Raw genomic sequence first — 142,451 nt, forward strand, 5'->3', positions numbered from 1 at the left:
TTAGTGTGTATCATCCAATTTTTTTTCAAAATGTGTGTCTTGGGGCTCCTACTGTTGTGGTGAAATAACATGACCACTGCAACTTGGGGAGGGAGGATGGGGTTTGTTCAGTATCATTGAAAAAGTCAGGACAGGAACTCAAACAGGGAAGGAACCTGGAGGCAGGAGCTGATGCAGACACCAGGGGTTTGTTGACTTGATTCTCATGGCTGCTTGTTTTTGTTTTGTTGTTTGTTTTTAACTTTGTAGTCATTATTTGGAAGTTCACACCTTGCACCCCAATCCCACTCATCTCCCCACCCTTTCATATCTGCCCCCCACTCTCCCAATCTCCCCCCCAAAGGAAAATAAAAAATAAAAATAGAAATTAAAATCTCTTTGTGGAGGTTGAAGTGCGCTCCACAGTGGACCCTGCTGTCCACATAGCTTTCCTTACAGAAGTTCACTGCAGTGAGTAACTGGTCTGGTTTGAGGCCCTGGCTTCTGTTACACCATCAATACCAGGGCCTCAGTGGGACTCCTCTCAGAGATCCTGTTGTCACGGAGACCCTGCAGCTTTGGATCTGCAGGACCAGCCCCTTCACACTCTCCAGCAGTTCATAGATGGGATACACGTTGGGGTGGCCAACTCAAAGCCCTGGATCTGGGCCTGGGTGGTAGCTGAGTTGGTCAGCCTGCCAGCTCTCCTGTGCCCACGTCACCAGGGCCAGCTTTCTAGCGCTGCCCTGCCCCCACCTCAGCTCACCCAGTGTTGCAGCCAGTAAGGGGAGTGGCCAGGTCTTGTGCACTCTTGTCACCAGGGCCAGCTCTACAGTGTAAGATGCAAGGGCCCCTCCCCCAAGTGCTGCAGCTAGTGAGGGGCAGGACCACAGCCTGCTTTCTCATAGAACCTGGGACCACAACCCCAAGGATGGCCCCACTCACAGTGGGCTGTGCCCTCCCCATCAGTCACTAATGAATGCCCTGCAGGCTTCCCTACAGCCCGATCTTATGGAGGCCTTTTGTTCATGGAGGCCAGATCCCTCCTCTTTGGTGACTATTTTGCCCAGCACAATGTGTATCCAAAAATAAATATACAAGTTTTGAAAATTAAGTATAAAACTTTGGGAGAGCTGGTGGGAGGTAGCTGGGTTTGTAAAGTACTTGCCACACAAGCATGAAGACTTGAGTTCAAACGCTCAGAACTCACATAAAAAAGCCAGGTAGGTACCATGCACCTGTAATCCCAGTGCAGGGAGGCAAAAACAAGAGGATTCCAGGGTCTTGACGACCACCTAGTCCAGCTGAGTCAGTAACCTCCATGTTCACTGAGATATGTGGCCTCATAAAAACAAGGTGGAGAACATTAGAAAAAGATAAGCAATGTCAGCCTATGGCTTCTATACACACATACATACACACACATACTCATACACACACATACTTATGCTCTCACACTCACAGATACACACAGATAATACATTCTCACACATACATACACATACACACTTACATACAGATACACACACATAAACATACACATACATATACACATACATACATGTACACACACATAGTCACATATTCAGAGAGAGAATACATAGTGGGTTTTTGTTTCTCTATAGGTATGATAAACCAAATGATAAATATTTTTAATATTTTAGCCGTGTGTGTGTGTGTGTGTGTGTGTGTGTGTGTGTGTGTGTGTGAAAGAGAGAGAGGGAGAGGGAGGGAGGGAGGAAGAGGGAGAGATAGGGAGAAGGAGACAAGAGAGACTGAGGACTGACTCTAGGGTCTAACAAATGCTAAACATGAACTCTACCATGAAGCACACTGTCAGCCCCTTTAATTTTTTGGAATATTCTTATTGCTCACAGTTTTTTGGTTTTTGTTTTTTGTTTAGTTTAGCTTTCCAACTCTGCCAGGTCTTCAACCTTTTCACAAGGACATCCTGCCCCTGGCTAAGAAAAGCAGGTTTGAGCCTGCTGCAGGCACAGTTAACACATGATGATGAGGCACCACGGGTCCTGTAATGTGCATTAGTTGGTGTCTCCTAAAAACTTGGCCTCATGACACCTCCGCCACTCCACCCCTTGGCCTACACATATACGTCTTGGCGATTTGTCCAGAAGCTAAGGACCTCCGTCTGGCTTGAGGCTGGACTGTTGAAAACCCGAAAGAGTTTGTCAAATGCCGGTGGCTATAAAGTGTCTTCTAAACACTGTCCCCAGGAGAACCATATTCACTTTTTACTGTGTACCCTAATTAATCAAATGTAGAGCACATTCTATAACCACATCTATCAAGAATACACTACCAAGCACGTGTGTTAATGCACGTTGTAAGGAAGTAAAAATGTTTTCAACTCTCTTGACTGTCCCTATGAGGAAAATATGTAACCCTATCATTTCTTACAAATTAAAGAACTGATTTCAGTATAAAGTGTTGGGAATGTAGCAACACTTCAGAGTTTGTGCTGCAGGAGACCCTGGGTTCTACCTTCAGTACCATAAATATAAAAGGTTTAAGATGTATGATTAAAAGTAATTTTAAAATACTGATTACACAATGTTAATTTTTTAAAATACCCAATTTTCCTTCTCCCTGCTCCTCCACGAGGGATGAGATGTAGAGCCCACATGCAAAGAATCAGGAATGTTGTCTTCTTCAATTTGTCATAAAAGCTACAGCTGGAGAACGTGGCTGGGCCTGCAGGCTTCCTGACTCTGCATTCTAAATTAAGGCATATTTGCCCAACTCATCACATGGACCAGAAAACCACAAGTTTCCTGTCAAAGGAGAGTGTCTTTCCTCAAAGGCTAAGCAAGTACTCTGAAGGCCACCAGTTCTAGGTAGGAAGACACTGAGTAGAAGTCACTAAGCCACTTTCTCCTCCAGCTGGCTAATCAGGTTACTGGGAAACACAGGCCAGTGAGTTGAGTGTTAGGCAGTTAAGTTCCTTCACAGAAAAAGAGACATTGTGCACTCCATGAGAGGCAACACTGTTAAGTTCACTATGTAAAGGGGAGTACGTTTTCTAGATTAAAACTGTGACATGTTTTTAAACTAAATGTGTATAAAACTGAACAGATATGTTCAGATCCCACATTCTGCCCCTTCCTGTCCTTTGTGTGAAATATAAAATAATATATTATTCTGATAATAATTTTTTTCAATACCAACCCTTAAGTCCAAACTCAGTGTACTGGCTGGTTTTCTGTCAACTTGACACAAGCTAACATCATCAGGGAGGAAGGAGCCTCACTTGAGTTAATGCCTCCATGAGCTCCAACTGTAAGGCACTTTCTCAATTAATGATCAATCAGAGAAGGCCCGGCCCATGGTTGGTGGTCCTGGGTTCTATAAGAGAGCAGGCTGAGCAAGCCATGTGAAACAAGCCAGTGAGCAGCACCCTCCCTGGCCTCTGAACAGCTCCTGCCTCCAGGTTCCAACCCTGCTTGAGATCCTGTACTGACTTCCTTTGATGTGAACAGTGTTATGGAAGCCTAAGCCGAATAAAGCCTGTCCTCCCCAACTTGCATTTTGGTAATGGTGTTTCGTTGCAGCAATAGAAACACTACTAAGACACCCAGAGTCTCATCTATATCAGATTGGAATAATAAATAAATAATAACTTATGGAGAAGTGAAACTCAAAACATGACTCATCCCGAGGCCAATTCTCTTTCCAACCGAGAGCTTGTGAAACTGAGGTTCTTTCTTTCCAAAACCCAGCTTGTGATGGGCACTGGACAGATAACTTTATAACACGATGAAATCAGAAACAAAGCAACAGATCCAAAGCCCTCGGAAAGGTAACAGAGCAAACAATACTTAAACCCAAAGTTGGAAAACTGACTCTGTGTTTCTGTCACCCAGTGTCCACACTGCTGCAGGGAGTTGGCTTCCCGATGTGCTTTGTGACTGTGGGTTGGAGTCCCTGGGCAGTGTGAGAGTCTTGTGTCTGCAGGAATTGCAGGCTGACATTGGACAACTAATAGGGCCTGGTTGTGGGAGCAGCCCCATCCAAGATGCTACAGGCTGTCTGATACATCCTTTGAAATCTAGGTGGTAGTAGCTCTGCCCCAAGCTTACAAGCTCTGTGCACCTGCAGAATTATCACAGGCAACTGCTAAAGCCTGGCTCTCTACAGCCCCAGGCCCACTACCACAGCTAGCACACTTGAGCCATGGCTTAGGTCAGCCAAAGGGCACTGAAATTAAGGGCAGAATTCCAAGTTCCAGGGGACCAAGTTCATGGATAGGGCCCTGAGCTTAAGTGGGGGCAGCCCCAGAGAGCTCAGCAATGAGCCAGGCATGGTGGTGCATGCCAGAAACCCCAACTACTTTGAAAGGCTTAGGTGCAGTGCAAGTAGGGGTAGAGTCGGGGAGGGGAGGAGGGAGTACTTAGGCCCAGGAGCTAGCAACCAGCCTGCAAACCTTGTCTGTGGAAAATAACAATAACAAAACAGTCTGAAATGCCTTTGGGATGCTTTTCCATTGTCCTGAAGAATACCTTCTACTCACATTCTTTATAATATCTCTTATTCCTTTTCTATGTGTGAGAATACATCTTTCCTCACACCCCCTCTTTACCACCCGAAAAGCCTTCAATACGTGTGGAATTCTAGTTTCTTTTTTACAATAACTTCCACTGTTACACGATTTCTTTCTTTCGCTGTATTGTATATGGTTAAAAGTAAGAAAGCAACAGGGCTAGAGAGATGACTCAGTGGTTAAGAACACTGGTGTCTCTTCTTGAGGCCCCCAGTTTGATTCCCAGTACACACATGGTGGCTCACTGCCCTCTGTAACCTCAGTTACAGGGGATCCAACGTCCTTAGTCTCCCTGAGCACCAGGCACGCACACACACAGTGCACAGACATACATCCAAGCACAACACCCTTACACATAAATGAAGGCATGATGGGGATTCAAAGGTAGCCAGGGGCCAGCGAGGTGGCTCACTCCTGAAAGTTGTCCATTGATACGTGTACTGTAACCCTCACATGTGTATGCACAGACACACAAACACACACACATGCCCTAATGGTAAATAAAATTAGAAAGAAACAAAAAAAAAAAAAAAAAGAAAGAAAGAAAGAAAAAGAAGCCTGCCAATTACACATAATAAAATAGTGTGTCTAAATAAGTAAATCAAGAACACAGAGAAATTACATTATAAATATCTTCTGCCAGATGACTAGCTCATAACTCTTAAATTTAACCATTTATTTGCTATTTAGTAAGAGGATAAATAACCTTAAACATGCTTCCCACTATCTTCTTTCCTCAACAGTTCCTTTACGCCATGCTTTTACCAACAACCTAATTGCTGCTCACGACCCCATATGGAATACCTAAGAAGCCCGTCATTCCCAACAGTGTTCTCTGCCCAGTCCTTAGGACCACCCAAATCAACCAGGGACATTCCAGCCTGCTTTTCCAAATTCTCCAACCTCTGCCTCTCAGTTGCAAACTGTCTCTACATTCTTTTCCTCCTCCCCCTCCTCCTCCCCCTCCTTCTTCTCCTGCCCCTCCTCCTTCCTTCTCCTCCTCCCCTCCTCTCCCTCCCCTCCCCTTCCTCCCCCACCTCCCCATTCCTTCTCCTCCTCCCCCTCCTCTCCCTTCCTCTCCCCCTCCTCCCCCCTTCCTTCTTTTCCTCCCTTATCCTTTGTGCAGCTCTCCACTCCTGCTACCAGTTTTCAGTTCACCCCATTTTGTACTACCATAATACAATATTACAGCCTGAGTAATCTATAATGAGTCTTAATGAAATATAATTGAGTTGTACTGGCTCATCATTCTGTAGGATTGAAAACCAAGCCCAGGAAGGTCATCCTTCAGGGAGGGCAAAAAGAACAAAGGACAGAGAAAGGAAAGCAGGTAAACAAGTCGGTGGCTAAAGGCATCATTGTTGTTGTTTTGTGTTGTTGTTTTTTGAGATAGGATCCTTTTCTGTGTAGCTCTGGATATCCTGGAACTCTGTAGACCAGGCTGGCCTCAAACTCAGAGATCTGCCTACCCCTGCCTTCAGAGTGCTAGGGTTAAAGGTGTGTGCCACTGTCACCTGGGTCCTGGTCTGCTTTTTTATTCTTAAACTTCTTAGGGAAAATTATAGTAATCAATAATTCTCAATTTTATTTAATCAAGTTATATATTTATTTACTGTAATGCTAGGGATCTAGTAAGGCAACTGATCTACCACTAAGCCTCTGTGTCTTAGTTTCTATACTGAGGAATTAACACAGTGCTACACACACACACACACACACACACACACACACACACACACACACACACACAATGATTAAACCTAAGCTTAGTTTAGTCAGGTGGGAGGATGAACCCACAGGAAGAATTCAGTGGTGAGAATTTGGAGCCAACAACAGGGGTCAAGAATTTTCCAGTCTATCCCTCAAGCTCTTCCAGTGTATGATGGGATGACCATGAACACATGTGGTGGACCATGTGTCTCAGTAATGTCTGCCTGTACGCTCTTGGGCTTTAGTAAGAAGCCTTCTCTGAGCCTGTGGAACTTGGTAGGGGTGAAATCCAAACCAATTCTTTCTCTCCAGGAATTTTCAGAGGCTGTGTAGGATGTTTGGTTTTGGATAGTTACCTTTGTCCTTTCTTTTTCTTTTTCCATTTATTTAAGGCGTAGAATGTCTATATTACAGAGCTTACTGCTCAACAGAAGATGCAGAACAGAACGTGTTTGACAAGAATAGTGTCCTTTATCCACATCCTGGGCAATGCCGCACCTTAGTTGCTAAAGATCCTGCTTCTGGGAACTGTTGACAACCCCCCCCCCCCCCATCTCACACTGCAGATCACGGGCCTGTCAAAGTTAAGCAACACAGAGCTTCGCCCAAGAGACCAGAATACAGATGAGTTGTGACTAACTTTTATGTAGGTCACCAAGGCGCATGAAAGGAAAAGGACTCCCAGGAGACAGGGACCACTCCTTCTTATAAAAGTCCTCCCGTGTAATTCCAAGTAGCTAAAGACAATAGAGCAACACCAGGCACATCCGGAGAACCAAAACTAAAACTGTTACCATATTTTGTTCAAATAATTCCCTACAGAAATTTTCTTAGACAGGGTCTTGTTACAGAGCCCAGGTGCCCTATCTCTCAGCCTCCTGTGGAATTACAGACACCGCACCACCATAATTGGCCCACGACTTCTTTTCGGGTGGAGGCCAGAGGTTACTCTATATATTATTTTTGAAACAAGTTCTCTCACTAAATCCTAAGCTGACTAATTCTGTTACACTGCCTGATCCACAAGGCACAGGGACCCATCTATTGCTATCTCTCCAGAACTGGGATTCTGTGCACATAACACATCTCCGTTCTGTTCCTGGCTTTCTATGTGGAAGGGAATAGCTTAAATAAACTTTAAAAATTATTTAATTGTTGTTGGTTTTTTTGTTGTTTGTTTGGTTTGGTTTGTTTGACAGGGTTTTTCTGTGTAACAGTCCTTGTTGTCCTGGACTTGCAACTCTGTAGACCAACCAGGCTGGCCACAAACTCACAGAGATCCCTCTGCCTCTTCCTCTACAGAAACAGTGATCCAGAAGAGGGATTTATTCTTGTTCTGCTGGACCATTTTTGTGCATATGTTACAAAGAGCAGAATATAGCTTCCAGTAAGATGGCTCAACGGTTAAAGGAGCTTGGTGCCAGGCCTGATGGCCCGAGTTTGAACCACATTTCCTTTTTGCTTTTGACTTGCTCCAGCCCTATCCTCCTCTGTAAAAAGATATGTTGCCTGGTCGCCGTGCCAAGCGCTTCCATTCTGAAACTTAGTATATTATTTCTTGGGTAATCACTTCCTGTCTTCCTTGGGGACTTTGACAGGCATATCTTTTCTCTCCTATATCCATCCCTGACTGTGCTCCATTACCAGAGATTTGCTCAAATGTATCTCCTGCCCTTCCTTGTTTTCTTTTTCTCTAAAACAAAACAACCTAACTCCGTTTATTTTCCAGCACAGCACTCTTGAGATGGGGTGAAGGTACCTTGTTGGTATTTCTCTGGTTCCATTTTCTTGGGGGGCGGTGTCTCACTCTGCTGGGTATTTATGTGTTTGAGCCTGGGACTTTACTGCATGGTTTCCATTTCCTCTGGCCTCCTTTCTCTGGGAACATCCATTACTCTGTCTTTGGTACTGACAGATTTCTTCAATACCTTGTTTGGCCAGTGAGTATTATGCTGAAGTGTCACCGAACAGAGAAAGTTCTGCACGTGTGGTCCTCGGGGAAATTAGGGGCTGGGGTGGGGACTGGGGTTCTGACTAAGATGCGTCTCAGATGATAGGCCTGCTGCTTGGAAATCCTCAGTTCCTGCAGGATAGAGGGCTGGCAGCTTAAAGAGAAAGGAGTCTTGGCTTTTATTAGATGCTAATGCATGGGGTCGACCAGGCTGGTTTTCCTCGTAGTTCAAAGACTGAATGTATGAGTTGAAATTTTACCATAAGCTGTGAACATCCTATCCTGATTAAATGTCTAGAAATAGTGGTTTTCAGAAAATATGTGGGTTTTTCTTCTTCTTCTTCTTCTTCTTCTTCTTCTCTCTCTCTCTCTCTCTCTCTCTCTCTCTCACTCTCTCTCTCTCTCTCTCACTCTCTCTTTTCTCCAGTTTTTAGAGACAGGGTTTCTCTGTGTAGCCCTGGATATCTTAGAACTTCTTCTATAGGCTGACCCAGAACTCAGAGATCTGCCTGCCTCTGCCTCCCAATGCTGAGCTTAAGGCATGGGCCACTACCATCCGGCTGAAGCATGGGCTTTAAACCGCCTTTTTCTGAATGTTTGTGGGGCTAGTGACAACTGTAGGGCCTGCGCCTTGCTTCTCTACCACAGAACTATAGGTCCCAGCCTTCTCTGAGCCTCACCAAGCTTCAGGTAACCCTTAGGGCCTTTCTGGCTCAGCTTCTCAAGAGGCTGGGTACACATGGTCCAAACCAGACTTCCCAGCTTCAGTTAGAGGAATAGTTGATCCTTCTCAACTATGTTATTAGGGGACAAGGTAAGCAGGCCATGGCATTTGTGTGGAGGTTCGAGGACTGCTGTGTAGGCCCCAGGGATCAACCTTGTCACCAGCCTTGGTGACCACATGAGCTGAACTATCTTTTTTGGCTCTTGACAACAAAACAAAGCAAAACAACAACAACAAAGTTGCTTATTTGTCTTGGATTGTTTTGTTTTGTTTTGTTTTGAGACAAGGTCTCTCTACGAAGTCCTGGCTGTCCTGGAACTCGATTTGTACACCGGGGTGGTCTAGAACTCAAATAGACACTTCCGCCTCTGCCTCTCAGCCCTTAAAAAGCTTCTATGGGATTATTCCCTGATGGAGAGATGGCTCAGCTAGTTAAGAACACTGCATGCTCTTCCAAAGGACCCAAGTTCAATTCCTAGCACCCACATAGCAGGCTCACAACTGTCTGTAACTTCAGTTCTAGGGAGGTCCAACACCTCACACAGACATATGCAGGAAAACACCAATGCACATAAAAATAAAATTTTTTAAAGTTAAAAAGAAGAGAAAATATCATATCTACCAGAGGCGTAGAAACCCTAGAGAGGGAGGGGTTGGGAGTTTATAGTTTCCCGGTTTTCTGGAGAACTCCTTTGGCCGAGTGGCTCACAGCCATCTGAAGTTCCGCTCCAGGGGTCTCGTGCCCTCTTCTGACCTCCACAGGCACTGCACACATTCGTCACATTCACTCACACAAACACACATGGAAACAAAAGTCAAATGAATCTTTAAAACTTTTTTTTAATGAACTTGTGCTTCAAGAAATAACAACCCCAGCCAGTTGTATGGTGGCTCTTCCGAACACTGGGGAGGCAAAGGCAGGTGTATCTGGCAGTTTGAGGCAAGCCAACCACACAGTGTGACCCTATCTACACAGAGAAAGGAGAGGGAGGGGCTGGGGATGTAGCTCAGTAGTAGGGTGTTTATAAGTGGCACTCAGCATGCTGGTGACCATGGACTGAATCACGTGAGTTACCGCAAAACAGAACAACAAAATGCTGTAAGCTGTGTAACAAGTACTCCACTGAAAAAGAAAGAACTTCTATTTTCAATCCTGAAAGCCATGAGAATGTACCCTGTGGTGGTTTGAAGATGCTTGGCCCAGGGGAAGTAGCACTACTGGAGGTGTGGCCTTGTGGAGGAAGTGTGTCACCCTGTGGCTGAGGACTCCTAGTGCTCAAGTTCTACCCAGTGGCTGCTCAGATCTCCTCTTGGCTGCGTGTGGGAGCAAGTCTTCTCCTGGGGGCTGCCTTCTAATTAAGATGTAGAATTCTAGTTCCTCCTCTGCTCCCACATCTGTCATGCTTCCTCCCTGATGATAATGGACTAAACCTCTGAAACAAATAAATGTTGTCCTCTATAGGAGTTGCTTTGGTCATGGTACCTGTTCATAGCAATGTAACCCTAAGTTAGCACCCTACTCTCAACCCCTATCCTAGTGTGTGAGGGGGTGTAAATCTAGGGTCTCACACATGAGGTCTGCTACTGAACCACCTGCAACTGTAATGTGAATTTATTTAAAAACAAAACAACAAAAAAGCCACATGGGGGCAGGAGAGATGGCTTAGAGATAAAAGTGCCTGGCACCAAGACTGATGATTTGCGTGTGGTCCCAGGACCCACATGGTAGTTGTCCTCTAAGCTCTACCTGCAAATTTGCACATCAGTCAATCAATAAATCAATAAATATAAATGTAAAATGAATTTAGAAAAATAACCAAACATGGCAGCTGGACATGGGAACACACTTGTAATCTTATATTCTGGAGACTGAGTCAGGGAGGTCACAAGTTCAAGGCCATCCTGAACTACATAATCTGTTTAAGGACAGATGGAAAGGAAGAGCAAGACACTTTGGAGAGCTTTTGGGGCCACTTCTAGAAACTTGACAGGAATTTGACATTGGGCCAGGACACAGAAGTCAATTCAGGCAAGAATCTGACTTTGAGCTAGGACAAAGAAGTAGGCTTCAGGCAAGAATATGAGTTTGGACTAGGACTGGGAAGTAGGCTCAGATTATCTTTGTCATCCTGGTAAGCCCTTAGAAACAGTGATCACGTGATTTTGTTTATTGCATTCCTTGTTCCTTAACCTAGAACTGACTTTATTACTTGCATGTAATTAAAAATGGTATAAAGTCAGACTGGGAAAAAAATAAAATCATCTCAGCCTCAGAACCGGCTGGAGTCCTGCTGCAGTGTTGTCCAGTTGTCGTTTTTCTTTTTAGTCCTTGCTCCTACCCTGTTGACTGACTGAGCTGGCTTGGTTAACTACCTCAGAAAAAGGAAAACCAGAAATGTGTGGTTGTGGAATCTGGTAGACTTTGCTGGTATACTCCTGGGTCACACCACTTAGACACCAAAGAACCAGATCATGTTTCCTGTTCTGTGTCCTCCTAAGCAAAGACAACTAAACATTAACACCTCAAAGACCTAGGTCTGTGTTATTGTTGAAATAGGGAAACACTTCTCTTTGGAACCTGAGCATATTTTTTAATAATAACAATAATAATAAAAGGTAGAGAGGCTGGAGAGATGGATCAGTGGTTAACAGCACTGACCGTCCTTCAGAAGACCCAAGTGCAATATCCAGCAACCGCATGGCAGTTCATAACTATGTTTAACTCCAAGATCTGACACCTTCACACAGCATACATGCAGGCAAAACACCCACACACATGAAATAAAAATACATAATATTTTTTTAAGAAGAAAAAATGTTGAAGGATTATCTTGTCAAACTCAAACTCTTCTTGTCAGTGTGAATACAATACACTTTGACCTAATGGAGACTCTTGCTGATGCTAAGGACCCGTGGTTACATTGCTTCTCTTAGAATACTAGAGGTACGCACAAATTAAGGTAAAATTGGAAATAATTGAAAATACTGCTTAGAAAGCACTTTTCTTTTGTAAAGATTTGTTTATTTGTATTTTTGTGTATACACGTTCTACCTGCATGACTGTCTGCACACTGTGTTTATGCCTGATGCCAGTGAAGTCAGAGAAGGGTGTCATCCGCCAGAATGGGAATTAAGAAAAGTGTGGGTGCTGGGAACTGAACCTGGCTCCTCTGCAAGAGCACCAAGAGCTCTTAACAACTGGGCCATTTCCCCAGCCCCAAGAAACGGTTTTCAACACCAAACACTTTCATATTATTAGTGCTCCATTCTGCAGCCTAGGCTATCCTCGAACTCAGTATATAACCTAGGCTAGACTTGAGCTAACAATCTTGCCTCATACTTCAATATATGCAGATATGAGATACCATGGCGTATTTAACTGTGTGTGTGCACATGTGTGTGAGTATGTGTGTGTATGTGTGTGTGTGTGTACATGGGTGGGTGTGTGCATGTGTGTCTGCCACTATGCACATGTGGAGTCAGAGAACAATTTATAACATTTATTCTTTCTTTCCATCATGTGGGTATTCAGGCTATCAGAGTTAGCAGCAAACACCTTAACCCACTGAGATATCTCACCAGCACCCATACACCTTTGGGACAGGGTCTGGCTGTCATGGAACTTGCTGTGTAGATCAGGATGGCATCAGACTCATAGAGACCCTCATGCCTCTGCCTCCTCCAGGCCTGGGATTAAAGGGATTGACTACCATGACTGTCTTGAAAAACTTTTTTTAGAAATGGTCATACTAATAACCCTGGCTGTTCTGAAACTTGCTCTGTATGTGTATATGTATATATGTATGTGTATATATTATTACTACTAACAATAGGCATTAATAATAAAATTTAAGAATAATTAACTTTCATGAATATATTTTAAATATTTAATTGAACTTTTAAAAAGTTTTTAAATTTTAAAGCCTTAGCTACATTTGTTCTATACATTTGACACTCTGTAAGATTTATTTTTCTACAGAACCATACAAGTTATCAAGATCAAGAAGTTTAGCATCTAACCCACAGGCAATAGTTCTCTAACTTCCAAACATCTGGCTTGCACTTACCTGCCAGCACATCTGTTGGAACCTGCTTCTTCGGGATCCAGCTTATACAGAAGACCAGCGGAAACACCCAGCCTCGTGGGATTGAGCAACTACTAGATTCTTGGGTTTCCCATTCATAGCTGCCCATTGTTGGGTTAGTTGGACTGCAGCCTGTAAGTCATTCCAATAATTTCCCTTAATGCACAGAGACATTCCCAAAGTTTTGTGTCTCTAGAGAACCCTGACTAATACAGACTTTCAAGTGCAGGCAAATCAAATCCTGCTGGAATTCTGATCCTGGGAATCAGATCCTGCTCCTCTGGAAAGCCAGCCCTTGCTGCTTGCTGTGAATCTTGGAGTTCACAGTGTGATCAAATATCCTGTGGTATGTTGGTGCCTAGGTTCCATGTCTAGGAACATTACGAATGCCCTGGTGGAAGGCACCATGGGAAAGAAAGGCTTTATTCATTATCTTGGGGACAATAAAGTGAGGACATAGAACATCACATTGACAGTGAAGAGAGCAAACCCATGGATCCTTCCCCCCCAACCCCCACCCCCCACCCTCATAGCTTTCCCTTCTCACACTGTTTAGGACTTCTTGCCTAGGTGGTGGTGCCAAATACAATAAGCTGGATCTTCCTGGGTCAATTTTCAACCAGAACAATCTCCCACAAACCAACCTGGTCTAGAGAATTTCATGTGATGACTCTCCCTTGATGATTTTAGACTGCGTGGAGTCGAAAGTTAAAACTGACCAGCGCAGTTGGTAAATATTTAACAAACCAGCTCTTTGATAGTATCAAGAGCTCTGATTGCAGAGTTTACCAGTCTCATTGAAGTGAATAATTTGACCACAGCCAATTTCATGCTACCAATGTGATATCAATTCACTTCAAGTTTTCTGAGAATGTAAAAATTGGTTCTCACAGACAGGAACAAGCCAGCGTTGGCAGTTGACCATTCTTTTCAATTAAAACTAAAAGTAGAGGGATAGCTGCAGGGCAGAGCTGAGGGGGTAGAGCACTTGCCTAGCAGGGGCCTGTAGAATCCATTATCCTTCAAAGTGACCTGTTCTAATCTTACACAGCAAGAGTGCACATTAGTGCAAAGGCGGCAGGATGACCCACGGTGTGGGACTGAGGCCCTCCATTCCACAGCTTGGAAGGAGGTGAATTCTGCCAACAACCCAAACATGATTTTGGAAAACACTTTTTCAGATAAATCTTCCCATGTGCTGGCATTAATATAGGGCCTTCTGAAGAAAATGGTTTATAAGGTGGGATCCTCCTGAGTGGGATTAGTGCCCTTATTTTAAAAAAGAGAAGAAGGAGAAGGAGGAGGAAGAGGAGGAGGAGGAGAAGGAGAGGAAGTAAAAGAAGAGGAGGAGGAGAAGGAGAAGGAGAAGGAGGAAGAGGAAGTAGAAGAGGAAGAGGAAGAGGAAGAAGAAGAAGAAGAAGAAGGAAGAAGAAGAAGAAGAAGAAGAAGAAGAAGAAGAAGAAGAAGAAGAAGAAGAACCACCACCGAGAGTTTTTGAATATTCTCCCCCACATGGTGATTCATGGCAGAGGGCCCTCCTCCTGGGAACCCAATTCTGGCACCCAGTTCTTCACTTTTAGGAATAAACTCTTATTTTTCACAAGGCTCTCTGTGTATGGCATTCTACTATAGCAGCTCATGCTGGCTAAAAGGAAATGAGAACTTGATTACAACCCTGTAAGAGACCCTGGAGCAGAGACTCCAGCTAGGCCATGTGGGAAACTCCCAATCAACAGGAAGGCAGGATGGGAAAATGTGCGCTATTTTATGCCACTAAGTTTGTATGAGTTGTTATGGAGTAATAGACCGTTAACAGCATGTATAGGAGTATGTTATGTAGAACCATATCTTTTGCTAATGTTAAAAGTTGAAAAAGAGTTTGATGGTGAAAAAAAAACACCCTGAGGAAATACTGGTGACTGAGGCTAGTTTGAGGCAGTAAGATAGGTCAGGAGGACACTTTAAAGTCCAGTACTAAGAAACTGGAGGGATGGCTCCGTGATTTAGAGCACTGGCTGCAGTCCTAGTGCCCACATAGAGGTTCACAACCATCTCTGACTCTAGCTCCAGGGGATCCGCAGCCCTCTTCTGGCATCTTCGGGTGCTGTATGCACATGTCCTTATGCATACGTGAAAAATTGGGAAGTCATTTTCAAAAGTCATCACTTAGTCAGGTGTGGTGGGGCGCGCCTTTGATCCCAGCACAAAGGCGGGTGGATCTTTTGGGTTCGAGGATAGCCTGCTACAAAGCCTGTTCCAAGACAGCCAGGGCTATACAGAGAAACCCTGTCTCAAGAAAATCGTTATTTATCCAACTAATGCTGATTGGGTACTGAGCTCATGTGAGGTATTACTTTTGATGGTGCTATATTGAGCAGAAAAGACAGAACATATTGGTCGATTGTTTGATGAGCGTGTGCCGTCTGTTCCCATCCCTAACACAGGAGGAAGAGGAGGAAGCATTAAGCAAAAGTAAACAAGGTCTTCAGCAGCTTAAAACCAAGTGTAAGGAAGTTGACAACCTAGGAACAATAACTATAAGGGAGCAATAAAAATATGTACAGGGATGAGACCCAGCTCAGCTCACTTACCTAAAATCATGTGCAAGACCCTGGATTAACCACTTAATCACTAGTGTGAACGCTCGCTCTCTCTCTCTCTCTCCCTCTCTCCACTCTCTCTCTCCTCTCTCTCACTTACAAACACACACACACACACACACAGACATGCAGGCGCGCGCGTGCGCGCTCTCACGAGTGGGGAGAGAGAGAATAGTCATAAGCGAATGCTGTTTACTCTAGGGAGCATCTAGAACCTGTGAAGACCAGGGATCAAGCTACTGCTAACTGACAAGGACTTTTCTTTGACATCGTGTAGGAAAATTATGAAAGTCAAGAGAAGGAACTGTGGCCACGTCCCTCTGGAAAGCACCTAAACCCGTGTATGAAGGCGACTCTTGGCCTAGCCATCCCTCAATACTAGTAAACTGGCAACAATCCAAAAGTTTCTGGAAGGGACCAGTTTTGTTCAGACTATGGCACAAACCAAACTGATGTTACCAGAGACTGCATCTTTCACTCACTGGACCGCTGTGACTGTGTTTCCGCAAAGATGGAGACCTGTAAATGAAGAAGCCCCTCATGGTTACCTCTCACTGTCAACTGGACTGGATTCTGAATTAACTAGAAAACGCTCCTCTAGAAATGTCCGTGAAGATGTTGCCAGAGAAGTTTGACCGAGGAGGGAAGACCCACCCTCAGTGTGAGCAAGAGGAGTTGAACCCAAGTGCCTGCCGTCACTGATCTCTGCTTCTTGGCTGCTGAAGCGGCAGCTCACATTCTGACAAGTGTCTTCACTGTCTCCGTGGGCTGTGTTCCCTCTTAATGCCCACACTGACTTCAACAAGCCCGCCATTTTGTCACATTGCCTGCCTGTTATTCCAAAGCAGGAGTGTATCGAGTTTGTCCGAGCCCAGCTCGGGCAAAAAGGTCCTCCCAGAGCCAGAGTGAGGATTGAAAGAAAAGAGACAAGTTAGTTAAAATTGCAGCATGACTTCAGCCCGACTTGAGGCCTAAGCCTCATGAAGCTTGGTTTAATCTGTCTCTTTTAAAATCACTTTAATTACATGCAAAAAGGTAACATCGGTTCTGAGACAGGGATCAAGCGAGATAACAACCAAAGATCCTGCAAACGTCTTACTGGAAGTCAGGTGAAAAGGTCAGAGACAAAAATGGATACTTCTGTGCCTACATCCCAAAATCTGCCCTGCCCTGAGCTGCATTCCTAAGGATACCGCCTGGAGCTTCAAATACGAATGTACTTCCCTATGCCACATTCTCAAAAGGCCCTGCCCGGAACTTCAGACGTGGATGTACTTCCTTATACCCTTGTTCTTGAGAGCACTGCCTAGAGCTACAGATGACAATGTGCTGGATACTGGCCCTTACAGGGTGTAGTACAGAAGCCAGATTCCTGCCTTGGCCAGCCCCAAGATATTAATATTACTCTGCCATCAACTGTTCAGAGGTGCCAAAAATGCTCTCCACACGAGTTCCAGGTTAGCTTGGGTTATAGCTCATGTCTCAGAAGAGAAGCAGACTGAGTTGCATCTAGTCCTGGGACAGCTATTTATGTCTGTATCTGACAGTGTTTTCTGTGTGAGTCCGGGATTAAAGTCCGGAACATTTGTTGTATGTTTTTTTTACGTGGTACTGGATGACCTAGAAATCACTATGTAAACCAGGTTGGCCTGAAACTCACAGAGCTGCTTGCCTCTGACTCCTGTGTGCTGGGGTTTAAGGCATGCACCAGCCAACCCGTCCTTTTAAATCATAAGGTTGGAAAGGAAAATAAACCAGAATCTTGGTTTTGGTTATTTCTTTTGTGGTGGAGAGCACATGCCATAGACTGTGTGTTGGGACATTTTTGACAGCTTGTAGGAATTAATTCTCTTCTTCCATGTGGTCCTGGGGATGGACTTGGGTCATTAGGTTTGGTGACAAATGCCTTTTTTGAATCTGTTAGTCTGTCTGTCTATCTTTCTATCCATCCATCCATTTATCTTTTGAGACTAAGTTCCTCTGTGTAGCCCTAGCTGTCCTGGAACTTATTCTATAGACCAGGCTGGCCTCAAACTCAGTATTCTATCTGCCTCTACCTCCCAAATGCTGGGACTAAAAGTATTTGCCACCACTACCTGGCACAAATACCTTTTCTTGCCAAGTCATCTTTGCTAGCCCATCTCTTTAGAGTCTGTTTACCTGGTTACTGTCTACTTCTTTCTGTGACTACAAATGGTTACGTAATGTCTTTATTGATGAAACCATGTCCTTGTGGAACAATATCCTTGAGAAACTCATGTTAACTTGGATGTATGTTTCTAAAGTAGCTGTGGTCTTCTGTATTGGCTTAGAATAAACAACTCTCGTGTTTGAATTATGTTTTTCTTTTTATATCAACAAGCCACATGAGAATAAACAGGGGAGCAACCTCCTGGAGCAGAGCTGTTCACTTACACTGGACCATCTGCCTGCCTCTGCGTGTTATGCCAGTACAAATAAACTTTAATCTTTTTTTGACTCGGTATATTTGTGGGTCACTACACCTGGGCCTTTCATCATAGGTCAACTTCGAGAAGAAACAACATTTAAATTAAAAGCCCAAATTACTAGAGCAAGCAAGTAGAGGCAGACCTGATGACCCCATACTTTAATCCCAGCACTGGGGAAATTGGGGCAGGAAGACAAAGAGTTTGAGCGCAGCCTGAGCTATAATCTTGAGAACCTGTCTCAAAACAGTAAAAATAAGCTAAGGCTATATGGAGAAATCTTATCTCAAAAAAAAAGGACAAAGAATAAAAAGAGAGAGAGAATGAACAAGTCCCACAAAGAGTAAAAGAAAGAACGCTCCAGATAAATTAAATTAACCTAAAGGTAGAATTCAAGACAGGATTTCTTTGTGTATGTATCCCTGGCTGTCCTAGAACTCACTTTGTAGACCACAAGGCTGGCCTTGAACTCAGAGACCCACCTGCCTCTGACACCTGAGTACTGGAATTAAAGATGTGTGCCATTACTGCCAGGCCATGTGTCACTTTTTCTAGAGGACCAGGGTTCAGCTTCCGTTATCCATGAAGTAAAACATAACTGTCAGAAACTACAGTTCTGGGGGCTAGAGAGATGGCTCAGAGGTTAAGAGCACTGACTGCTCTTCCAGAGGTCCTGAGTTCAATTCCCAGCTCCCACATGGTGGCTCACAACCATCTTTAAAGGATTCGGATGCCCTCTTCTAGTGTGTCTGAAGATAGCAACAATGTACTCATATAAGTAAAATAAATCTTAAAAAAAAAAAAAACTACAGTTCTTCATCCACTCTTTTAGAACAGCAAAAAGGGTGCACAGAAATTCATGAAGGCATGCATGCACATAAACAGATTGACTAAGCAAGCTCAATCAGTCAGTGGGTTCTCCAGGGCGGGAGCTATATGTTAGCTATCAGTATACAAATTAAAAGCTTGATTTTTTTCAGCCTTTCAAAAGCAGCAGCTATGGCATGTAGTTCAATTATTTGTGCTGAAGCGGGGAAAGTCAAGAGGATGAACATGTGATTCTATGACACATGCTGCCTTCCCATTAGATGAGCCGTCTGTAAATACATTCTAAATAAAGTGCATTCTCTATTGGCTGAAGGAGAAAATTTACAGTAACTACAAAAGCACACACAGAGGCAAATTGTAACAACTTGTCTTTCGGAGAATGATTCTCAATTTTGCCTAAAATATTTGCATCCGCAATAGGGCAAATATCAGTATTCTGCAATAACCAGTTTAATTGCTAATTGCTGTTTGGAGTAAGGAATATCTATTTCATCAGGTTCTTTCCCAAAATATTTTTGTGATTCTGTCCTACAATTCTGTATTAACACAGCAACAATTTCACAACAGGGTGTTAAAACTTTCCTGGGAGATGAGAAAATATGAATCCACATCAATGGTCTCTTTGGCCAAAGGACTGCTGTGGGCATGTTTGCAAGAAGGATGCAGACAGCCAACAATTGGCCATAGTCTATATGACATAGCCGTTGTTGACTAATAGCTTCCTCTACTGTCTGCAAAGCTATTAGTCCCTCCTCAGTTAACTGTCCAGAGGAACTTGAGAAAGTCAAACAGACGCTTAAGTCCTCCTGTGGTGAGCTTAAGGCGAGGTTTTAGCCACTTAATGTCTCCTAACAACTTTTGGAAATCATTTAAAGTAAATAAATTATCTTTTCTTATTTGAATTTTCTGTGCCACAGTTTGTTCCGGAAATAACTGATGTCTCGAATATTGAGAAGGACATTTGCCTTTGAATCGTTTCTGGAGCAGCAACTACTCCCCAGAATTTTAAAGCTCCTTGTGTAAGAGCAAAGGCTTGTGTAAATCTCCTCCAGAGGAACCAACTAATAAAATATCCATAGAATAATATATACTAAAGGATTCAAAGTCCTAAAGTCTCGTATTGAAGCAGCGACAAAAGTTTTCACATAAAGTAGGGCTAATAGCCATTTTTTGAGGCAAAACTTCATGATATCACTTCATGGGCTCTCCAAAGTTACAAGCAAGCTCACTAAATGCAAACCTCCCACAGTCACCAGGATACAAAGGGACAGTCTACAAACAATCCTCCAAATCCATAATAATTCTATGTGCATTTTCTGGAAAGGCAGCTGGAGTGGGCAAGCCAGGCTGCAATGTCCCCACAAGTTCCACAGCCTCATCGACCCTTGGCAAATCCTGCCACAATCTTCACCTGCTGGATGTTTTCTTAATCACAAATATGCATGTGTTAAAATTCTGTGATCAGCCTGCAAACTGCAGCCCGTGGAACGATGGCAGTTCAACCACAATCTTCATGTTTCCCTTGCCACACCAGAGCACACAACCACAACTTTGGAAAGCAAAACTCAATCTCCACAAACAATTCGGTCTCCCCAAAGTCAACACCAAGTGCATTGCTCCATGCTACAAAGTCTGGCTGCCAGTTCCCGCACTCAGTACAGCCTCTGATACCTCACCAGCCAGTGCCCTAAATCCTATCTTTTATAAGTCTGGTTATAAAATATAAAATAGTGCCCAATTTAGACTTATCTTTAGAGACCTGTTTCCCTGGGTTGGTTCATACTTTGACACCAAGAGTTACCAGCTTTAAGCCAACTTTCTGTTACCAATGTTACAAATTTTTAATCATACTCAATAATTTATAAGCCAATAATCTATAACCAGGACATGTAGAACATATTTATATTTTTAAAACCAGTCAGAAACAAAAATGAAGTGGCTACCACATTTACTTACTTAAACCAGACCCAAAAAAAAAAAATTCTTACTTTTTCTAGCTGTTTTTTTTTTTTTTTTTTTTTTTGAGAGGAGCACCTTGTCATCTGCTGAACCCAATAACTGCATCACAGAGATTTTTCTAGGAGAAACAACCATCAGGTTCCTTACCACAGAAGTTGAAAAGCTGCTGGCACCTTTAAGAGCGGCCGGTGCAGACAGTCAACCCCTGACAGGTTCCTAGATATAGGTGCAGGGCTCCAAAGGCCAATTGAGATGCCTTTTATTTTACTTTTTTTTTTTTTTTGAAGGAGTTAAAACTAAATCAAGGGGTGAATGGCCACCAGATAAAGTTTTAGCCATTTTTTCTTTTGAACATGAAACACAGAACAACATTCAAGCAACAAAACACAGACATAAACAGACAGACATGGACAGATTAGTGCACCATAGACAGACAGGGAAGAGAACTAGATGATGTCCCACGAAAGGGACCCAGATATCCTACCTAAGGGACCCAGAACCAGAACTAAGCATTCCTCCAGGAGCCAGAAAAGAGGCAAGATGTCTCCCATCCTCCTCTGTCCCTAGAAGAGCTCTGGAACAGCTTACATTCATTGTACTTCTCTTTCTCCAAAGCATCCCCCGATAGGCAGGGAGGACTGCTTTTCTCAAGCCCATTCTCTCTCATGCCTAGGGTGTAAGCTGTCTCTAGTCAGGGTCCAAAGACTAAAAGCATCTATAAGAATTATCTTCACTTCTCTAGATTTTAACCTAACTCTAAACACACACACAAACACTTAACCATTACCTTGTCCCTTTTTACAATGTTTATCACTACGGGCCCAAATCTTACTTTGCTTTAGGCATACTCCTGCGGTGTCCATCATGGTACCCCGCTTACCGGAGCCTAACTTTGGGCACCATCTGACCAAGCCAGCTCAGTCAGTCAACAGGTTCTCCAGGGCAGAAGTGAGGATTAAAAAGGAAAAAAAAAAAAGAAAAAAAAAATAGACAACATTGTAGCATGACCCCAGTTCTGAGGCTGAGGCAGGTTTATTTTTTTTCTAATCAGCTTTTATACCATTTTAATTACGTGCAAATAATAAGGCCAACTCTAAGTTAAGGAAACAAGTAAGGCAATAGGAATAAACAAGATAATAAACAAAGTCCTGTGACCGCCCCTGTCCTAGCCCAAAGTCAAATTATTGCCTGAAGCCTACTTTTTTTGCTCTAGTCTAAAATCAGATTCCTGCCTGAGCTTACTTCTCTGTCCTGGCCCAAGTTCAAATTCCTGCCAATCGGTCCCAAAGCTCTCCACTACCAGGCAGGCAGGTGCTTCAAAGATCTAAAAGGAAGGAAATTCTTGGGCTGAAGAGAGAAGTCAGGATGGTATTTATATGGATGGGTCGGCAGAAGTTGTAGTTGCACTGAGTAGATCCTCTGGGAAAGAGTATGTGGAAAGAGGAAGGCAGAGGAAAGGGTAAGCGGTCTTATAGCATTGGGAAGAAAATCCAGTGTAGGCAGAAAAATGAAAAGGTGTGTTATCACAAGAGCCCAGAGGAGTGTTCCATGAAGGAAGGATAGGGCTGGGATTATGGTCTAGCATGCCTGAGGCTCTAGGTTCAGAGCCCAGCATTGGAGAAGTGTACTGTATCATGAACCATTCAAAGACAGAAACATTAGATTTGACCAAATGTGGGCCTTGAGAAGAACCATTTTATTTAATTCCCAGGGCTAAAAATCAATTTCTGGGATCTGAAGGAGCATGAAGAGGTTAGAGACCACAAGTGTGAATCTGTCACCACTACCAGAGCCTGCTAGATAAGCATCTTTAAAAAGAAACTATTTACTTATTACATATAAATACACTGTCGCTGTCTTCAGACACACCAGAGGAGGACATCAGATCTCATTACAGATAGTTGTGAGCCACCATGTGGTTGCTGGGGATCGAACTCATAGATCTCTAGAAGAGCAATCAGTGCTCTTAACCACTGAGACATCTCTCCAGCCCTAAACAAGTGCTTCTAAAAAGAATTTTGTTTTGACTTTATGGGTATGAGGGTTTGCTTACATATACAAATGTACATCTTGAACTTGCTGGTGCCCATAGAAGTCAGAAGAGGGTGTTGTATGCCTGAACCTAGAGTTACAAATGGCCATAAACCAGCATGTATGTGAGCAACAACTGTTCTTAACATCTCTTTCTGTCTCTCTCTCTCTCAGACCCTCTGTGTGTGTGTGTGCGCGTGCGTGCGTGTCTCTTTTAAAGTGGAAAAGATAGTCACTGGAAGATAGACTAGTTTAAGAATGATGATAAATAACTTTGAACACAGTCAGTTTTGTGAAATATTTAAGCAAAAATTAACTACCTCAGCTAAAAGTACAAGTAATTTGAGCTTCCATATAACAGTCCTTAAGAAAAATTATACATTTTACAGAGAAACAATGCAATTCGTTGACACTAGTTAAGTTAGTCTGTATCTAACTAACAATAATTTACCTTGCCAAGATTCTTGGCACTTTCGTTAAGCTAAATTAGGTTGGGAAAAAGCATAACAGTAATTGAAAAGCAACTAATTATAAATAATTATAAGCCAAATTATATTTATACCACAGTTAGTGTTTGAGGTGGTTTGTAGGCAGAGTCTTCTTTTCAATAAGCAACCATCAAATAATTGAATAGCTTGTAAAACACGAAAATATTCCTTTAATCTTTATTCCAAGTATAACCACATCCTCTTCAAGTTACTATTGAATTCCTATTATAATTGAATAAATAGCATTTATTGTATTTTGTCCTTATCCTTAGTTTGAGATGAATGCTTTTAAAAACATGGCAAAAGTAATATATGTATCTACCTCATCACACAGATTCCTTCTCAACAAATTTCATAGAGACCTGTGAATCCATGCTCTTGTAATACAAGAGCTAGCCTTCAGAGTATGTGCAAAGCAAATTTCAACCATGTCTTTTGCAGTGGATTTCCTCTAAGGAGAATAGGTTACTTTGTCTTGTGACTGTAATAGATTTTAATGTTATGAGCTTGGGGACCTTTCCCCAGTGTTTCCAAGTAACCAGTAACTTTGTTAACATATTTTGCTACTTAAGATTAAAAACAACCTACTTTGACTTGACCCCTAATTTATACTTTAGAGTATCATTTGTGAAAACTCTTTGATAGCTGTTTATATTACTATTGTATACCCGTGAAAATCCTTTTTAGGCATTTGAGATAGCATTGTAAATTTGCGGTGTACCGGTGGCTGAGAGGAATACTTTCAGTTAGTTCACCCCTTTAAGAATAGCCTAAGAAAAAAATATTATCAATTAACCTCGTATTATACTTAATAAAGCTATTTCCTAGAAAGTTTTACAAACTAGATCTCCACCAGTTGACCTAATGGTTGATAGGTGGCTGCTGGAACTCAGCCAACTCCTAAGCTGGGCGAGGCACACGGTGGGGGGTAGGTGCCGCCAGAGCCCTCCAAGGCTGGGCGCCACGTTGCTTTTCTCTTTTCTCTTTTGAAATAGGAAGACAACGCTTCTGGCTATTGTGTAAACCCGTCGAGAGCTTCCTTCATTCCCACATCAGATAAAGCCCAAGCAGAATTAAAGCGCATTCCAATCCGACCCCCGGCAACACGTACGTCACTGGCAAACGTTGAATTTTATTGCCTAGGCTGTGTTAGTCTCGAGGAAACACGTGAAAAAAAAAAGATTAAAAAAAAAAAATAAAAAAGCAACAAACAAAAAAAGAACCACCTCGGCTGAAACGAGGAACTGCACAGGATCAAAGCCACCACGCCAACCCAGCAGCGGCCACCGCCCCCGAACGAGCCCGGCCAAGACCCCTCGAGACACCCTCGTGTTCTCTGCTAACCAGCTGTATGCAGCGTGCGACAGCCTCGCCTAGTTCCCGCTCTCCCCACCAGATCCGCAAGCAACCCCAGCTTCCCAAGTCCCCAGGCGGACAACTGTGGTCTCCCGCTCAAGGGACAGCGGCAGCTCCATCTGCAACCAAGCTGGTAGTCCCCCTGCACTCCCTTTGGGCCCACCGCCAGCCAGCCGGCATTCGGCGACGTTTGAGTGACAAGAAGCTGTTCCTATGAGACTCGAGGGCGGGGCGATTGCGTCACTTCCTGACCTGTCGAGGGGGAGGATGCTTATATAAGGTCTGCGCTCACGCAGAACCCTCGCTTACACAGTATGGCCGGCGACATTAGCTAGCGCTCGCTCAACTCTCTCTAACGGGAAAGCAGCGGACTACAAGAGACTGAACTGTATCTGCCTCTATTTCCAACAGACTCACGTTCAACTTTCGCTCACGAAAATTAGCCGGGAAAATTTTATTAGACCTTTTTTTAAAAAAAGTTAATATAAAATTATAGCAAAAAAAAAAAAAAAAGGAACCTGAACTTTAGTAACACAGCTGGAACAATCCGCAGCGGCGGCAGGAGCGGCGGGAGAAGAGATTTAATTTAGTTGATTTTCTGTGGTTGTTGGTTGTTCGCTAGTCTCACGGTGATGGAAGCTGCACATTTTTTCGAAGGGACCGAGAAACTGCTGGAGGTCTGGTTTTCCAGGCAGCAGTCCGACGCAAGCCAGGGATCTGGGGATCTTCGTACCATCCCAAGGTGGGTGCTGGGGCCTGCGGGTGGCTCGCCGCCGCCTGCGAGGCACGAGTCCCGGCCTCAGGTGGGGCCAGGTCGGCGGGCGGGAACCGGCTTCTCCCGCCGCCGTTGCGGGGCCGCCTGCGCCTGGGGGAGGGGAGGAGGCCCGCGCGGCCGCGTGCTCAGGTAACGTTCCCGGCGGGCCCGGGCGGGGGGCGCGCGGCCCTCCGGCAGGTGTGGCTCGGTTCGGCGTGCCGGTGCGGGTGAGGGGCGGGCGGGGCGGCGAGCAGGCCTCCCGCCGCGGGGTGGGCGGCCGCGCGTGGCGCTCGCTCGGGCGGCGGGATTGGGCGGGAGCGGCGGTGTCGCAGTGCCGGGCCCGCCGACGCCCGGACCTGCCCTTGAGCAGAGGCCTCGGGACCCTCCGCGGGCTTTGCCCGGAGGCTCCTGACCTTGGGCTGTGTAACCTGTTAAGGGAGCCGAGGTGCGGGAGAGCGCGGCCGGGCGGTGGTGGACGGTTTGCCGGCTTTCCCCGGGGTACGAGCCGACCGGTCAGCCGGGAGAGCTATTTTATTTAATGCCTTAAGCTGGGGGGAAAGGAAACCTGGAGCCCTCCGCTCACACCCGGGCGACCACAGGCGACACGGGACGTGGTGCACAGAGCTGTTAGTGAGAATCGAGCATAGGAGCGCGCGTTGTGACATGGATGCAGGGACCCGGCGGCGGTGACACCCGCCGGCTGCTTGGGCGGCCGGTTCGCGTGCTCCGCGGTGCTCCGAGGCGCACTAATGCGACTAGAGTGGCGGAGGAACCGGCGTGGTCCGGTTCATTGAGAGGCGGACCAATGAGCTCCTGGGCCCCTCCGGAGCCTGGCCCCAGGGTGTGGACCAATGGGCGTTTTAGGAATGTTGGCTGCGCGGTGCAACCGTCCTCTGACAAAAAAGGGAGAAGAGAATCCCGGCGGCCACGTGCTGCCGAGACTTTAAGGCACACTGGGAAACGCAGTTCCTACCAGTTGCCGCAAACGTTTTCCATTATAGGGGGAAAAATGTACCCAAAGTGTTGAGGTCCCAGTTTTCGAGCCTCATGAGAAGTTGCAGACACTTTTTTTGCGTTTTCTCATAGTAAGCATAGAGAACCATACTCATTTTACAAATGGAGAGCTGATTGTGATAGGCGTCTCGAAAAGCTAGTGCGTCCAGGATAATTTCCTAGAAAAATCTTGGTACGGACAGTAAGAGGGGTGCGCAAGGAAATTACAAAAACATTTGGAAGTTGAAATGATACGCGTATGTATAAAGGGAAGATTTTCTCCTTCTTAACTTCATTGGAAATACCAGGGTGGGATTCTAGAAATGGATCAGAGGTTAAGAGCATTGGGTAGGTTGTCCATGGGACCAGGATTAAATTCTCAGCACCCACATAGCTCACAACCATCAGTAACGCCTCCTGAGGACGCCGCACACCTACTTGTAGGGCACATACACACATCGGCTAAAATGTATTAACGCTTGATTAAAGTGGCTCCTGAGTAGAGGAAAGGTGGGCTTTTTTAAAAAGTAGACTATTATTTTTTCTACACAGGGTTTCTCTGTGTAGCCTTCCCTGGCTGACCTGATCCACCTGCCTCTGCCTTGGGATAACCCCCACTGACCTGTGATTTAACTGCCTTTTATTTAGTTTGTGTGTGTGTGGGGGGGGTGTAGCCAGAAACTGACTTTTCCTGTTTTGGCTGAAATCTGGAAAGTGAAAAACTGACTGCTTTTTCAGTGGCCATCCAGCTGAGGTGCACTGATTGTTACCTGAGAAACAGCAAGTAACATAGTCACATAGTCAGTGGCAAATGACTTAGGAGACCTGTACCTTTTCTGAAAGGGAAAGTATAGCCATGGGATGGCATAACTGATCTTTACAGTGGTTAAAGTATTAAGTTTTTGATCCTATTCCTTTTTTGGCCAAGGCTGGGGACAGAAACAGTGGTATATAAAATGCTAGGTATTAAAGCTGTCCGGCAATTTTATGGAGTTAAATAATTTTTTTTTTTTTTGAGACAGTTTTTTCTGTATAGCCTTGACTGTCCTGGAACTTTCTATGTAGACCAGGCTGGTCTTGGAACTCGTTAACTTTGTTGTGTTGAGTAATAAATATATTTGATAATCAAAAAATCCTTACATGTCATTGCTGAAAATACTGACCTTAGTAACTACCAAAATGTGAAGAGACTGAAAGCTGTTAAAAGACAGACGTCAGAGAAGCTGTCTACTTTGGAAGCATATTCAATACGTGCCTACAGAAAGAGCCAAAGGGTAACTTTAGAAATAGGGATTGCTTTCCACGTTCCACATCTTCATAAGAAGCGGGCAATACCTGAATCAAGGCTACCAGGCCTGATGGTTTTAAGATCTAATTGGATATATCGACTTGAGAATTTGAATAGCAGATTTATGATAGCCCCCAAACTGCAAATTTTCTAGTGGGAAGGGAGGAAGATTGAAATTGGTGGCACACCTTAATCCTGGCACTGGGGGGGCAGAGGCCATGCTGGTCTACAAGTGAGTTTCAAGCCAGTCGGGTGCTACATAGTGAGATCTTGAACCAAAAAGTTAAAATAAAAACCATTGTTCTGGGCAACACATGAGTACTAATGTAAGCAGATCTGCTGAGAAAAGTCTGGCAAGCCCATGCTGTAAGATTTCATTTCTGTAAAACAGGAAATGCAGGCTAGCCTGACAAGACTGGTCAGTGGTCATTAGAAGCCTTATAAAGAAGCATGAAGGGCCTTTAAGAATGCATTGCTGGCTGTGCATTAGGCACAAGCTCTTAATCCCCACATTCGTGAGGCGGAGGCAGGGAGATTGACGTTAGCCTTGTCTGCATAAGCAAGATCCAGGCAGGTCAGGGCTGGGCAAGTATGGGAGCACGCATGCAGATTCACACCGATTTGTAAGGGTTAGTCTGGCAAGAACAGGGTGAAGGTATCCCCAAAATATAAACTCATAAAAGTTGAAGGAAACACCTTCCAAGAGTTGTCCTCCGACCTACACAAGTGCATCATGGTGACTGGAGCTCAGAGGCAGTGGACCTCAATAAATTGGAAGCTTGCCTGATCTACAAAGAAAAAAAACAACTTGTGTCTTTTTGGAGATACTTACTCTTTAGAAAGTAACATGGACTTTAGGTTTACTTCGTCTTTCTTTGGTTTAGATTAGGTTTTGCTTTATCTGTAGCAGTCTCTTGAGATTGAGGGTTTGCCCACCTGCTGTTAGTGTGATCCTTAGGACACCGAGGGCTGGGAGGTGGGTTGCAGTTGGCTAAGTGCTAGGACTTTAACTGGGTCCCTTGAACGCTGAGCAGAACCCATGTGTCACTTTAAGTTTGTACTTGTGACCCTGGCAGGGACAGGTGATGAGCCCTGTCTGAAGGGAGCTGGACACACTCCTAAGAAGTCAGTGGTTGTTGCAAGCGTACCAGTGTGCACACATTAATTTATTGGTAGTAATTTTCTCTGGCTTCTCTTATGCCCTATTTTAAATATCTTTGCTAATCACAAGTTTGGAAGTTGTTTTCCTGAAGGTTTTATTTACATTTTATATTTAGATATGGAATTAGATATGATTTGTGTGTGTGGCATGGGGGAATAGATCCTTTAGGCCAAAAAAAGGTCTCTTTCTAAGCCAAGACAAAGTTAAAAAGATATTGAAATTAGCCTTTGAGAGTACTTTTCCACTCAGAATATTGATTATAATTCATCTTAGGACATAACCTAAGCAAACAGATTTCTTCAGTGAAAGGAGCACATTGCTTTATTTTTGTTATTTGAGGTGTGCACTTGGATTTGGTGTTGGTAGAGGTCAGAAGCAGGTGTCAGATTCCATGGGACTGGAGTTACAGGTAGCCAGGAGCTGCCTGACATGGGTGGTGGGTACTGAAGCCTGAATTCCATTTATTTATTCAGAGGTAGGGGTCTTTCTACATAGTCCTGCTTGTCTGCCCTGGAGCTCGCTTTCTGTAAATAAACCAGGCTAGCCTTTGAGGTCATGGGGATCCCTGCTGCATCCTGAGTGTTGGGGCTCCGGAGCTCCTCTTAACTGCTGACCAGCTCCTCTTAACTGCTGACCGTCTTATCTCTCCAAGGTGCAGCCCCAAGCCCTTTAACAAAGGAAACCCTGGCTGATGCAGCTTGGCTTGAACAGTTACTGACTGGAGAAGAGTATGGTGTGGGAAGTGTAGATGGGTGGCTAAAGGGACGAGAATGATTTGTGTTGGGTGGGGTTGTGACTCCACTTAACCTCACAGAATAGATTTGAAGTTGACATTAAAAAGAAGCAGTTTCTTAGGGTTAAATTTGGTGAGAAATGGTGGGTAGACTACTAGCTAGGTAGTAGACTTGGTGGCGTGTGCCTTTAATTTCAGCAAGGGTAGCCAGATACAAGTATGTCCAGGTTGGCGGCCGGCTGGTCTACAAACCAACTTAGGGCTACACAGTGAAAGCCTGTCCAAAAAAGATGGTTCTGACTATAAGATCTTTTTTGCTTCATGATTCATGAGATTGATCTATTTTTAGTAATGTGAAGTTAGGTGGGAAATCCAGTGGCAATGAAGATAAATGCATTATTTAAAAAATATTAGAGGGGCTGGAGAGTTGGCTCAATGGTTAAGAGCCCTGACTGTTCTTTCAAAGGTCCTGAGTTCAATTCTCAGCAACCACATGGTGGCTCACAACCATCTGTAATGGGATCTGATGCCCTCTTCTGGTATCAGAGGACAGCTACAGTGTACTCATGTAAATAAAATAAATAAATTTATTAAAAAAAAATAAAAAATATTAGAGACTTTTTAAATTGGTGGTAGAAATAACATTTAGAATTGGTGGGATAGTCTTAGCCTGTTTTAAGAAACATTATAACAAAATAAAACTGAGTAACGTTTATCCTTGTTGAAGGTCATACTGAACTCTTTCTTATGTGATGACTGTTAAACACTTGGATTTGTTTCTGGTGTTTTACACAAAGAATTTACAGTGCATCACCAGAAAGCCTTTTAGTTTGAGCTTCCCACGGCAACTATTATTGTGCTACTGAAGTTGTGCAAGTGTTTCCTCCTGTAGGGCACAGGGCTGCTAGCAGGACTCAGCTCTTCCCAGCCCCCTTTTCCTCTGTTTCTGGGGGCTCAAACTCAGATGCTATAATTACCACTGAGTCATCTCTTTGACCCCAGATTGTCTCTTTAAGAAGTATGCACTGAGCATACTAGCAGCAATAGAGAGAAAATAGTACAGATAAATTGGGGACACTTTTGGTTTAAATGCTTGTGTGCATGCATGTAGGTACCCTTGGAGGTCAGAAAAGAGCATCAGATGTCCTGTGAGCAGCCACTACAGATGGTTGTGAGCCACCGTGTGGTTGCTGGGAATTGAACTCAGGATCCCTGTGGAAGAGCAGTCGGTGCTCTTAACCGCTGAGCCATCTTTCCAGCCCCTACAGTGTTCTAAACCTTACAGGGCTTGGGGGGAGTCATACTTTGTATACTGGTCTATAATTGCTGATCATCTTTACTTTGAGGGGGGAGCTGGGGTTGGAACTCAGCCTTGTATATTCTAGGCGGGTTGGTGTTGGCTGCCTTAGCCTCTCTAGTGCTCTGTTATAGGCACATTCACAGGTGCTGAGTACAGTCTTAAGAGACAACTTGTGTCCACCCCTACCCCCCGTCTTGGCAACCCAGCATGCTTCTTCCTCAAGTGACAGTGATGCTGAAAGTACTCGGCATTTTATTCTACCATGGAATGAAAGGAAGCAGTTGTTTCAAAGTCTAACATGAAATAGTGTAACCCTGAAGGCATGTGGGCACAGTATAATGACATGCCTCCAGTACTTGGGAGACAGAGGCAAGTAAGTGAAGACTACATAGTGAGACCCTGTCTCAAACAAAAACTAAGGATTGAAACAGTTGACGCTGGAGTGGAGTGTGCGTGTATATGTCCCCTCATTAGAACCTACAGTATCTAGTCTAGCATCACAAGGCATGCTGCCTTTTTTAGTGGGAAAGCTTTATTGCTAATGTTATATATAGAAAGTACCTTGTTACCATTATTAGAAAGTAATAAAGGGAGAGATTGCCTGCCTGTAGTAACTGTTGCACCAGAATGGTCTGTTTGTGAGTCTTGACATTACATAGTATTGAAACTGACCAGTGAAGACTACACATTAGGGTCACATGCTGTGGTTTAGTGCTTGGGTCAATGTTTCTTACTTGGGTGGGACAGTTTGCTACTGGGGAGACACTTGGCAATATTTGGAGATATTTTTTGATTAATTTAACATACTCAGGGAGTAGGGGGTTGCTGCTTCTGGCATATAAGTGGATAAGGCCAAGGATATTTGTACCTGCATTAGAATGTCAGTAACTGTTGAGATGCTGAAAAAGCCAGCTGGTGGTGGCATGCAGCACTTGGGAGGTAGAGGCAGGTGGATCTCTGAGTTTGAAAATAAGTTTTTATTAAGAGGGAAATGGCCAGTGCAGTGGCACATTTTTCTTAAATCACAGGAATGGGGTGAATGTCTGAGCTGGCCAACCTGTGTACATAATGCATACCCCGTACAGCCTGTTTCAAAACAAATAGATTCAATGGTCTTAGCTACTGTGCCACATGTTCTATGTAATATCTGTCTTAAGAGACTCGAAATAACTCAGGGCAGAGTGCTTGCCTATCATTTGGTCTGGGGTTCAGTCTCTAGCATTGGGGGGTAAGTTTCCTTGAACAGGATAAAGTGTGGTAGAAATAACACCTTGATAATTGTGTCTTTTGTTGGAGAACAGATCTGAGTGGGATGTCCTTCTGAAGGATGTGCAGTGCTCAATCATAAGTGTGACAAAGACTGACAAGCAGGAAGCTTATGTACTCAGGTGAGTGCTGTGGCTGTGATGGTCGCTGTCCTGACGCCTTTGTCCTTCACTTTACATCTGTGCCTTAGCTAGCGGCTCTTTGTGACCTTTCCCACATAGTTAACAACAATATATGTTGGCTGAAAGAAAAACATTGTATTCTAATATCTGCCCCAATTTCTCACAAGGCATGAAATCTTGTTCCATTATAATAGGTTGCTGTATACAGAAGCCATTACTAACCTTTTAATATTAAGTGAGAAGTCAATTTAATCAATAAATTGAGTGCTTAGTTTATACTGTGGGCATTAGGCCTTGGGTTAAATAATAATATACATAATGTCTGGGTTCTTTTGTCTTGTTAAGTGTGTTTGGCATAGGCAGATGTTTATGGAATTACTAATGTGTGGACTATGCCAAGTAGATTTTTTACATACTATGTAAAAACATTGATTTCCTTACGAATCTATCTACTTAAAGCAATTAAAAAACAAAACATGTAAGAGTGGTGCCCAAGATGAGGTCAAGTGTGTCTTTAGTAAACAGCAATGGCCACAAGTGTACCAGCTACACTTGATTAGTTAGGCTCTTGTGTGGTGTCCAGACATGGGAATAAACGCCATACAAAACTGTATTATCCACTAAAGGAAAATTACACACTTGCAGGAAAATGGATGGACTGGATGTGTAGAACTTGAGGTGAAATGCATGCGACTGTGAACATTCAGAATTAGCCAATAGTTGTGTAGGAGAGAGTTGAGAAAGGCTGACTGTTGGATATGTGAAAGGAGTGAATGCAGTCACCTCATAAGCTGTAAAGGGCTATCGAGCTAACGTTTTCTAATTATGTTGTAGCTTGTCTTTGGTGGATAAATACATAAAAATACTGATGTAGTGGTATACTGATGATCTTGTAACTTTCTGTTGCAGTGAGAGTAGCATGTTTGTCTCCAAGAGACGTTTCATTTTGAAGACATGTGGTACCACCCTCTTACTGAAAGCACTGGTTCCCCTGTTGAAGCTTGCTAGGGATTACAGTGGGTTTGACTCAATTCAAGTAAGTACTCAGACACATGTGTAACTGTTTCTGTTCTGGTAGTTACTGGTTTACCTCAAAGAATGGATAGTTTCTTTGCACCTGAGGTTGGGATTGAACCCATGCTAATCACCCTGCCATGTTAGTTTATACTGTTTTGGGCTTTGGCTTTTTGTTTTACAGTACAGGATGTTATCATTCACCAGGCTTGCCTCAACTCAGTCCTTCTGCCTTTTCTTCCAGAGGTCTGGAATTAGTTACTTGTTGCTATTCCAGCTTGCTTTGTGGGTGGGAAGAAGAGAGGGTCTGGCTTTGGTGCCCTGGCTGCTCTCTAATTTACACTCTTGCCTTAGTGTCCTTAGCTCTAAGACTAGAGCTGTGAACCACCATGCCCACACTAGTGTAGCTGTGGTGTCACCCCACTCTCCCTGTGAGAAGGTCAGGACATAGGTAGGGACTTTGATTGTGTTGACTATTGAGAACACTTACCATGCAAGCCTGACATCTTGAGTTTTATCCCCAAAATCCACCAAAGGTGGAGAGAAGTAGCCCCAAATTTGTCTGTCTTCTGACCTCCACATAGGCACAGGATCCACATGTATACAGAGTATTGATCTATGTTGTCCTCATAGTTTTGCTCAATGTATAGAAACCACTACTCCATGCTGGATTTGGTGGCTGCACACTTGGAATCCCAGTGCTTTGGCATGGGAAAGCAGAGGGAACAAAACTGGTCTATGTGTATATATATATGTATATGAGTGTTGCCTACACATATATGTGCCTAGTGCCCATGAGGACAGAATAGGACAAAAAAATCTCTGGGGCTAGTTAGAGTTTTTGAGGCTCCATGTGAATGCTGGGAATGGAACTTTAATCTTGAGATCTCTCTCTTTTTAAGAGCTTCTTTTATTCTCGTAAGAATTTCATGAAGCCTTCTCACCAAGGGTACCCACACCGGAATTTCCAGGAAGAAATCGAGTTTCTTAATGCAATTTTCCCAAGTAAGTAAACCTAGAATTTAATAATTGTCATTTAGAGATGGATGGGTATTTTGTTTGTATCTGCTTTAATTTCTGAGATGGCTTTCATGATCTAGCCCTTGCTGGTCTGGGTCTGGCCTGGAACTTCATGGATTGTTTACACTGTTTGATAGTGTGGGGTTTTGTTTTCTGCTTATCTAGATGTTATAAAGATTTCAGACATTAGTTGTGGGTAACACATTATCTGATAATGTGAGCAGGGTGCTGGGCAAGTGAGGCAGTGGTCATGTGCCGCAGCCATTGTGACTGAGTGGACGGAGGGTCAGCACCCAGGGCCAGTGTGGCTAGTAGTGAGAACTTGTTCCAGTGACAGTTGCTCAAGTGGTTACGTGCTACACAGGACCCAGGAGTGAGGTGAGGGTGGGGGTTAAATGCTGGTGCTAGCTCACAAATAGTAGTAAACACACATGTAGCATGCATGAGGCCCTGAATTTGTCAACACTACAAGAAATAAGACTTCAGATACTTACCAGTAATTTATAACATCAAATGCCATATGCTGCCAGAGGGGTGGGTATTTACTTGGTGTTGCTTCCAAGTTGGTTTACTGGGCTGAGGGAAAATCTTGAAACAGTTTGGGAAGGATGCATAAGTAAAACAGCTTTAAAACGTGACCAATTCTGTACCCCCGTGTGGGAGTTTAGGAAGAATTTAAGCCTGGTTTTCTCAGTCATTAGGGTTCAATGTCAAATCAGTGGCAGTCAAATAAAGCTCCCAAGAGCTCAAGTGATAGAAGCACTTGTTGCCCTTGCAAAGGACCTAGATTTGGTTCCTGGGTCAAAGTCGTAATGGATCTGCCCTCTTCCGACCTGTGGGCACAAAACACCTATGTGCTACCTGTAATGTAAACTCATGCATAGGAACATATCTTCTTAAGACAGCAGAGGAGATGTTTCTTCTGACATTTAGGTGGCATATATACTGCTCATTTATTGAATGATGGATAATCAGATAAGTCGTCCTGTTAAGTGATTTTTTTTTTTTTTAATCCTCTTCACAGATGGAGCAGCATATTGTATGGGACGTATGAATTCTGACTGTTGGTATGTAGTTTTTGGTTTTGGCTTGGCTTTGTTGCCTGTGTGTGTGGGTTTTGTTTTTTTAAGGGGAGAAGGATGTCTTAAGGTATACCTAGTAACCACTCTTGTTAATCCTGGCTATTCTGGAGGCTGAGGCAAGAGGAGCAAGGCCAATAAAGTCAACTTAGTGCAATAAAATAGAAAGGAGAAAAGATTGGAGTGTGTTTCAGTGGCACAGCGTACTTATACTCAGCATATGTACGGCCCTAGTGTAAACAGGAATTTTGGATTTTTTTTTTTTTTTTGTGGGAGGTGGAGTTATGTAGCTTGCTGGTCATGAACTCTGCTTTGTAGACCAGGTTTGTCAGTGTCTTTGCCTGGCTCCCGAAAGATGCCATTAAAAGTATACTACCACGTCCATTGGAAAGCTGTTTTGCAAGTTTTGTCTGTTTGTTTGATCATAACCATCTCCTACCCAAAACCTTTTTTGGTCCCCATCTTCTTAATCTGTCCCTTTTTTTTTAAGGTTTTAGCCAAGCAGTGATGGTGCAAACCTTTAATCTTGCACTGCACTCTGCAGGCAAGGGCAGGTGGATCTTGAGTTTGAGATCAGCCTGGTCTACAGAGAGCATCCATAGTTACACAGTGAACCCTCCCTCGAGTACACACGCACATGCTTGCATGCATGCTTCAATTCATCGCCCGTATCAGTACTCCTGGGTATTTGGCCGTAAATTAGAGTTCTGTGAGCCTGCCCAGACTTCTTAACACTGACTCTTCAGAAGGCATCAGGCGTCATCGTCTTCGACATTTGGGGCTTGTGAAGCACCATTTTCTGCTACAGGCTCATAGCTGATGCTCTTGATGTAATGCAGCTGCAGCTGCTGGGAGGCTTTAAGGTAGATAGATGGCATTATGAAGACAGCATGGGCTTTTGGTAAGACTGGGTTTCTCTGAAGTAAAACCTGTTTTGCTTCTGCATAGGTACTTGTATACTTTGGATCTCCCAGAGAGCCGAGTAATCAATCAGCCAGATCAAACCCTGGAAATTCTGATGAGTGAGCTTGACCCAGCAGTTATGGACCAGTTCTACATGAAAGATGGTGTTACTGCAAAGGATGTCACTCGTGAGAGTGGAATTCGTGACCTGATACCAGGTTCTGTCATTGACGCCACACTGTTCAATCCTTGTGGCTACTCAATGAATGGAATGAAATCGGATGTGAGTGACTAGTGCTCTGAATAGATACTTTAGTATTTGTGTCTTCTTTCTGGTAATTACAACTTGTTTAATATTAACTCTCTGTTAATAACTTTTCTCTAAGGGAACTTATTGGACTATTCACATCACTCCAGAACCAGAATTTTCTTATGTTAGCTTTGAAACAAACCTAAGTCAGACCTCCTATGATGACCTGATCAGAAAAGTTGTGGAAGTCTTCAAGCCAGGAAAATTTGTGACCACCTTGTTTGTTAATCAGGTATCTTGTCCTTTGCTTTTTCCACTTTCCAAGACTTTGCATATGCTAGGCAAGCACCAAATGATGCGGTTGCTGGGAGCAGTAGAACCTAGAGGGAAATGATGGGCTTTGCCTCAGACATGTTGCCAGGTGACAGCACTCCCTGTCACTAACATGCCACAGTGCCACTCCCTGTGCTTAGCTGCTGAGCAGAGAGAGCTAACCTGTTTGTTTAGGTTTTTTAGCGATCTTGTTCTGTATGATACCTGGTGAGCTCCTGTTCTGCTGATGTTCCCTGTTGACAACCCTGCTTCCCAACCCACATAGAAATTGACAGACAGCTAACAAAGATGAAATGAAGTGCTGCGGTTGGGTTGGGGAGAGCGCAGTGGTTGGGGGCACTTGGCTGTCTCCGTGCCCATTTTGCCCAGTGGTGTGTACACACAAATACTTGAAATTGATCTTTTAAAGTTCATAGTTTTAAGATCGCCATCTATTCGTGACATTACTGTTCTGTCTAAAATATTCTGCTAGTCAGAAGTACTGATTGCTTGTTCCAATTTTTCCCCAGAGTTCTAAATGTCGCACAGTGCTTTCTTCACCCCAGAAGATTGACGGTTTTAAACGTCTAGATTGCCAGAGTGCTATGTTCAACGATTACAATTTTGTTTTTACCAGTTTTGCTAAGAAACAGCAACAACAGCAGAGTTGATTAGAAAAAATGAAGAAGAAAAAACGCAAAAAGAGAAGACACACAGGAGGTGGTGGCTGCTTTCTAGATGTTGATCCTGGGGGCCATGCTGACCACGACCACCACCTTGTAGTTGCAGAAAGCCCTAGGTGTAATGATAGTGTAATCATTTTGAAGTGTATGCATTACTATATCAAGGAGTTAGATATCTTGCATGAATGCTCTCTTCTGTGTTTAGGTGTTCTATGCCACTCTTGCTGTGGAACTGAAGTGCATGTAGAAAAGAACTTTGACTGTATGAATCTTTACAACACTTGTGAAAATGATTCAATTTGGTTTATGCACAGTGTAATATTTCTGCAGGCATCATCCAAAATCCCCCACAGACAAGGCTTTCGTCCCCATTAGATGCGGCCTCAGCTGACCATCTGCGACTGTTCTATTAAATTGCTACCAGAGTTTTTACATCCAATTACCTCCACTTTCTAGAGCATACTCTCTACTGTTATTCAAAACCAATTTTTACTTTATACAGGTGTTTTATGCAGTGGCAATTAAAGATTTTCTTCCACAAGTTGAGTCTTTGTAAGAAAATGATTCCAGTTGCTCGTTTCGTGTTCTTCTGTTTTAATGGTTGCTCCTGCATTTATAGTCCTATGTGTTTTTTTTTTTTTCACCACCCCTGATGAGGCAATACATTGTTACACTGTGAGCTTATATCATAATCTTACACCCCAGATGGGAGTTTGGAGATGGTCCCTTGCTTAATTTTTTCTAAGACATAGAATGTGGCCTCCTTATTGGTGAACTTTGGTGGAAGATAAATGATAAAACTGAATGTATCAAATGAAAAGAATTCAGTCTCCAGGGGGTGATGAGCCCATTAAAAAAAGGAAAACTCCGTGGGATTGATAGGCTATGCAGTGCACTTTAATTAGCTTTAACAGAGTGCCTACCATGCCTTCACTAACTTACTAAGTAGTGACAGGAATGTCCACTAAGTCAAAGCAGAAATTTAATCCTAAACATTCTGACCTCAGTGCCGCCATTGTCACCATTTTTTACTAAAGGACATTTTAATTTGAAGGAGAATCGGTAGTTTCCATCCGTTCTGATAGAAACTCAGCCATTCCATTCTCTGTGGTCTTGTGTTTTGCCGTGGTGTTTGGATGATCAGTGGCAGGACCCCCCAGGTTACTCAGCCTGGAGACTGGATTAATGGATGAAACGGCACAATGTTCTGACAATTTAAGGGCACTAGAAATATGGGCTTTCAGGAGTCGGCATGTTAGTGGCATTTTCAGATACTGTGGGATTTAAGCAAAAAGCAAACTGGACTAAATTCCTTATTTATTGCCCTCCTACTGTTTTCTTGGTAGTTTCTGGACTAACACAGTGATGTTTTGTTCCTTCCGTATTTATAACGAAACACTTTTTTAGCGTTTCTAAGCATAGAATCTACTTGGTTTGAGATCAAGTGGTTGGAACACTGTCTGGATTTTTACTTTATACATGGTGTTGACTGGATGCTTCATTGGGGAAGCTTTCAGCCAGCTTTATCAGTCTGATTCTGTAATGAGCACAGCACCTATTTTGAATTGCTATTGGAGGACCAGTACTTATTTAAGCTGGATTTTGTAACCCAGTAGATTTTGGCTTGAGGTCTGATTCCCCCATCTTTTAAAATTAAGGATTCTAATGGTAAATTGCATAGGTTTGTGTGGAACAAAGCCTAGAAAAGAAACCGTAGGTGGACTAGTGATCTAGTGTAATTACAGGCGGGGAAGTTTTGGTGCCATAATTTCTTTGTTGGTGTTGGACTTTTAAATCAGCTGAAATGTATTTCTGTACCACAATGTAAGCTTCAATAAAAGTTTGCTTAATTGTCTAGTAACATTCAGAAAGTTTTCTGTTTGGTGTCTACTTAGCCAAAATCCAGGGAATTTGAAACATTTGAAGCTGAAAGTGACAAGCCATTAATTAGTAAGGGGCTTCATGTACAATGGATGTTTAATTGAAGTTTGTTTGGCAAGTACTCTACCTTTGCTCTTTCTTGGTTATTTTTTAAATCAACTAGGTGTCTGGCAAGCTGAAAGTAGGCAAAAAACACTGTGTTCTGATTTTGTTGAATTGGCTTATGTTAGAAAATACTTTGCTGGTTTTCTGTTTAAGGAAAAGGGGGAAGGTGCGGCTGGAGAGATGGCTCAGAGGTTAGGAGCGCCTCCTGCTCACCCAGAGGTCCTGAGTCAATTCCCAGCAACCACATGGTGGTTCACAGCCATTTGTAATGGGATCCGATGTTCTCTTCTGGTGTGTCTGAAGAGAGCAACAGCGTACACATTAAAATAATATTAGTATTAATTTTAATACTAATAAATAGTAAATGCTAAAAGAAAAAGGGGGCTTAGAATTATTCTAGGCTTAAGTAGCCTGAGGCCAGAGGCTGGAGAGTGTGTGTGTGTGTGTGTGTGTGTGTGCGCGCGCGCGCGTGCGTGTGCGTGCGTGCGAGCGCTCAGATCCCATTACAGATGGTTAAGAGCCACCGTGTAGCTGCTGGGAATTGAACCCAGGACCTCTGGGAACCTCTTCAGCCCCCAACCATGGCAATATTTTACAAAGGAAAGGAAAACATTTAACTGGAGATGGCTTACAGTTTCAGAGGTTTATTAGTCCCCATTATCATGTGCTGGAGAAGGAGCTAAGAGTTACACATCTTGATTTGCAGACAGCAGAAGGAAACTGCCAGCCACACAGGGCTTAGTTTAAGCACATGAAACCTAAAAGCCCGTTTCCCGCTTCCGACAAGGCTACATCTAACAGTACCACTCCTTGTGAGCTAAACATTCAGAGTATGGGGGGCATTCCTATTCAGACCACCACAGTATGATAGGTCAAGATGACAGTGATCTTAAGCTGCTAGCCTTTTTTGCTTGTTTGGTTTTTTCTCCCACGGGATGGGGGGGGCAGCATAGGGTCTCACTTTGTAGGGCTGGCTGGATGGAACTCACATTGTAGGCCAGGCTGGTCCCAAACCATAGGTCCATCCGCCTCTGTTCTGCCTTTGGACAGTTGGGGCTAAAGGCGAGTACTACTTGCCTGTTTGAGACATTTCTCCATGCAAAGACTGTTAGGAAAAGATGGGGATGTGGACTGGGGAAGGTGTGGTGGGAGGGGATGCCTCTGGAGAACCCATGTTGAGGGATCCCTTCCCCCTGAGGGACCAGCCACACAACAGTATAGTATAGAATAGAGTTTATTTGGGGCATGGGGAGGAGAGCTAAGGGTGGTAGAGGCAGCAGAAGTGGAGGGGCCGTGAGCACGTGGAGAGAAGGGAGTGAGGAAGGGGGCAAGCAGCCCCTTTTATAGTGCCAGGTAACTGGGGTAGGGTTTACAAAATCCTAACAGTTCACCGGCTTTTGTAGGTCATGCCACCGTGATGACGAAGGAACAAGTTCAAAAAGCTTGAGTGCAAGTAGAGAAACTGCAATAGAACGATTTTAGATGCATTTGCAAAAACATTAAAATGCGTGTGAATTTAAAGGTGTGATGACATCCACTTCCTGAAAGCAGTTTTGGTCCCTTAGACCCTCAGTGTGGATCTTCCCATTTAAAACAATCACTTGGGAGATGTGGCTCAGTCAGCACACAGCCTGTATGAGTCCTGAGATATTCCCAACACCAAAGAGGAGAAAACCGCCTGGCCTTCCTGTATTAGGAAGTTAGGCTCAGTGAGCCCCTCATCTCGTGACCAAGGTCTAAGGAAGCATTACCTGCTTCCAGCAAAATTACTGTTGACATCAGGGTGCACCTTACTCTAGGTTACTCTGTATAATGACAGCGGCTTCCCAGGTTGTGCTCCGCCCTGGAAGACTCCATTTTGCTGGAGACCACCTGCAGCGCCACCCTCCAGCAGAGACTGATTAGTGAGCTGTTCCTGGGAGTGACAAGTGGTCATCCTATACGTTTACTGGGGTGAATTTAGAGTAGGGATACGTGGATGTACTAAAGTGCCTGAAACCAAACCAAAAACTTATCAGTCACACCAGATGCTGTAAAGGGTGTGGCGCTCCCTCACCTGGTCCTAAGTGACAGACCTAACACTGAGCCCTGTCCCTGCACAAGTCATCTGACACCTGCTGTGTGAGTGTATCGAGGACCCAAGACTCCCCACTCATCTGGGTCCCCACAGTTGATGCAGCCTACTCGGCTGCCGGCCTACCCACCCGTTCCCCAGTCAGGGCCTGATGGGAAAGTTTTCCCTGTGAACCTCCTTCAGCTTCTCCACCTGCAGCTGGACTCTCGCTTTGGTCTTGAACCCAATGAAGCAGTACCAGGAAGGCTCCCTCCTGGCTCTGGTCTGACTGACACAACGGCTCTGCTGCAGCTTCTTGTATTCATTCTGTGAGTCATAGGTATGCGGACATTTACTGTGCAGTATGATGTGAGAATTAACATTAGTAATTAAGATTGGCATAAAAGAACCTGTGTACAAGAAGCACAGGGATTAAGATGAAGCAGAGATCGAGGGAACAGCCAACCGGTGACTGGTCCAACCTGAGCTCCAACCCATAGGAGGGAGAGCAAGCTCCTGACACTATTAACAACACTGCTATGCTTGCAGACAGGAGCTTTGCATCAGTCTTCTGAGGGGCTTTACCCAGCAGTGGAAGGAAACGTGCAGAGACCCACAGCCAAACAGTAGGTGGTACTTGGGAAGAGTCGGAAGGCTTGAGAGAGCTGGAGGGGTCAAGGATACCAGAAAGACCTACAGAGTCAACTAACCTGGGTCCCTCGGGGCTCTCATAGATTGAACCACCAAGCAAAGAGCGTGCCTGGGCTGGACGTAGTCCCCCACCCCACCCCCAGACAGGTGTAGCAGGTGCACAGCTTGGTTTTGGTGTGGGTCCCTCACAGTTAGAGCAGGGCTGTCTCTGGCCCTGTCTGGGTGCACAGCTTGGTTTTGGTGTGGGTCCCTCACAGTTAGGGCAGGGCTGTCTCTGACCCTGTCAGCCTCAGTGAAAGACAATGTTATTAGTCCTATTGCCACCTGAGGTACCAGAGTGGGTGGTATCCACTGGGGAAGCCTTCCTTCTGAGGAAAAGGAGATGGGAGAATGGGGGAGGGGTGGGAGGGTGGGACTTGGGGGAGAGGAAGGAGGTAGGCTGTGACCGGGTTTTTAAATTAATTAATTGATGAGGGGAAAATGTGAAAGTGTAAGCTGAATAAACAGTTTTCTCCTCAACTTGCTTATTTTTTTTCAAAGATTATTTATTACATATAAATACACTGTAGCTGTCTTCAGACACACCAGAAGAGGGCACCTGATCCCATTACAGATGGTTGTGAGCCACCATGTGGTTGTTGGAATTTGAACTCAGGATCTCTGGAAGAACAGTCAGTGCTCTTAACCATTGAGCCATCTCTCCAGCCTCCCCCAGCCCCCACTCCCCCGAAACTTGCTTCTTGGTCATGATGTTTTGTGCAGGAATACAAACCCTGACTAAGACAAGACTGCTGAAGCTCTTTCTCATCTCTGTGGTGCTTAACTTGAGAGGCTGGGATCCCAGAGGACCAGAGTTTGATGTCCAGCTAGGCTTCCTCATGCACATGTGTACTCACATAAAGACACACACAAGTAAAAGTATTAGAAATAAATAAATAACAGCTGGAGAGATGGCTCAATTGTTAAGAACACTGGCTGCTCTTTCTCCTAAAGAACCTAGGTTCGATTCTCAGCACCCTCATGAAAGCTCACAACCATCTAGAATCCAAGTCTTAGGGATCCTATACCTTTTGGCCTCTGCAGGTACCAGACACGCAATGATTCCATATACATGCGGGCAAAACACACATAGACATAAAAATCAATTAATGAATCGATAAATAAATGCAATACAAGTGCAGACACTGAGAAGACTGGGCGCAGCAAGGACATCACTGTGCTGTAGGGCATGCTCAGACAGCCCGAGGAGGTCACTGGCATGCTTGAAAGCAAGGTCACGGACTAGGTGAGATGTTAATGGAAAATGTCCAGTGCTAAGAGCTGAAGGACAGGTCACCTGATGCTCCTGGAGACCACCACCACCACACAGATGGAGACCCTGGTGATGAGCAAGCTGCCAGCCAGCTTCTAAAGACTGGCAGTCCAGAAGATGAGCTAGTGACTGGATTTCCTCTTGATGACACGAAGTAGAAAGGTGCAAGAAATCACAATCGAGAGGAGGGGGCCAGTCAACACATCCAAGCAGAGTGAGGTTGACACTGTGGAATGTGGTGACATTCTAGACAAGATGTCACACTTCCCCCAACACTATTCTATGCCACTCCTGGAAGAAATGCCTCAATATCTAGAAAATAAAGCAGCATAGTCCTCAATCCCAACACCCTCAAGAGACCGGGATAGGTGGATCTCCGCAAGTTCAAGCTCAACATGATCTATATAGTGAGTTCCAGGACAGCCCGAACTATCCAGTGAGAACTTGTCACAAAGAAAGAAAAAGGAATAGAGAAAGAAGAAAAGGTTACCTTTTTATTTTATTTTTTTTACAAAGATTTATTTAGTACATGTGAGTACATTGTAGCTGTCCTCAGACACACCAGAAGAGGGCACCAGATCCCATTACAGATGGTTGAGAGCCACCACGTGGTTGCTGGGAATTGAACTCAGGACCTCTGGAAGAGCAGTCAGAACTCTTAACCGCTGAGCGTCTCTCCAGCCCCTAGCTATGAAACTTTAAAGTGTTTTTTAAGTGTGTGTGTGCGTGTCTCCTGGAGGGGACAGCAACTCCACAGGAAGACCAACATAGTCAACTAACCTGGACTCTTGGGGGCTCCGAGAGATTGGACCACCAACCGAAGAGCATACGTGGGCTGAACCCACTCCCCATAAACCCTACCCCATGAAGTGCACCTTGGTCTCTATGTGGGTCCCCAACAACTGGAGCAGGGCTGCCCGGGAACCTGCTGCCTGCCTATGGATTCTGGTCCCCTAACTGGACCACCTTGTCTGCTGTCAGTGGGAGAGGATGTACCTAGTCCTGCAGTGACCTGATGTGTCAGAGAAAGGGCTGGAGGGAAGAGAGGCTGTGGGAGAGAGCGGACTGGTGGGAGGTGGGCTGCAATTGGGATGTAAAGTTAATAAATTAATTAATGGGGAAAATTTAAAGTGAGTGTGTGCGCGTGCACGTGTGCGCGTGCTTCTCGTGCTCCTCCCTCACCTGTGCTAGTACCCGAAGAGGCTAGAGCTACAGGTAGTTGTAAGTCACGAAACACGATTGCTGGAACTTGAACTCAGTTCCTCTCTGCAAGAGCAGGTACTCTGAATACTCTGAGTCACCTCTTCTGTCTCCTTGGATGTGACGGTTGTACTGCAGTGAAGCTGTTGGAAGCTCCTGGAAGTTAAATGTTGTACAGGAGAACCCCTGAAAAGAAGCTGTGTCTTCAAAGACTGACTCAGACTTAAGTGGGGAGGTTGGAATGTTTCAGCTCCAGAGTCCAATTACCTTATTTCAGGCTAGTTTCAGCTCTCAAATAACTATTTCTTGACCACCTCTGCATTGGAATTAAAAAAAAAATCTTTTATATTAACTTAGCAGACCATTGACTTCCACCAACCCAGAGAGCTGAGGATGTTATCAGATAACGGCTGAAGCCGGTAGGCAAGGTTCTCCCACCTTGCTGCAACCACCTCTCTGACATCCTTACCAATGTGCTTTAAACTTGCTTTGTTTATGAATTTCTTTGTTCTGTAAGACTATAAAACTTCTTGAAATTGCTTACATGTTGGAACATGTAAGTATCCTGAGTCTGTGTTCCCAGGCCATGGTCACTCAAAATTTAATTTCTGTCATGGTTTGCATATGCTCAGCCCAGGGAGTGGCGACATGAGAAGGTGTGGCCCTGTTGGAGTAGGTGTGTCACTTTCATTCGAGCTGCCTGGAAGGAATATTCTAGCAGTCTTCAGATTTCTCAGCTCCTGCACCATGCCTGCCTGGATGCTGCCATGCTCCCACCTTGATGATGATGGACTGAACCTCTGAATCTGTGGGCCAGCCCCAGTTAAATGTCCTTATAAGAGCTGCCTTAGTCGTGGTGTCTGTCTACAACAGTAAAACCCTAACTAAGACAATTCCAAATATGTTAAATATTAAATTTCCCCCTCCTTCCCTCCCTCCCTCCCTCTCCCTCCTTCCCTCCCTCCCTCCCTCCCTCCCTCCCTCCCTCCCCCTCCCTCTCTCTCTCTCTCATATTTTTTGGGGGAAGGATTTGAGGAAGCCCAGGCTGGCTTTGAACTTGGGATCCTCTTGTTTCCAGCTCCCCAGTTGACAGATCCCACATGTGCCACGCCCCTATTAAAGCCCCTAATTGAGTTGACCTGTCTCATTCTCATGAAGCACATTTCACCATTCAAACTGTGTTTGGGAGCCAGCGGAGTAATTCAGATTTCAAGTGTGGTACAAGCTGTCCTGTCAGACGAAGTTGTATAGGAGAACACCAAAGCCCTACAGCCTGTGGGCGGAGGCTGGGCACCAGCAAAGGACAGAAACTACCTCGGGCACTCCAGGAAACCTTATCTGGAGATTTTTGATAGTTGTATTCTTTCCCACATTTGCCAGGGGCCAAAACATTTCAATTCCCTTATTTTCTTAAAACGCCAAAACATTATTTGCCCTCCCATACCAAGAAACGACACACATACATATTTTCCAAATGTCAATTTTGGTACAATTTACATACCATAGGGAAAGCGCATTAGCATATAAAACTTTAAAAGTATGTAAGACTCTTCATTCCTGGGCTTCTGCTTGCTGTTTTACTCTCATTAAATTTTCCTGCCGACTCACATAACAATACGAAGGAAGTACAGTGCTCCACCTATGCCCTTTCTCTCTGCTGTGTCCCATTGAGTCATTTCTTGTGAGTCCTCAGAGAATCTGCATACATACGTGCAAAGTTTTATTACACAGCATGCAAAGTTATATCTCAGTTTAAAAAGAAAATTGCAAAGATTAAACAATTAACAGGCTCGAGTTTCAAATACAAGGTTAAGTTTGCTGCTCTTGGGAGCTCACAACTCAAACTACAGTAGCTGAAAGGCTGAGGAAGAAGGACCCCGAATTGTGATTGGTAAGTCTTCTGGTTTTGAAAACAAATATGTTCTCCTGTGTCCTGTAAACACAGAAAACACAACCCCCAGTTTCTCTGTGTAGATCAAGTTGGTCTTGAACTCGGAAATCTGACTGCCTCTGCCTCCCAAGTGCTGGGATTAAAGGTGTACACAACCCACCAGCCATTCACAACTCTCACCTCAAAGAAAATAGTTATCTTAGTCTGGAGTCAAATATGAGTGGAACACAGATTTGGGTTATCCCAAATTTCATGTTCTCGAATTTAGTTTCATGAAGTTAATAGAGTGACGGAACAGGGTATCATGGATCAGGATACTTTTTAAATACGCTGACCAACATTAACACTGGATTACTGTTGCAGGATATTTGACCACACTGTGAACCCTCAGATTGTGTTATTTACTGCATGACCAAGCCAGCTCAGTGAGCCAAACAGGGTCTCCAGGGAGGGAGTGAGGACTGAAAAGAAAAAGGCAATTAGACAATACTATAACGTGAGTCCAGCCAGTGCTGAGGCTGAAGTAGGTTTCTTTTTCTCCAGTCTTCTTTTTTTTAATGTTTTCATTTTAGATTTATTTATTTTATTATATGTAAGTACACTGTTGCTGTCTTCAGACACACCAGAAGAGGGCATCAGATCTCATTACAGATGGTTGTGAGCCACCATGTGGTTGCTGGGAATTGAACTCAGGACCTCTGGAAGAGCAGTAGGTGCTCTTAACCACTGAGCCATCTCTTCAGCCCCCCCCCCCCGTCTGCTTTTATACCATTCTAAGTACATGCAAAGAATAAAGTTTGCTCTATGAACAAACAAGGCAATAAACAAAGTCCTGTAATCACTGTTTCTAGGGGCTTAATCAGGATGACCATGATAAAAGGAGTAACACAGATTCCTTGGCTGTGTTTACCTTGAGCTTTGCTTTAACCCAAATGTAAATATTCTTATCTGAGCCTACTTCCCTGTCCTAGCCCAAAGACAAATTTTTTGACAAATTTCTAGAAGTGGCCCCAAAAGCTCTTCATACTAGGGGGAATTTTTTTTTCTAGTTGTGGTGTGGCTCATCCTTTAGTAAATTAGTTCATAGAAAGAAGCAGTCATCTTTGAAAATAATGTCCAATGGAGTGGCGGACAGAGTACTGAATCAGAACTCTGTGAGTTCAAGGCCAGTCTGGTCTCCAGAGCAAGTTCCAGGACAAAGAAACCCTGTCTTACAAAACAAAAAACAACCAATGCCCCCAAACCCCCCAAAAATAAATAAATAACATATTTCTCTCTTTTGCTTTCTTCCTTTCTGTGGGGAGCTGAATGCAGATGCCATTACAAGATGGCGCTGGCTCCCTCACGGTTTGAGGTAAACAACTCCATATATAGTAATGCTATTATCAGCTAAGGCGCTGCACCCTGCTCATGCGCAGTACATAACCTATCTCCAGCCAATCCCGAGGCCTCTGGTGTCAGCAGACTGGTGACAACCAATCATGGCAAGCCCGTATGCGCTTCTCCCTATATAAGCGGACAGCTAGGGTAGTTCGGGGTCCCTCGCTTCCTGCTCTCCCCTTCAACCAAGAGGCTCCCACAATAAAGCGTGATCTGAGAAGAATCCTCTGGTGGTGGTCGTCTTTCCTCGCTGGTTGAGGAGCGCGCCGCACCTTTCCTTCATTTTTTCCTCTAACCCCCTCCATTTCTTACATTTTATCCTCTTCCGAATTCACTAGCTTTCAAGAAAGCTTAAAAGATAAAGTACTCTACCCAAAGACTTTCCTTGGGATGAGCTGAGGCTGTAGGGTCTCCCATCAATGTCAGAACCTGTTACCCCAAAGCACTGCCCTTCCAGAAACAAACATTTCAATGAATTTGGTAAGCAATAAGCTGTCATCTTTACAAGCAAGTCCCTTTCCTGTCGGGCGTGACCATCATCGGATATTAATTTAGAATCGTTGTTGTGAAGCAAGATACAATAAAATTTTCTTTATTTCTTGAAAGAGCTGAACTTGAAGATTAACATGGCAATATAGACCATCCGCACTGTGCTGAGCCACCAGGGTGCTACGTTAATCAGGCTAAGCCACCATTAACATCTGTGAACAGCCTATTAGTACTTTCTAGAGGGGGATGAACCTGATACATGGGTCACCAATTTAATTAGCATAAAGGAAACACAAATACTTGTGAGAAATGGCATTGGAAAAGCTGGTTTCAAAACTACCGTATAATACTCGCTCGGTAAGTGATCATAGCTGATACTAACTGTCTGCAAGACATTCTGCACAGAAAGACAGGATACACTTGAACAAGGCTATACCCTCCAGGAGCATAACACAGTGGAGACCGGTCCCATGTGGACAAGTGCCTAGGGAAGGAGGGAAGCTCAGAAGGGTGGAACCCAGGCAGGAGCCAGACACAGTGAGCTCTTTTTACAGCAAGTGCTTGCAGACTGTAATTGTGGGCGCAGGGCTGAGGGGGGAGTGCCTGGTATTTCATCACCGAGTGACACTGCAGTTCAGTCGCTCTCCTCGTCCTGTGCAGTTCACCACTGTCACTTCTGTCTCAACCACAAGATCCTTTTGTTCCTGACAAGGAGCAAGGCTGCTGGCCTTCGGGGGCTTCTGTGTTATGCAGCCCCAGTTTTCCTATTTTTTTGAAGCAGCCAAAAGCAGCCGAGGAGCTTGCTTAACGTGTCAGGGCACAGCTCGGTGGTGCAGCACTGGCCTGGGGTGTGGGGTGGAAACAGGTCCTGAGTATGTTTCCTTTCACCTCTTTATCGATCCCTATAGCCAAACTGTATAGCCTGCTTTATGTGTGCAGACACGTCTCTAGTGTTCTTCACACCCAATCCAGAATGTGACCTTGGGAGCAGAAGTCAGCCCTGTCCTGGGGATTCTGCTGCCAATCCCAGCCCTGCAAGGTTATGCTCACAGCAAACCAACCCTGTTCAACACAGCAATCACAAGAAAAGTTAAACTGCGTTTTCTTGGTGCGTTTTACCCTTTTTCTCAAGCTTTCACAGACAGACTGATACACACGCACACACACTCACGCACGCACACACAATGTAGCCCAAACTGGCTTGAAATTTCTTGTGATCCCCCTGCTTCAGCTTTATAGGGTAGGTAAAATATGTAACATATCAGCTAAAAGTTCATTTTGTGTGTGTGTGTGTGTTCTGTGTATGTGTCTGTATATGTGCGTGTAGTGTATATGTGGGTAGTATGTGTTGTATTTGTATTGTATGTGTGTTGTGTGTGGGGGGTAGTGTGTGTTTCTGTGTGTGTACGGTGTATATGTTGTGTATGTATGTATGTGTGTTATATGTGTATGTGTGTGTGTGTGTTGGTGCCCATGCATCATGGAATTCATGTGGTGGTCAGAAGACAGATGTCAGAGTTAATTTCTCTACTTCTACCTTGAAGGATTTGGGGGTTGAACTTAAGCAGCTCTATTTACTAAGACATCTTGCAGTCCCTAAAACAACTTCTTCACCTCTTCCTCCTCCTCTTCCTCCTCTTTTTTCTCTTCCTCTTCCTCTGCCTCATTCTTCTACTCCCCCCTCCTCTTTTTCTTCCTCCCTTTTCCCCTCTAAAACTTATTTATTTTACATATATTTTATTTACACATATTTTACACTGTAGCTGTCTTCAGACACACCAGAAGAGGGCATCAGATCCCATTACAGATGGTTGTGAATCACCATGTGGTTGCTGGGAATTGAACTCAGGACCTCTGGAAGAGCAGTCAGTGCTCTTAACCACCGAGTCATCTCTCCAGCCTCTTCCTCTTCTTTTTGAGAAAGGTTCTTACTATGTAGCCCTGGCTTTCCTGGAACTCACTATGTAGACCAGGTTGGTCTCTAATTCACAGAGATCTATTTACTTCTGCCTCCTGAGTGCCGGGGTTAAAATTGTTTCAATCTTAGTGAAACTGAGAAAACTTTGAGGTCCAAAAACCTTGGAAATAAAATTTCAGTTCCCCTGGAAGTATGCTAGGCTCCTCAGAGGGAGCCACTGACCACGTTGTACCTTTAGTCATGACGGCCCTGACTTAGGGAGGGAAGTCTGGAGCAGAGTCAGTTCCTGGGACACATGGCTGGAGGAGAGAACAAGGCCAGAACTGAGCTGATTCCCAAAATTCTCCAAGGCCTCACCAAATATAGATAAACTAACATAGCAACCAATCAAAATTGTACTAATGTTATTACTGCGTTGCCTCTACCAATCATGTTAGAGGTTACCTTAGCTGACTCTTGTGGAAAATTCCCCTAGCCCTGCATAAAAGGGACATGTGAGAGCCTCAGTTTGTCACCCTTTTGATGGATGGCTGGTCTCTGCATGCTGGTAATGTCTGCAGAATAAATGCTCTTTGTCCTTGCATACTATCTGAGTCTGGGGTCTCCTTTGGGGATTCTTGGACCTTAACAGATATGGTTGTATTTGGTATTTAATATAACTCTAAATAGAAATATATGTGGAGGAGCTGGAGATAACTCAGTGGTTAAGAACACTGACTGTTCTTCTAGAGGTCCTGAGTTCAATTCCCAGCAACCACATGGTGACTCAAAACCATCTGTAATGGGATCTGATGCCCTCTTCTGGTGTGTCTGAAGACTGTGACAGTGTACTCACATAAAATAAATAAGTAATTATTTTAAAAATATTATATGTGGAGCTTGTATAATATTTATTTCTATGTTGTGTGCATGGGTGTTTTGCCTGTTCGTATGTCCTTTGGTGTGCAGGACGTTGGGAGATTACCCTGTTAGTTAGAACGTGGTTCTGCTCTGTTTGCGGCATTGTCTCATGTAATATAGACCTCATGAGAAATAAATGACTAGACAAGAAAAAAACAAAAAACAAACCGAGCAGAGCCTTTTACTATTGTTAGGTAAAATCTTGCCTTCTCCTTTCTAAAGTGTGTCCAAAATTAGCAGGGGTTTACAGAAAGCCACCACATGCCTCCTTGTTCCTGGGCTACAGTAGCATCCACATAGAAAAGCCCTTCATGTGGCTGGTTGGTGGTAGGGCATAACTTTAATCCCAGCACTCAGGGGGAAAAGGCCGGCAGACGTCTGTGAGTTCAAGTCCAGCTTGATCCACAGAGCAAGGTCTAGGACAGCCAGGGCTGCACTTTCATACTGGGAAGCTCAGAAGAATGAGGTCATTACTTAGGTTTAGGTGTGTGCACAGATCTGCCTCTTAAACATGAGAAAGAGTTCGGAAACGGGCTCACGATGTTAATTGTCGCTATAAAACTCCTGTGCACGGAAATAGGTTTGGTGTTCAGCGAGTCATCTTTCCGTCTGGGCCCATCACACTGCTCTGTGACAGTAACGTCCTACACAAGTGCCACACACTCCGGGCGAGCAGTGGGAGCTCCGTGTGCTTTACAATGTACAGCACTGTCCCTGACTGTCCTCACACGCTTGCCATTCAGAGCTCATGGTTGTGACAGCTTTGAACCAACAGCATCCGTGTTGATTGGCCTATGTACCCTTAACAGAGTCTGCTGAGGTATGGGTTTCTCTAAATATTTATTTCACTTGTGTGTGTGAATGTTTGATGCATGTACCATGTGTGTACCTGGTGACCACCAAGACCACCAAGAAGCTGTCCAAAGTAGCTCCCTTTCATCATAGGCATCCATTTTGGTCCCCACCATTTGTCTCTGACTCCAGTCCTTGGGGGATAAGTTCCCAGTAATCCTGACTCAGTGGTCTCTACTCAGAAATGTACAGCAGTGACCATCTACCTGTCGTGACATGACTAACTGCCCTTTGCTTCTGTCATTTGCTTACACAGATACCTGAAGACTGTCCTCAGTTGCCCTAATTACTTAACTTGGCAGAACAGAACAGTTTTTACTTGTTTGTGTAGATATTGACGGTCTTCATCTGGTTTCCCCTTTAAATGTCCTTCCCCGCACCCCTCCTACACGGCAATCTCAAATCTGGCTCAGAGATTGTTCGTCCTGTTAGTAGCTAATCAATAAATCTTTTAATTAAAATTGAATTGGGTCTATGGTCTTTCTCCAGGGGTCACAAACCTCATAGCAAACCCCCTGGGACTGGAGTTATAGATGGTTGTGAGCCATCATGGTTCTGGGAATCAAACTAGGGCTCTTTACAAGAACAGCGATTGGTTTTAACTACTGAGCCATCTCTCAAGCCCCAGGGTTGTAGCCGATAGCACAAGAGTGAGAATTTTCCTGAGGTCTAGACAGAAGGGCTCCTGACAGGACTCTGAACTTCTGGTGAACTTCTAGTCTGTGGGGGAACTGAGCAAGCCCAAAGCAGACGTGGAGGGTGGCCAGAGGCATAGCCATGTTGGGGACCCCAGTATGTCATACCCCTGGAAATGGCAATGAATTCCTCAGGTGAGGCTCAGAGAGATGGGAAAAGCTTCCTCTGTCCAAGTATGAGAGACTAAAACACGACCTCTTCTTCCAGGAAGTTTACAACCCGAGATTTCTTCCCTATAGAAAGTTCCTATGGAATCTGAGGCCGTCTCCTTTGCCAGCCACATATGGTAAATCTGTCTCCTTGGTTCAGATGTATAAACACCGCTTTCCGGTCTCTGTCAGACCGTCGGAGCGTGCAGTTTACCTGACCCTGGCCTTTCCAAACTAGTGTCCGTGTGTCTGTCTTTTATTCCCTCAGTTAGGTCAGTCTCCAAAGACAAGCAAAGCAGTGGCAGCAGATGCTAGTGAATGAACATGGGTGACAAATGCCAAAGAGCCTCTGCAGGAGAGAAACGTGACTTCGCGCATACACATCCGATGCATGCTCCAGTCTGACGGCCCTCCAACTGAGTTACAGCCTCGGCTAAGAAACAACATGGTGGAGGGAGAGGGTAAAAGATAAAAATGAAGCCTTAGAGTTCAACGGGAATTATTTCATCTTGAAAAAATTTAAAAAGATTTACTCATTTCTCTCTCTCTCTCTCTCTCTGTGTGTGTGTGTGTGTGTGTGTGTGTGTGTGTGTGTGTGTGTGTGTAGTCAGAGCTCCACATCACTCATGTGGAGATCAGAGGAGAGCTTTGTAATGCCTCTAATTGTGCATTGTGGGCCCCAGGGAAAATCTCAGGTCACTGGGCTTGGCAGCAAGTGCCTTCATCTGCTGAGCCTTCTTTCTGGCCCTAGAGGTGGTTAGTACAGAACTGACTTGGTCCTTCCACCATCTACAACTGTCGTCTAATCTTTCTGCCCTTCCACATGGGGCTTGGGAAAGAAGGATATCTTTGTTGAGCCCAGTGTCTCCGAAGTGAGCAGTACCTTGCTGTTTCTCTTCTCCATTCACTAGAGCGCCTCTCAACCCTTGAGTAAGCAGCTGCTGACTATATTAATTGCTCTTGCAGCTAGATCTTTATCTACTATTGTTCAAGTCAGAAGCTGCTACCATTAGGGAAGGATGCTACCAACAGTGATTATTGTCTGTCTGTGTGGCTTTGCTATGAGTTTTAAAGACCGATACTAGATTATGGCTACCTAGCACACAATGTTTGCCAGTTGAGAGTTATGGCTGGCTGGTCATGCTGCTTTACACTTGTAATCCCAGCACTTAGGTGGAGGCAGGAGGATCCAAAGGTCAAAACTTGTCTTGGATTCATGGCTAGTTCAAGGATGACCTGGGGTGTAGGAGACCATGTTTCAACCCTCTAACCACCATATTTGCAGCATCTGAGCTAAACCCCAAAATTCTTTACAAATATGGAAATAGAAGAAGTTCTAATTGTAGGTAACTGTCAGGAGACACATGATGAGAAAATCTAATTTTAAGAGTTATTGTAGGCTTAGATTTTTTTTCAAAACCTACTTTTATTTTTTATTATTATTTTTAAATTTATTTACTTATTTAATGTATGTGAGTACACTGTAGCTGTCTTCAGACACACCAGAAGAGGGCATCAGATTTTAATACAGATGGCTGTGAGCCACCACGTGGTTGCTGGTAATTGAACTCAGGACCTCTGGAAGAGCAGTCAATGTTCTTAACTGCTGAGCCATCTCTCCAGCCCCCAAACCTACTTTTAATAAGGGTACTTAAATGCTTTAACCTCCCAAAGAAACCAGAAACTTCCACTTCAAGTTATATCTACCAGGTAGTGGTGGTACATACATTTTATCTCAGTACTTGGGAGGCAGAGGCAGGCTGATCTCCTTTGAGGTCAGCCTTGTCTACAAAGCAGGTTCCAGGACAGCCAAGGTTATACAAAGAAACCCTGTTTCAAAAACTGAAAGAAGAAAGAAAGAAAGAAAGATAGATGGATAGATAGATAGATAGATAGATAGATAGACAGACAGACAGACAGATAGATAGATAGATAAGCCAAGGTTATACAAAGAAACCCTGTTTCAAAAACTGAAAGAAGAAAGAAAGAGAGAAAGATAGATAGATAGACAGACAGACAGACAGATAGATAGATAGATAAACAGAAAGATAGAATGAATAAATCATGCTGAGTCCAGTTTGAAATCAACCTGAACACTGTTCTGAAGTGCCCAGGTGCTCCAGCTTCAAGGACCTGGGCGTGGTTTCACGAGGTCAGTTGCTGAAGATCATCTCACTGTCAAGAACCGAGAGCTCTAACTCTCTGGCTTGCTCTTGGCATGTTTTCATCTTGAGAGTCTAGCAAACCTCCTGGAAATGGGAGTAGAAAGAGAGAAAAGGCCTTGGCCCCATAGAGACTTAGGACAGGAGACAGTGACTTAGCCAAAGGATCGTGTTACAATAGGCCTTGTGTTTTGTGCCCCTTTGTGGCTATCCAAACACTCTCTGGAAAGTGAGAACCAGCATCAGACTCATTTGAATCCCCACCCTTTTGTGTGAGTTTTAATTATGGGGAGGCTGTAGGAAGGGCTGTGTGTGAGCAGAGACCCTCTGACTGCAGCTTTGTTAGATTTCTCTTTGTAAGGCAGCGTCTGGTCTGAGCTGCCTGCCTCTCTGAAGCAGGAGGGAGGCTGAGTGGACTGGCTGGGTTTTCTTCTTTGTCAGGCTTTATGGAAGCATGTTCTGTTTTATTGGAAGATGGAAAGCTAAAAATTCTTTGAAAGAACAAAGAGATAAAGCAATAGACCAGCAAGGCTCTGTCTGTCTGTGTTCAAGTCCCATCACACAGATAGTCATAGACACACAGACACATGTACACAAACACACACACTTCAAATATTGGGTCTCTGGCCTGAAGAATTTCTGCTCTTGGTGTGGAGGATAGCTACAGTGCACATTATCCTAACAATTCAAAACATGTATGTGCTCCAGTCAGAGTTAGCTTACTCTCTACAGAAGAAATAAGATTAACTTGAAAAGGATCCTCAGTGAGTCAGCCCCAACCATCAGTGGGGTCTGTGATAAGACAGATACCCCCACTCCGTTGAACCCTTTACAATGTCACCCTCACAAAAATAAGTCAAATGGCTAACAAATAAACAAACCAGTCTTTAAACAGGACTCTCGGGGCTGGAGAGATTATAAACGTAATTCTGTGCCCCCTTTACTCCCGAATAACTACAGGGCGTTTCTATGCTCCTCCATTTGTTCTGGCTCCAGAATAAATGACACAGAGACCTGGTATTGTTATTAACAAGCTGAACGCCTGTGCCCCTGTGACTGCCTCCTTCCCATGGTGTGATCCTTACCTGCATCTGAGTCTTGCCCTGGCTCGCTCTGGTCCATGTGTGCTCTCATAGCGACTCCTGTTCTCTCCATGTAATTTCCCCACCTTCTCATCCTCGTGGTCCTTCCCTACCTTACTGACCAATCAGGGGTGATGGAAAACAATCTTTATATGACACTGAGACTGGAGATTCTTGACCATACCACTGTCCTGACTGATCCCAGTTGTCTGGGCATAGAAATCAGCATCTGGATATACAAAGCATAAACTATCCCCTAATGAGAGATGACTCAGTGGTTAAGAGCATGGGTTGCTCTTGCAGGGTACTGGTTTAATTCCAGTACCCACAAAGCAGTTCACAGCCCTCAATAACTTTAGTTTCAGGATGCACACGCATACACATAAGTTAAATACCCACACAAACTCCTCTGACCTATGCAGATTCCATATCCCATAATTGAAACAACTATCCACTCATCAGTTCAGAAACAAACAGGAAACACAAAACTGTGCAAAAGACACAAAGAACCACCTCTAGGCATTTAAGATGAGGTCGAGAAAACACACCCTTGAACACTAACAGATATAAAGCGAAATTCGAGCGTGTGGCTTAAAGTGGTGACTCAGGAATGAGGGCTGGAGTTGGCGAGCAGCATGGAGCTCCTGGAGCAAGAGCAGTAATGAGCGGAAAGGAGAGAGACAGAAGCATCGGGAGAGCAAAGCGGGTGCTGATAGATGCTGGCTAGGGAAGGGCTGGGTGTCCGGTGAAAGGGTGCAAACTTAGATAAGGCATTTGAGGTTCTGATACCAGTGAACTTGTCATCAATATTTAAAACTTCTCTTACAACAATCTTCTTCTTCTTCTTCTTCTTCTTCTCCTCCTCCTCCTCCTCCTCCTCCTCCTCCTTCTGCTCCTCCTCCTCCTCCTCCTCCTCCTTCTCCTCCTCCTCCTCCTCCTTCTCCTGCTCCTCCTCTGCTTTTCCCCCTTCTATTTTATTTTATACATTTTTGAGACAGGATCTCACTATATAGCCCTGACTGTCCTGGAACTCACTGTGTAGACCAACCTGGCCTCAGACTCAGCGTTGCACTTGCTCTGCTTTCTGAGTGCTGGATTAAAGCTGTGCGCATTCATGCTAAGCTTGTCTCCTTTTTGGTGCTACAGGGAAATGGAACCCAGGCCCTTAGTGCAAATGTTCTACCACTGAGCTCTCCCCGTCCCTACAGTTTTGTTCTCAGAACTTTAACTTCCCAGCTGGATGCAGTGACAAACCTTTAATTTCAGCACTCGGGAGGCAGACGCCTGTGTATCTTCAAGTTAAAAACCAGGCTGATCTACAGGCAAGTTTCAGGACATCCAGGGCTACATAGAGAGACCCTGTCTCAAAAACCAAAATAAGGGCTGGAGATGGCTCAGTGGTTAGAGCACTGACTGCTCTTCCAGAGGTCCTGAGTTCAATTCCCAGTGACCACATGGTAGCTCACAACCATCTGTAATGAGATCTGATGGGCAATAAATCTTTTAAAAACTCAGAATAAACACACACACACAAAACAAAAAAAAAAAAAACTTTAACTTTCTATTTTGAAAAAATGATAATAATAATGTAACAGTTCTGTAAAACCAAACTATCCCTATCTATCTGTCTATCATCTATCTATCTATCTATCTATCATCTATCTATCTTATCATCTATCTATCTATCTATCATCTATCTATCTATCTATCTATCTGAGGCAGGGTCTCACTGTGTCACCTTAATTAGCCTGAAACTCAATAAGTAGGCCAGGAAAGCCTTGAAGCCACAGAGATCCACCTGCCTCTGCCTCCTGAATGTTGGTTTTAAAGGTGCTTGCCACAACACCAGTCCCAGGCCAAACCATTGGTGGCATTGGCCAGCATGAAAAATGACACACATAGTCTCAGTACTTAGGGATCCTGAGACAAAAGAACAGTTGATAGTTTTAAGCCAGTTTGGGTTACACAGTGAGTTCTAGGTCAGTCTAGGCTGGAGAAACCCTGTATCCATCATTTAAAAAATGACAGACACATATATAACTAAGTAAACAAATAGGCAATATTTCTGAGTATCATGGTTCATACTTTTATTTTTTCATTTTTGGATTTTTGAGCCAGAGTTTTACTGTGAAGCCCTGGCTGTCCTGAAACTTGCTCTGGAGACCAGACTGGCCTTAAACTCACAGAGATCTGCTTGCCTCTGCCTCCTGAGTGCTAGAATTAAAGGGGTGTGCCACCACAACCACCTATGGTTCACACTTATTACCCTACCCCTTGGGAGAGAGAAATAGGAAGATTGGGCATTCAAGGTCAATCTCCAACACATAGATAGCTTGAGGCTAGCCTCAGGTACACTAGACTCTGTTTCAAAACCAGAACCAAAATAAAGAACAGACACCACCAAAACAGGTGTGGTGTTCACATGTTTAATCAAAGCATTCAGGAGCAAAGGCAAGAGAATCTCTTGGAAATCAAGGCCATCCTGTTCTATATACAGTGAGTTCAGGCCAGCCCGGAGGGATATGGTGAAACCTAGTCTCAAAAAAAACCCCAAAACCAACAAAAAACAACCCCCCAAAATCCCCAAAAGAATCATAGAGGATCTCTAAATTCCAGCAGACCAGCCCCCACGACACAGAGGGGGAGGGGAAAGGAGAGCTGGACATGAGCCAGATGTGGTAGCATAGCATACACCACAGCCCACACAAATAATAAAATGTAATGCAAATTAAGAAAAACCAAGGTGGACAGGCCTCCTGGGGGCGGGGGACACTTACAGTTGACCTCTGGCCCTCACATGTGGTACAGACTCAAGCACACTCACAGGGCTCTGGGTGGGGCTCAGTGGGTGGGATGCTTGCCCATTATGTATGAAGCCCTAGATTCAGTCCCCAGCACTACATCACCCGGAAGTGCTGCCATAAAGTGACAATCCCAGAACTCCTGTAAAGAGGTTCAAGGTTAACCTCAACTTCACAGCTACATGAGACAGTGCTTCATAGATTAATTAATCAATCAATAAACAGTAAAACAAAACTTTTATATTTAAGAAAAATTAGTCATCTTTTAATTAACTGCTGCTTAATCTGCTTTGGAGGTATATCATCTTTTTGTTTTAAAAACATAGACTCGGGGGCTAGAGAGAGTTTTGATTAAGAGCCATTGTGGAGGGCCCAAGTTCAGTTTCCAGTGCCCATATCGGCCCCTCGCAGCACCTGTAACTCCAGTTTCTGGAGATCTGGCGCCCTCTTTTGGTATCCCCAAGCATCTACATGCACATACCCTGTATACATACACTTATAATTAAAATAAAAAACCATAAGCACATACCCTACACACATACACATATAATTAAAATAAAAAAAAGAACATAGATTCACCTGGGCTGCCCCAGATAATGGGAAGTGTATCCTTTAAGGCTCTACATGAAATACGATTATCGGAGGAACCTATCAGCAGCAACATGGCCAGGAGTGATTGGAAATGGGCCGGTTCCATGCACATTTACAAACTAGGTTTCTGGGTTTCTCTTGACTGCCATGGGTGTGCAGTGCTTGCTACCATGAGGGTGTGTGCCGCCATCCCTCTCTGTGACTGTGAGCCAACCGCCTCATTTAGTCATACCTCCTGCTTGCTCACTCGGTCTGTAGCCAGTGTTCAGCCCCTCTTCCACACAGCCAGCAGACTGATTCTTACACGTCCCAGCCCAAGTTTTTGCCAGAGAGAAGAAATGACTGACTAGGCTTGACTCAGCTTTCAAACTTAACCAAGCGTCAAAATGTCTGGGAGAATTCAAGTCACCAACTCAGGCTTTTTCGTTTTTTTTTTTTTTTTTAAGTATTCTTGGGTAGGGCCTGAACATTTGCATTTTTGACATAATCCCAGCTAATGTTGAATACAATGCCTTGGGAAACACCCTGGTTAATCATCCTTTTATCTGTTTGGACAAACAACTAGGCAAGCTATCTCATGTTACCAATGCCTTCCAACTGAACCGATTCTCAGGCTCTTAATTGGAGATTTCCAGTTTCCTCTCCCTAGATCTTATCTATTCTGTATAGTTAGTACTAAAACTCAAGATAGCACGATTGATTGCCCTTATTACAAATTCTTACAAACTGCATAATCTAAAGATCTACTCCAATTGTAACTCCCAACCACACCACCCCAGATTTTGTTTAAATTCTTTCAAGGTATTGCATTGGAATCTCAGACCTGAGGTTTCTAAAGCTCACAGAATACATGAGACTCACGTTTGCGTCTTTGGGTCAAATTAAACAATGACATAACGAAGTCATCCACATGCATTCCAACCTCACACATTCTATACAGACGAGAAGAGATGCCCCAGAACCAGAAAAATGGAAGACTTGTAATATCATAGAACTCATGCTTAGATTATTCAAAATGACTGCTGGACAGTTTTATCTCAAGTAATAGCATTTACAGTTGTTTCATGACATCAGTAGCAGTAAGGACAATGTACAGTTTAGGTCTAAATGAACTATTTTTTTCCTATCCTAACATTCTCAGAAGGACACCACCCATGGTGCAGGCAGCAAACTCGGAAGCAGCTGAATGGCCAGCCATTTTTCATGTCCACGAAGACTTCTCAGTTTTCCTTCAATATGCATAAATTTTTCCATCTTTGCCCCTCCTGCTGAGGTCTGCACCCTTTCTGAGGTCTGCACCCTTGCTAAGGTGCACATCTTGCTAAGGAAAGGTGCTTCCAATGTCCCTCAAGATTTTTTTCACTTTTGTTCTTAACTGTCTGCTCTCACTGTGACCGCCATGTTCTGGTTGAGTGGAAGGGAGCTTATTACCAGGGTTAAAAGTCAGCTTTCTCAGGCTCTGCTGACATTTCTGGCTTCTGAATCGTCAGATGAATCTTGTTTAGTTCGTCTGAGGAGACTCCCGGCTTACACCTGGGTCAAAAGTCTCTGTGGCGATGGGCAGACGCCTGAAGAGCTAGCGCCAAACAAAACTGTTCAGTCTTGGTAAAGAACAAAGTCCAAACTCCAATTAGCAGAAGCTAAGAGTCATTTCTTCTTTTCTTGGCTTCAACATCCAGGCAGTCACCCAAGCCCTTACTCTTTGGGCAGGTATGTCTCTGTCCCCTGGGCCTCCCCATCCTTGACCATCTTTAGAACAGCTTCCTGTTCTGACTCACTCCATACACACCATTACTAAAGTACCTCTTCCACTAGTAGCCCTCGAACTTTATGGATTAACAAATTAAAAACAAAAACAAAAAACTCTACACAATTTTCTTTCACTATTTTTACTTTTAAAAAAAAAGTGCACTTTTGCAGGAACCAAATATCAATTCCTCCTCAGGGGCTCTTCCATAGTCAAACAGATACAGTTGAGGATGCTTGCAGCTAACCATCGGACTGAACACGGGGACCCCAATGAAGGTGCTAAAAAAGGACTGAAGGAGCTGAAAGGATTTGCAAGCTCATGGGAAGAACATTATCAACCAACCAAACCCTCCACAACTCCCATGGACTAAAACACTAACCATTGAGCACACACTGAGAGGCCTATGGTTCCAGCTGCATATGTAGCAGAAGATAGCAGTGTCTGGCATCAATGTGAGAAGAGGCCTTTGGTCCAGGGAAGGCATGTTTTCCCAGTGTAGGGGAATGCCAAGGCAATGGGGTGGAGGGGTGATTAAGAGCTAGTGCACCTTTGTGGAGACAAGTGGAGGGGGAGGGGGCATGGGAGCGGGGTAGGGGAAGGGAATAACATTTCAAATGTAAATACTGAGAATATATAATAAGAAAAGCACAAAAATTAAAAAAAAGAAAAAAAAACCGTATAAATCCTTTTTAAAAAGTTCACTTTTGTTTTTATATTCATGTGTGTGTTCCTGAGTGAGTTTATGTGTACCTCGTACATGCAAATCTCCTTGGAGACCAGAGGGTATTATATTCCCTGTACTGCAGGTGGTTGAGAGCCGACTGAAGAGCGGGAACCTAACCTGGTGCTCTTAATTGCTGAGCCCAATCTTACTTCTTTAAAAAGAAGGTGTGTGTGTGTGTGTGTGTGTGTGTGTGTGTGTGTAGGGGCACAAACGTCATGGCACATATATAGAGTACAGTAAGCAACTCTGTGGAGTCAGTTCCTTCCTTCCTTCCTTCCACTTCCTCCTAGGATTGAATGACTCAGTTGGCTAGGCTTTCGTGGTAAGTGCCCTTCACCTGCTGAGCCCTTTCTGCTCCCTTAATTTACCATCTTGCTTCTCTTCCTTCCCCCTTTCCTCCTTCCCTTATCTCTTCTTTCTATCCATCTGTCTATCCATCCATCCATCCATCCATCCATTATCTATCCATCATCCATCCATCTATCCATTATCTATTCATCATCCATCCATCTATCCATTATTTATCTATCATCTATCCATCCATCCATCATCCATCCATCCATCCATCGTCTATCTATCATCCATCCATCATCCATCCATCCATCCATCCATCCATCCATCTACCCATCATCTATCCATTACTATTTATCTACCTATCTATCTAACTACCTATCTACCTATCCAGGGTTTTTCTGTATGGCCTTGGCTGTCCTGTAACTTGATCTGTAGCCCAGGCTGGCTTCAAACTCAGAGATCTGCCTACCTCTGCCTCTGGAGAGCTGGTATTAAAGGGCTGCACCATTAGACCAACTGAACCTTTGGTAAGAGAGAAACTGCTACACAAAGTTGTCTTCTGACACCCATGTGTCAGGTTGGTACCCAAACACATTATTGCATGAGTACATATGCAGTAATAATAAATAAAATTAAAAAAAATTTTAAAGATGTATTTATTTTATGTAAGTACACTGTAGCTGTCTTTCAGACACACAGCAGAGAAAACTTTAAAAAGGTGGGCTAGAGAATATAGTTGTGGAGTGTAGCTCAGTGACTGTCAGTTCCAATTGTCAGCCTAACGCAGTCTAGAATCACCGGGAAAGAGAGTCTGAATAAAGGATTGTGAAGATCAGGTTGCCCAGTGGACATGTTCACAGAGGATTGTCTTGATTATTTGATTGATGTGGGAAGACCCATCCTTGGGTGGTACCATTCCCTAGGCTGAGCATGCATCAGCGTTACTCTTCTCTGCTACAATGGACTACAACCTGAGATTGGGAACTAAACATAAACCCTTTCTCCCCTGTCATTCTTCCTTAAAAAAAAAAAAACAAAACAGGAACAGAAAACAATTTTTTGTTGTTATTGCTGTTTTTTATGTGTATGAATGTTTTGCTTACATGTGTGTCTGTGCATCGTGTGGGTACCTGGTACCCAAGGATGTCAGAAAATTGTGTTGGTTTTCCTGGAACTGGAGTTCAGGATCTCCGTGAGTCATATCTAGGTGCTGAGAACCACACCCAGATCCTCTAATGAGAGCCAGTGTTCTTAAGCACTGTCATGTCTCCAGCGCTCCCCACCCGCTTTTGTTTTGCTTTTGTTTAATGAGGGGAGTCTCAGATATCTCAGGTTGCCCTCAAACTCCTCCTGTAGTTAAGAAGAACGTCAAACTTCTCATAACCTTGCCTCATCTCTTCCTCTTTTTTTTCTTATTAATTTCAGGTGTACAGGAATTTTGCCCGCATGTCTGTGTACCTTGTGGGTTCTGGGAACCAAACCCAGGTCCTCTGCAAGAGCAGCTAGTGCTCTTAACTGCTGAACCATCTCTCCAGCTCCAGCCTCACCACTTTCTTCATGCCACTGTAACACAGTCTACCTGCCCAGGCCCTACAGGCAGCCTGAGCTCTTTGTCTTCATAGCAGAGAGTATCTTGTAAGAGTCTCATGTAGTTCACTCTATGTAACCAAAGACGACCTTAATATTGTCACTACCTCTGCCACCTCTTCCTTCCTTCTCTCCTTCTCCTCCTATGAAGTTCTGAGAAACATGCAGCACCACAACGTTTATGTGCTGCTAATGATGGAGCCAGGGCTTCCAGTGCATGGTAGGGCACTCTGCTAACTGGGCCACATCCCTTTGGGGGAATCAGAGAAATTTCACCATAAACTTTGGCATCCTATGCAAATCTTATGATCTCTTCCTTCTCTCCCTCCTCCCCCACAGTGTCTCACTGGGAAGCTTTGGCTGGTCTGCAATTCACTATGGAAACCAGTCCCAAATGCTGTCACAATTGCTTGTGCCATCCCTCCCAGCTATTTTTTGAAGTGTGGTCCACAGACCAAAGTGCATATATTTTTTCATATAAAAATAATGAAATAAAAATAAAGAATTACATCTTATTTTCACAGCTATTTATCACTCTCTATTGAGTTGGAATACGTAGTATTTAGTGCATGGCTGCTTGCAAATGGATTTTCTTGCTATTATTTTCTAGTAGAGTTTTTCAACTGAATTGCTTAGACCAGAACATCAGTATGACCTGCTCACTAGCTATCTGTCCTACACTGAACTTTCCAAAATTAGATCCCCAAGCTTCAGGGATCTGGAGAAACCTTCCAGCTCATTGTGATGCAGCTGAAATTTGAAGCCTCCTTACTTAGCCAGCACTTACTCAGTAGTTTCCGCCCCGCTCCGCCCCGCCCATTGGCGGTTTTTTTTTTTTTTTTTTTTTTTTTTTTTTTTGAGGCAGGGTTTCTGAAAATCAGTGTAGCCCTGGCCATCCTGGATCTCATTCTGTAGATCGGGCTGGCCTTCAAACTCAAAGATCTATCTGCCTGCCTCTGCCTCCTGAACGCTGGGCTACCGCTGCCAGGCAAGGATCCAGGCAAGTGCTCTAACCATTGAGCTACATCCCCAGCCTTGCACTTCCTTTTTTCATCCAAGTAAGGTACACGTTTAAAAACGGAATAAACAGAATAGCAAAACTTACTGTAAGTGCAAAATGTTCATTTCTGAAACGAGACGTTACCGCTAAAGGCTCTTTTTTAAAAACTGCTATACAACATCTTCAAGCCTAGCTTGGTGGTATATTCCTTTAATTCCAGCACAGCAAAGGCAGGAGGGTCTCTGTGAGCTCGAGGCAAGCCTGATCTGCAAAAAAACGAGCTTCAGAACAGCCTGGATTATTGGGGGGGGGGGGGGGGGAGGCAGAGAGAGACACAGACAGATAGAGGCAGAGAGTGAGAGACACAGACAGAGATAGAGGCAAAGAGAGAGACACAGGTTTTTCCCGTGTGAAATTATCACATAAAAAGAGCAAGGATTGTCAAATCACATGTCGCCCTCTAGTGGTACTTTCTTAGAAATAGAACAAGAAAAGCAGATGAGCCAGGCCCTGGTGCACGTTTTAAATCTCAGCACTGGGGAGGCTAAAGATAAGCAGAAACTTGGAAGGCGTCCGGGATACAGAGATAGGAGACGAATAAGGACGCACAATAAAAGCCTCCCCCAATATCCCAGGTCCAGCTGGAATCTAGACTTGTGGGCCAGGGTAGTTACCTTGAACAGCCCTTGGAACAAGCCTCGCTACAAATACTGTATTTTAACCAGGTATGAACAAAACCACTCAGACTGCGTCCTCTCCCTCTCGAGCCCCGAGGGGCCGAGAACGATCATCAATGGCAAGTAGCAGTTGCACGAAGCAACACTAAGAGCCTTCTTCACGCTCAGGAGAGGCCGCTGTGTCTCCTCCTCGTGGTTTCGGGTGCTCTACACAGTCAGAGAAACTTCTCTAGTCACGAACTATAGAAATGATCCCTGAAAGTATAGTCTTATCAAACACCGGTCACAGCCGCGTGGTCATATCTGACAGTACCTTTTAAGTGAATGGTGACATCACCCCCCCATCCCGTAATATTCCCCCAAGAAATACCACACACATGCATTTTCAAAGCTGCGTTCGTATATTATTTTTCAAAAAAAAAAAAGAAAATCATTCTAAATACTTATGATTTGTAAAAACGATTCAGATTTACGTCCTTAATTAACATATTGGACATTGCTAGCCAATCACACGCCAGTGTCTTCAGTCGCTCAAACAAAGCCACTTCCGGACCAGCTTTAAAGGTGTGCGGTTTCTCAGGTTGCATTTTGCTGAGATGGGAGCTGATTTGTCTCCTCTACTGTCCGGTTTCCACCCTGCGGTAGTCCTGACTGGCAACATTCGTTAGCGCGTGAACTATGTAGACACCCTGATCCTCTTCCCTCTGCGTCCTTAGTCGCTGTGATGAAAGGTGTAGGCCACCATTGATTGACTCTCCAGTCTCATGTGCGGCAGACCCCTGTGAGGTTTTGTTTTTTTAAAGTGGGAGGTGGAGGCAGTTGATTACGCTCATCCTCAGCTATACTGAGTTCGGAGTAGCCTGAGCTCTAAGAGCCACGTTCTTCAAAGCGGGGCTAAGTATTCTAAATTCCCAAAGCTCGGAGTCTGTTGAGTCTCCACGTGGGACCCCCTTACGAACTCCTGGCGTCGCCATCTTGCTTTCTGGCGAGGCGTGTGTGCGTCACGCGCTGCAGTGGCCGGATGCGAGACGCCGCTGCCCGTTTCCAAGATGGTGGCCGCAGGGGGCGTGGCCAGGGATGGAGTCTCCGAGCGCCATGGCGGTAGCTGTGGATCCCACTTGGGAGGACGAAGATGAGGAGGAGGAAGAAGATGAGATAGAGGAGGTTGTAAGCTCGGGTCAGAGGCTTGCAGCGTCGTCCATCTTGGCTGAGCCACTCCTGGGTGGAGAAGGGAGTCCGGGATGCGGAGGGCGGGAGGGAGGCCCGTAGACAGCTCGTTTGCTCTCAGAAGCTCAAGAAGCCATGGAGGGCCAGCTCCAGTTCTGATTCACCCGTTCTAGAAAGAATTGAGATAATCTGGGTGGTTCTGGAGGTAATAGGTTTCCACCAGAAACTAGATGGAGTTTTCTCAGGATTCTGGAGGCATTTCTTGTTTACTGCCCCTTGTATACCTTATTAACTTTGCTTTCTTCCACCAGGAGCAGTTTGTTCTGGTAGAACTCTCAGGAATTATTGATTCAGACTTTCTTTCCAAATGTGAAAATAAATGCAAGATTTTGGTGAGTCTTAGAATTCGGGGAATGTTGGAGATTTTCTTAAAGTTTGAACAATGAAAGGTGGGGGGGGGAGGGAGAGAGACGTTTCTTACAAAGCAGTGAATGCCTCAGGATCATTGCAGAAGAGTAGGTAATTCTATGGGTGTAGAAAAAAATGCCTGACTGCTTCTTCACTGTCTAAATGTGTGGCTGGAGAGAAAAAGCAAAAGCAATGTTTTATATGAAACTTTTGGGGAACTTTTAGGACAAAAGCCTGATCCATTGCTTAAGCAGTGGATTATTTAAGTACTTAAGCAGTGCCTGCCTTCTTTCTACTCGGCCCGGTCTCAGTTCTATCTGCAGCAGTACCACAGTTGAGAGTCCTAGTCTGGACCCAGACTCTGGTTTAAGTGTAGACAGGTATGCAGTGTTTCCCTGCCAGTTACGCAGCAACACGTCATCTTCTTCACTGTGACTGGTGTGTCTGCCCACACTCATGCCCCACTCCCCACAAGTCACTTAAAAAACAGCGTCAGAGCAGGCTGTCCTGGTTCGAACCTGTAATGCCAGCACTGGAGAGCCCAAGGCAGGCGGATCAGAAGTTCAGTGTCATCCTTAATGATGTAGTAAATTCCAGGCCACCTTGAGTTACATAAAGCCCTGTCTTCAAAAACCTGAAGAAAACACAATTTAAAATATTTAGTTATTGCCTGGTAGTGGTACACGCTCAAGGCAGAGGCAGGAGGATCTCTGAGTTTGAGGCCTGCTTGGCCTGCAGAGTGAGTCCCAGGACAGTTAGGGCTGCTACACAGAGAAACCCTATCTTGGGGACAGGGGGAAATGAAGTTAATTGTTATTAAAGGTTTTGGACAAAATCCTTGGCTCCAAATATTTAAACAGGCTAATTTCTGCCACTTACCCAAACATGTCAATCAGAGATGAGTAGTATGGTGTACATAGCAAGTTCCAAGACAGACAGACAGACAGACAGACAGACCCATAGAGAGACCCTGTTTCAGAACAACAACAGAAAGTTCACTCAGGCATAGTGGGCACTCTTAATCCCGCCCAGTGCAGAAGTACACACAGGCATCTGTCTCAGTGAGCTGAGGCCAGCCTGCTCTACACAGTCAATTCCAAGCTAGCCAGGAAACAGAAACCCTGTAAAACAAGAACCAGACAGGAATAGTGGGTGAGGCAGATTTTAACCAGTGTGGTCATGTAGGAAAGAGATAATCTACAAGGGGCTGACAAGAACTTTGCTCTTATATAGAAAAGGGAATATGGAGGCAAAACAGTTGATCTTGGTAAGACCTGTGATCCAGTTGATCACCATTTGGTTCTGGTTCTGTAAGGGGGAAGGGCAAAATGGTTGCCATGGTATTACTGTTCCTGCTTTAGAGTCTGCCTTTACATACTACCATGGCAACTGTCCTCATTTGGTGGGTGGTCTTTCAAAGTTTACTCTTGTTTGGCATTAGCTCAGGTCCCTTGTCAGAAAGCCATTTATTGATCGATCTTGTCCTTCCTAGAATCCAAAATCACTTGAGAAGAAAAAGTGAGTGATCTGGGAGAGGGAAAGTTAAGAGGCAAAGGTAGTTTGAGAGAGACAAGCTGGAGTTAGGACAGTACATGGTGCCTCTGACAGAATATTATGGGATATTGGGAATATATGTTGCTATGGAAAGTGAGATGCAAAGGAAACAGGGTAAAAGGAGGACTTACCAGAAGCTCTCAGAAGAGTTAAACTGGATAAGAGGGAAACTTACCTACTAAGAAACTAATACACGGCAAGAGTATGCTACCTTTTAGGTGGTAACATACTTCTGATGTGAGGGGCACAAATGTGCAGGCGAAGCTTTAATGGAAGGAGGAGTATTTAGGCTGAGGAGAGGGGTGACAGCACTGATGAGAGATTTGGGGTGCCTTACAGCAGAGGAAAGGATGGTTGTCCATCATCAGACCCATCCAGGGATGGTGCGGTATCCTGTATTATCATGGGAGTATCCAGGGTTCAATGATTTCATTCATTTTACAGAAATATTTTCCTGAGACAAGAGAGATGGTTTAGCTATAAACTTTGTTTTGTTTTTGTTTTTTGAGACAGGATTTCTCCATATATCCCTGACCTAGAACTAGCTCTATAGACCAGGCTGGCCTTGAACTCACAGAGAACTGCTGGTGTCTGCTTCCTAAATACTGGGATTAAAGACGCACCCTGCTACTGCCCTGTTCCAAGGGCATTTTAAAAAAATATTTATTTTATCTATATGAGTACACTGTCACTGTCTTCAGACACACCAGAAGAGGGCATCAGATACCATTACAGATGGTTGTGAGCCACCATGTGGTTGCTGGGATTTGAACTCAGGACTCCTGGAAGAGCGGTCAGTGCTCTTAACTGCTGAGCCATCTCTCCAGCCCACAAGGGCATTTTTTAACATTGGTAGTTTTTGTCTTTTAATCTGCTGCAGGGAATTGACACAGAGAGACCCATCCTGCAAGTGGACAGCTACGTGTTTGCTGGGGAATACGAAGGTAGGATGGTACCCGGCACAAAAGCCTTTTTCACATGGTTCTTGGGGTATACTTCTGCTGCCTTTCCTGACTCCCTTCGCTTTTTCCTGCAGATACTCTTGGGACCTGCGTTATATTTGAAGAAGGTGTTGAAAGGGGTAAGACTTTTCCAACAGATTATTCCAGACGTGCTGTTTGTTTTGCTTTTTTTGGTTTGTGTTTTGTTTTCTTGTTTTTCAATATCAGGTCAAGCTGTAGCTTGGGCTAGCTTTGAACTCACAATCCTCAGACCTCCATAGTGCTGGGATTATAATGCTGGGATTATAGCCATACACCACTATGCCTAGATCTACAATGTAGAGTAAATATTGGGTGCTGAAGAATAGCTCAGCAGTTAAGAACATGGCTTGTTTTTTTTCCAGAGGATTGGAGTTCAGTTCCTAGTACCCATGTTGGGTGACTCACAAGAGGGCACATTCTCACATACAGACAGGCATACACGTACATAAAAAGTTCTTTAAAAATGTGTAATATTAAAATTAAATAGCTCAGGTTGGGCATGGTAGTATATACCTTTAATCCCAGCATTTGAAAGACAGAGACTGGTGGATTTGAGGCCAGCCTGGTCTACATAGTGGATTCCAGGCCAGCCAGCATTATGGTGAGACCCTGTCTCAAAAACCTGATAGTAAAAATAAATAAACCCGTCAGGCTGCTGAGAAGTTCAGTGGGTCAAGCCTGATGTGAGTTTAATCCCTGGGACCCACATGGGGGAAGGACTCTTACAAGTTGCCCTCTGAGCTCCACATGTGTGCTGTGGCACTCCTGTGCACATACACAAGCATAATAAATATACTTAAACAAAACAAAACTTGGGGCTGGAGAGATGGCTCAGTGGTTAAGAGCACTGACTGGTCTTCTAGATCTTCTGAGTTCAACCAGCAACCACATGGTGGCTCACAACCGTCTGGAATGGGATTTGGTGCCCTCTTCTGGCCTATGGGTATATATGCAGCAAAGCACTCATACACTAAAAAAATAAAATTAAAAAGAGAGAAAGCAACTCTCATGTACTCATTGTCTAATTGTATCAACTCCTCCCACCTTGTCCTTGACCTGGAAGAAGTTTAGTGCTACAGGGATAGGTCTGGTGGCACAGGCTTAGAGTCCCAGCTATTTGGGAGGATTGTGAGTTCCAGGCCTGACTGAGCCACCGGCTGAGACAGCCCAGCCTAAAGGTAGAACGCTCGTGCAACATGTGGGAAATCCGTGTTCATTCTCCACTACCTCAGAGAGATCCCCGTCGTATGAGCGCAGCCCTGTGTGCTCAGTTCCAAGCTCCCTCCCTTTCCTCTGTCTTCCGAAGTTACCACTGTTGGATTTGAGTTACTTAATTTTCCTTTACTTAATTTTATATTGCATATATTTTTTTCCAACTTGAGGCTGGGGTTTAGCTTTGTGGTAGATTCTTGCCTAGAAATATGAATTCAGTCCCTACCACAGTTCATTGAGCAGGACACTTTTTGTTTGTTTGGAAGCAGCCTCTGCACGGGGTGGGCTGGCATTGACTATGTAGCCCAGGCTGGACATAAATGTGCAGTTCTATTTGAGTCAGCTTCCCAAGTGCCAGGATAGGCACCATGATCATGTTCATATATATTTGGAAAAACTGAAGCCCAGGGGCCAAGAACAGTTGAGATTCACATGGGAGGGAATGGCAGGCTCAGGGTTTGGATTTAGCCTGGCTTCAGGGCTCACATTCACTTTCTTTTGGTGATGTTGGGGATGGAACGTAGCAGAGGAGCCACGCGCATCCTCTCCCTGGCTGACTTCAGACTTGTGATCCTCCTGTCTCAGGCCTCTGAGTGCGTCACTGTATAACCATGCCCATCTCAAATGTTCTTCACTGACCTGAATTCACTATGGAAATGCCGCCATGCATTTAGGTGTCTCTGTGTGTGTAGGTAACCGTGTCTCCAAACTTGATGTGTAGAACTAGGTTGATGAACCGGGGAAATAGATTTAATGAGAGGTGGGTTTAGCTCCCCTCTAGAACATTCGCTTAGCATGTGTGATGTCCTAACCACAATTGTCCAATCCAAGAGAGTACACATAAAAAGAGGTGGAGGAGGGTGAAATGGAAGAGTGTGTATCTTCAACTAACTTTGCTCGATCTGGGCCCACGGTCTTTTAAAAGTTGTTACAGGCAGCAATATTTAGCAGTCTCCCCCCCCCCCCCCCCGCCCTCGCCCCTGGCTTATGTATTTGAGAACATCCCCACTCCTGCGCCCCATTCCCCATGTTAGGAGCCCTACCTTGTTGCTTTAATCTCTGTGTCTAATAGTCTCTGTCAGTACAGCTGTTTATGTCTTGAGGCCTGTTGTGCCTTCAAATGTCAGTGTTACCTGTCATGTGTGGGATAGGAGAGACCAATTACAGTGTGAGCTTCCTGTGCTGTTTCCATAGGAAGTAGTTGACACTAGTCCCCCAACATCTGATGGCAAGAAATGGTCTAATAAGGTCATTTTATGTCCTAGTGGATCCAGAAGGGAATGACAAGACAGTGCTGAAGTACAAATGCCACACGATGAAGAAGCTCAGCATGACGAGGACTCTTCTGACAGAGAAGAAGGAAGGAGAAGAAAACATAGGTTTGTTCACTCCTCTGAAGATGGATGCTCATGGGCTGGGGCTGTAGCTGAGTTGTCAAGCACTTGCCTGGCATGTGGGAAGCTCTGGATCCGTGCCTGGTACTACAGGGATGTGATGGCACACACTGGAAGTCACAGTGCTTTGGGCGGGGGGGGGGGGGGGGGGGGCGGGGGTGGGAAGGCAGCTGAAGATGATGAGTTCAAGGCCAGAATCAGGTACTTGGCAAGTGGAAGCAGAGTGTGACCTCAAAGTCCCTGACTCAACACCCCAGAGGAAACCGGTGATCTTGTGTGGGTTGTGGTAGCAGTATGTTTCTATCAGAATATCCCTCGTACTTTATAGTCAGCCATATTAATAAACTCTGGCATATTAAAATTGAGCACTACGCTGGATGTGTGGCTCACACCTGCTTCCCAGCTCTTGGGAGGTCAGGCTGCCGACTGACCTTCGGATGGTTCTGTGGTTTCGCTGATGTGAAGCGTGCAGCTGTGAGCACAGAGGTGCAAGTGTGTCTGTGCTGTACTGACTTTAGGGTCTTTCCACTGTGCACCCAGGAGTGGTAGGATGGCTCGTGTAGTGCTTCTCCTTTTCATAACGCATCTTCGTAGTGACTTCGGATTGGTTGTACAGATTTACATCCCCACTGGCCAAGCAGGCTTTTCATCTGCGCCACATTTGTTGTCAGTTAATGAAAATGTACTGAGCTGAGCTTCTCCTGTTTCTTTCTTTTTTGCCTGTTTCCCCCACCCCTCAGACGGTGTGGAATGGCTGCAGATGAAGGACAATGACTTCTCCTATAGACCCAACATGATTTGCAACTTTCTCCATGAAAACGAAGATGAAGCCGCAGGGCCAGCCTCTGATAAACCTGCAGAGTTGGAAGAGCAAGAGAGTCAGACGAAAACCAGTGCGGAGCAGACACTGGAGCAGGACCAGCACTCGGAGGAAGAGGACCCTGGTCTTACAGGGGATACCCCTGCTGAGATGGAAAGTTCTGTCTTCGTGGGAACTCAAGATGGAAATGTTTCTGAAAATAACCAGTCATGAACTTTGAAGAAGTGGTCTTGTATACAGTTACTGCTTTGCGGAATTGATTCACCATTCTGTGTTATGACAGTACGTGTTTCCAGTCACAACCACACAGGAATGCAGTTTTTATAACTAAGAGAGAGCGCCATAGTTCAAGACACAGGCTGCTCTTCCACAGAACCTGGATTTGATTTCCAGTTTATACAAGGTGGTTTGGAGCCATCTGTGGCTTCAGTTTCAGGAGATCTGATGCCTGCTCTGACCTCTGTAGACCCCAGGTTCTCTCCTACCTTTCTGTGGGTTCTGGGAATTAAACTCAGATCATCAGTCTTGTGCAGCAAACACTTTGCCTGCTGGGCAGTCTCAAAGCCCTCTCCACACATACTCCTTCGAAAAATATTTATATGGGGCAGTTGGTGGTGCACACTTTCAATCCTACCACTCAGGAGGCAAGAAGGAGCAGGCACATCTCTGAGTTCGAGACCAGCCAGTCTACAAAGTGAGCATCAGGACAGCCAGGGCTACAGGGAGAAACCTTGTCTCAAACAAGAAAGAAAATAATGTTTATTTATGTGTAGGTGAGTGTATTATGTATGTTCACGATATGACCTGGTTCCTGAGGAGACCAGAGGCGCACTTTGGGTCTCTTGGAACTGGAGATAGAGATGGTCGTGAGCTATGTGGTACTATTTATTATGTATGAGGACACTCTCGCTGTCTCCAGACGCACCAGAAAAGGGCATCAGATCTCATTACAGATGCTTTCGAGCCACCATGTGATTGCTGGGATTTGAACTCGGGACCTCTGGGAGAGCAGAGAGTGCTCCCAACTGCTGAGCCATCTCTCCAGCCTGACAAGAGTTTTTATATGTAACCCAGACTAGCCTTAAATTCTCCAGCCTTCTGACTGTAGCAAGTGTTCTTGTATTTTACAGTCTTGTACCTAGGAACTGTGAGGGTCAGAAGCAACAAGTCAGAGGACTGGATTCTGAAAACCAGCGCTGCCCTGTGCTACTGTGAGGTAGAGCGTTAACAAAACCTCTTCCTGGAAAAACGGTGATTTTGGGTTTGGTTTGAGATTGGGTCTCATGTAATCCTGGCTGGCTTGGCACTCACTATATGAACCCAGCAGGCACCAAACCAATAGAGTGCTTTCCCAGTACGCTGCACATTTAGCCTGCATCTGCCTCCTGTGTGCTGGGGTTGAGGGTGTCTCAGCATGCCCATCGGATCTTGAGTTTTTGCTTTCAATTCTTCAGGATGATAATGGAATATCAAGTATAATCACAACATTATGATTTAAAAAAAAAATGGCCCTTTGGCTGCAGGTATAGCTCAGTGGTAGAGTGATCACCTAGCACTCGTGAGACTGGGTTTGATGCCCAGCACCATTCGAAAAAAAAATAGGGACAAGGAAAATGGGCGAGTAGTATGAATGCCTCTTACTGAACTGGGCTTAGCTGGTGGTGCACAGCTATAATCCCAGGACTTGGGAAGCAGAGGCAGGCGGATCTCTCAGCGTGGACCACAGAGTGAGTTCTATCTCAGGCAGCCAGGGCTGCAGGGAGAAGACCTGTGGGGGTGTGGGGGGGAGAGGAACATGAAGAACTAGTTCAGGGTCTGAGACTGCAGAGGACCCAAGTTCAGTTCCTAGCATACAAACAGGCAGATCACAACTGCCTATAACTCAGCTCTCGAAGACCCAAAGCCCTCTGGTCTCCTTGGACACTTGCATTCTTATGCTTACACATACACACATGGTTTTCTTGTTTTTTTTTTTTTTTTTTTTTTTTTTTTAGCTACTTGGAAGGCAGAGGCAAGAAGACTGATGAAAGTCTAAGGCCTTCCCGGGCTATAAAGTGAGTCGAGGTTAAGTTGAGTACTGAGACCTAATGAGACTTACAGTATCTATAAAAAGGCTCAAGACGTAGCTTACTGGCAGATCACTTGCCTAGCATGCTTGAGGTTCACTTTCCAATACCACCAAGGAAAGAAAAATAGCTGAAAGTTGATCTGGTCAAGTGCTGAGGGTGGAGGCAAAGGCAGGCTGGTCTCAATTCAATGCCAGCCTGGTCTCTATAGCAAGTTCTGGGCCAGCCAGGAATACAGGTAGTGGGGTCTCAGAAGAGGCATAGGCTGTGTGTGTGTGGCTGTGAGCCACCCACTGTCAGTGCTGGGAAGCACACTCAGGTTCTCTTGCTGCCCTCAGCTGTTGCTCATGGCAGAAAGCACCTTCACCTGCCCTCTGAGCTCTCTTCCCAACCTAACTGCAGTTATTTTTATACTTTTGTTACACTCATTTTCTTATTTTTATAAAAAAATTGAATAGTAAATCTTGTAAGATTGTGGCTTTAAGAACATTTGTGTATTTATTTAAATTTAGGAGTGCTTACCTGCAGGCAAGAAGAGGGCTTCAGATCCCCTCATAGTCATGCTCCACCATGTGGTTGCTGGATTGAACTCAGGACCTCTTCAAGAGCAGCCAGTGCTCTTAATCTCTTAGCCACCTGACCAGCCCTATAATGGCTTTTATATAGTAAGAAGCCAATAAGCAATATGAGAGGATTAAAAGGAAACTGAGGACTGAAAATCAGTTTAGACTGGAGAGAGAGCGCGCGCTGAAAGGTAGTCTTCGGATAGGTTTTTGTAAATTAGGAGTTGTAGAGACATACAGACACTTAAGCAGGCTCAGAGTTAGTGAAACAACAAAGTCAGGACACACTGTTCAGTGACTCCTGCCTATCACCCCAGCATTTAGGAGGCTGAAACAGGAGGATTGCTGCAAGTTTTAGGCCAGGCTCTGGATTACAGCATGAAATCATGCTACTCTAAAAAGGGGATGAAAAAGCAACCAACCAAAACCTGTTATTTTTTTTTCCAAGACTAACAGCTGTGAAATATAGGCCCCCTTTCCTGGTTCTTTTTTTTTTTTTTCTTCTGATTTGCCCTTTATTGGGGGGAAAATCAGTTCTACCACTGGGAAACCTGTTTCTTCTAGTCTTACTATCCTCAGCATTTTTTTCTTTCTTTTTTTCTTTTTTTTACAACAGATATATAGAGGGTTTTGTTTAAATCACGGATGAATTCCCTGGAGGACACATATTCAATGTCATTCAACCTAATCCAGTTCTGAAGTTCGGACATAGTGTCAGAGCCACAGGTTAAGGGCACAGTTCCATGCCATCGTCCCGTTTCTGGTCTACAAGTCCTCCTCTGACTTGGCTACAAACTGAACGCTCCCACAGGCCTTTCTCACTTTCAGTTGCTTGCTGCTGCAACTCACAGGATTTGGGGAAAGGACCTGGGAAAGCTTGTTTACTAGGTGGATTTATTGCTTATTTATTTTGAGATAGTGTCTTAAATAGTCCAGTTGGACCTAGAATTTGTGTAGCTGAAGATGACCTCTAGCTGACCCTTTTTGGAAACAGGTGGAGGGGCTGCATAGAGAGACAAGGGGTGTTTCACCTCCTTCCCAAGTCCAGTCCTTTGAAGCTTTTATGGAGCTTTTATTGTAAGACCCAAATTGAGTCTTTCTTATCTATTTGAGGCTCCCATGAGTGAGATGAGAGATCGGGGATCAATGCAAAAGCTAGAGGTTTATTAGTTTGGTGCACTAGGGTGGCCTACATCCGGAGGAGAGGCGACCCCGAACTTCCCGTTAGTACAGTTTTTATACATTTTGTAAAGGGTGAGCTATAGCGTTGGCGATTAGGCATGTAAGCGTTGGTGGGGTCATTTGACTTTCAAAGTGATTGGCTGCTGCTGACTTAAACCATGTTGGGGTTCTCTGCCCACACTCCAGGGGCTAAGTTGTGCTGGAATAGGGTTGGGTGTCTAGATAAGGTTGGGACATTTCTTCCTGGGAAGAAGGGTTGCTCGGTGCTCTGGAGACATTCGAGGGACTGTGGTTGGGTAAGATTAAAGCATTATTTTTTGGAGGGGAGGGGTTACTCGAAACCTTGAGGCTGGTGGAAAATCATTAGCCTTTTCTTTTCATTATTAAGCATGGCTGGTAAAGTCAATGGCCACATTATAAATTAAACCCCAAGCTGGGCAATGGAGGAAGTCACAATCAGATTCTTCGTGTATCTTTTATGTAGAAGGCAAGGGGTTAATCAAAGTGCTTCAACTGATCTCGCAGTTAATGGTGTTCCTTTCATATCAGTAGTTTTGGTAACTGAGTACCGTGCCTCCAACCTTTCTAGCATTCCGGTTACTTCCCTGAAGAGGAACACTTGGCTCCCCAATCCTAGACTCCACACTAAGTCACTTAAAAGGTTTACTTTTCAGAGAACAACCAATCTCCGTAACCAAGGGAAACAGACGCTATGCCTCCCCAAAATGGCCGCCAGCGTGGGGGGCGGGGCTGTCTAAGGAAGTGGTGTTTCGCATTTCCGGCACTGTTTCGGCGCTAGCGGTGGCTTTCCGGAAGTGAGTGGCACACGTGTAGAGATCTAGCAGCGATGGATGCTTTGGACAAAGTCCTGTAAGTGTGTGTGGGGTGGGATGGCGTGGGAGCGAGTCTCCCGTGACCTCTGCCGCGGTCTTCTCGCTGTCGCTCTTTCCGGACGCGCTTTGCTAGTGGTTCCTGGGAAGGAACCGGCTCAGCAGATTCTCCGCCCGGAGTCGCTGGGGTGAAGCCTTGGCAGACCGCGAACTGTGGGCTGGAGCGAGGGCCGGAGCCGCGATCGGCCTATGACCTCGCCACTGATGGATTCTGAGCTGTGAGAATGGCGGTGGACCAGGTTAAGAGTTCATGCCTCGGAATCTGACAAGATCCGGTCGACAGACTTTGTCACTTTGGGCATTTAAACCGTCCTAAATCAGACTGCCTTGTAAAATAGTTGTCACAACAGTCGTGAGTCTTAGAACTGTAAAGAGCAGTGTTTGCCACAATAGGTACAAAATGGTAATTTTTCTTTCCTTCCAACTTTGTACACTTCTATTTATCGATGAGTGATGGTTAGGTTTGTTCAGAAATATTTATTGAGTTCCCAGATGTTACTGCATCGGTTCTTACAGTTTTCCTCTATCAAAGTGAATGTGTAATGTAGACGACAGTTCTTTTTAGTCATTAATGGATTTTATGCACCCATTATGCCTTACTAACAAGTAAGGTGCTATTTACATTGATTACTGGTTAGTCAGATTGCATAAAGACACGAGCTGTAAAGTGTATATAGCAGTTAGCACTGTATAAAAACAGTTTGTACCTTGATTGAATTCAGTTTAAAAATGTGCATTTTGATGGACTAGTAAATGACTAATTTGGTTTTATACAAGGTTTTATACATGACATTTCATTAGAGGAGAATTTTTTAATTCTATGTTGGAAACAAAGGTGTAAGCATATTGGTACTTTGTGTGAGTGTGTGTGTGTGTGTTTTCCCTTTTTTCTTTCCCTACCCGTTCCAAGACAGGGAAATAAAAGATTATTTTTATTTGAGAGGAGGAATTTGTTCATAGAAAACTATGAAATGTACCATGTTCACCATAGCAGAGGCAAAGATGAATTCTTGACAGAAATGTGTCCCATTGCTGCCACTGTAAAAACAGAATCATAGATTAGTTTTTCATATTGGGGCTGTTCTGGTACATTTTTATCGTTGGCTCAATGCCTGCAGCGAAGATCTTGGGCATATTACCTTTTTAGTCTTGAGTTGTCTGATTTGTTAAAGAGCTGTAATTACTGGCATAAGGCACTATGAAGAAACACACTAAGGTAAAGATATTGCTTAACTTGAAGTCATTTCACTTTTTTAAAAAAAAGATTTATTCTATATAAGTACACTGCAGCTGCCTTCAGACACACCAGAAGAGGGCACCAGATCCCATTACAGATGGTTGTGAGCCAACATGTGGTTGCTGGGATTTGAACTCGGGACCTCTGGAAGAGCAGTCAGTGCTCTTAATCACTGAGCCATCTCTCCAGCCCCATCATTTCATTTTTTTAATTTTTATTTTTATTTATGTATGTGTGAATGCTAGCTTGTATTTATGTGCACCTTGTGTATGCAGTGCCCACAGAAGCCAGAAGAGAACATCAGATCCCTGGAGCCAGTTGGGGTCTGTCCTGTGGGTGATAGAAACCAAATCTACATTCTCAACAAAGGCAGCTCTTAACCTAATCTCTCAGCCCACAATCCTTTAATGTTCAATAATAAGAGGTTTAGAAAAATTAATACTAGAACAAGTAGGAATATTAAAAAAAAAAGTTTTTCTAAGAAACCAAAAGCTAATAAAACACATATTTAACAGTAACAATAAAATACTGTTGCTGATATCTTCTTGGAGAAGTGGGAATTTTTGTTTTTGTTTTTTTGATATAGTTTATTTTTGCTTGTTGAGACAAGGTTTCTCTGTGTAGCCCTGGCTGTCCTGAAACTCATTCTTAGACCAGGATGTTCTCCAATTCAGAGATCCACCCTCCTCTGCCTCCTGAGTGCTGGGATTAAAGCTGTGTACCACCACCCAGCGGGCTAAGTGAGGGCTTTTGTTTGTTTTTGGCTGATGCTGTTGGGATCCTACTTAATAAATGTATGGTGGGTATGATTCCCTGAAGCTTGATGACTTCCTGTTTTAGGTCGTCAGTCAAGTTGTCATTGTGTCATGAGGAGAATGTGTAACTTGTTCCAAGTTGTGTTTTTTTTTTTTTTTTTTTTTTTTTTGGTACAGAAAGCCTAAAACAAAAAGGGCGAAGAGATTCCTTGAGAAGAGGGAACCAAAAGTCAGTGAGAACGTTAAGAATGCCATGCTGATTAAAGGTGGAAATGCAAATGTAACCGTGACACAAGTGCTCAGAGACGTGGTAGGTACATCCAGTTACTGCTTCCAGTACTGTATCTTTACAGCGTGTGTGCATGCATGAGCGTGACTATATGTGTGTGTGTGCATATGTGTGCAGCTGCCTAAGACCTTGGATCCCCTGTAGCCGGAGTGCAGATGACTGAGCTGCTGACGTGGTGGCAACTGAACTCTTTCGAAAGAGGAACGCCTTGCCATCTTTTCAGCCCTCTTGACTTGCTTAAAATAATAATAATAATAATAGTAATAATAATAAGGTCTTACTATGTAGCCCAGGCTAGCTCTGAATATTCTTTTAAAGTAAGATTGGAATATTTAGGAACTCTGAGCGAACTGACTTGGGGCAGGTGTGATATGATTGCTATGTCTTGAGGTCTGGCCTTGAAGAGCCGGGAGTCGTCTATCTGGTGAGGGTGCTGGTAAGGGAATGCAAAGCGACTATTCTGAGTGAATTTGTATTTATCTGGGTGGCTCCCCACCCCCACCCCTTTGGACGGCATCCCATGATACAGTGCTGGCTGGAGCTTGCTGTGTAAGCTAGGTTGACTTCTACCTCCTGGGTGCTAGGATGAAAATCGCATGTCACCATATTTACCCTTAAAGATTTGTTTAAAGTTTGATGTAGTTTTTGCCTTCAGTCTGTATGGTATTTGACCTGTATGCATGTCTGTGCACCACCAGTGTTCCCAGTATCCTTAAATTCAGAAGATGGCTTCAGGACTCCTAGAACTGGAATTACAGACAGTTCTGAGCTGCTGTATGTGTGTTAGGACTTGAATGGGGTCCTCTAGAAAGCAGCCTGGGAGTACTCTTAATCACTGAACCATCTCATCTGCACCTTGTTAAGACATTTAATAACTAATCTGTAAGCTGAAGCAACTTGATAATACTATATACTGTACTAGTATTTCAACACTAGTTATTCTAGGTCAGTCTTGTTCTTCAGTGAGAGCAAAGACATGCATTGTAAGTATCACGCATTAAGTTCTGTGCAGGAGGTGTTCCAGGGTAGGATGGTGCATAGTTAGAAATCATGTTAAGAGCTTGGATCAGAAATTCAGTCTACACAGAGCTGCATCCAGGATAGGCTAATGAGACCAACAAAAACCAAAAAGTTACATAGGTGGGACCTGCACACAGGTGGGCTTCCCAGAAATCATATGTACTCTTCGTTTTGGAGGAGGAGTTGAAACAAGAAGCTTGGGGCTTCCAAGACTCACTTGGTGAGCTGCCAAAGGGAAGTGGCCACATGAAGCTGGAAAGGAAGGCAGGACTGTACAATAGCATGGAGTAGGAGTTCACTCTGAAACCTGTGGGCTCATTGAACTCTTTTTAAAAAATATTGTTTGTTTGTTTAAGTGAGATATGGTCAGTCTTGTGATCTGTGTGGTGGTAGAATGCAGGGCCTTATGCAAGCTCAGCAAGTGCTACCCCAGAGCTTGGCCTGTCCAGACAGCATATTGCTTTGATACAAGAGGGTTGAGAGCAAATGGGGTCAACCTAGAGAGGAACATCTGGAGTCTGCTAAGAATGAAATGGCCAGTCTGGCATGTTGAAGCCTGCCTTTAATCTATCACAATGCTCTGGAGGCAGAGTTCAAGGGTTTGTTCTCGAGTTCAAAGACAGCTTGATCTACAGAGCAAGTTCTAGGACAGCCAGGGCTACCCAGAGAGACAAACACAGCAATCAGCATTCATGATGGTCATTCTTGATTGGCAGAAAAAGGTGACGCTGTTCGCTGTTCATTGCACGGAGACAGGGAAACACTTGGCTGAGCGAGAACCATCAAATATTTTACCAAACATGGTGTTGCATGCCTGTGACCCCAGAACTCAGCAGGTTGAGGCAGGATTGGCAGTCAGGGCAGCCCAGGCAACATAGTAAGATCCCGTTCCCACCCTTGAATTTAAGACAACCGATGGCCCACACCTATGAATCAGGAATATTGCCATGACTGTTCTGTTAAGAAAGTTTAAAATTCTGTTTTACAGTATGCACTGAAGAAACCATATGGAGTTCTGTATAAAAAGTAAGTCTTTATTGTTATTACTGCTTATTTTACTTAGTTGTAATACTTGCTTAATGGGAGGCTTGGAAGAAAAAGATGTTAGTATTTGCTCTGAATGAATATTTATTTATTTAGAGACAGGATTTCCCTATATAGCCCTCCCTAGCTGACTTTGAACTTAGAGATCCACCTGCTTTTGCCTCCCAAGTGCTGGGATTAAAGGTGTGTGCCATCAAACCTGGCTCAGAATATTCTTGCATAATTGTAATAGATACTTACTTTGAAGTCGTTATATGTGCACAGGGAAACTCTAAGAATGACTAGAGTTCCTGTATGTTCTTTGCTCCGCTCCTTCAGTTTGGGTCTCACTTTGTCACTGCAGTGTAATTGCATTGTCACTGTAGCCAGGGACTTGACAGTGTTGTGGTGATACGAAGTAAGTTACTGATTTACTTAGTTACTGTTTTCTCTTTCTAGTTTCTGTTTGTTTTGTCTTTCCTTCTTGGAAATATATGCTCAGCAAGTTCTCTGCCGGTTAGGGCTAAACTCAGATCCCGGTCATCATCTTGGTAGAGGTGTAGGGTCAGGACACCTCCACCTTTCTGTGTGATCTAGACTGAAGTCAGAGTGTTATGGTACAGGAGAGATGGCTCAGAGATTAGGAGCTCACACTGTCTTTTAGGGGACTGGAGTTCGATTCTCAGCACACGTCTGGCCTGTGACTCCAGCCCCAGGGTGTCTTGACATTTCTGACCATCTCAGGCACCTGCACTTACATATAAATGCACTACAGAAATACACATACAGTTGAAAACAAATTAAATCCCTGCATATTATACCTTTTCATTGTTCTTTCTGTGTATAGTCTGCTCCCTTTGACTGATAAAGTGATTTGGTTTTTAGAATTGCTTTGTTTTTGGTTTTTGAGACAAGGTTGCATATAGCCTAGCTGGCCCCGACTCCTCATCCTGCCTTACTTTCAGTGCTAAGGCGCACCCAGACATGGTCTTCACATCCTGTTCACTTCGCTGGCTCAGTTCCAGCAGCACTTGCCTGCTGTTTTTTGCCTGAATAGTCTTAGCTTCTGCCTGTCTCAGTATCTTTGTCTTTTTGTAGGGGAGTGCTAGAGATGAGATCCAGGGCCTTACTCATGCTAGAGATGAGATCCAGGGCCCTACTCATGCTGGAGATGAGATCAGGGCCTTACTCATGCTAGAGATGAGATCCAGGGCCCTACTCATGCTAGAGATTAGATCCAGGGCCCTACTCATGCTAGAGATTAGATCAGGGCCTTACTCATGCTAGAGATGAGATCCAGGGCCCTACTCATGCTAGAGATGAGATCCAGGGCCTTACTCCCACTTAGAATGATCTGTTTTAAATTTTGTCTGCCCTGGTGCATGTGAAGGCCTGCCAAGGCGAGAAGTCCTGAGACCCACAGAGCTGTGAGCTGTCTGATAATGGGTTCCAGGGACTGAACTCAGGTCCTCCAGGAGAACAAGTTCCTTAAGTGCTAAGCAATTGCTCCACCCCATCACTTAGAAGAATCTTTTGTTTTTGTGCCAAGGTTTCTCTGTGTAGCCCTGGCTGTCTTGGACTCACTCTGTAGGCCAGGCTGGCCTCAAACTCAGAGACCTGCCTGCCCTGCCTTTTGAGTGCTGGGATTAAAGGCATGTGTCACTGTGGCCCAGTAAGAATAATGTTAATCTGAGACTCTTTCTATGGCATATTGAGTAATCAGGACTTGGAGCCAATCCTTTCACTCTTTATGCTAATGTGGTGCCTGCTCTAGTTTTGCCACAACATGTTGCCCTTTTGTTGATGTTGTTAATGTCGTTATTATTGTTTTTGTTTGTTTTAGATAGAATTTCTTTGTGTAGTTTTGACTGTCCTGGAACTCTCTCACACCAGACTGGCTTCAGACTTACATCCACCTGCTTCTTTCTGCCTCCCTAGTGCTGGGATTAAAAGTGACTGGCTGTTTTTTGCTGTCTTAATTTTGTGTTTTGGGGTGTTTTGTCTGCACGCACCCCTGCAACATGAAGCCCTGGACTGGAGTTACTGATGGTTGAGAGCCGCCGGGTGGATGCCCAGAATTGAACTCAGGCTCTTACCACTGAGTATCTCTCCAGCACTCCTTTCACACCACCCCCTTTGGGTAGCATATATTGAGACAGGGTCAAACCTGGTTTGTCTAGAACTTATTGATATCTACCTACCTCTACTTTCCAAATGGTGGGATTAAAGGTGTGTACCACAGTGTACTGCTGTTTTAATCATCTGATATAAAATCTCCTTTTGTTCAATATTTTATTTAACTGGATGTACTTTTTAACATTAAAACTGGAATCACTTTTTTAATATTCTTAGGAAAAATATTACAAGACCATTTGAGGATCAGACATCACTGGTAAGTAGGGCAGGATGGGTGTGGTTGGGTGGTATTGGCTCATGCTTGCCTAGCCTGCCTGAGGCCCTGGGGTCTGTGTCCACTCACAAATGACAGAGCAGAGCGTGTAGAAATGGTGGCAGACTAAATCACACAGTGTTGTTTTGAAGGTGGAAATCCTGTGTATGAGAATTTTGATGCTCAGATTGAGAAATGAGATTACTGACTTTAATTTAAAGTGTGTGTGTGTGTGTGTGTGTGTGTGTGTGTGTGTGTGTGTGTGTGTGTGTGTGTATGTGTGTGTGTGTATTTTGGCCTTCCACTGTGTAGGTTTGAATCAAACTCAGGTACTAGGCTTTGTACCTCTGTCCACTAAGACCCCTTCCTCCCTCCCTCCCTCCCCTTCCTTCCCTCTTTCTCTGCTTGCTTTTCTCTCTCCCCCTCCTTCCCCCACAAGGGATGAGCTTTCTAGAAAATAAACCCATAGATGAAGTTTATTCTTGCCCATTACTAACTTTGTAACAATGCTACTTGAATTAATCTATCCCCCCACTCCCTTTCTCTCTCTCTCTCTCTCTCTCTCTCTCTCTCTCTCTCTCTCTCTCTCTCTCTCTCTCTGTGTGTGTGTGTGTGTGTGTGTGTGTGTGTGTGTTTTCTTTTCTTTTCTTTTCCCAGACAGGGTTTCTGTGTAGTCCTGCCTTAAACTCAGATCTGCCTGCCTCTGCCTCAAGTGCTGGGATTAAAGATGTTCACTGCCAACGCTTGGCTTTTTTTTTTTTTTTTTTTTTTGAGACAGGCTGTCCTGGAAATATGTAGACCAGACTGGCCTCAGACTCCACCTGCATCTGTCTCCCTAGTGCTGGGAGGCATTGTCTCACCCACCATACAAGCCTATTTTTAGGTTTTTGACACAGGGTCCCCTGTATTCCAGGGTGGCTTGAACTCTGTATGGTCAAAGGTGACTTTGGATTTCCCATCTTCCTGCATCCACCTCCTGTGATTACCGCACAGACCACCACCTCTGTGTAGACAGTGCTGGGATAGAGCCAAAGGCTTCATACATGCCAGGCAAGGACTCACCTAACTGCCCACCTCCCCAGAGCTTGTGGTAGTTTTAATAAGTTAATAATAATATCTAGAAAGAAAAGAATCTGATGGGAACATGATGACTTTGGCTGGGGTCGGGGAGCAGGGTCTCATGTGCCTTGGCTGGTGTAGCAAAGGCTAGCCCTGAAGTCCTGTCTCCATGTGCCTAGGCTGGTGTAGCAAAGGCTAGCCCTGAAGTCCTGTCTCCATGTGCCTTGGCTGGGGTAGCAAAGGCTAGCCCTGAAGTCCTGTCATGCCCTAAGTGCTGCAGTGACGGGTGTGTGTCACCATGCTTAGCCCGAATACATCTTAAATCTCACTAAACTTCATATTCCGTTAAACACCATTGTCCATTCAGATATCTGGATGGTATGTGCTCTCCTCCTCCTTCTCCTCCTCTTCCTCCTCCCCCTCCTCCTCCTCCTCCTCCTCCCCCCCTCCTCCTCCCCCTCCTCCTCCTCCTCCCCCTCCCCCTCCTTCTTCTTTTCCTTTCTTTTTTGAAACAGGAATCATGAAACCCAGGCCGTCTTCAAACTTTTAGATGATGACTTGAACATACTTTACAAGTTGTGGCCTTAAGGCACCACTTCTGTTAGGAGAATGATTTTAGAGAACACGTTTTAAGAACGTGTTCCCATTGGTTTAGACCATAAATATATTTCTAAAGAGTTGTATGTGCGTGTGTGTGGGGGTCTGTGCACATGAGAGCAAGTGTGCAGAGGTGAGGATGTGAGTCCCTGGAGATGCAGTCACAGGTAGTTATAAACCTGATGTTTATAAAAGTGCTGGGGCTTGAATGCAGGTTTCTGGAAGAGCAGGATGGTGAGCCGTCTCTGTGTTTTGGAGCACTTCAGCGAAGAGTGCTATCACCTGACAGCATATGACCATAGTAGGTTTTTTGCAAGACCGCCTTTGGTAAAGTAAATTCTTAGAAAAGTTAGTTTGTCCGGAACATAGGTTTAGAGCCCGCCTGGCTTCCTTCCTTCCTTCTATTTATTTGTTTAGAGATGAGAGTCTATGTAGCCCTGGCTGTCCTGGAACTAGATTTGTAGACCAGGCTGGTCTTGAACTTATGGAGATCTGCCTGCCTTTGCCTCCTGAGTCCTGGGATTAAAGGTGTGTACCATCACACCCTGCCAGCCTAAATTTCTGACTTTTCTGACTTCTCTCTTCACACGGGAGGTGATGGGCAGGTTTGCCCCCATTTGTTTCTGCATAGAAACATGCTGGAAGAGAGTCAGATCAAGAACTCACCCCTCAGAGTGGTGACCAACACATGTGTATGAGATGGGCTATGTGGGGCATCCCATGGGGAATTTATAGAGTGTCTCTGCTTCATCTGTTTTTTGATCTCTTTTAAATTAATTTTGAAATTTGTTTGTTTGGTCTGTTGGTTGTTTTTTTTTTTGTTGTTGTTTGTTTGTTTGTTTTTTTTTTTAGCTGATTTTGGACTAGAACACATTGAATCTAGGTTATGCATGTTGTATGCCTGTGTGTGCGTGTGTGTCAGAGGTTGATATAGGGGGTTTTACCCTTCACCGTTTTTTGAGGCAGATCTCTCACTGAGTCCAACAGTTTTGGCTTAGAGTGACTAGTTGATGAGCCCCAGAATTGCGTGTTTCTACCATGCCAGTGCTGGATTCCAGGAGTGTGCTGCCATACCTGACCTTTGAACCTTAATTTTATGTTAGGAATAGTGACCTCGGTAAGTTGAGCCAACTGTGTGGACTGTAGGCTGCATAGGACTGTCTAGGATGGAAGCTGCACATTTCTGTTATCTCAATCCGTAATGGAAGCCAATAGATAGCTCTGTGGTCCCAATAGTCCCTGTACTGGAATATCATAGTCTGTCAGCCAGCCCCAGCCAGACACATGGCCTGGAGCTAGATAAGCCGTGGGCACGGGGCTCCCAGAGCACTGCCTTGCTTGGTTGTAGCTGTGAAAGTAGTGAAAGGCATTAAAAACTTAAGAGCCCAGGTGCAGACATCCAGCTCCTGGCGCTCGCTGTGAGTGCTGAGGCGTGCTGTTGGTCATGCAGTGATGGACACTGTGTGCTACTGAGAAGGCCTGACTGCGTAGGGAATGAGTGCTCTTTCAGACACTGCCTTCCTAGCATCCATTTATTTCTAGTCTTGAAAGGTGAGTCTTTCAACTAAGTAACCCATCAGAAAATTGAATTTAAAAGTTAACATTTTTTATGTATGCACCTTATACATGTCTAGGACCCTTAGAGGTCAAAAGGTAAAGGATGGTTCTTAGTTGCCATGGGTTCTGGGAACTGAACCCTGGTCATCTCTCTACAAGAGCAACAAGAACTCTTAACCTCCGAATCATCTCTCCAGCCCCTTCTGTATGTCCTTATCTAGATTATTACATTTAACTAGTGTCCTCTCGGAGAGGGGCAGGGGAGGCCCTAATCCCCTTTATAAGCTCGCGGGTAAGACAGTTGCTTGTTTGAGACAGGCACTTGCTGTGTAGCTTTGGCTGACCACTCTACAGCATCTTCTGCCTCCGCCTTCCAAATTCATGAGCCGCCCCAGCAAGCCAGGCTAAGATTCTTCAAGGGCTTTTCTGCTTATTTTGTAGGAGTTCTTTTCAAAGAAGTCAGACTGTTCTTTATTCATGTTTGGCTCCCATAATAAGAAGAGGCCAAATAATCTGGTAATAGGTGAGTACAGTGCTCATTTTTAAAAGACTTACCTATTTATTTTTACGTATATGAGTGCACGGTCACTGTCTTCAGACCAGTGGCATCTGATCCCTTTACAGATGGTTGTGAGCCACCACAAACTCAGGACCTCTAGAAGAACAGCCTTACTTTCTGAGCTAGCTCTCCAGCCCTTTATGACATTTCTTATGTATGCATATGTGGATAAATATAAAACAAATTTTTTGTTGTTTTGAGGCGGGGTCTCATAACCAGGTGCTTTTCAAACATATTATGTAGCTAACGATGGTGACCTTGAACTCCTGAGATTTCAGGTGTGTGCACGCGTACCCTGTTCACACTGTGCTGAGAGTCCCTTCTGGAACTTTCAGTTTGCTAGGCAAGCACTCAACCAAACATGCTACATCCCAGGTCCCAGAGCTGTTTGCTGTCTGAATAGAAGGTAGTCAAATTGGCCCCCAAAGGGAGGTCACATTGCTGTATGTGTGAGTAGGAAAAAGACCTGGCTGTCCCCAGGTTTGGACACATCTGGATTTGGACTAGAGAAGTAACATCTGGGCACAGAGTAAGATTGAAATCAGCCCCTGCTCTCATATCTACAGCCTATTCCAAATAAGTCGACTTTTCTATGAGCCTTCAGTCTCCATTTCAGACACCCCAAAACACCATCACCCCGAGTGATCTCTCCCACCGACTCAGGATATACTTCCCCGTGTACATCACCCTGGAAACCTACACACAGCAGTGTGAGCATCTGTCTGCGTTTCCGACTCATGCTCTTGCTCCCTTCTCAAAATGCCCGTTTTACTGTTCTGCTGTTTTTACGTCTTATATCCCTTTAAACTCCGTAAATCCACTCCCCAGCAAGGCAACATATAAATATTCTAAAAATATGATTTGCAGGCCCCTCTTGTGTACATACTCTCTTTTGATGCTCACACAGAGAGTACAGGGAAGGTGCAGCTAATTCTATATTTAGGTAAGAGATTAAGGAGCCTGGTCCAGATCATCTGGCTGATGGAGGGAAAAGCAAGGCTCCCGGCTAACTCTGAGATCTCTCCCTGCTACAGATGTGTTGGGAGGAAGTCTACTCCTCTTCCTCCTCCTCCCCCTCCTCCTCCTCTTCTCCCAGCTTTGTCACGTGATCACCACCACCCATGATGCAGACAGCTCCTTGGCATGGAAGTGTCTCTGCTTGTCTGTAAGCTTCAGGCACACCAGGGCTCGCTATTCCTCCAGATGCTGAGAGTTCTGTTCCTAGAACCCACATAGGACAGCTTAGAGCTTCAGGGCAGGGGGCGGGGGGATTTGATGTCTGTTCTTTACAGGCATCCAAACTGTACTCTCAGCACTTGGGAGGATGAAGATGAGTAGTTCAAAGTCATCTTTGGCTACACAGCTAATCTGAGGCCCACCAGGGCTACATAATTATGATCCTGGCTTTACAAAACTCTTATGTTCAACCAAGTACATACCTGAAGCTCCAGCACTCAGGGCTCTTTTTTTTAAAGATATATTTATATATTTTGTGTGTGTGAGTACATGGTCGCTGTCTTCAGACACACCAGATGAGGGCATCAGATCCCATTACAGATGGTTGTGAGTCACCATGTGGGAATTGAACTCAGGACCTCTGGAAGAGCAGTCAGTGTTCTTAACCTGCCCTCGAGTGCTGGCGTTAATGGCATTTGCCACTACTCTTCGGTGTTTTTGTTCATAGAATCAGCTCTGTGACTCAGATTAATGGATGTTTTCAGAGATTACAAGCAATCATTAGGTCCCAAACTAGTTTCTGTTGCTGCTTTAACCTTGTGATGTTAGACTAAGGTCTACCTCAGTGGTAGAGCTTCACCTAGCTTTTTGAAGGCTTGGGTTGGAATCCCAGCATCACCACAGAAGCTTTGCACCAGTAACATCAGTTTACCCTGCCACAGGGAAGTGAGAAGGAATATGAGCTAGTTCTTGGTTAGTAATCTTAGAATACTGTTGCTACCATCTTTGGAGACCAGTTCCAGCTTTTAAACAGGAAGTATGGCTTTATTTATTTATTCTGTATGTGTGCTTGTATATGTATAATCACATGAAATTACAGGGTGCTGGGAACCAAACTAAACTTCCTCGGGAAGAGGAGGAAATGCTGAGCCATCTCCGTCTCCGACACACAGTTTCTATGTAACATGTTCAGTCGTAGGCAACCCCCTTACTGTCTGAGGTCTTCGTATATCTTGGTTTTTGAGGTTGGATGTTTTTGTTAATGTTTCATCCCAAGCCTGATGCACGTTGAACACTCCTAGTATTGCTCAACTACACTTTTAGTTTAATTACTTTTGAGTAGAATCCCCAGGCTAGCCCAGGACTTGTTTTATAGCCGAGGTTGGTCTTAAACTCCATTCTCCTGCCTCCCCCTCGGGATGACAGGTGCTCAGCTGCCACACCCGGCTCCCCATTTATTCTGTAAAGTGAGAATTGTAGAGCTTTCCTGATAACACAAATAAGTAGATGTCAGAGTTTGAGAAGAAAGTGAATTTAGAGAGACAAAAGACAGGTAATTTGGAGCTTTATAGGTAACAAAAGGTGAATGTGAGAATCTATGTGCTTAAAAATGTATTTGCTTTAGGTCGTATGTATGACTACCATGTGCTGGATATGATTGAACTGGGTATCGAGAAATTTGTGTCTCTAAAGGATATTAAGGTAAGATACTGATCATACAGCTAATAATGTTTTAACAATGTTCTTGGCCAATATTAGCATTTTATAAAGAAGTACTGATAGAATATTATAGAAAAATAACTTCATACAGAAATACAATTTCACCTTTATTTTAAAGAGGACATATAAGCTGGGCAGTGTGTGGCAGTGTGTGGGAGACAGGCAGGGAGACCGGTAGACCTCTTGAATTCAAGGCCAGCCTGGTCTACACAGAGAAACCCTGTCTCCAAAAACAAGCAACAACCAAAACAAAGGAGGAATGACATTTGTTTATAACATAGTGCATGGATCGTACAGAGGTAAACTTGAGAGTGTGATGATTCGTTTAGTTAGGCTCATGGTTCAGTACTGCCTTTCATAAGGGGCAACAACATTGTCGAGGGTCTGGAGTTTTCAGCTAGGGTACTGTTCTATGACCAAAGCCTCTGGCTGCCCCTGTCTGATTTTGGCCATTAGCTGTCAAATTAGCATAACCTCTTTCCTCAGCCATCCAAGTGCTGGGATGAAAGGCTTTCACCACACCGCCCAGTTTTCCATTCACACAGTTGGTGATTGAAGCCCAAAGGGGTTTCATTGTTTAACCTTAAAGTCATACATAGGGTAGATGAAACTCAAGATTAGAATTTAAGAGCATAGAGAGAAAAAACACATTGTGTGTAATGGGAAGTTGTGTAACTTAGAGGGGCTTTGTGTGTTGCTTTGTTTGATGTATGGTTTTAACTAACCCAGGCTGGCCTTAGACTTGCTATGTGAAGAGGGCTGAGTTTGAACTTCTGATCTTTCTGCTTCCACTTCCCCAGAGTGCTGGGGTGAAGCATGAGGCACAGTGGTCAGCTGAGCTGGTGCACTTCCGAGGCCTGTGGTGTGGTTAAATTGCAGTAAATGTATACTGCTCATCTCTTTGGCTCTCCTAGGAAGGGGATAGACCCTGAAGGTTTAGTATGATAACCAGATATCCTCATCCTGTGGGTTGAAAAAGGCTTTTACCAACTCGCTGTGTGGTCAGTAACTTCCACAGCCCAGGGTAGAGCAATGGCCTCAGATTGGACCTGTGGGTTTCAAGGCATAACTTACCACTTAAGTGACTCTGTGATTTATCAAATCAGTTATTTTTTTGATTCTCGGTTATGGATGTAGCAACAAGAAATGAGATAGTATATGTAAAACTTTTGAGATTGTTTTAATACATACTGATTATCTTAAAAATATAAATTCTCTAGATTTTTGGTAATTATATAATTACACTTGCTTAGTTTTGCTTTGTTTTGTAATCTCAGACTAGTAAGTGCCCTGAGGGAACAAAACCCATGTTGATATTTGCTGGCGATGATTTTGATGTAAGAGAAGACTACAGAAGATTAAAGAATCTTCTTATTGGTAAGTGTTAATAGAACATCTCGTCAACAGTTGCTGCTTTTGAGACCTGCCTCTTCTGTGAGGTTAAACTTGTCCCCGTTCTTTTCTCCCCAGACGGTACAGTCCTCAGATCTCTGCTCCACCCTTCACTCCCTTTCCCTGGATGAGCGCTAGGCTTTGCTTTTGTTTCTTGCTTTGTTTGTTTAAGTCAGGGTTTCTCTGCATAGCTCTGGCTGTCGCCTGGCTTCAAATGCAGGGAACTAACTTCCTCTGTCCCCTGAGTGCCGGGATTAAAGGGGTGTGCCGCTGTACCCCGGTTCTCTTCTTCTTGAGACTTCTTCCACCAAGCAAGTTAGCCCTTTGCTGCTCAGCCTCATGAAGGCTCTGACAGAGTGCAGCCAATCTGTCAGCTGTCACCGTGATGGCCTCCTGTCCGGTTCCTGCAGAAAGCTCATGGACTAGACCCCCCTTGTTGATATTTCTCAGCATTTTAGTCTTCTAAACTCTAGAGTGGCCTCTAAGGCTCTGCGTGTGGCGTCGTCGGCCTCTTCTAGCCAGGGAGGCCCAGCCTTTTCCACATTCCTCCATTTCTGATTTTCTCTGCCCTCTGAGTCAGGGGTCACAGGATTGCATCACTGTACCCAACCCTGTCTTTGACTTTCCTAGCCAGAAAATACTTAGTCATCTCTTAGTTAATGGGATTGCTAGACGTTGTGGGGTTTTGCTTTGGTTTTTAATTACGTTTTTATTTGTATGCGAGGGCTTGGGCATGCTCATGTTGGAGTTGGTTCTCTCCACCACATGGGTCACGGGGATTGGATGCAGGTTGTCTTGCTGGCAAGCATCGAACCTGCTGAGCCGTCTCACAGCCCTGATGAGTTTTGATGGTGTAGAAATCTTAAGTTTGTTTGTTCTAAAGCCTTGGGGATTGGATGCAGGTTGTCTTGCTGGCAAGCATCGAACCTGCTGAGCCGTCTCACAGCCCTGATGAGTTTTGATGGTGTAGAAATCTTAAGTTTGTTTGTTCTAAAGCCTTGGGTAGCGCTCTAGTCCGACATAACTGGCATTATGAGGTTACATTTAGAAATCTGGTCAGTTAAAACTTATGACTGTGAAATATTACTAATTCCCATTTCTGAATCTCCAAAGTTTTGTATATAAGGCCCTTCATAATATAAGTACTGTATAACATGCTTTAAAATTTTATCTTTGTAGCACAGCTGGGATTGAGTTAGCTCATTATAACTTAGTTCATTTGTTTTCTTCAGTTTCCTTTTTAAAAATATTTTATGAATTTTGTGGGTGTTCTGTCTGCATGTTTGTGCATTATATATACATCTCATGTTGGTGGAGGCCAAAGAGGACATCAAATCCCCCAGGAATGGAAATACAGATAGATGGAGCTGCCGTGCAGGTTCCTGGCATCAAACCAGGTCCTCTGGTAGAGCTACTGATCTCCTATTTCTCCAGACCCCCAATTTCTCCTTTAAAGAAAGTGGTTTGTTGAAAATGTTATAGCTGGTCAGCGGTGGAACATTCCTGAAGGCAGTCAGGTACCTGAGTTTGAGGCCAGCCTGGTCTACAGAGTGATTGGTTTAGGCAGCTTCTTGCTGTAGCTCACATTGGCCTTGTTCTCTCTCCTTGTCCTTAGAGTGCTAAGAGGAAGGCTGTCACCCCAGCTAGCTTCATTCTTACTTTCCAAGTTCTCTAGGAAACCCTTGTGAGTCCATCCAGCTTCCCTCATCTGAAGCATTTGCTTTTGCTTTGTATGGGGCCTTGGCCATCTGCTGGTTTTCTCTTTGGGCACTCAGGGCCTTGTGAGTGTAAGTGCTACTCTGCCGAGAGAGGACTGACCTCTCAGTGAGCCGTGCTAGGTCTTTAGTTTTTGTTTGGTTGTTGGACTGACCTCATATACCCCTGGCTGGCCTGGAGCTTGCTATGTAACTCAGTCTGGCTTGAACTCAGATCTATCTGCCTCTGCCTCCTTCGTGCTGGGAGTGAAGGTATATGCTACCATGGCGGCTACAAGTCACCTTTTACCTTTTGAAGGTTACTAATCATTGACTTGTGCTACCGTACTTCTGTTTATGAGTAGGAACAGTTTAACTTGTTCAGAGTGGTTTGAACTAATTCAAGTCTGCAGAAGCATCAGCATCTGAGGTTTGAGACTCTGTCTCAAGAAACAGAAATGGGCTGGGGAGATAGTTCCGTCATTTAGAGACCTTGCTGCTCTTGTAGAAGGTGAGGGTTTCTCAGCACCCACATGGTGGCTCACAACCATCCGGAACTCTAGTTCCAGGAGATCCAGTGCTCTCCTCTGTCCTCCATGTGCACGTGGCACACATAAACACATGTAGGCAAGCACTTACACACCTAAAGGAAAAACAAATAATCTTAAACACAGCACACACCAGCTAGGTTAGTGATATGCCTTAAATCCTAGCACTTGGGAAGCAGAGGCAGGCGGATATCTGAATTTTAGACCAACCTGATCAACATAGCGAGTTTTAGGCCAGCCAAGGGTCCAAACAGAGACCTTGTCTCTTCAACAAACAAACAAAAACAGCTGTCAAGAATATTTGCCCTGGGTTCATGCCACACCACAGAATTTTCAAAGAAAAGAAAATTAAACAGGTCCTTTAGGAAATTATATTATTTTTATTATCTGTTCTTTACTTCATTGTTAAGTAAAATGATCACCTGGGGAGGGTCCATTCCAGCACAAGCACTTCCTTTTTGATAGATAGCCTCAAGATCTATTTCTGATGCTCAGAATGTTTTAAAATTTCAATAATGTATTTTGTTCAAAGTTAAACTACCCTTTAAATGGTTGTGTGTGTGTGCGTGGGCGTGTACACATGCACACCTTGTTTCTCATTACCTTAGTGGCATGAGGGAATGGAAGGGAGAGAAAGTGGAAAAGAAATCTTGGGCAGAGCAGAGGGTGGGAGAGGGATTCCGTAAGAGTGTTGGTCATCAGGGGAACTTGGGTTTTCAGTACAAGTGTGTAAGGCCACTGTGTAGTGTATGGTGTGTGTTGGAATGGTGAGCAGTGACAGCAGTGTCACTGCACAATCTCCTTAATGTGGGCAGTGACAGGAAAGTGAATCAGGGAAAGGTCTCTTAAACAGCACAGTGAACCGTCTGGGAAATACCTGCCTGTTCTTCTTACTGTGGCTCTGGGGATGAATGCAGGACCTTATAAATGTCAGGCAGGCCTTCTACCATTGGATTATATCCTAATCTTTACAGCTGCCTTTCTTTAAAAACAAAACTTATTATTGTGTGTGGTGTGTATGGAGGTATGCATGTATCTGCTGGTCAAAGGACAGCTTTCTGAAGTTGACTCTTCTTCTACCTTCATATGGGTCCCAGGGATTGAACTTGGGTCTCCACGCTTGCACAATAGGCACATCTACTTACTGAGCCATCTCACCTACCCAGGACTGATTTTCTTGTTTGGAAACCCAGTATATACCAGTGTTTAGATTCTAATTGTTACAGATTTTTATGTTATTGTTCCTTGTCTATAAAGATGATAGTAAACAAGAATAGGTTTATTTTGTGTATGCATTTAATTCTGGCATTTAGGAGGTAGAGCCAGGGGTTCAGAGTCCAGAGTTATCCTCATGGTGAGGAGTTTGAGGCCAGACTGTCATCACAACTTGTTACATTCTCAAAGCAAACTAAAGGATGGCTGGGGAAATAGCTCAAGGGCTAGTTATGTGCTTCAGCTAGTTATGTGCTTAGAGTCCAGGTGCTGAGGAGGTAGAGACCGACTGCACACTCTGGGCATGTGGCTAGCCAGCCTAAGCTCATTGTCAAGGTCTATTCCAGGGAACCGGCTCCTGAGAACAGCACTGGAGATTGCTCTGGCCTCAATGAGCATTTGTATGTGTCCTCACACATCCCTTCTCCCCTCCCCCCATGTTAAAAAGATGGCACTTTGTAGCTTAATTTTTAAATAGTTCTCTTTAACATCTGAATCTGTGCTTTCAGATTTCTTCAGAGGCCCCACGGTATCAAATGTCCGGCTGGCTGGATTAGAGTATGTTCTACACTTCACTGCACTGAATGGAAAGATTTACTTTCGAAGCTATAAGTAAGTGGGTCTTCGGGTGTTTTTTGAAGTTCTCGGGGCTTACAACGGGTCTGGAGAATTCACAGATGGTAGAGGCAGGGGCTGTGCCCTGACCCTTCATCTTCCCTTGCTGCTAGCCTTGATCTTGGGAAGTCACTTTTCCTGGGTCCCTGATTATCTGTTGTGAGCCTAGTGTTTAGTTATCTCCCATTTTACATTTCTGTGCTGTCTCATTATTGTTCTTGACTGGATTTAAAGCACCAACCACAGTCAGGCCAGCCAAAGTAATGTTCTCAGGATTCTAGATTTGAAAAGTATCAAGGCTGACCACAGTGGTATCTCCTGCACAGCAGGCTTTACCATAGGCTGTTGGTAAGCGTGTAAGTCTCAACTAGCAGATTGCTTTTTTAGGTTTTTTGAAACAATATCTTTTGATGTAGCTTTAAGCTGGCCTTGAGCTCATTATGTGGGCTTCAAACTTGGAATCCTCCTGGCTTGGCTTTTTTTTTTTTAAGATTTATTTATTTTTATTTTATGTATATGAGCACACTGTAGCTGTCTTCAGACACACCAGAAGAGGGCATCAGATCTCATTACAGATGGTTGTGAGCCACCATGTGGTTGCTGGGAATTGAACTCAGGACCTCGGGGAGAGCAGTCAGTGCTCTTAACCATTTCTCCAGCCCCCTGCCTCCGCTTTTTAACTGCTGGGATTGCAGGCCTGAGCCACTGATTCCAGCCAGATGCCATTTTTATTGGATAACAGTTTGCTAAAACTTAGCCTTTAAGGTTGGCATCCTCTTACTCCTTTATAAAAACAGACCGTGCAGGTGGAGCCAAGTGTTTACCCCTTCTTGTCAGTCTGTCCTTCTGTGCCTCAGTGGATAAAGGTTTGCTGAAGGATGAGCTAGGTGGGCTCAGGCCTCCTTAGCAGCTGCTTTCTTCGTGGCCACCATCACTGAGCTCTGCCCGGGTCCACCGTGGATGACGGAGGGAGGTTGGATTGACCTCCAGCCTCCTCTCCATCATGGCAGCACACCTTTAATCCGGCATTGGAGGCAGATCTCCCATAGAGCATCATTGCTGAAGTCACTTGGGTTAGCCTGTCAGTCATTTGTAGTAGTGTGTTAATTTGAAAGTCAGAGCCCCTGTTATAAACTCTGGTCTTCGTTTTTGGGGACGAGGTTTCATGTAGCCCAAGGGGGTTACTTCTCGCTTCCATCTGCAGTGCTGGGACTGCAGGGTTTCTGGGGCTGTGCTGCTGCGTCCTTGCTTTCTCCATGCCACGTCCTGTAGAAGACGGTAGTGCTCACACTAGGTGATTAAAGATGACGCGCCCTCTGCCTGTGCTGTGCTTGAACTTGTAGTGAAGTTCCGTTTCCCCTTTCAAGTCCAGAATTATAGACGTGGATCCCCATGGCCATGACAAAGAGTGTAAAATGCCACAGACGCCTGTGCTGGGTATTGGTTGGGTTGTGTGCAGGGACATACGACAAACAGTGTGAGTACGTATGCAGCAGTGCGGTGTCAGCTGAGGAGAGCTCGAAGGGAGAGAGGGCATGTGCGCGGGGGGGGGGGGGGGGCGCTCACTTAATTTGAGACATCTTTGCTAGCCTGATGTAAGCCTCACCTTACCTTCCTAGGGATGGGAGGACAAAGACGTGCCAGTATGCCTGGCTCTCAGTTTGTCTTCCTTTGGGGCCATGGGGTGAGACAGGGTTTCTCATTGTAGCCCTGGCTGTCTTGGAACTCGAGACCAGGCTGGCCTTGATCTTTGAGATTGGCCTGCCTCTGCTTCTGAGTGCTGGGCCTGAAGGTGTGTGCTAACGTGCCCTGCTCATCTTATCTTTCTGTGTTGGGTCCTTCTGGTCTTTATGTGTCATGGGCTGTTTCGCCTTGTTTGGTTGATTATTCAGTGCATCTCTGTTCTTGTGACTCTTGCTATAACCAGCAAGTGTGCCTCCCATGAGTGCACTGTCTTGGTGGCTATCTGTATACTTAGATTCCCACTGTTTGATCTCTTGAGCATCCTTAATTGTCTGTTCCTTCTCATTACCTGTGTCTGTTGCTTCTGTGGTAGCTTTTTGTACAATGCCAATCTTTTATGAACATTGTTCTGTCAGTAAATATCTCCTGCCAACCCCTCACTCCCCTCACCTTATACCTGTGAGGACTTAACTCCTCTATTAATTGTGATTGCTGAATTCAGATTTGGGGTTGATACTTTTCTCCCCTCCTTTCCATACTCCCTCCCTCCCTCCTCCCAGTATTGTTGTTGTTTTATTGAGACAGAGTTTCACATAGCCCAGAGTGGCCTTGCAGTTACTGTGCAGCAGAGGATGGCCTTTAACTGGTCCTCAAGCCTCCGTTTCCCAAGTGTTTGGGTCCCACCCTTGACTGACCTTCAGTTCTTCATAGGCCAGCACTCACAAAACAGTTAGACAGATGACATGTGCGCCTGAGACGGAAAGAGAAGTCGTTAGTGACTGGAAGTGGGGATATAAAAGGAAAGTGGGTAAAAGTCTTGGATACACAGATATGAGTGCCATTAATTTGCATGTTAATAATACAAAGAAAATCTTAAGACTTTCTGTTGTCTCTTGTCTTTGTTGCCCAGTTTCTCATTCTTCTCTCTCTTGCTCCCCAAGATTTTTCCAGATCTGGAGTTACTGCATGCAGAGTGTTGAAAAAGAAGTTGTAGTTTGGTTATTAGGATGCTTGGGTTTGTTACAGTCTACAGACATCATTAATGTGCTGTGGGGAAATGCTGGCGTGGAGTGGGTTGAGTTGACGCAGATAGTGTTGGAGACGGACAGTTACTCTCTCAAGCCCAGTTACAGTTCTTGTTCTGGTGGCGTCACACTTGGAGCCTTGTGCAAACATTCATGTGTCTACCACTGAATTGTTTAAGAATTATGTTTACATTTGTTGTATCTTAGTGATTTGACATTATTTCTTTTTCTGATTTGTAAAAACTAAATAAGGGATGCACTTGGCATGAATGCCCAAAATGTTTAAGAGATTTGTCCTTTGCATCTTATTATTTGAAACTACAAAACCCTCTCAACAAAGATATTTCAGAGAAGGACTTTGAAAGAGAATTAATGTGTCGTCCTCCCCTCCACCATTTCATAAAGGCTGCTGTTGAAGAAATCTGGGTGCAGAACACCGCGAATCGAGCTAGAAGAGATGGGCCCGTCGTTGGACCTGGTTATGAGGAGGACACACTTAGCATCAGATGACCTTTATAAACTGTCCATCAAAGTGCCCAAAGCTCTCAAGGTATGTGACCTCTGATGTGGTACTTAACTGTGTGTATTCCTGTACTCCATTCTGCCCAGCAAGGATTTATGGTGCACTACATTAAAAAGATACACAAAAAGAAATTGATAAAGGGTTAGGCTCGGAACCAGGAAAAGGAGAGACCGGATCCAGACATTGAGCGCTGTTTCTAGAATGATATATGCATTAAGTGTGTGTTTGACTTATAGTCTAGGCTGGCCTTGAACTCTTGATTCTCTGACTCGAGCTGTCAAGTGCTGGACTGTAGTCATGCAGTACCAGGCCCAGCTTTGTTTTCACTTCCAAATTGTTTCAGAGACAAATGGAGAAGGACTAAGTCTAAAAGCACTTGTTACTGTTGCAGAGGATCAGAGTTTTGAGTCCCAACATCCATATGCACCAGGTTACTGACAACTACCTGTGAGCTGCAGGTGGTCTCCATGAATCCCTGCGCGCACACACACGCACGCACACATAAATAACAGTTAAGTTTTTTGAAAGCAACAGTAGAGATCTTAACTCTGGAATTCTAGTATAGATGGATGGAAGCTAAGCTTGGCAAACTGTCTTGGTACACGGCAGATTCTTGCCAGATGACCTGAACTTTTACCCAAAGTCCCATGATCTCTAGACAAGAGAGGTGTGTGGAGCTACGTTCTTTGTGCCACTGAGAGGCTTCATGGTAGGGACTGTTACTGAGAGTTGTGTGCTACTAAAAGCCATTTTTAAAATTACATACGTTCATATATGTGTATACATGTATACACACATGGCTTTTCCCTCCTCTTGTTTTATAGCCAAAGAAGAGAAAGAATATCTCTCAGGATACTTTTGGTACAACGTTTGGAAGAATTCATATGCAGAAGCAAGACCTAAGCAAACTGCAGACGAGGAAAATGAAGGGGTTGAAGAAGCGGCCTGCAGAGAATGGAATAGCCGACCAGGGGAAGAAGTCAAAGAGAATGAAGAGAAATTAGTGGAGCCTAACTGACAACAGCACTTTTTTGTGGTTGTTTACTAAAGAGATTTCTACTTGAGGCTGTTTAGAGTTGTTTATTAGGATAGGGTGTGGGTGTGACAAAATTTCACACTGTAGCCCAGGCTGGCCTCAGCCTCCCATGTGCTGTGATTACAGGCATGTACCACCATATCCAGCATATTGTATATTTCTATAACATTATTTATTACGTAAAATTTTTTTAAAAAAATTGAAATTTGTGTTTGGATCGTACTCACCCCGGTTCTTATTGTTTTTAATTTTTAAAACTGATTTGTGTGTGCACATGTATGTCACAGTGTGGGTGTGGTCAAAAGACAGGTGGGGTCAGTTATACCCTGTGGGGATTGAACTCTGCCTTTCTTAGTGTTCCAGACTCCTACCATAGGTAAGCGCCTTTATCTGAGGTCCTTGGGGTATGCCTGAACCGGTCTTTATAAGAGTAGGCATTGAGGAAAGCCATACATTATTGAAGTAGGCAGTTGCCCCATACACTGTTGAAAGTGGAGGGTAGGAAAAGGCAGGTGTGTTTCTAGTGTATAGCAGGTTTGTGCTGAGATTGAGGACATCCAGTTCTGAGGTCTGTGGTGGCCCCGTCTCACATTAACTATTGGGCAGAAGCAGGAGCTATGTGTGCACTGCTGGAGGAGGACTGGGAATGTGTGCTGTTTCCCAGGACACATCTGCGAGAACTCCATCTTTAGTTTAGTCTGACTTTTGCTACTAATTAGAAGGTTACTTGAGTTGTATCAGTTGTACATTTCAGAAGACAAAGTAGACTCATGGTTTAAAATGCAGTTCTTTGATAAAAGCAATTATTTGGTCCTGAATGCAGTCCTGCAGTTATTAACAGAGCTTTGTATGCTGTGCTAGGGCCTTACCACTGAGCTAACATTCCCAGCCCATAAAACAATTCCACTCCCCCCCCCCCCCCCCCCCCCCCCCCCCGCAAACCCAGACAGGGTTTCTCTGTGTGTCCCTGGCTTGTGTTGGAGCTCCCTCTATAGACCAAGTAGATTTCACAGAGATCCGCCTGCCTCTACTGAGATGAAAGGTGTGTCGTACCACCACCTGGCTCTGCCCACAAAGGAATCTAACAGGGTAGATCAGAAAAGAGCTCAGAACTGGCAAATTCAGGTGAAAATCACATCAGGAACTAGGTAGCTTTCAGAGCTAAAGTCTGCATGGAGAACCCGAGTTTTTCGAAACAGGAGACCAGCCCCATCTGTTTGAGAAAATAGAAGGCACACTATGCCCCCCCCTAGTGTTGTACATCTCTTTTCAAATGGCAGCAAACTTAGGCTCCTCAGGTTAGTCCTCAGCAAAGGAGATATCATGTCTAGGCCCCCCACCCCTGCACCTTTGAAAAGATTTGCTTATTTTGAGATCTACTTGCCTCTCGCTCCAGAATGCTATGGTGTATACCACCACACCAGCCCATCTTGTTTAGTGTGTGTGTGTGTGTGTGTGTGTGTGTGTGTGTGTGTGTGTGTGTGTGTGGCTGTGCACTGGAGTGCAGGTGCCCGTTGGGGTCAGATCTCTTAGAGTTGTAGGTGTTTGTGAGCTGCCGAGTATGGGCACCAGTGCTGAACTTGAGTCCTCTGGAAGAGCAATTTTGCTCTAACCATTGAACAGCCTCTCTGGCCCAAGAAACTCCTCAGTCACTTAGGCTGGTTCTGTTGTGAAGCCCAAAGCTAAGCAGTCCTCAGCACCACAAAAGGAAAACAAAGCAACTGGGTGTGGTAGCTGACAACTGTAAGCCAAGCATGAGAGAAGAAAGGGCTGATCAGTTCAAGTTTGAGGCCAGCCTGGTCTACACAGCAATTTCTAGTCAGCTGGAGTTACAGAACAAGACCCTGTCTTCAAAACACAAACAGAAAAGTGTAGGTGTATGGGCTGGAGAGATGGTTCAGTGGTGAAGAACCCCAACTGTTCTTCTAGAGGTCCTGAGTTCAGTTCTCAGCAACCACATGGTGGCTCACAGCCATCTCTAAGAGGATCTGATGCCCTCTTCTGGTGTGTCTGAAGGTACTCATATATAAAATTAATACATTCTTTAAAAAAAACTTTGTGTGTTCACGTCACTCAAAGGTGCTTGTTTTCAAGCCCTGTGTGCTTGCTCGAAGCAATTTTGCCAGAGCCAGTGTTGGAGTCTGTGTTGCCCTCTGTACGTTCTCCGGCTAACCAGAGTCAGAGCCCAGACGATCCTGAGTGTGCTTGACCTTGGGAGTCCCTTTGCTTGTCAAATACTGGAGATGAACATAGAAGCAGGTTCCTGTGTAATCAAAATAACCTTTGAAGAGTCCCACATTGATTCCCTATCTGGATCCCTTTCAGTCTCTGAGAGCAAAGCTAAAGTTTAAAAAAACACAGACCCCAGTACCTGGGCACACACAAATCCACGGGCAGCGGCACTTGGTTTCATGGTGTTGAGACGGCAGCTTTATAGTTAACAGCTCTTTTCAAGACGCCTGCTTTTTACTTCAGTATATTTGGGAGGCTTGAGGATTGTCATGAGTTCCAAGGCCAGCCTGAGCTATAGAATTGAGACCTTGTCTCCAAAACAAATGGGGGGGGGGGTGCTTGGCAGAAGGCTCTGTCTGAGGAGGCTGTAGCATGTACGAACCTGAACTAGTTCCCGTCATCCACATGAAAAGCTGGTCTGCTTGTAAGTGGAGGAGGCAGAGGCTAGTGAACCCCTGGAGCTTGCTGACCAGCTTCCTCGACTACACAGTGAGCCCCAGGCCCCAGAGGGAGATTCCATCTCAAAAGCTAAGGTGGAACCCAGGGGTAATGGCACAGACTAATCCCAGAATTTGGGGAGCACAGGCAATTTGATCTCTTGAGTTTGAGGCCATCCAGGTCTGTATGGTAAGTTCCAGGAAGGTCAGAGAAAGACCCCGACTCAGAAGAAGACAAAAGCTAAGGTGGACTCCTGAGGGACAATACCTGGTTAACCTCTTGACTGCCACACATGGCACACATACATGCACATGAACATAAGCCAGCAATAACATCAGAACCCCACAATGGGCAGTAAGCAAGGCTTTGGTGGTAGATTATCCAACAATGGGCACATTCGCAACAGTGGTTCTGCGGGATGATATCATGTAGGCTTCTATGTATGTGTATTGTGTTTGCACAAAAGATTACCTAAGAGCATGTTTCAGAACTCATCCCATTATTAAATAGCAGAGAGCTGTAGGAGTAATGTGTTTTCCCCGCACTCAGGCAGGGGGATCTCCGTGAGTTCAAGGCCAGCCTGATCTATAGAGCAAGCACCAGGACAGCCAGGGAGGGCTACACAGAGAAGCTCTGTCTCACAAAAGGTCTGGAGAAGCAACTCAGAGGTTGAGAACACGGGTTGCTCTTGTGGAGGGCTCAGGTTCAAGTTCCAACACCCACATGCTCTCGTGACTATCTTTAACTCCGGTTCCCAGGGATCCAGTGCCCTCTCTGGCCTCTCAGGCATATGGTGCACAGACATGCAGACAAAACACCCATACACACATAAAATACAAATAAATCTTCAAAAAGTGGTGGAGCTGTGGTGAAGCTCAGTAGCAGCACATGTTCCTGGCATACGTGAGGCCCTGAATTTAGTTTTCAGCACCCCAAAAATAAAATGATGATAATAATAGTAGCATACAATTTAAGTGATAATTGCCTCAGTCTTGAGTAGGCATCATTTAATTTCATCATGAATCACTAATCAGATGCAAGGCTAATTGTGTAGCTACACAATTAGACCACATACTAGGAACCAGGCATAGTGGTACATAGCTGCAGTTTCAGTTCTCAGTGCTGAGACAGGAGGATGGCAAACTGGAAGCCAGCCTAAGTTTCACAGAGATACTGTGTCAAAATTCAAAGCAAAACAAAAACAAACAAACTAGAATATGTATTAGAAGACTAAGTTATATCTGAATTTATAATTATAATTGTTAGACAGTCACAATAATTAGGGCTGTAGCTCAGTTGGATGGAGCACTTGCCTAGTGTAGTGAGGCCCAGGGACCGGGTAACAAATGTGCACAATGCCAGCGCTCAGTGGCAGGCAGAGCGTCAGAGTCCAGAGGTGTCTGCCGTATAGGAAGCTGAGAGGAGAGCAAGCCTGTCGCACATACACACACACACGTACACACATGAGAGACAGACAGAGTTATACCTCTACAGCAAAGTGCTAATTTATTGGCAGCAGCTGTTGCTACGGTGGCTGTGGACCGCCTGCCCTCACCATCTGCTGTCTTCCTGGGCATAAGCTGTGTTGCCTTTGGTGCTTTTGCCTGTACTGCGGAACAAACACTCTAAGAAAGCCTCTGGTTAAGTCACCGCTGCCTTCCCTGAAGGTTGTCATTGAGACCGTCTTCCCATGTTTACAGGAACCTCTTTAGGATATCGGCAGGGGCACTCTTTGATTTCACTATAAGGGGTAATCACAATATTTTTGTAACATAATATTTGATTTCTTAAAAAGCATTTAATCTTTAAAATTCCTTTCTTGCTCTATAACTTTCATAGCACACAATTCATCCATTAAAAGTGTATAGTTTGGTGGCATGTGCTATATATGCAGAATTGCATAACTTTTATCATAATCAGTTTTTTAAAATGTATTTACTTCTTTTTAATTGAGCTGTGCTTGGTGGTGCACACCTTTAATCCCAGCGCTCAGAAGGCAGAGGCAAGTGGAGCTTTCTGAGTTTGGGGCTAGCCTGGTCTACAAAACTAAAGCTACACAATAAAACACTGTCTTGAACAACCACCACCACCACCACACAAAATTAGTTTACTCTCTGTGTGTGGGCATTGTGACTGTGTCTGTGCACCACATTTGTGCAGTGGATTTGGAGGACAGAAGAGGGCATTGGATGTCCTCAGACTGGAGTTACAGATGGCTGAGCACCATGTGGGTTCTGAAAACCAAACCTTGACCCTCTAGATCTGTCAGCGCTTGCCTGCTCTCCAGCCTCTATAACCAATTTTTGTAACATTGTTACAACCTTTTCATTATCCCTTTCTTTGCTATAGTTTGAAATCTGGAATGTCTCCCAAAGGCTGGAGTGTTTGGAGAGGAGGTTCCGTCCCATGGGAGGTGGTGGATGTGAGGAGTGAGGGGGTGAGCCTTTAAAAGCCCTAGTGGAAGGAAGTCAAGCCACTGAAGTGGATATTGAGGTCCGGACCCTTCTTACCACACTGGACAGCTGGTGTATCTGAAGTGTTTGTGAATCTTGTTAACCAAGTAGATACACTTTCCAAAAAATAGGAGTGTTTCTGTTCCTGCTCTGGTTCTTTCTGCTTTTTCTTTTCCTGGGTGGATGTGTGTCCTCACAATAAGAGACCACTCTTACTGTGTGCCCAACTAGGGTAGTCCTCACATATAGTCCTCACTTAGTGTGCTAGCCTTCTTTGTCTCCATGGTGACTGTGTTCCAAGAGTTTCCAACATTGGCTCTGTTGGAAAGGCCATTGGCTCTCACACATCCAGGTAGGGGTTTCTAAGCTGTTTTCTGGATTGGCTGCTGAGGTTTTGGCTCTGGGTAACTCAATACTGCTTAATGCCTGATCCTCTCAAAGGGTTCTTCTTAGCATTGGAAAGCCAAACCTTAGTTCCTTCAAGTAGTCTGATTGTATCTGAAAACATGACATCCCTGCCTAGTCTGGGTAACATTCTCACCATTGCTAATTGTATCTTTTCCAAGCCTCCATGAGCTATAGATAGCTCGGCAAATGCATTTTCTTAAATGTGCCTGTTTGGCCAGGGTCCAGGTTCCTAGCCATAGCCAGTAAAGTGAACACCAATTTTTCCTGCCCCATGTAGTTGCTAAAACTATAATTTTAAAGTATAAATTTATATGTAATATGCATATATTATGAATACATATATAAATTTAAAATATATTTTATAAGTATAAAATATGCAATATATTATATATTTTATAATTTGTATATAGTATTTATACATATATATATTATAAATATATGTATATAATATATATATAAAGTTTAAAGTTACAGAAGCTTCCAGCTAGAATGGCAGACTAGAACGTGTTTCTGAGACCTACTGAATATGAGCCACAATAAAAAAGCAAAAACGAGCTGAACTGTGGTGGCTCCTGCCTTTAGTCGCAGCCGTTGGGAGGCAGTGGCAGGTGGCCTAGATCTCAGAATTTTTGCAGAGCTATTTATAGCTCATAGAAAAGATACAATTAGAATGGTGAGTATGTTACCCAGACCTGGAAGGGAGGTCATGTTTTCAGACACGACCAGTCTACTGGAAGGATCTAAGGGTTGGCGGAGTTCTAGGCCAGCCTGGTCTACAGAGCCAGTTCCAAGACTGTCTGGAAAAACAAAACAAAACAAAACCGAAAAAAAAATAAGGCGGTATACAGGAGAGATGGCTCGACGTTAAGAGCTCTGGCCACACTCTCAGAGTACCCGGGTTCAGTCCCCAACATACAACTGTCTCGTTCCAGTTCACTGGAGATCCAGTGCCCTCTTCTGGCTCCCCAAGAGCAAAACACTCACTCACTTGAAGTAAAAATAAATAAATCTAGAAGAACGGGAGAGCAAGCTTCAGAAATCCACCAAGATATTGGCTATCAAAGAGCTGAGAAAAAGACTCGAGCTGTATGGAAAAGGTGAGTCTTACTCGGTCCCGCAGTAGCCAGGTGACCCTGGTTAAAAGAGACTAGCTATCCTACCCCACGACACAGCCTTCACAAGCCTCAGACCAGCAGTGGATTGTGATAAACCGTGACACACAGGCCCAGAACAGCAGCGGAGAAGCGTCCCACGTCGTCACCCTATATGGCTTACGAGGCTTGGGAAATGCACCGTCTGGAGAGAGAATCACTCTTTGAAATGGAGCTGCTTGTGGGACTGAGAACAAGAAACAAGTATATAGAGCCAGAGACCCCGAGTTAATCCTGCCGCAGCTCAGGGACTGGAACCCGTGCCGGGAGCAGGCTGAAGGGGCGGGCGCACTGACTAGCTGATGAGTGGGCGTGGCAGGAGGCTGAACTTAGGCGGGCCAGCTCCGGGGAGAGGGACCCCACCCTCAGGGACCGAGTGAGGGCAGGCTTCACCGGCTGAGACCAACCTGGAGCTCCAGGGCCCTGAGCAGGAGGAGGTCAGCTGGTAGATAACTCTAGAAGCCTTTATCTGAGGGAGAGCCTGGAAACGGAAGGCCCAGAGGTCTGTCCGTGCAGTACCCCAACTGCACCCCTCCTGCAGGGTGCTGAACACACAGGAGGTTTGCAAGACGTAACCCAAGTACAGCGCAGTGCAGCCCTTACATCCCACACGCGCAAAGCCCTCGGGAGACACCCTCAGCTACAAGAGTCGCCACCAGGGGGTGCAAGGTGGAGGATTGCTCTACAGAGCAAAACTTCCGCAGACTGCAAAGCTAATTATGTCCAGGAGAGGCTCCCCTTCCCCGTACCCAAAAAGTTACGGCTCTGGTGGTCATGGACACTTAATACAGGTTCAACACCAGTCCAAACCACCGGAAAGGCAAGAACCCTCTAGTCCAAATGACCTTCCCACTCAAGCGTATAAAGTGTAGCTTCCAACTTTTGAAAACTTGGGGGTGGGGGGGAGATCTGTTTCAACACTTCATCTTCCTTTGTGTTTTCTATCTTTAAAAAGATACTGTAATTTTGGGAATATTTTTACTTTGTTGTATTTAAGGAAATATTTAAAAGTTTCTTTTATTTCTCTTTATACACGCATCTAACTTGTTGAGCAATATTTTAATTTTTTTCTCTTTTTGCTTTTATCAAACCATCCCCATTTCTGTCTCTTTACTATATGTTTTTAAAAATCTTGTTGAGGGTTATTATTATTATTATTATTATTATTATTATTGAATTTGGTTACTTTATTTGGTATTCAAAAAGGTCAGAAGAGGGCGCCACATCCCTTGAAACTGGAGGTACTGATGGTTGTGGGGCCTCTGCAAGAGCAGCCAGACCTCTCAAGCCCTAAGCCATCTCTCCTGCCCGTCTTGATTTCTTGTTTGTTGTATTTGCTTTTTTTTCAAGACAGGGTCTTCCCTAGACCAGGTGGGGCTCAAACTTGCTATTTGATGAAGTTAAACCCCAGTTCTGCCTCCCAGCCCAATGCTCTCCCAGCTTGAGAACTAAGACTCAAATTATCTTTACAAATACCTTGGCCATACAGCTAGGCTCTACTCTGACTAGATCATGCATGACTAAAAGTAACCCATTTATTTTAACCTACATTTTGCCACGTGGCTGGTTACCTGTGCTCTGGTACCATGTATTCAAAGTCTCCTCACATCTTTTCCTCTCTCCCCTCCTTCTCTTCCAGAATTCTCTCTCCTCCCTATGTCCCGCCTCTATTTCCTGCCTAAGGTGTAGGATAGGCCACGTGCTTTTTAACTGACAGCTGAGACATTCATACAATACACACGATTATCTCTCTATAGCTGTGACGGCCTTTATCAATCTCCCTGCCTTATCTCTCAAGGGCTGGCGTTACAGGTGTGCGCACGTGTGTTGCATGTGTGTTCACGTGGTGCTGGGGCAGGGTTTTGAGCACACTAGGTAGGTAGCAGGCTATCAACTGGATTGCATCCCTAGCCTCGCTCATTTTTGTTTATGTGCATATGTGTGAGATGCCCTTAGGTGCCTGGGAGCTGGAGTGACAGACAGTTGTCAATCATTTGATGTGGATTCTGGGAACCAACCTCAGGTCCTTTAGAAAAGCAGCAAGTGTTCTCAGCTGCTAGACTTCTGCCCAGCTATCTTTGTTTCTGTCTTTTGTTTATGTTTCATTTCCCTTCTTGCATTTTTGTTTTTAAGCTTTTGCACTATTGGAAAATATTTTTCTTTTAAATTTTATTTATATAAGTACACTGTAGCTGTCTTCAGACACACTGGAAGAAGGTATTGGATCCCATTACAGATGGTTGTGAGCCACCATGTGGTTGCTGGGATTTGAACTCAGGACCTCTGGAAGAGCAGTCAGTGCTCTTAACTGCTAAGCCATCTCTCTAGCCCTGGAAAATATTTTTCTGGGGTTGAAGAGATGGTTCAGTGGTTAAGTTTTTTTTTTTTTTTTTTTTTTTTTTACTTTTGCAGAAGATGGGGATTCAATTCCCAGCACCCACAAGCTGGAATTCCCATCAGGTTACAACTATCTCTAACTCCAGTCCTAGGGGATCCAATGCCTTGTTCTGGCACCGTTGGGTACCTGTACACATGAAATAAAAATGATACATGCATGTGGTATACAGACATACATGGTGGCGGTGCACCTATACACATAAAATAAAAATAAATCAAAAGAAGTTGCCCTAAAATAAGAAAAATACTCTCCAAAGTTTCACTCTCTTCCCCCCATAATAGTCCTTCTACTGTTTTAAAAAGATTTATTTATTTATGTGTATGAGTGCTGTGCCTGTATGTATGTATTGAGTGTCTGCACCACATGCATACTCAGTGCCCAGGGAATTTAGAAGAGGGTGTCAGATCTCCTGGGACCGGAATTACAGACGGTTGTAACTGAACCGAGGTCCTCTGTAAGTATCACGTGCTGTCCATCACTGAGCCATTAGTCCAGCCACTACTCTCATTTAGCTTTTATTTTCCTCAGGTTTTTCCCCCACTCTTCATTTATCTCCTTTATTGATTTCCACATTTACTGTAAATAATCTTAACTGCATAATGCATTGTAAACCAGCAATTCCCCAGTTCTGTCCACGTCCTTTGGAGAGCAGTGGAGAGGAGTGTGTAGGTTAAGTAAAGTAAATGAGGTTGATAGAGGGAATGGTCCCCAGGGGCGCAGCGGAGGTGCGGCCTTGCTGGAGGAGGCGTGTCACTAGGCGTGGTTTCAAAAACTTCCAAGGCATTCCTGGTGCGTGTTTCTCCCTCCTGCGTACAGCCTGAGCTCTTGGCTGTGCCGCCATGTTGCGTGTTTCTCCCTCCTGCTTACAGCCTGAGCTCTTGGCTGTCCGTGCCATGTTGCGCTTTGCCATCATGAACTGCTAACCTCTGGACCACAGTCCCCATTAGATGCTTTCTTTTCTAAGTGTCTCGGTCATGGTGCTTTGTCACACCAACAGAACACTAACTGGTATAAGGAGTGAGTCTATTTTTAGTGCATTTCTGTATCATCTGTGGCTTCACAGGGCTGCCCTTCTGTTGTTTCCTCACTGTGTGGAAACTCCCAAATTAAAGCAGAAGAGAGTTTCAAGCTAGCAGATGTGTAGATTGCATCACAGAAACAAGGGAAATTTGAAAAGGCCGCAGGACTTCTCTGAAAGATTAACCCCTCAACTGCTGAACTCCAAGATAGAGTGACAGATGAAGACTTCAAAAGTCCATAAGGAGGGCTGGAGAGACGGCTCAGTGGTTAAGAGCGCTGACTGCTCTTCCAGAGGTCCTGAGTTCAATTCCCAGCAACCGCATGATGGCTCATAATCATCTGTAATGATTCGATGTCCTCTGCTTGTGTGTCTGAAGAGATCAATAGTGTACTCATATAAATAAAATAAATAAGTCTTTAAAAATTCATAAGGACTAATGATCAATGACTTCAAAGAAGATTAAATAAGCAAACAAATGTAAGCAAGAACTTAGAGACAGAAGACAGTACACAATTAACAGGAGACGATGTTTGAACACGGAAAGTTTTTAAAATTAGAAATGGATTTTTAAACTGAATATATTCTAATTACAGTTTTCTCCCCTCCATCTCCTCCCAGATCATTCCTATTTCCTCAGAGAAAGAAATCCACACCTGTCTTCTTTCCTTCTCTCTCCTTCCCATTAGAGTACAAACGGGCATCTAAAAATAATAATTATACAATAAAGATAAGCCAGAATAAGACAATCAAACAAAAGAATGAGCCAAAGGACCAAAAGAATCACAAGAATAGATGCAGAGACACATGTTCACACACACAGAAATCCCACAGAAACACAAAACTGGAAACTGCAATATATTTGCAAAAGACCTGTTAGGTTTAAAAAACAGCTCAGGTGGGCATGGTGGTGCACGTGCTTAACCCCAGCACTCAGGAGGCAGAGGCAGGCAGATCTCTTGAGTTCAAGGCCAGGCTGCTCTACAGAGTGAGTTCCAGGTCAGCCAGGGCTACAAAGAGAAACCCTGTCTTAAAAAGCACCCCCCCCAAAAAAAAAGCCAGACAATTTTGAGTCAAAGTTTCCTTGAAAATGCCATTGAGTTCATTTTGTGCTGGGCATGGGGTCTGCCCTTAAGAGTGGTTTGTATACCCAGTGAGAGTCTTGGAGGAACCTACTGTCTCATTTGTGTGTGTGTCAGAGTCAGCTTCTGGGTTAGGGATGGGGGATGGTGGATTCCATCTGGCTTGGCCTGTGAAGACCCCGTGCATTCTGCCACAGTCTCCGTGAGTTCATGTGGGCTTCGGTCATTCTGTTTGGAAGGCCTTGTTTCCTTGGTGTCCCGCATCACCTCTGGCTTTTACAGTCTTCCTGTTTCTTATTCTACAGGGCTCCCCGAACCCTGGAGGCAGGGTTCCGGACGGGGAGTTGATGGAGACATTCTATTGAGGACTGAGTGTTCCAAGGTCTCTCATTCTCTGTGTTGTCCAGTTGTGGGTTTGTGTGTTCCCATCCACTCCAGGAAGAGGCTTCTCTGATGGTGGCTGAGCAGGTCACTGATCTATGGCTGAATGTTATTAGCAGTCTTTTTATTGCTGTGTTCCTTTAGCAGAACAGTAGTGTTTGGTTTTCCCCTAGATTTCTGGCCTATCTGGTCTCAGGCTCTTAGCCATCCAAGCAGTGTCAGGCACGGGTTCCATTGCATGGAGTGAGCCTAAAGTCCAATCAGACAGTAGTTGGTTATGCCCACAAGCTTTGTGTCACTACAGCACTCAGCATTAGTGAATCATGCAGTCAGGTCACCATGACAGATCAAAAGGGCTGAAGGTCAGTTGTTACCCATCTCCTTTGGTAGTGTGCAGAGTACTTTCAAGACCCATGAACCAGTAGGGATGAAGGCTTGAGGTAGACACAAGCTCAGCTTCTTCACATTCAATGAGTTGTGTAGGTGTTCTCCTCAACAATAGGGCCTTACCATTAGTCTGTGGGGAGCAGCCATTAGCCTTGGCAATAGCATGGATTCTTTGGGAGAATCCCTTTGGAGCCCCTTTGGCCAACAACTCAATTAGATGTTATTCATCTCTGGAACTGGAGCCTTCATTTGGTGATGAGAGATATCCAGTTGGGGCTCTGTCTCCACTGTCCTTGGGTGATTCCACTTAGAGGACTGTGGGGAGTTGATTGGTATGGCCCCCATAGATTCATACATTTGAATGCATGGCCTATAGGAAGTGGCGCTATTAGGAGGTTTGGCCTTGCTTGAAGGAGTGCACGTCTGTGGAGGCAAGCTCTGAGGTCTTGTATGCTCTAGCTGAGCCCAGTGTGAAATTCTAAGTCTTCTCCTGGCTACCTTCAGATCAAAATGTAGATTTCTTGGCTTGCCAAGCACCATGCCTGCCTGCGTGCTGGCAAGCTTCTTCCTACCATAACGATAATAGATGGAACCTCTGAAACCGTAAGCCAGCCCCAATCACGTGTTCTTCGTTATAAGAGTTGCCTTGGTCATGGAGTCTCTTCCCAGCAATGAAACCCAGACTGACACAGAAGTTGATGCCAGAGACTAGGGTATTGCTGTGATAGGCCTGACATGTTTCTGTTTAGAGGAGTGTAGACTTTGGGCCTGTGGATTAGAAAAACAGTGGAATGCTTTAAGTGGGGCTTATTGGGCCATCCTAGTGGTGCTGAGGGTGCTTTGAATGATGGGAGTCTGGCTTAAGAAGTTTCAGAGGGGAATTTCAGCATGCTGCCTAGACACTGTTTCTTGTGATGTTTTGGTGGTGAATGTGGCTGCTTTTTGCCCTTGTCTGAAAAATCTGCCCAGGACTAAGGTGGAGCAATTTAGATTAATTGCACTGGCAAAAGCAACCTCAAAACAGCCTAGTATAGACTCTGTCCTGTTTCATTCTTATGAAGAAAGCGTTTTGCTTATAGAGCAAACTGTGCAAAAAAAAAAAAAAAAAAAAAAAAAAAAAAAAAAAAAAAAAAAAAAAAAAATACAGTGAGTGGTTCAAGGATTAAAGGGGCATCAGGAAGTGGAATGGAGCTAAATCCTGTGTTTGATGTTAAATGGAATTAAGGGAGTGGTGACCACTGGGTAGGAACCTCCCACCTAAGCTTCCATCTTGTGAAAAGGAATTAAAGAAAAGCTTAGGTCCAGGCATAGTGGTATACACCCTAAATCCCAGCACTCAGGAGACAGAGGAATTCAAGCCAGCCTGGTCTACAGCACAAGTTCCGAGACAGCCAAGCTTAGGCAATGAAGGAAGCCATGGAAAACAGAAAGCTGCTGAAGATGTGATTGAACGAGGGGGCCATGTTCAAACCCTGGCTTGGCAGATCCGGCAGATCCGGCCGGGTGGTTCTGGCTTTAGAGGCAAGAATAGAGGAAAAAGTTATGGAACCTCACCTACGAGGCCAGGTGTGTGGCAGGTGTCCCCCGCCTGGAGACCCAGAGAGGCCATTGTGTGACACTGTGAAGGTAAAACCTGTATTGCCTTGGAGACCTCAAGAGGTTAGGGATGCCAGACCTGTGGGATACCTGCCAAGGAAAGCTGCCAAAGGGAATGGAACCAGCCCAAGAAACAGAAATGTGTTGTGTCCAATGAAGCTGAAGGGGTCAGAGCTTTGAAGAGATGCAGAGTTTGGAGGCTGCCCAGCTGGCTTTTGGTCCAGTATTTCCTCACTGTGCTCCCTTCCCTGTGTCTTGGAGCCTTTACTATTTATTCACCTTTACTTATGTGTATTTAAGAAGCTTCTCTGTATTGGGTCCCTATGTCCCCTCTTAGTTTCCCAGCTTAGTTTTAGGGGTTCTTCCCTGTTCTTCCTCTACCTCTCTCCCTCCTCCTCCTCCTGCTTGACTCCTTCATTCTAGTCTCAGCCCTCAGCCCTATTGATTCTATCAAGAAAATAGTTTTTGAAAAAGAAACAAGAGAAGTGTTGGAAATGAACAAAATCAATAAACCAAATATTAAAAAAATATAACAAAACACTGTCTTGACAAAACAGAATGTCAGGAATGGAGAACAAAAATGTGGAAATATTTGTAAAAACCAATAAAGAAAACCTGTATGACCCCAGCATGTAGGGGTGAAATGAGAGCTGAGATTAGGTTAAGGCACATAACTACTCAATAAAACCTTAGCAGAGGATTCCCCACATCCAAGGAGGGGAACGTGGATGTCAGAACACAAGAGGCACTTGGAATCACAAATAGGTGTGATCAAGACACATTATAGTCCAGGTATGGAATATAAATCAAAGAAAAATTATAAAGGTCTTAGCTAGGGCATTAAGTCAAGAGAAATAAGGATAAAAATAGAAATAAGTAAAAGAATTCCTACTTGCAGATGGTACATGTAAAAGTAACTTTTCCTCACCTGATCTAATTGTTTTCTCTGAGGCCTACTGCCTTCCTCTGCTAACCTAGACCTAGTCCTGGAAGCGTCTAGCCTCTGTACAATCTAATCTAGGCCTAGAATGTTTTCAGCCTCTGAGACTTGCTGCTGAATAAACTCACCCTTTCTGATTATTTCTGAGCGATGTCTGACCTGTTCAACTCACCTGTTGTGGTTCAAACTCCTCACTAAGCTGGCTGATTCAATGTAGCTTCTTTCAACTTCTGCCTGAATCTCTCTGCTTGGCCTCAGACTAACTTTGACAATCTGTTCTAACTTCTGGCTCCTTCCCGTTTTCTGACTTGCTCTGTCTTACCTGTCTAGCTTCTTCTCTCTCTGCAACCGGCTCTGTGCAGCTGTCCTAGTAAGACTGCCTTCTTCTCTGCGCTGCTCTGAAGCAGCCTCTTTTTCCTCTCTTCTTGGGGAAAGTTTGGCATAGCTGTTAGACCTTCGATTCATCACCTTGTCTGCCACTCAATTAGACATCACTTTCAAACTTGGCTGCTTCCTTCTACAAATGAATTTTATCTTCATCATTTGGGATTAAAGGTGTGTGCTAAGGGTGTGTGTGAATTCCAGTCAGAGGGATTAAAGGTGTGTGCTAAGGGCTGAGCTACAAAAGTTTGTTGTTGTTCAGTAAATAACAGAATCTTGGGGTTCACAGTGGGACCAAATATCCTGCAGCAGATATACTTTAAAAAGTCAAATGGCTAACCATACATGTAATTTATTGACTGGGAAAGCTGAGGCAGGAGGATCACAGGTCCAAGGCTTGTGGAGAGCAGACTCCATTCCCATTTGGCTATGTGTGATGAATCTTTGCGACATGTGACTCTTCCCTCCGTAATACTTGTTTAAATAAGAGTCACTGTCTCCGAGTGTGTTCCCCGTGCTCTGCACTTATCGAGCCACTGAGTCACTCGGCTTTAATGTAATCAGGACAGCCCCCACCCCCTTAGCTCAAATCTTACCGTCTCCAGCTCCCTCTTTAGGTGGAGATGTTTTTATATATGCAGGCCTTAAAGCTGAGATTCAGTCTCCCAAGAGGTTGGAGTTAGGGTACGAAACTCTTCATAATGGACCTCCTCTTAAGTCCCACAACCTTGCTCAGCAGTTTTGGACCACTCTGTGCTAGGTCCTACACTTGTGAGGGACTTCCCCTGGTTGTTAAAGTTTATATCAACCAGTTGTCCTTGTGATGCAAGCTATTTCCACCATTGTATCTGGAATCCAGTGATATAATCTGTGCTACAGGTTAGAACACATGTGAGTTACATACAGCACGATTGGAACACTTGTGAATTACATACAGCTGGAAAAGTTTCAAAATGCATTCAAAACATGCACTGCATGCTTTAATTTTTCATCCTATAGAATTTTAATTAAACATTTAAACTTATTTTTATGTGTATGACTGTTTTGGTGGCTGTCTTAGTCAAGGTTTCTATTCCTGTACAAGACAAGAAATCATGACCAAGAAGCAAGTTGGGGAGGAAAGGGTTTATTCAGCTTACACTTCCACATTGCTGTTCATCACCAAAGGAAGTCAGGACTGGAACTCAAGCAGGTCAGGAAGCAGGAGCTGATGCAGAGGCCATGGAGGGATGTTACTTACTGTCTTGCTGCCCCTGGCTTGCTCAGCCTGCTTTCTTATAGAACCCAGGTCTACCAGCCCAGGGATGGCACCACCCACAATGGGCTGGGCCCTCCCCCCCTTGATCACTACTTGAGAAAATGCCTTACAGCTGGATCTCATGGAGGCACTTCCTTGACCGAGGCTCCTTTCTCTGTGATAACTCCAGCTTGTGTCAAGTTGACACAAAACCAGCCAGCACAGTCTGGATATATGTCTGTGCATTGATTGCATCCTTGGTGCCTGTGGCATCCAAAAGAGGCCATCAGAGTCCCAGGGACAGCAGTTACAGATGACTATGAGCCACCATGTGAGAAGGGAACCCAGGTCCTCTGCAAGAGCTTCCAGTGCTCTTAATTGCTGAGACATCTCTTCAGCCCCTATAGTATTCTATATTTAAGGAGGTTCAGAAGAGGGTTATAGCATAGTGGTAGACCACTTGCTGAATACCCATGAGGCTCTGTGTATGATCATTGGTGCCTCATTAAACTAACCAACAAATATATTAACACAAGTGCAATATACTAAGATGCTTTCACACCGTAAGCGGTGGCACATGCCCATGCTCCCCAGAGCTCGGGAGGCTAAGGCAGTGGGATCACTTGATCCTGAGAAGTTAAGATGAGCATTAGACAGCAAAAAGAAAAATTATGAACTAAAGTTGCTTGCGTTATTGACTTGATAGGTCAAGACCCAAGATCCGCCTTCCCTAATTTCTTTAAGGTCTTGCTCTATAGCTCAAGCTGGCCTTGAGCCCCCACCCCCATCCTTGTGATTGAACCTCCTGAGTTCTAGGATTACAGGTGCATGGCACCATGCCTAACTTGTTTTGTTTCCTTTTTTCTTTGTAGTCTGAGGATCAAACCTAGAACCTCACCTGTGTCAAGTAAGCCCTCATTCACTGAACCACACACTAACCTGAGGCCCGAAGTTCCAAACCACAATATGTGTCATTTGGTTAGCTCTTCCTTAGGTTTTTTCTGTGTTTGAGATTTAACCTGGGGCTTTGCACATTTTTGGCAAGTGCCTTACGATCGAGCCACACCCCCAATCCAAAGCACACACTCTGCATTATCTGGTGATAGTGATATATTTTGGGGGCAGGATAGGTATTAGTAGGGCAAGCATGCCATGGCACAGTCAAAAGACAACTTGTAAGATGACTTGTAGGAATTCCTGCTTCCCATCTGGGGATCTAACTCAGGATGTCAGACTTGGCGGCAAATGTTTTGCCCACTGAGCCGTCTCAGCAGCCTGCTATAACTTTTGGAGTATTTCTTTTTCATTCAAGTGTCTTATCTCACCTGGCCCATGAGTCCCATATTCATGGTACTCAGTGTGGTGCCTGGCACCTATGTAGTTTTTAATGTCACTCTAACGCTATACACACAAAACCTATATTTCCTGTAATCAGGTGTAAGGTCAGGAACATCTCCGTATTTTAGTCACATGGGGACATTTTGCTTCAAATGTCCTAGGCTACTCACACTGCTCTTCATACCTTTTCCCAAGATTCTTATAAAATATTTTATTTGATTCTTAATTATGTACATAGGTACATAGGTTCAAGGACCCCGGTCTTCACAGCACCGAGGAGGGGGAGGCCAATGCTTCCCTCTGGTTTACAGGGATCGAGCTGGAATGAACCAGTCTAGTTCGCACTGTATTAAAAACACAAGAAACCGGGCTGGAGAGATGGCTCAGTGGTTAAGAGCACTGGCTGCTCTTTCAGAGGTCCTGAGTTCAATTCCCAGCAACCACATGGTGGCTCACAATCAACTGTAATGGGATCTGACGCCCTCTTCTGGTGTGTCTGAAGACAGCTGCAGTGTACTTATATATAATAAATAAATAAATTAGCCCCCTCCCCCCAACACAAGAAACTTCAAAGTTAACAAAATGAACAAAGGTACACTTGTTTCTTACCAAAGGGGAAAAAATAGTATTTTTTGCTTGGGGGTTAAATTGGTTTTTTTGTTTGTTTTTGAGACAGGGTCTCACAATGTCTAGCATAGTGCTTGCTCTTTCTACCGGGCTGACCTCACAGACACCTGCCTGCTTCTGCCTCTGGGGTACCAGGACTAAAGGTGTACACAACCAAGAATGTTTCCTTGTAATGGGTGTTTGCAGATACACTGACAATCTCTGGCAGAACACCCAGTGCCAGCCGACTGCAAACCAAGTGATATGTTTGAGAGCTACAGTCAGGGATGAGGACACGGGCTTTCTTTCTTCCCTGAAACCAAGTCTTGCTGTGTTATAGGGCTCCTGGGCTTAAGCAACGCACTTCAGTTTACAGAGTGTTTGCGGCTCCAGGGATGTCCACTCACACTTTTCATTATAGTTTGCATCTTTATTTATTTTTTACTATGTTGCATTCTGCCCTAATAAGTTATGTTTCCAAAAAAAAAAAAAAAAAAAAAAAAAAAAAAAAAGATGAACTGGACCTGGTAGTGTAGATTTGTAATTCCAGCCACTTAAGGAAAACTGAAATTCCAAATTTGAAGGGTGCCTCGGGCTATGAGTTCAAGGACAGCGTGAGTTACTTGGCCTCAAACTCACAGAGATCCATCTGGCTTTACCTCCCGAGTGCTGGGATTAAGGGGGTACACCACCACCACCCACCTAAGAACGGGAACTAAAAAAAAAATTGCCCGGATGTCTGTAGATCATACGTGCACAGTGCTCATAGTCGCCAGAAGAGGGCAGCAGACTCTCTTGGAATTGTGGGCTGCCAATGTAGATGCTGAGACCCGAACCCTGGGTCCTCTGGGAAAGCAGCCGGGGCTCTTAATTGTTGAGCCATCTCTCCAGCCCCCAGAAAAATTAATTCTTTTGTTTGTTCATTTTTCTAGACAGGATTTGCTCCACATAGCCCTGGCTGTCCTGGAACTCTCTGCAGAACAGGCTGGCCTCGAACTCACAGAGATCCACCTGCCTCTGCCTCCAGAGTGCAGGGATTAAAGGCACACACCCGATTTAGAAAATGAACTCTTAAAGCAATATATTACCTTTTTTACTGGATCACAGCAAGCAAGCTGTCTAGAAGAAGGCTACCAGAAGCTTTGGACTAGAAAAGAAGCTGTGACCCCCGATGTGCCTTCACCACAGGTGTTCGTAATTCTCAGGAGAATTGGTTGTTCCTGGGTGGCTATGGCTCTTTACGAATTTCTCCTTCTAACCTGTGTCTATTTTTGGCTCACCCGTTCTTCTCAGTTCTTTCTGGTTAGCTCAAAAATCTCTCTCTCACACACACACCTCCTGGTAACTGATTTGTTTTTACACCTGCAGGTGTGTCCCCACCTGTGCCAAATGTCCTTAGTTGGCCTCTACCTCCGGCTCAGGAGTCTCTGTCAGTGGGTATAGCTCAGGGGCAGGATACTTGCCTAGTGTGGGTGAGTCCTGGATCGCATCCCCAAGCACTGAACAAACAAACAGAAACTGCCTTGCTGGCATCTGCTGGCAAGGACCCAGGGACATCAAACAGTCTGAAGGGAACGGGAGGTTTCCCTGCCAAACCCAAGGCTCTGCTTGCTTTGTACTCCCTGCCTGTTAACGGCACTACCACCCACTCAGCCACCCCACCTGGGGTCTCAGTGTCCTGACTCCTTCCCCACACTCCATCCCTCTCTCTGCTTCTGCTCTGGCAGCTCTCCCCCTCATGCCCTCTGCCATAACCCTCCGGTGTCCAATCTCATGCCCTCTGCCATAACCATCCAGTGTCCAATCTTTTATCCTATCAGTTACAAGGCTTAATGGAGCAGCAGCAGAAGTTAAGCAGGAGCCGACTCTTCACTCCCAGCGAGACTGCCATGCTTCTTGGGTGGTAGGACTTCCCATCCCAGCCTGTCCGTCTGCTCCTCCTCCCCCTGCTCAAAGCACACTGGCCTTTTTCTTTTCTTTTGCTTTGTTTTCACTTTCCACCTTACTTAGGGTTTCCATTGCTGAGTAGAGACACCAAGACCAAGAACTCTTATCAAGGACAACATTTAGTTGGGGCTGGCTTACAGGTTCTGAGGTTCATCCATTAGCATCCAGGCAGGCATGGCGCTGAAGGAGAGGTGAGTTTTGCATCTTCATCCAAAGGAAGCCAGGAGAAGTCTGTTTTCAGGCAGCAAGGAGGAGTGTCTCAAAGTCTACCCTGGCAGTGACACACTTCCTCCAACAAGGCCACACCCACTTCAACAAGGCCATACCTCCTAATAGTGTCACTCCCTAGGCCAAGCATATTTAAAGTATCACCCTTTCTTTCCCTTCCCCTCCACTCCCCTTCCCTCCCTCTCTCCCTCCCTCCTCTCTTCCTTCTCATCTTCTGTTTTGAGATGGGGTCTCACTCTGTAACCATGGCTTGCCTGGGACTTGATATAGGCTGGCCTCAAATCCATAGAGATCCACCTGCCTCCCAAATCCTAAGACTGTAGGTCTGTGTCACCATAGCTAACATATAAGTCTGCAGCTTCTTGATTCTCCTTAGAAAAGAAATGCTCCTTATAGCTCCCTGCTTTTGTTCACCCCATTTTCATACTTAGTGACCTCCTACCTCTCTTCTTAGGCCACCCGGAACCTCCCTTCTTCCCCAGCCACCCTCTCTGTGAACGTTGTAGTGACTTTAATTATTAATCTTTCTCACTTCCCAAGAGCAAGGGAATCTTCCTCTTCTTTATAATCCCAGAGCCCTCTCCTACCCCTTGTACAATAGGTAGGCGCCCAATATATTGACTGATGAATGAAAGATGTACTTTTTTTTTTTTTGTTAGAGTTGTTTTTTTTTTTTTTTTTTTTATGTGAGTACACTGCAGCTGTCTTCAGACACACCAGAAGAGGGCATTAGATCCCATTACAGATGGTTGTGAGCTGCCATGGGGTTGCTAGGAATTGAACTCAGGACCTCTGGAAGAGCAGTCAGTGCTCTTAACCACTGGGCCATCTCTCCAGCCCTGAAAGATGTACTTAAAATGTATTATGCTGTGTGTATGCATGCATAAGTCATGTATGTCGATATCCATGCATGGAGGTCAGATTGTAGAGTCAGATTTCATCATCCACCTTTACATGGGTCTCAGAGACCAAACTCAGGGCATCAGACTTTTGCAGTGAGCCCTTTACCACTGAGCCATCTGGTCAACCCTAAGATGTGCATTTCTTCTGTACTTTCTGTGTTCTGCTGTCTTCAAATATTGTCACCAGCGTTCAGAGTAGGGCCACTTCAGCAAGAAAGCTCTCATCGTCTTCCCCATCTTTTCCCACACTTTCAGTTTTTCCCCCCAGTTGGCAGACCTGGGCTATGTGGGTGATGGTATGCATGATAAACTATCTAAGCCTTTGATTCTGTTCTTAGTTTTCATCCCAGTCTTTATAGAGTTTAATAAATAAGCATGCATTGTCTTTCTTCGTCGAGCTGCAATTAGAGCAAGAGAATTCTATTACAGCTCAGAACAAACAGGGGAGGCAGAAAGTCAAAACCGCGAGGAGGAAAATGACTTTCAAGGGCTTGGAAGAGACTTGCCCGCCCTGATCTTGTGGCTTTGATCTTCAAGGCTCCATTAAACAAGGTATTAGCCTTAACAAGCTTTGGCATCTGTGCCAAGGATGTAGTCCAAAAGGTCACACGAAGAAAAAAATTAACAAAAACAACAATAACAACTATAAATTACTGTCAGCATCAGACAACCCATCTGGATGGTGATGGTGCTTCTCAGCAGAGATAAGGCAGGAGGAGCCATGGCTGTGTTTCATAGACAGGCAAGCAGGTAACCTTTGAGTGTGGTTAATTATCCCATGTTCCTAGACAGTACCACCTGAGCAAAGCAGAGACAGGGATGGGACCATCACCTGGAAATCAGTAACACAAGTAACACAGAACACTGTTGGGCTGAGATGTCCAGATTCTCTTTTCTTGAGGTACTTGGGATCGAACCCAGCTTTTCACACACACACTGTACTACTACACCCTGGTCCCAACAAGTCCTGCTTCTAAATCGTCCCCATCTTACCAATACACACACTCATGGCTACAGGCATGAACTCCTTACTTTCTTCCACTTCTGGTTCACTGTCTGTTGTAGACTCAGGGAGAAACCTATACCTAGGGGCCAAGGAGATGGCTCAGTGCATAGAGCACCTGCTATGCAAGTGTGAAGACCTAAGTTCAGATCCTCGGCACCCATCTTAAATGTTGGGTGCTGTGGCATGTGTCTGTAAGTCAGTGCTGGAGATCAGAGACAGGTAGATCCCTGGGGCTTGCTGGTCAGTCAGCAGAGCACACACATATGCACACACACGTATGCATGCACACACATATACACACAGATATATAATTATAAAATTACAATGTAGAGCTCTAGTTTGACCTGGGTTGGAAAAATGGAAAAATATGAAAGCAAATTTTTGAAACCATATGTGGTGATTTGAACAGGGATGGCCCCTATGGGCTCATATATTTGAATGCTTGGTCATGTGCTTGCTTTGGCAGCACATATACTAAAATTGAATGCTTGGTCATTAGGAAGTGATACTATTAGGAGGTATGGCCTTGTTGGAAAAAGTGTGTTATTGAGAGTGGGCTTTGGGGTTTGGGTTTCAGAAGCCTAAGTCAGGCCCAATGGCTGTCTTTCTTTCCTCTGCCTTCAGATCTAGAACTCTCAGCTATTTCTCCAGTAACATGTCTGTCTGCAGGTCACTGTGCTCCTCACCATGATAATAATGGATTAAACCTTTGAACTGTAAGCCAGCCACAATGAAATGTTTTCTTTTATAGAAGTTGCCATGGTCATGGTATCTGTTCACAGCAATAGCATATTGATTAAGATGCCATGATATCCTTTTAAGTAGCCAGACTATACTGATGCCCAAAGGACATTTCTTCTAGCTTTCAAAGCTTCACCTTTTTTAAAAAATATTTTATTTTATTTATATGAGTACACTGTCACTGTCCTCAGGCACACCAGAAGAGAGCATCAGATTCCATTACAGATGGTTGTGAGCCACCATGTGGTTGCTGGGAATTGAACTCAGGACCTCTGGAAGAGCAGTCAGTGCTCTTAACCACTGAGCCATCTCTCCAGCCCTTAAAGCTTCACCTTTAATCACTTCCATTGTCTCTACAAACACCGTGGTGTGGCTCCCTGTTAACCCTTGAAAAGACACCAAGCTTTGAACCCTCTTGAACTTAACCCTCTTATAGACAGGGACACCAGGAGAAAAGTGGCCTCTTGTTCTGTGGCTGTGCAACCTTGTGCTTCCTTTCTGTCTGTCTTATTTTAGACAGAGACTCACTAACTAGCCTGGAACTCACTAGGTTGACCAGGCTGGCTTTGAACTCACAGCACTCTACCTGCCTCTGTCTCCTGAGTGTTTGGACCGAAGTGCACCTCCACACTTGGCCCATTTTGCTTCTTATGGGTACACCCCTCCTGTCCCCTACAAGCCCAGAACCCAATCAGCTGCTGAGGTGAGCCCACTGAGTCTCAGAATCTTCCTGACAGGAGAGCATACAAGAGGGAGAAAACACATGCCAGTCCTCAACACCAGCCCTACAACTGCTACTTCCTTCCTGTATGTTTGTTTCTTAGGGTGATTGGCCACAAACTGGTCATGAAACAACATAAACTTATTATTTCACAGTTCTGGACCTAGAAGTTCCAAACCAAGATGTCAACTTAGTGGGTTCCTTCTGGGGACCCTGAGGGACACTTTTAGTTTATGCTTTCAGCGTTAGGGGTCTTAGGTTGTCCTTGATATTTTTGGTTTAGATCCTTTGATCTAGCGTCTCTTAAAAAATAGCAACTACATGGTGGCTCACAACCATCTGTAATGGGACCTGATGCCCTCTTCTGGTGTGTCTGCAGACAGCAACAGTATACTCATATAAATAAAATAAATAAATCTTTTAAAAATAGCAATAAACATACATCTACTTTTAAATGAAGCTAGAAAGGTGCTACTGTTTCCCATGGGATGTTAAAGAATTACTTCTGTTCACACAGTCCTCTCCTATTCAGCAATTGTACTTTTCCCTCAGCATAATATTGTGATTATTTGTGAGTTTCACATAATGCACACAGCTCACATTCACTTCGCTGTCTTCCCAGGTCCACTTCCCCCTCCCTTGTGGCCTCCCTTAAAGAAAAGGAGGAGGAGGAGAAGGAGGAGGAGGAGGAGGAGGAGGAAAAATCCTGACCCAACAATTTAATTTGTGTTGGCCATATACTCACTGAAGAGCATGGTTAAACTCCCTGTGACCAGTGTGTTAAAGAAACCTGAGTCCTCCCCACCCACACCCACAGTAGAGCTGTGCAGGTCACTAGCTGTGTGTACCATCAGCTGTGCAGACCATCAGCTGTGCAGGCTATCAGCTGTGCAGGCCATCAGCTGTGCAGGCCATCAGCTGTGCAGGCCATAAGCTGTGCAGGCCATCAGCTGTGCAGGCCATCAGCTGTGCAGGCCATCAGCTGTGTAGGCCATCAGCTGTGCAGGCCATCAGCTGTGCAGACCATCAGCTGTGCAGGCCATCAGCTGTGCAGGCCATCAGCTGTGCAGGCCATCAGCTGTGCAGGCCATCAGCTGTGTAGGCCATCAGCTGTGCAGGCCATCAGCTGTGTAGGCCATCAGCTGTGTAGGCCATCAGCTGTGTGCACCATCAGCTGTGTAGGCTATCAGCTGTGCAGGCCATCAGCTGTGCAGGCCATCAGCTATGCAGGCCATCAGCTGTGCAGACCATCAGCTGTGCAGACCATCAGCTGTGCAGACCATCAGCTGTGCAGACCATCAGCTGTGTGCACCATCAACTGTGTAGACCATCAGCTGTGTAGGCCATCATCTGTGCAGGCCATCAGCTGTGCAGGCCATCAGCTGTGCAGGCCATCAGCTGTGTAGGCCATCATCTGTGCAGGCCATCAGCTGTGCAGGCCATCATCTGTGCAGGCCATCAGCTGTGCAGACCATCAGCTGTGCAGGCCATCAGCTGTGCAGGCCATCAGCTGTGCAGGCCATCAGCTGTGCAGGCCATCAGCTGTGTAGGCCATCAGCTGTGCAGGCCATCAGCTGTGTAGGCCATCAGCTGTGTAGGCCATCAGCTGTGTGCACCATCAGCTGTGTAGGCTATCAGCTGTGCAGGCCATCAGCTGTGCAGGCCATCAGCTATGCAGGCCATCAGCTGTGCAGACCATCAGCTGTGCAGACCATCAGCTGTGCAGACCATCAGCTGTGCAGACCATCAGCTGTGTGCACCATCAACTGTGTAGACCATCAGCTGTGTAGGCCATCATCTGTGCAGGCCATCAGCTGTGCAGGCCATCAGCTGTGCAGGCCATCAGCTGTGTAGGCCATCATCTGTGCAGGCCATCAGCTGTGCAGGCCATCATCTGTGCAGGCCATCAGCTGTGCAGACCATCAGCTGTGCAGGCCATCAGCTGTGCAGGCCATCAGCTGTACAGGCCATCAGCTGTGCAGGCCATCAGCTGTGCACACTGTTATCTGTGCAGAGCTGCACTCAGGATCCCTATCACAAGTTTTAAGTGTTCGGTGCTTACTGTCTGGACTATGTCTTTTTTGGGTGGGTCATTATCATCAGACATCCACATGGCCTCTGATGGCAACACCAGCCACAGGCACCAACATGACTTCAGGTAGCATCACAGACCACAGACATCTACATAGCTGCCAGTGGCAACATGGCCTATTGACATCCACATGGCTTTAGGTGGCCACAAAGACTATGGGTGTTCACATGGCCTTCAGTGGTAACACTGGCAGTGCACATCAAAATGGCCTCCCATGGGAGCATACACCATGGAGTATCTGTACGTTTTTGTAGGAATAGCAGTCACCTCAATCAGTGTTAACTTCAGAACTTTAATTACATCTGCAAATGCCTTCTATCTGAAGGAGGTCTTATTCTGGGGTTCTATGTGGATGTGAACTTTTGGGGACACTCTTCATGCCAACACAGAGTTTGTTGGAAATTGTCAACCTGACAGGATCTACAATCACTGAAGAGACAAGGTGTCCTAGGGTTTTACTACTGTGAACAGACACCTTGACCAAGGCAATTCTTATAAGGTGTGTGAGTCAGAGTTCTCTAGAGTCACAGAACTTATGGGCAGTCTCTATATAGTAAGGGGATTTGTTATGATGACGGTCTGTAGTTCAACAATGGGCAGCTGTGAATGGGAAGTCCACGGATCTAATATTACTCAGTCCCACAAGGCCAGTTGTTTCAGCTGCTCTTCTGTAGAAGTAGGTTTCAACAGATGTGCTGGCAAATAAATGCACGCAGGCAAAGAAGAGCAAATCTTCCTGCAGAAGGTGTGGTCTAAAGGTGTGTGCCTCCACACCTTGATTTGGAAATTGTTTTGTCCCAGGTTGACCTTGAACTCAGAGATCTCCTTGCCTTAGTCTCCTGGGATTCATAGCCACTGTGCCTCAGGATCTCCATGCCAAGATCCAGGTCAGAACCTTGTATCTCCAGCCTCAAGATCAGGATCACAGGTGAGCCCTCCACTTCTGGATTGTGGTTCATTCCAGATATAGCTGACGAGTAATAGCCACCACATAAGAACATTTAATTGGATCTGGCTCACAGGTTCAGAGGTTCAGTTCATTATTACCGAGGCATGGTGCAGGAGTTGAGAGTTCTGCATTTTCATCTGAAGGCCACTAGGAGAAGACTGGCTTTCAGGCAGTTAGAATGAGGGTCATATCCACAATGACACACTTCCTCCTCCAACAAGGCCACACCCACTCCAACAAGGCCATACCTCCCACTTCTGCTATGCCTTCTCTGCCGTGATGGGCTCTATCCCCTAGAGAAGGCACCATAAGCCTTCTCTTCCTGGATGTAGAGATGGTCAGTGGGTGCAAACAGGAGGATCTGAGTTTGAACCTCCAGAATCCATGCACATCTGGGCACAGAGGTACATGTCTGTAACTCCTGTGATCCTGTGGCAAGATGGGAGGTGGGCCAGCTTGCCACTGGATCACTGGAATCACACACACACACACACACACACACACACAGGATCTTGTCTCAAACAAGGTAGAAGGCAAGGACCATTACCCCAAACTGTGGTATGTGTGTACCAGTGCTCTCTGTCTGTCTGTCTGTCCCCCTCTCTCTCAACCAAAAATCCTTCCTTCCTTAAATAGCTTTTGTCAGATATTTTTTGTCAAAGCAATGAGACAAGCAACTAATCACAAGCTCTCCCACTTTCTTCCCTCTTTGGGGACGTTCCTGTCTTCGTTGCCTGGCTTAGTCACTTTTCCTACTGCTATAAGGAAGCAATTCAAAGGAGGAAGGGTTTTCCTTGGTTTACAGCTTTAGAAGGCCCACTTGCTCAGAGGCTGTGGAAGCATGTGACAGAGCCCCTCCCTTGGTGGTAGTGGGACCAGGAAGCAGAGAGAACCACAATTAGGAACTGGGGCTAGTCTTCCGGGACCAACCCCTCAGTGATCCACTTCCTCCAGCCAGGTTACAACGCCTCCCCACGAAGTTCCATCAGCCAGGAACCAAGCATTTAAAATACGAGCATGGGGGTGGGGGAGGGGCGGCATTTCTCATTCAAATCAAAGGCTGGCTCCTGACTGTGTCTGCCGGTGCTCTGTGGACCGGGACCTTTCCTTCAACCTCGACAGCACAGGTGAGGGACTGCTCTTCACCTCCTGTTCTCTGACTTCCAGTTGATCTTTCTGCACCTTCTTTCCCTCCATGTGGACATACCAGCTCTGTCACTTGCTGCCCCTTGTCATTTACTAAAGGAAACCACAGAGGACAAGGACCATAACAAAACCGGTTTCCAACCGAAACTGCAGGTTGGAGAAGCCTGCACAGGCTTAGGCTTTACCCAAGCTTTTCAGACTCACCCTCCTTAGTCTCGGGAATGGATGCCTCATTTCACTGAGAAAGTTGAGCATCGAAGCCTCAAGGATCCGAGTGACAAGCACAGTTCTGTTCTCTCCCACCACAGAGCCAGCATACCCACTCACAGCTCCCTCAGCCAACTCTTGTTCCCTAACCCTACACTTGATTGTCATCCTGTGTTAAACAAATCCTGCTGTGACCACCCCTTCACCCCCCACCCCCAGCTAATGCCACTGCTCTCTTTAGTGGTTAAGCTGGGCCTTGGGGAGGGCACCTGTGGTCTCAGCATGCTGGAGGCTGAGGCAGGGAGATCTTGAATTTGGAACTTGCTTGGGCTACTTGGTGAGGTTTTCTTTCTCCCTGTGGTTCACATGCTCCTTCCATTCCACGTTCTTAGTTAGGGTTTCTTTGCTGTGAAAAGATATCATGGCCACGGCAACTCTTATAAAGAAAAGCATTCAATTAGGCCTGGCTTATAGTTCAGAGGTTTAGCATCACGGTGGGAAGCATGGTGGCATGCATGGTGCTGGAGAGGTAGCCGAGAGCTGTACATCTAGATGGAAGAAAAATATGTCTGCTGGATTGGATTGTCAGGGAGAGAGGGAGAGGGAGACTGGGCCTGATTTGAGCATCTGAAACCTCAAAGCCCACCCCCAGTGACACACTTCCTCCAACAAGGCCATGTGTACTCCGACAAGGGCACAGGTCCCAAGTCTTCCAAACACTCTTTCTATAGGAGCATATGGAAGCCATTTTCATTCAGACTGTCACACCCATTCAACAGGCACTGTCTTCAGAGAGCAATCCAGACCAGTCAGTGGGATGTAACTACTCTCTCCCTCATGTTGGGGGATGCTTTTGTGTACTGTGTATTCAGACGCCGACGACTGTGCCCAGGGATCTGGTTGCAGCCTAGACATTGGCAATGTCAAGCATCTCCTGTTCCAGTGTTGCGTAAAAGAAAACAAATTATCACATCTGATTGGCTAATCAGTCAATAGCTGGGCAGATTTAGAGGGTCTCTGGTGAGGAGCAGAGAGAGGGAGGCTTCACCAGGATACGTCTGTGAGCATTCGCCATGAGCAGGTCCCACGAAGGGGGGAGGGGCACCGTGAGGACAACGATGGAACAGGAGCAGCCTGTGCAAGTGGCTGGGTAGTGGGCAGGCACAGATGGGCTAGGAAAGGGTATGAGTATCTGACCAGCTATAGGGCAAACAGCTTTTAAATAAAAATAAGGTCTATATGTGGAAAGCTCCGCATTTCTACTCTTCCTCTCTCTTGAAACTTCATTCTGTCGGTTCTCGCGAGGCACCTGTCCTGTTTGACATGACCCTCATCTTCTACTCGGGGTTCACAGGAGAGTGAAGGCAGGGTTTCTGGCCTTCCGAGCCCGGGCAGTCTATTAATATCTGTCCTGTGTGGGAGGACTGTGGAAGGCCAGCTGGTTCTGGGCCACGCTGCATTCCGCTGGCCCTGCTGGGATGTCTGTTGCCCTCGGTGCATGTCTATGCAGGCGCAGACTACACGGGCCCGGAGAGGCAGCGCTGAAACAGCACCAGACGCACGGGGTCTCCCAGGGTCACTTCTACTACTTCTGCCTTCAGCAGCCACAGGTGACAATTAGACCAGAGAGAGAGAGAGAAAGAGGGAGGGAGGGAGAGAGAAAGAAAGGACGTGGGGCTGAGAGAGCGCCTCTTTCAGGGGCAGACATTATCTCCTAGTTTCTTCTCTGACTTAATACTTGCAGAGACACAAGGTTGCATAGGACTGTGTGGGTGTTTGGAGGGCCCTAGTTTTTCAGCCCGTACCCATTCCTTTATCTCTTGTGATTCTTTGTCTCCACCTACAAGTCTCTGTTCTCAGTCTCTGGGCTGCGGATTATTGCACACCCTGTCAGTTACTTTCCAGTGACTGCGGTACAACGCCATGACGGAAGGAATTTGTTTGGGCTACAGTTCCAAGTGACGAGCCCATCCTGGAGCAGAGGCATGAAGCAAGTAGTAGGCATGGTGGCTGGGGAAAGACGCAGCTGAGAGTTCACGTCCTTTACCATAGGCTTGAAGAAGAGAGAGCAAAATGGAAGTAGGTCGTTTCTTTCCTTCCTTCCTTCCTTCCTTCCTTCCTTCCTTCCTTCCTTCCTTCCTTCCTTCCTTCCTTCCCTCTCAAAGCCTGCTTCCAGAAACATGCTTTCTCTACCTACACTGGACTTCCCAGACTTCCCCAAACAGTGCCCCTAACTGGGATCACATGTTTAAATACCGGAGACTCTGAAGGGTATATCCTCCCACCCCAACCCCCCCTTTTATTTAAAAAAAAAAAAAGAAAATTGATTTATATAGCTCACAATTTTGAAAACTGACAGCCATCTGGATAAGCCTAGTTTATCTAGATAAAATTGATATTCATCTAGTTTATAGTTATTTGGATAAATCCAGATGGTGAGTCTCTGATGAGGGATGCCTGTCTGTCACAACGTGACTTACGTCATCACATAGCAGACACAGGTTTGGTTCCCAGCACCCACACAGCAGCTCATAACCTCTGTAATTCCACTTCCAGGGGATCTGGTACCCTCTTCTGGCCTTCTTGGACACCACACATATATATGGTTTCCACACATACATGCAAGCAAAAAGCTTATTATGTAAAATAAAATAAATCTTAAAAAAAATAAGCAAATGGTTTTGGTACCTTGTGTCAGAACATTTTCATGGCTGGGAACATAGGTCAGTAATACAGCAAGGTTCTGTGTTCAAGTCTCAGCAGCATGCACATGCGTGTGTGCACACGAGCATACGTGTGCACGCACACACACGTTTCTGTAAAGGTTTAAATGTAACAGTTTAGGCAAAACCTGAACACTTGTAAAAAGAAGTGAGAATCATGAGCAAGCACAGGCAGAAAAGGTCTTAAAATTGGGATGATCTAGAAGGCATTTTTAAGAGAAAAGTTTTACAAAAGGTTGGGGGTGGGGTGGGAATACGGTACGTCAGCACAGAGCATGCTCGGTAAGACTGAAACTCTGGCTTCGGTGCCAGGACTCGCTCACCGCAGATGGCATTTCTGTCTGTGGGGCCAGTAGAAGCCCTGAAGTATTTTTAGCCGTCTCTGGATGCGGTTCATTTCCTGATTCTGCCTGCCAGTCACCCCTAAGCACCAAAAGCTCATCAGCCGACCTTGTGGTTTCCCCAGGTGTTCTCTAGGCGTGTTGGCTTCTTGGTTATAGATCTAAAGGAAAACCTACTTAAATAGCTTTTTAATCACATTTCAAATTGTTCTCTAACAGCAGCGCCAGGAACGAGGAATTTTATAACACTGTCCACTAGCCAAACTCCTAACAGAGACTTGTTTGGGTTGAAAATAGGGCCAGAGAAGGGTGAGACATGGTGCTGCCTCACACAGAGATTGCTCCTTCGCCAAAACAGTCTCAGCAGAAAGGCAGAGGCCACTGAGGACTTCTGGGGGAGGGGAGGGAGGCGGTCTGTTGCTTCTGGCCACCATCAGCATTGCTCTACCGGGAGAAAGGAATGAGCAAGGACCAAGGACCGCAAAGCTTTCCCAGGCAGAGAAAGTTGAAGAGCGGCACAGACAAGATGCCTGACGATCCTGATCAAAACACACATCAGCACAGATACGAGGTGTTGAAGGTTCCCTCATTCAGTCTCTGGTGCAACTGTTAGTCCGTTCGCCGAGGGGCACCGAGCAGGCAGGTAACGAGAGGATGAGCCTTAAGCAGCGCGTGCCGCATGGCCAACTGAGTCTGCGCGGGTGAAATGAGCTGGAAATGACACAAGGCAGCAAGGTATTGTTTTTGCCAACGCTTAATACAGGCCAGCATGGGACAGGTGCTCCAAAATGACCACAGAACAAATGCCGGGGGAAGGGAGGGGATAAGGAGACAAGAGTGTTGGAGTCTGAAAGCTCCAAGTGGGGTTGGTGTGACCGGAAAAACACCAAACACCGGTCCTTGATTAATCTGAAGAACGTCATGTTCTAAAATCTTGCTTTTTCGCAGAAGCACGTGACCTGGATGACCCACCCAGCTGGACGAAGGGCTCAATGCTATCATTAGGCCATGACTTTTATCTTGCTGTTGTCTGTAAATTGGGGTCCATTCAAACGTTTCAGAAAAGTGGGGCGGTTCGTATTACTCAACTGTCAATCTCAAAGACCAAAGCAGAGAAAACTGCTGAGCAAGCACTTTGTTGTCTGCTCAGGGATATGGTCACCTCAGATGGGATACACTGGTTAAATTATAACCTCGTGCTTTGTGCTTACGTGAGCCACTTTCTCTCCAGCTGACCTTCAGGAAGCTACAATGACGATTCAGTATTCAATTTGGGAATTAATCAGACTGCCAAGTTTTGGAAGTTATTAGTTCGGAAAGACTTTTAGTAAATGTGCCAAACTATTTCCTTTGAATTTTTAAACCAAGAAGTGGTTATTAGTGAATGTCTTTGGCTACATATTCCCCCCACATACTCCAACCCCACGGAGAAAAGAAAATTCAGTGGTGGATACAGGGCAAATTTACAGTCTTTGTAAAGTCAGTAGAACAAAACTGGTGCCATTGTAGCTGTGGCATCAGCTAGAATTGAATTCAAGTGCTGGCTGTGGTTTCCTTGTGTAAAATGCTGGTCTCCTTCAAGTTTCTCGCCTGCGGTGTAGATGGAAATTAAACCACATCCTGCTAAGTTGTTTCTGTGATAAAACAGCTGTTAGGAAAAAGATGATGTCCCAGGTTTTGGCACCAATGTTAGGAAAAAGACGGGGGAGGGGGCTGGGTATGTTCCATGGAGGTGGGGCGAGGCATGGGGGATGCCTCTGGGGGACCATGTTGGGAATCCCTTCCCCCTGAGGGACCAGCCACACGAAGGTATAGTACAGAATAGAGTTTATCCAGGGCATGGGGAGGGGAGTTAAGAGGATGTTAGAGGCAGAGAGAGAGAAAGAGAGAGAGAGAGAGAGAGAGACAGAGAGAGAGAGAGAGAGAGAGAGAGAGAGAGAGAGAGAGAGAGAGAGAGAGAGAGAAAAGAGTAGAGAAGCAGAGGCTGGCCATGAGCGTGTAGAGTGGGGGATGGGGAGAGGAGGGGGGAGAGCAAGAGGACAGAGAGTAAGAAAGTAAGAGAGAGGAGGGGGCAAGCAGCTCCCTTTTCAGTGTCAGGTAACTGGGGCAGAGCATACCTGACTGTTGCCAGGTAACTGTGGGCTGGGGTATACCTGGCTGTTGCCAGGTAACTGTGGGCTGGGGTAAACTTGGCTGTTGCCAGGTAACTGTGGAGTGGGGTTTACAGAATCCACACATCCTGGCAGCTAAAGAAGTTCCTGTTACAGGATCACGAGCACTGTCCATGGAGGAGCCTGATGCAAACATTTGCCAGGTGGACCCCGACGGTGAAAGCCAGCTACACCCCAAAACTGACAACACCCCAAGGCAGCAGGAAGTAGCCTAAGAGACTTGGCCCCCCCATTCCCCTTTCACCATTGGCCTCCCCCTCCCCTTTTCCTTCTTTTTAGATTAAGAAAAAGGGAGGAATTGTAGCATTAGGAGCACTCCTACAACATTGTTCTTTCTTCCAAACGTACTTAATCTCTACCTATAGTGTGTGTGTGTGTGTGTGTGTTCCAGCATCTTGTGAAGTCCAGGCGCTCATTACATCAAGAACAGCTCCAGAGAAGCAACCTACAGATGCTTCAGCCTTCTCTCACAGACACAGACTCTTCTATTCGACCTGTTCCTTCTGACATATCCTCAGATGGTTCCACAGACCCTGGACATCAAGGAAACAGCCAACTCTAAGACTGAACAAACATTCCCACTCCCACTTTTCTAGATTCTGCAAAAACGCTGCCCCAAAGCAAGCGTGATGCAGTCAGAGATTACAGAGATTCCTGCTCCACCATCGCCTCTAATTTTTCTTTTTAATTAAACCAAAATGGGGGAATGTTGGGATTCTGTAAACCCCACTCCTCAGTTACCTGACAACAGTCAGGTATGCTCCGCCCCAGTTACCTGACACTGTAAAGGGAGCTGCTTGCCCCCTCCTCTCTCTCACTTTCTTATTCTCTGTCCTCTTGCTCTCCCCTCTCCTCTCCCCATCCCCCACTCTACACGCTCATGGCCAGCCTCTGCTTCTCTACTCTTTTCTCTCTCTCTCTGCCCCTAACATCCTCTTACCTCCCCTCCCCATGCCCTGGATAAACTCTATTCTGTACTATACCTTCGTGTGGCTGGTCCCTCAGGGGGAAGGGATTCCCAACATGGTCCCCCAGAGGCATCCCCCATGCCTCGCCCCACCTCCATGGAACATACCCACCTCCCAACATTCTCTTCATCGGTTTCCTAACATTGGTGCCGAAACCCGGGACGTCATCTTTTTCCTAACATTCTCTTCTCTTTCAACAGCAGTCATTTCCTTTGTGTTGCTCACCCCACGTGAGCCCCAAACCACACTGTTGGTGTGTGTCCCTGTGAGTCCTACACACTGAAAGTCTCAGGTGAAAGAGACTTCATGTAAGATGTTTCCAGAGGGTGAGAGGATCAGGGAGCTTCTGTAACAGCTTTCTGTTTTGCAACACAAAAAACGAAACCCAACTCAGTTCTTTGTGATATCTGTTCTAAGGGAATAACCTTTGGTGCCTAAGATAGCAAATGCAAGGGTCTGCATCTGTTGTGGTACTGTTTGTAATAACCAAGAGCACATGGAAATAACACATTTAGAATTATTGCCGACCACTGTAAGCATATCAATGCGGGGGAAACATTTGCCAGCCAGGCTATTGGCCTAGGGTAGCTTTTTTTTTTTTAAGGACAGTGAACAGGGAGTAAGGATATCTTGAGGAAAGTATGGGTCCCAGCAGTGGGATTTGAATAAGGTTAGCATTTCTTGGCTTTGCTTTCTAGACCTTGTCATCTAGTGTTTCTGGTTTGTGAATATAAAGCAACTGAAGCATTTGCTTTCTGTTCAGTTGTTTTCTCGCTTGCTTTTGGGGCATGAGGAAGGGTATATTTTGTCCCACACGCTTTACCATTGAAGGAGGTCAGGGCAGGAACTCAAGGGAGAAACTAGAGGCAGGAACTACTGAGTACCACTGCTTGCTAGCTTGCATTCTGGCTGGCTCATGGACTCAAGTTACCAAATTTCCTTATACAGTTTAGGACCATCTGCCTAGGAATACTGCCACCCACAGTGGGCCCCAGGCCATCTTGCATTAATTAACAATGAAGTTGGTCCCTCATAGACATGCCCACAGACAATCTGATAGAGATGGTCACCTTTCTGTGACCATCTTGACTGTGTCAAGTTGACAGTTGGGCTTTTTGCTTGCTTGCTTTGTTGTTTTGTTGATATTTCCTCTTTTTATTGGAAATAGATTCTTTCCCCTCCCCCTGCTCCTCCCAGTTTCTTCTGCCCCCTCCCATCCAGATCCCCCCCTCGTCTCATTGGACGAGAATAGGCTTCTAAGGGATTATAAGAAAATAAGAGATAAAACAAAAAAAATTATTGTATCAGAGTTGAACAATACAAACAAAAAGAAAAAAGAGAATCCGAAAGAAGGTACTTGTTCACACACTTAGGAATCCCATAAAAACACTAAATGAGAAGCCATAAAATAATATGCAGAGGACCTGACGCTCACCAGTTTAGGCCCTGTGCACACTGCTCCAGTCTCTGTGAGCTTGTATGTCATCAACCCTGTCGACTTATAGTGCCCTGTTTCCTTGGTGTTTTCTACCCCCTCTGGCTCTTATAAGTTTTCTGCTTCCTCTTCTGTGGGTTCCCTGAACCCCGAGGGGAGAGATATGATGGAGACATCTTATTTGGGACAGAGAGTTCCTAGGTCTCTACTCTGCATATTGTCTGGCTATGGGTCTCTGCATTTGTTCCCATGTGCTACAGGAGGAAGCCCTTCTGATGATGACTGAGCAGGGCGCTGATCTATGAGTATAGCAGAATGTCATCAGGAGTACTTATTTTAACTTTTCAGTGACCCTTTGCGAATTTCACATTATTTGACCACCCCAATCTCCTTGTCTCCTTGTCTCTCCATATCTACTCTTTGACCTTGCAGTCTTCCCTTCCCCCAAAGAAAACAAACAAACAAACAAACAAACAAATAAAACATGTCCCAGAGGAAGCTGGGTGTCACACAGTGTGTCACACATTATACCCTTTGCCCAAACATCTTTCCTTCTACTACACTATCAGTACTGGGTCCTCAATGGGATTCTTCTTGGAGACCCTGTTGTTGTCCTGTGTCATGGAGATCCTGCAGCTTTGGATACTTGCTCACTGTTCAATCGAACAGCCCCAGGTGGGGTCTATAGGGTGTTTCCATTAGGAGTAATTTTATTTTATCTTTTTATTTTTAAAACCTCTGCAATTATTAGTTCATTAGTATCATCCAGGACTCATGTTCAGTATTCCTCCTCCAATTACATAACAAACACAAATGTAAAGAACCCAAGTCAAAATGATATAACAGCACTCCATCACAAAAGCCCGTAAAATTACAAGAACGCTATCTTAAAACGCTGGCACTTTAAGAGAACGATAATCTCAGAAAACCCCACAAAATTGCCAAATTGTCCCCTAAGCTAAGCAGATCAAACATGACTAATGAAAGAGTTTGGGTTTTATAAAGAAAAGCAAATGGATTGGACCACTGGAACTAATATGCAAAGTTTATTCTCTTCCCTGTATCTGATTTATGAAGGGACAGACCACAGTATAGGAAAACATACCCTTCATTTTAAATGTGGCATAATTTTAAAAGCTGACCCAACTAAATAAATATACCTTTAACAAGTCAAGTTTCCTGAGCAAACCATATGTAGATAGAAGGGCAGGAGCATTATAGCCAGCTTCTCGTGACAGCCTTCGCTGGGACTGAGGAAAACAAAGAGCACGAAGTCTTGTATTTTAAGCTCACACTTTTGGGGATACATTCTCAGGTCTTCTTTAGTAGGGAAACTGCAAAATATAACTGTCATTACACAGTAATGGCAGTTAGAGGAGTGTCCTCATGTAAGAAGAACATACTTCTCTATTAGTTAGAACATACTTCTTCAAGGACAGGCTTTCAGATTTCTCGATTGTAATAATCCCATGGTGAGACAGAACTGACCACTCCTGGCTATGCCAAGTAGGTTATATAATCTCTTATCCAACAGATCACGGTTTTGGAGAATTCAACTATGGATGGAAATGTTACCCCGACTACAATATGCAGGGTGTGTGGACAAAAGCCTTTTTCCAGCTAACTGTATGAAAAGATACGCACTGTAATAATCCATGTGACCCAAAATGGGCAAAAGCAAAAGACTAGCTTCCCCTGGAGAAGAAAACTTTCAGACCTATGAAAAGGACAACAATACTAATAAAAAATTGTACTTACTTAGAAGCATTCAGAATGTCAACAAAACAGCTGCAATTTTTTTTTTTTTTTTTTTTTTTGCAACTACAGAGTGGTATTCAGTTAACAGAACAACAATTATCTTCTTATAAGCTGCATCAGAGACAACTGAAGATTAAAAAAAAAACAAAAACAAAAACAAAAAAACCAAATTACTGTCCCCATATATAACTAATTTGTGCTGTGCACCAACAAGGACCTGCTTTAAATTTCCATGCCAATTTACAACCCCCAGACTGTACCAGGCAAGGTTAGTGGCTATTGAAAATACCACCAGGACAGGGCTGTCTAAAGACACATTCGGTAGTGTGTTAACTATGCAAAAAAAGACACTGTACAGTTTAAAATCAAATCTTACACAGCCTTACATTTCATTTTTTTTCTTTTAAAGGAGTGAGTTGTGTACAGGGGGGTTAAATGCTTTATAGACAAGGAAAAAAAAACTGCGCTAGAACCAACTTATTCATCATCATCATCTTCTTCATCTTCCTCTTCTTCCTCCTCTTCCTCATCCTTTTCATCCTCCTCATCATTTTCCTCTTCCTTTTTCTTGCTCTTTTCAGCCTTGACCACCCCCTTTTTCTCTGCATCAGGTTTTCCTTTAGCTTTGCAGGCAGCAATATCCTTCTCATACTTCTCCTTCATCTTGGCGGCCTTCTTCTCACAGGGCTGCTTGTCATCCACGGCAGTGTTGTTCCACATCTCCCCTAGTTTCTTTGCAACATCACCAATGGATAACCCAGGATGCTTGCCCTTGATTTTTGGGTGGTACTCAGAACAGAACAAGAAGAAGGCTGAAGGAGGCCTCTTGGGTGCATTGGGGTCCTTGAACTTCTTTTTAGTCTCCCCCTTTGGGAGGGAAAATGTAGGTTTTCATTTCTCTTTCATAACGAGCCTTGTCAGCTTTTACCATATCTTCAAATTCCCCCTTTTCTTTAGCATATATGGTCTCCCACCTCTCTGAGCACTTCCTGGAGAACTCTGAGAAGTTGACAGAAGCATCCGGGTGCTTCTTCTTGTGCTTCTCCCGGCAGGTTTGCACAAAGAATGCACATGAGGACATTTTGCCTCTCGGCTTCTTAGGATCTCCTTTGCCCACGTTTAGTTGATTTTCCTCCGCAAGGCACAGAGTTGCCCAGTGCCTGTCCGGCTCTCGCTTGCCCCGGCGCTGTCTCTATGGAGCTCAATGTACTGCAATCTAGGAGTAATTTTATTACTACATTTTTTTTTTGACCAATATCATTTGGTCCCTGAGCTATCTAGACTCTGGGTCTTTGTCACCCAAGTAGTGTCAGGTATGGGTTCCCTCTCGTGGAGTAGGCCTTGAGTCAGATCAGATATTGGTTGGCTACTCCTACAAGCTTTGGGGTACCATTGCTCCAGCACATCATAGATCAGTGTTACTGGGATGATGTTTTTGTTTCTCTTTTGGGGAATTCCCATGAGGTCCATATGACCTACAACTTTAGTAGATGTAACCTAATCCTGGTACTGTAAGCTTCATTTGCTGAGAAGAGATGGCCCAGCTGAGGCTCTGTCTTACCCATATTTAGATTGCCTTCCTGTATGTATATATTTTAGGTTCCCATACTATTCCTCAAATGGCCCTTAGTTTTAGATGTCTCCCCTTATAGTCCCTTCCTTGTTCCTCTCTCTCTCCCCACCTCCCCACTTGATCTTCCCATTCATCCATAACTATTTATTCTAGTTCCCTCTCCTAACAATGTCTGTCTGCATCACCTAGTTCCTTACTCTACACTTTGAGTTTCTATGGATTGTAGCTTGGCCATCATTGGTTTAACAGCTAATATTCATGTTTAAGAGACTATACACTACGTTTGTCCTTATGAGTCTGGGAAAGCTCACTCAAGATGACTTTTTTTCTAATTCCATCCATTTGCCTGCAAATTGCATGGTGTCAATTTTTTCAATGGTTGAGTAATTCTTCATTGTCTAAGTGTACCACATTTTCTTTATCCACTCTTCTGTTGAGGGACATCTAGACTGTTCCTAATTTCTGACTATTATGAACAGAGCAACAGTGAACGTAGTTGAGCAAGTATCTTTGTGGTGGGATGGAGTGTCTTTTCGGTATATGCCTAAGATTGGTATGGCTGGATCTTGAGGGGAATTTATTCTCATCTTCCTGAGAAACAGCCTCTCTAATTACCAAGTGGCTTTACAAGTTTGTACTCCCACCAGCAACTGACGGATGTGGGGAGGAATAATCTTGAGGTATGTGCTGTTTGTGTGCATACGTGGTGTGTGTGTGTGTGTGTGTGTGTGTGTGTGTGTTTGTGTGTGTGTGCATTGCCAGACTGGTTGGCCAGTAAGTTCTTGGGGATTTTCCTGCCTCTACCTCCCTAACTGCTGTGCCTGTCTTCTTTCCTGGGAACCAGGGATCTGAACTCAGGTCTTTATGCTTGTGAGGCAAACACTACCAACTGAGATATCTCTCCAGCTCTTAAAGGCATGCCATATTTTATATATTTGTATGCTGGGACTTGCTCAGAGAGCTACAGGTTCCTACTTTTTTAGTTTTAGTCTTTGAGTATTTTAAACGTGAACTTTGTTTTTTTGAGACAGGATTTCTCTGTGTAGCCCTGGCTGTCCTGGAACTTGCTCTGTAGACCAGGCTGGCCTTGATCTCAGTCATCAGCCTGCCTCTGCCTCCTGAGTGCTGGGATCAAAGGTGTGCCACCATCTTCCAGCTTTAAGTTAAATTTTCACTCCTAACGATCGATCTGTATTTCACTTAATCCGTAGATGTCCTTTTGTCTTTCTTTCTGGTTTCTTTTTTCCCCATTTTTATTGGATATTCTCCGTATTTACATTTCTAATGTTTCCCATTTCCTACCCACTCACATCTCCCCTCCCCCTTCCCTTGCTTCCATGAAGGTGCTCCCTCTTGGTTTCTTGTTTTATATACTTTCTTTCTTTCCACCTTCCTTCCCTCCTTTCCCTCTCTCCCCCTTCCTTTCTTCCTTCTCTCATATATTACATCCCAAACACAGGTCCCTTCCTTCTACCCTCTAGTCCCTCCTACCTCCCCTTTCCCCCAGATCCATTTCTCCTCTATTACCTTTAGGGAGAGAGAGGGAGAAGGGAGAGAAGGGACAGAAAGGGGAGAGGGGAGAGAGAGGGAAGGGGGGGAGGGGAAAGAGGGGGTAGAAGAGGAAAAGGAGGGAGAGGAGGGAGAGGAAGGAGAGGGAGAGGGGGGAGAGGAAGGACAGGGAGAGGAGGGAGAGGAAGAGGAGGGAGAGGAAGGACAGGGAGAGGAGGGAGAGGAAGGACAGGGAGAGGAGGGAGAGGAGGGAGAGGGAGAGGAGGGAGAGGAAGGAGAGGGAGAGGAGGGAGAGGGAGAGGAGGGAGAGGGAGAGGGAGAGGAGGGAGAGGAAGGAGAGGGAGAGGAGGGAGAGGAGGGAGAGGGAGAGGAGGGAGAGGAAGGACAGGGAGAGGAGGGAGAGGAAGGACAGGGAGAGGAGGGAGAGGAGGGAGAGGAGGGAGAGGGAGAGGAGGGAGAGGAAGGAGAGGGAGAGGAGGGAGAGGAAGGAGAGGGAGAGCAGGCTCCCAGGACCATCAACTGAACATGACAGAACAAGCTACAGTATGTTGAGGCGCAAACCCTCATATCAAGGTTGAATGAGGCAATTCAGTAGGAGGAAAAGAGTCCCAAGAACAGCCAAAAGAGTCAGAGACAGTCCCCAAGCCACTGTTAGGAGTCCTGCAAGAACATCCTACACAACCATAACACATATGCAGGTATCTACCTCAGACCCACACAGGGTCCGTGATTGTCACTTCAAAGACTTATGTGTTATTGTTATCTTATGTGCATGGGTATTTTTCCTGCATGCAATACTTTTTTTGGATCTCCTGAATGAGCTATCACGTGGGTGCTGGGACCCAAACACAGGTCCTTTGTAAGAGCAGCCAGTGCTGTAACCACTGGGCCATCTCTCTAGCTCTTCTTCCTGGTTTCTTGAGACAGTCTCCTCATGTAGACCAGGCTAGCCTCAAAGTCAAAATTGCTCTGCCTCAGCCTCTCAAGTGCATGAATTATCAGCATGTGCAACCAGTCCCACGTTAGTCATCTTTTACTGTTTTAATTAGCATAATAATTATACAAGCCAATGGGTTTTATTGTGACATTTTATACACATTGATAATGAATTTCAAGTCATATT

General features: G+C 44.9%; 3 protein-coding genes and 1 pseudogene across 5 annotated transcripts; 3 read left to right on the forward strand and 1 right to left on the reverse strand.

Annotated features, from left to right (window-relative positions):
* The first annotated feature begins 25,032 nt into the window (after positions 1 to 25,032).
* AMD1 (adenosylmethionine decarboxylase 1) lies at positions 25,033 to 38,133 on the forward strand. The gene is made up of 8 exons (XM_080938371.1): positions 25,033 to 25,455; positions 32,245 to 32,331; positions 33,241 to 33,367; positions 34,248 to 34,350; positions 35,390 to 35,432; positions 36,393 to 36,630; positions 36,734 to 36,889; positions 37,440 to 38,133. Exons 1-8 carry the CDS (start codon positions 25,346 to 25,348, stop codon positions 37,578 to 37,580), a joined length of 1,005 nt encoding a protein of 334 aa, XP_080794497.1. The 5' UTR covers positions 25,033 to 25,345; the 3' UTR covers positions 37,581 to 38,133.
* Positions 38,134 to 66,782: 28,649 nt separating this feature from the next.
* On the forward strand, positions 66,783 to 74,620 carry GTF3C6 (general transcription factor IIIC subunit 6). Its single transcript, XM_080937844.1, has 6 exons — positions 66,783 to 66,901; positions 67,216 to 67,296; positions 69,747 to 69,810; positions 69,903 to 69,947; positions 72,327 to 72,440; positions 73,196 to 74,620. The coding sequence occupies exons 1-6, from the start codon at positions 66,815 to 66,817 to the stop codon at positions 73,486 to 73,488; spliced, it is 684 nt and encodes a 227-aa protein (XP_080793970.1). The 5' UTR covers positions 66,783 to 66,814; the 3' UTR covers positions 73,489 to 74,620.
* Positions 74,621 to 77,878: 3,258 nt separating this feature from the next.
* Positions 77,879 to 101,041, forward strand: RPF2 (ribosome production factor 2 homolog). 2 transcript variants are annotated; one of them, XM_080938374.1, is made up of 10 exons: positions 77,879 to 77,956; positions 80,146 to 80,278; positions 82,266 to 82,303; positions 84,653 to 84,692; positions 88,344 to 88,425; positions 91,043 to 91,119; positions 92,415 to 92,514; positions 96,493 to 96,595; positions 99,712 to 99,856; positions 100,654 to 101,041. In XM_080938374.1, the coding sequence occupies exons 1-10, from the start codon at positions 77,934 to 77,936 to the stop codon at positions 100,831 to 100,833; spliced, it is 921 nt and encodes a 306-aa protein (XP_080794500.1). In that variant the 5' UTR covers positions 77,879 to 77,933; the 3' UTR covers positions 100,834 to 101,041. The 2 variants fall into 2 exon arrangements, with proteins under 2 accessions (XP_080794500.1, XP_080794501.1); XM_080938375.1 differs by lacking the exon at positions 77,879 to 77,956 and adding an exon at positions 78,275 to 78,379.
* Positions 101,042 to 138,767: 37,726 nt separating this feature from the next.
* Positions 138,768 to 139,327, reverse strand: LOC308437152 (high mobility group protein B1-like; annotated as a pseudogene). Its single transcript has one exon. The product of its transcript is annotated as a high mobility group protein B1-like (transcript).
* Between the last annotated feature and the right edge of the window lie 3,124 nt (positions 139,328 to 142,451).

Source organism: Micromys minutus, assembly GCF_963924665.1.
Source record: "Micromys minutus genome assembly, chromosome: 25".
Taxonomy (NCBI): domain Eukaryota; kingdom Metazoa; phylum Chordata; class Mammalia; order Rodentia; family Muridae; genus Micromys; species Micromys minutus.

Excerpts from the sequence above, each read along its gene's own strand:
- AMD1 (XM_080938371.1), top strand. The coding sequence starts at position 25,346 with ATGGAAGCTGCACATTTTTTCGAAGGGACCGAGAAACTGCTGGAGGTC. Across the intron at positions 25,456-32,244 it reads GATCTTCGTACCATCCCAAG|ATCTGAGTGGGATGTCCTTC; the intron begins GTGGGTGCTGGG and ends GTTGGAGAACAG. Across the intron at positions 34,351-35,389 it reads TCTTAATGCAATTTTCCCAA|ATGGAGCAGCATATTGTATG; the intron begins GTAAGTAAACCT and ends TCCTCTTCACAG.
- GTF3C6 (XM_080937844.1), top strand. The coding sequence starts at position 66,815 with ATGGAGTCTCCGAGCGCCATGGCGGTAGCTGTGGATCCCACTTGGGAG. Across the intron at positions 66,902-67,215 it reads AAGAAGATGAGATAGAGGAG|GAGCAGTTTGTTCTGGTAGA; the intron begins GTTGTAAGCTCG and ends TTCTTCCACCAG. Across the intron at positions 69,948-72,326 it reads TGAAGAAGGTGTTGAAAGGG|TGGATCCAGAAGGGAATGAC; the intron begins GTAAGACTTTTC and ends TTTATGTCCTAG.
- RPF2 (XM_080938374.1), top strand. The coding sequence starts at position 77,934 with ATGGATGCTTTGGACAAAGTCCT. Across the intron at positions 88,426-91,042 it reads GCCAAATAATCTGGTAATAG|GTCGTATGTATGACTACCAT; the intron begins GTGAGTACAGTG and ends TATTTGCTTTAG. Across the intron at positions 92,515-96,492 it reads ATTAAAGAATCTTCTTATTG|ATTTCTTCAGAGGCCCCACG; the intron begins GTAAGTGTTAAT and ends CTGTGCTTTCAG.